Source organism: Sminthopsis crassicaudata, chromosome 2, assembly GCF_048593235.1.
Source record: "Sminthopsis crassicaudata isolate SCR6 chromosome 2, ASM4859323v1, whole genome shotgun sequence".
In the NCBI taxonomy this organism is placed as follows: Eukaryota; Metazoa; Chordata; class Mammalia; order Dasyuromorphia; family Dasyuridae; genus Sminthopsis; species Sminthopsis crassicaudata.
Window position 1 is genome coordinate 534,528,796 of NC_133618.1, and position 144,179 is coordinate 534,672,974.

Below are 144,179 nucleotides of genomic sequence, written 5' to 3' on the forward strand. Positions count from 1 at the left end.
AGAAGAGCAGGCAAGAAGGGTTGGTGGGTGGGGGGCTCTGAGGAGACTCACTCAAGTATCTCCAGCTCCAACACATCCAATCAGGGCAGTTTGTTTTGTCTCTCTGGGTCTCAGTTTCCTTGTTTCTAAGGACTGTTGTGAGAATCAAATAAATTCATTAAAACATTTTAAAATATGAAATATTACACAAACACAGCCTATTAATATGGCTTATTATTCTCAGTCTTTTCTTAGTTTCTTATAATAATCCTCAGAACACTCAGCCCCTATAGAGAGGGACACAGGAAAACGGAAGGAATTGTGTTTGAGCTGAGTGTGACTGTGCCTTTTGCTATCACTTTCCAAATTTTAGTTTTCTCTTAGCAGGAGTCCTCTCCACCAGCTTTCTCTGTCCTTTGATTCTTATTCCCTCCCCTCAGGATCTCAGTGCCCCGAATCCCTCTTCTCGCCAAATCTGTCCTCAGCAAATTTGTTATCAGTCATTTACACCTAGTCCTTAGTAAGAGCACATTTCTGCCACTACATGCCTCCCAGAGGGAGTTCCACTTTAACCTCTGATTTGTCACTGAGGAGAGATTCTTGTTAAGACCTGGAAAACAAGTAGGAAGATATTTTAGGAAGGTCACTGAAATGATATTGTGGGATCAATTCAGATGGATGTGGCTCTCGTCCACAATGAGCTGATCCAGGCCAGTTCCAATGATCTTGTGATGAAGAGAGCCATCTGCACCCAGAGAGAGGATTGTGGATCACAACATAATATTTTCACCTTTTTTGTTGTGGTATGCTTGCATTTTGTTTTCTTTCTCATTTTTTCCCTCTTGGATCTGATTTTTTTGTGCAGCAAGATATTTGTGAAAATATGTATAGAGTAATTGTACATATTTAATATATATTAGATCACTTTCCGACTTGGGGAGGAGGGGAAGGGAGGGAAAAAAATTTAGAACATAGGGTTTTGTAGGTGTGAATGTCAAAATTTATCCATGTATATGTTTTGAAAATAAAAAGCTATAATTTAAAAAAAAATGAAATGATATCATGTAGACAACTATCTACTCTGTTGATCTGCAAAGACACTTGGATTGGCCATTTTTTAAGTCCAGGTTATGATTTTTCTTAAAGCCTGTGTACAATGTGAGAAGTTGAATGGACAGAGTCCCAACGCCAAACACGAGGCTGGGAAATGTAACGAAAGGTTGCTGTATTTGGATTCAAACAACTTGGGTTCTAGTATTTATTCTGTTCTGCTCTGGGTGAGCTTTGGCAAATCACACAAACTCTCTGGGGAAGCCACCTGCTCATCCTCCATGATGGCAGATAATAGACCTCTTGGCTAAGCACAAAGCAGTATGCAAATGTAAGAGGTTAATTATTATTGAAACCCAAACCTGGGCTAGAAACTAAACCTGGTTCAGTTCCAAGAAAGGAAGCCCATCTTACTTAGAAATGGACACTTTCATCTGAGAGGCTGCATTTGGAGGTTTGTCCTTGGGCCCCTTTCCTCACCACAGGAACTCAGAACAAGGCAGGGCTGCACTCCAGGTGACTGACTGCAGCAACACCTTTTGCCCTCAGGCGTCTGTGGTGGGGGGCCCAGGCCGTGTTTTTTGTTTTTTTTTTTGGTTTTGCCTTGAAGACCAACATCTGAAGTTAAAAGAGCTTCCTCCTGCACCCTCTAAGCTCTGTGTTAATGAGCGAGGAAATAAAACTCTATAGCTGGGGTTTTGATCTTTTTTGTGTGAGTGTTGGACTCTCCTTCCTCAAAATAATGTTGTTTTGTCATAAAAATCATAATTGAAACAAATTCTGAATTTTGGTTAGATGAGGAAAGAAGGAACAAAATATTTATTAAGCACTTATTCTGTGAAAGGTACTGTGTTAAGTGCTTTACAAATATTACCTTATTTGCTTTTCACATCAATGCTAGGAGGTAGATATTGTTATTGTCCTCATTTTAAAATTGAGGAAACCGAGGCAAACAGAGGTTAAGTGACCCAGCTAGTAAGAATCTGAGGCTAAATTTGTCTTCCTGACTAGACCCACACACCTTTTGTCCAGGTGAATGAAATTTCTAGGTTATCAAAAATAAAGATGCAGTTTTTTTCCCCTTCTAAGTTTACAGAATCCCTGGAATCTACTCAGATCCTTAGAGGTTCTGGGACCCTGAGTGAAAGACTCAAGAGCATCATTAGCCTCTCTCCACCTTCCTTTGTCCTGAACAAACATGACCTAGGCCTTGGGCCAACTGGAGGCTTTTGTAGCCAAACTGGCTTTCTGCACCATAACAGAGGGATGGTGTGACATCCTTGTTCATTCACCATTTCAAGTGTGTCAGTTCGTCTTCACAATAAATCTGATACTTCTAAAACTCTTCTGTACCCTCCTTGCTGCCCTCCACAGAGCTTAAATCCCTGTGAAGTAACTGGCAGATTGCAGGAGGATAGCAGGATTGAACGGGGGCTGATGTTACTCTGGCTTGCAGGTGTTGGAGCATTATTTGGTGTTCTAGGGGATCAATGGCATTCCTGCAGCTGGGACAGATGTAGATGATGATAAAGCTTTTCTAGAGCTGATAATCTGGCCTTCATCTCTCACTTCTCACATAGAATGACTAAGAAGTATATATCAAGACTCTCCCATTCCTACCTAACTCTTTAAAAAATTTTTTTTAAAAATTCTAAAATTATAATATAAGAAGACTGTGCATGAAACTGCAGATCTATTATGCATGACTTGCTATTCCTTTTAAATATGTAATATGGTTGTCATGTAAATTTATTTCCCTCTTCCCTCCTTTTTTTTTTCCTCTCCTACTTCCTTCCTAGAGATGCTTACCATTAGACACCCAAGAATGCTAGGTGGGGTCTGTTGGGATTTTTTTAGCTTTCTTTTTTTCTTTTCCAAATTTATTTAGTATTTTATTTTTCCCTACTTATATACAAGTTTTAAGATTTATCTTTAAAACTTTTGAGTTCCATTTATTTAGTATTTTGTTTTTCTTTAATTACATGTAAAAACTTTTCAAAGATTCATCTTAAAAACTTTGAGTTCAAATCCTCTCCCTTTCCTCATCCTGTTCATTGAAAAGATAAGCAGTTCACTATAGGTTATACATGTATAGGTCAAACAAAACATATTTCTAACCAACAACAACAAAAAAAAATCTCAAGAAAAATAAAGTTTAAAAAAAAAAAAAAGGTACGCATCAATCTGTTTTCAAACACCAACAAGTTTTTAGGGATGGATAACATTTTTCTTTATAAGTCCTTCAGAATTATCCCAAAACTCAGGATTCCGGGATAAGAATTCACTATTTCACAAAAATTGCTTGGAAAACTGGATAATAATATGTCAGAAACTTGGCAGAAACCTATATCTCACACCTCATACCAAAATAAGGCCCAAATGGGTACATGATTGGGACATAAAGGCTGATGCCATAAGCAAATTAGTTTACTTATCAGATCTGTGGAGAAGGGAGGAATTTATGACCAAAGAAGAACTATTATGAAATGCAAAATAGACAACTTTGATTACATCAAATTAAAAAGGTTTTGCATAAACAAAAGCAACACAAACAAGATTAAAAGGGAGGTACAAAGGTGGGGGGAAAATTTTACAATCAGTGTTTCTGATAAAGGCCTCACTTCTAAAATGTATAAAGAACTGTGTCAAATTTATAATACAAGCTATTCCCCAATAGATAAATGGTCAAAGGATATGAACAGATAATTTTCAGACCTTGAAATTAAAGCCATCTAAAATGCTCTAAATCACTATTGATTAAAGAAGTACAAATTAAAACAATTCTGAGGTACCACCTTATGCCTCTCAGAAAAAGATAATGATAAATGTTGAAGGGAATGTGGAAAAAGGGGCACACTAATACACTGTTGGTGGAGTTGTGAACTGATCCAACCATTCTAGAGAGCAATTTGGTGCTTTACCCAAAGGACTATAAAACTGTGCATATCCTTTCATCCAGCAGTGTTACTCCTAAGGAAATCATAAAGGAGGGAAAAGGACCCATATATGCAAAATTGTTTATAGCAGCTCTTTCTGTAGTGGCAAACAATTGGCAAATGAGTAGATGCCCATTAATTGGGAAATGGCTGAATAAGTTATGGTATATAAAAATAATGGAGAATTATTGTTCTATAAAAAATGATGAACAAGATGATTTTAGAAAGACCTGGAAAGATTTACATGAACTGATACTGCACAAAACAAATAAAGCCAGGAATACATTGTACATAATAACAGCAAAATTGTGCAATGATCAATTAGGAAAGATTTGGTTCTCCTCAGTGGTTCAGATATCCGAAGGCAATGACAATAAACTTTAGTTAGAAAATACCATCTACATCCATAGAGGGAACTATAGACAATGAATATCAATCAACACATGCTATATTCACTTTTTTGTTTCCTTTTTTCTTGTTTTCTTTTCCTTTTATGGCTTTTCCCTTTGGTTCTGATTTTTCTTTCCCAACATGATTCATACAGAAATGTGTTTTCAATATTAATGTACATGTATGACCAGAAAAAAACAATAATATAAAGACAAAACAAACAAAAAATCTTTAGATCTAAGAGCTAGTCTCCAAATTGAAGAGTCAATCAAATAAATGAAAGTATTAAAATTGTAGAGAATCAGAAAAACATAAAATTGTCCCTAATAAACTGTGGGTGAATAAATGCTTAAAAAAACAAAAGAAAAAAAGAAAAAAAAAGTCCTTCAGAATTGTCTTGAATTATTATATTGATCAGAATGGCTAAGTTATTCACAGCTAAGTTATTCACATTATCTTATAATATTGCTTTTACTTTGTACACAGCACATTTCACTTTGCATCAGCTCATGGAAGTCTTTCCTGGTTTTCTTGAGAGCATCTGCTCATCATTTCTTATAGCACAATAGTACTCCATCACAATCATATACCACAATTTGTTCAGCCATTCATCAATTCATGAATCATCCTTCCAATTGCAAACTCCCTACCACCAGAAAAAAAGCTGCTCTAATTATCTCCCTCTGTATAGGTCCTTTTCCCTTTTATTTTTTGTATCTTTTTGGATACAGACCAGATAGTGGCACTGCTACATCAAAGGATAGGCAAATTTTATAGCCCTTTGAGCATAGTTCCAAATTATTCTAAAATGATTGAATCAGTTTACAACTTCACCAATAATTTATTGATATATCATTTTTCCAATATACCCTTCAACATTTGTCATTCTCTTTTTCTGTCCTATTAGCCAATCTTATAGTTTTGAGGTAACACCTCAAAATTGTTTCAATTTGCATTCCTCCTATCAATAACAATTTAGAACTATAAATAACTTTGATTACTTTATCTGAAAACTTTATAACTTTTGATCATTGACCATTTGGGAAATGGCTCCTATTTTTATAAATTTGACTCAGTTCTCTTTATTTTTGAGGAATAGGCCTTTTTCAGAGATTGATTTTTTTTTTTTCACAATTATAATTGCTAAATGTATTTCCCTTCATCCTATTTCCCTCATCCTATTTTTTTCTATTTTTCTCTCCTTTCACCCTGTCCCTCTTCAAAAAAAAATTTTGGTTTTGGTCACCTCTTTCTTTAATCTGCTCTCCCTTCTATCACCTCTTCACTCTTGTTTTATATTCTTTCATTCCTACTTTCTTGCAGGATAAAATAGAGTTCTATATCCAGTTGGGCGTGTATGTTATTCCCTTTTTGAGCCAATTCTGATGAGATCAAGTTTCACTCACTCTCTCTACCTCCCATCTCCACCATCTTCCCTTGTAAAAGCTTTTTCTTGACTCTTTTATGTAGAGATAATTTTATTTCATTTTACCTCTCCCTTTTCTTTTTTCCCAATGCATTCCTTTCTCACCTCTTAATTTTATTTTAAAAATATAATTCTTTCATATTCAACACCTGTGCCTTCTGTCTATGTATTCTACTAACTCTCCTAATAATGAGAAAGTTTTTATGAGTTACAAGTATCTTGCCATATAGAAATATAAATGGTTAAAACTTATTAAGTCCCTGATTATTTCCCTTTCCTGTTTACCTTTTTATGCTTCTCTTGAATCTTGTGTTTGAAAATCAAATTTTCTATTCAGTTCTGGTCTTTTCAAAAAGAATGCTTAAAAGCCCTTTATTTCATTGAATATTCATTTTTTCCCTGAATATTTGAAGATTTAGTTTTGCTGGGTAGATGATTCTTGGTTGTAATCCTAGTTCTTTTTGCCCTTTAGCGTATTATATTCTAAGCCCTCCAATTCTTTAATGTAGAATATCTTGTAGTTCCATGATACATGATTTGTTTCTTTCTAGCTGCTTGAAATATTCTCTTTTTGACATGGGAACACTGAAATTGGGCTATATTAATCCTGAGATTTTTCATTTTGGAATCTCTTTTAGAATATATTTAGAATGCAAATGTATTTTTTGCATTTATATTTGATCTTCTGCTTCTAGGATATTAGCTATTTTTATATATAATTTCTTGAAAGATGACATCTAGGTTTTTGGGGGATGGTTTTTTTTTTTTTTATTGTTGTTTGTTTTTTGATCACGGCTTTCATAGTCCAATAAATTTTAAATTATTTCTCCCGGATGTACAATTCAGTTCACTGTTTTTCCAATGACATATTTCAGTCTATTATTTCATATTTTTTTGTTTTGTTTTATTGTTTTTTGATTTCTCAAAAAGTTATTTGTTTCCATTTGCCCAATTCTAATTTTTAAGAAATTATTTTCTTTAGTGAGCTTTTGTACCCCCTTTCTATTTGGTCAATTTTACTTTTTAAGGAGTTTTTTTCTTTAGTGAATTTTTGTGTCTCCTTTTCCATTTGGCTTTCTTCTCCTCATTGCCTTTTTGTCTCTCTTCTACCATTTTGCCTATTCTCTTTTTTAAGGTGCTATTCTCTTTGGTTTTTTTTTTTTTCCTTCTTTACCAAGCTGTTGCCTCTTTTTTGTTTTTTTCTTTTTCTTCTTTTTATTTGAAAAAAAAACAGAGTAAGAAAAAAAAAAGGAAAACAGAAAAGAAATATGCAAAATATGCTGTCATGTCAACAGAATATCAGGGAGGATTAAAAAATATATAAAAACAAATTACCACATCAAGAAAGCATAATTATTATTAATAAAAATTATATTCATGAATGACCATTGTTTCTTTACTTCCTTGTAAATTGTTCTTTGATTTCCTATTGCTCACCTCATTTACTTTATTTTTTTTCTCCCCTCACCACCCTCAAGCAAGCTACATTTAAGAAAAGATATATTTATATATACATATATAGAGACATACATCCATTCATACCCACACCCACTGCACATAGACACACATATCTTTCTATACTTGCTGCCTCTTTAATTAAATTCTACTCCATAACTTGCCTTGCTATTACTTAACCTCTCTCTACCCAAGGATCCCTCCTTTGTCTTCTTCCCTTACTCTTTGCTTCTCAGTCCATTCTTCTCCACTTATTTATTTATACATTTTGGAGGAAGTTATACCCATCATGTTATATAGGTAATGTTACCTATTAAACCCATTCCTGATGTGAGTAGGTTTTCAGAACTATAAGCCCTCCTCTCTCTTCTAATGACTCTATGTCTCTTCTTCCTCTGAACCTCATTTATATAACAAGATTATTATTTTTATCTTAACTTTGCCAATCTTTCTTTTGAGCTACCCTATTGTTGATGTGAATCTTAGATACATACATATATATATATATACACATACATAAAAACATAAATAATTTGTCCATGTTTAAACAGTTTGTCCATGTTTAAGTTTCTTAAAATTGATTTTTCATATTGACTCTTATATGTTAAATTTTTTGTTAGGTTCAGGTTTGATTGATAGAAAGTGAAAATCTACAAGTTTGTTGAATGTCCATTTTTTTTCTCATTCAGGATTATAGGTAATTTTGCTGGATATGATATTTTGGGGCACATGACTAGTTCTTTTGATTGTCAATAGATGTGATTCCAGAACTTATGGCCTTTTATTATAGCTACTGATAAGTCTTGTATAATTTTACTTATAGCTTCCCATATTTGAATTGGTTTTTTTTCTCATTTCTTGAAAAATTTTTCTCATTGATCTAGAGATTTCAAAATTTGGCAATCATATTCCTGTGTGTTTTCCACACAGGATCTCTTTGAAGTAGATTTTTTTCTATTTTTACTTTCCCCTCATGTTCTATCATCCCAGGACAATATTCTTGGATTATTTTCTGCATTATTGTGTCAAAGTTTTCTTTTGGGTCAGAATTTTCTAGCAATCCAATTATTCTTTTATTTTCTCTTCTTGATCTGTTTTCCAGATCTACTGTTTTTTAATGTTTCACATTCTATTCTATTTTCTCATTTTTTATATCTATTTTGCTCTTTCTTGGTCTCTCATAGCTTCACTGTCTTCCTCTTGCCCAATTCTAATTTTCAAAATATTTTTCATCTTTGAGACTCTGTACTTCTTTTTCTAGATGGTTAATTTTTTTCATAAGCTTCTTGGGGTTTTTTGGATGGTTTTAATTTTTTCTTTAGTTTTTCCTCAATGTCTCTCATATGATTTTTGAATTCTCTTTTGAGTTCTATAAATTCTCTTTGGGCAGGGAGCCATTTCACATTACTCTTTGGAATAGAAGCTTTTTTTTTTTTTTTTTTTTTTTTTTAAATAAAGTATCTTCCTCTAAAGATGAATCCTGGTCTTCCCTGTTCCCACAATATGTTTCTTCTTTACCGATTCATTTTTAAAAAAAAATACCAAATGGTATTAGTGTAAGCACCTCAAAAGGGGATGGTAACTCAAGCTTCCCTTCAGCCCTCCATTCTGACCAGGAACTCCAAATCAAGAGCTCCACTCTCCTGCAAGTGCCCACAGTCAGCAGCATTCCTGATCAATGCCTCTGCACTCACCTGGTGCTGGTTCCTTCTGGCCGAGGGCTGTGTCTCAGCTGCACAGCTGGATGCTTCGTGCCCTACCCCTTAATGTTCTCCAGACTCAAATCCCAATCCACAAACAGTCTAGGAGGTGAAAGTTTCTGTGGTTCTTGCTGAGGCTCCAGCCACACCCATCTAGCCTGAGGGGTCCCTATTTGACTCTTCTGCTTAGCTAGCCCAGAGCTGTTCGCACTTCAGACAAGTTAGTCCCCAGCCCTGAGTCTTTCTTCATTTCTTCTGGGATTGTATCAATTGGAGCCCTATTCTGCTCCAACTCTTCTTGATTTTTCACCAGTCTGTGTTTGCCTTGAGGGGCAAATTCATTCTCTTTGTGGGGGAAATCAGGAGAGCTTAAAGTTTACAAACCTATTCAGCCATCTTCCCAGACTCCTCCCCCCTTGCCTCTGTTTTCATGATTTTATTACATCACTCACATTTCTTTTCAGTATTTCTTCTACCTCTCTTACTTGATTTTCAAAATCATTTTTGAGCTCTTTCATGATTGGAGACCAGTTTATATTTTTCTTAAAGGCTTTGGATGTTGTACCTTTGATTTTGTTACCTTCTGAGTGTGTGTTCTGATCTTTCTTGTCACCCTAGTAACATTCTATGTTCAGAATTTTTTTCTGTTGTTTACTCATTTTCTCCTCCTATTACTTGATTTTTAACTGTTTATTAAAGTAGGGCTCTGTTTCCAGGGAAGAAGGTGCATTGTTCTAAGATCCAGGGGTTTGTACAGCTGTTTTCAGAAATACTATTAGGGACTGTAAGGTTCCAGTTCTTCCAAGGTGATAGGATAGAAGAAGAGATGCATTTACTACTCTCTTGGTCTGTGCTTTGGTCTATGAGCAACCACAAGCACTCTTTTTCTCCCCTGGAATTCTGATGAAGATTCCTGCTCCACTGAGGCTACAAGCTCTGGTGTGCTAGTGCTGTTCCTCCTCATTCTGGGACAGCCACCCAGCATTGCAACCTAGATCTGAGTATGGGCAAAGCGACAAAGTCTGGGGGCAGTAATCTCCATCTGATCAGTTTTGAAATCAGTTTTTCAGCTCCTTACAGTCTGTGGGCTGAGAGCGCTGAAAGCATCTATTGCCCTGCTGATTCAGGGGCTCCTAAGGTCTGCTCCTGGTTTGCTAGGACCAGGGCCAGGTTGGTGGGGCCTGTGTTGGACTGTGTTCCATTTCATCTGGGACAACAGACCTAGGACCTTCTTTAATAGAAAATTATTTCACCCCATTCTTTTGTGGGTTCTGCCACTTCAGGAATCGTTCTATGGCATTATTTCAAAGTGTTTGGAGAGGTTTGGGGAAGTGGGATCTTGTTTTGCCGAATAAAGCTGGGGGTCATTTTAAGAGAGAGGAAAGGGACTTGAGATGGTAAGAGACCAGGAAGAAGGCACAGATTCAGCATTTTCACTCTTCCTCTCCACATATCCAAATTCTACTCATTCTTTGAGAGGAAATATGATAGAAATAATAGGTAGAGAATAGGGCTTGAAGTTAGGAAAACCTATGTCCCAGTCCAACCCCTGATATAGACCATCTATGTGAAAATGGGCAAATCCTTGAAGTTTCTCAGTGACTCAATGATTAAGATTATAAATTGCAGGGCAGATGGTAATTTGAGTTGGGAGAGGAGAAGTTCTCAAGGATAAATCTTTATACTTATCCTTTTCCTTATCCAATTTACTTGCAAGATGAGACAGCACACTCCTGATATGATTGGTCTTCTTTAAGAACAAAGGCTGAATAACAACAATAATAACCTTATACCAATAAAATCACAGGACTAGTGCTAGAAGTGAAACCCAGATAAGTCTCCACCTCCTCCAGGAAGCCTTCCCTGACTAAGAATATTGGGTCCGGTTTATATAACATTTCACAGTCAACAAAATACTTTATCCATTTTAGAATCTCATGTGACTTTCATAATTGCCCTATAAGGGAGGTTAGGGTTATATTAAGAACAATAATGATAATACCCTGACTCATTTTATTCCTCACAACAATCCTGTGAAGTAAACGTTATTAGCTATTAGTGTCCCCATTTTACAAAAGAGGAAACCGAGGCACAAAGACATGGTCAAAGTCACACAGCTGCTTAAGAGTATGAGCCAGGATTTGACCTCAAGTTTTCCTGACTCAGTCCTACATTCTACTGTGCCTCCTAGTTACTTTAATGAGTTTTAGAGGAACTTTGAAAAACTCAAAGGTTTTGGACTCCAAATAAGTGCTCGTTACAACATTCTGACTGTCCCAGGCCTGCTGCATCTCTTCCTTTTTTTCTGAACTCATGCAGAAGTTACTATCTGAGCTATATAAATGGGATTCCCCCAAACACTTAACCACACTGGCTATTTTTCATACTTTCTCTCTTACCTCTCTAACTAAACCATAAGCTTGTCTATTCCCACATGATGACTAGCATAGGGCTAAGCAAGAAGCAGGTGCTAAGTAAATATTTGCTAAATTAGTAATAATAGCTGACATTTGTATAGCGCTTTATAATTTGCAAACTATTTAACATATATTATCTTATTTGATCCTTACAATAACCCTGTGAGAGAGGATCTATTATTATTCCCACTTTACAGATGAGGAAAATGAGACTCAGAGGGATTAAGTGGCTGGAGGGACTTATACCGCATTACTAAAGTATTAAAGCCAAGTCTTCCTGGCTCCAAGCTTAGCATTCTAGACTTTTGCCACACTATAATAGAAGAGAATAATAATAGAATAGAGTAACATGCAGGAAGGCTCCAAAGGTCAGGAAAGAGAAGAATAGAATTAATACAGATTTGTTTATGGCCTCCTGGTAGGCAGGATCTAGGCTCCCATCCCTCCTTAAAGCTTAAATGGAGTAATTTTCAGACTGAATATAAGCAAGACTGACTTCAAACAGTGGGAAATAAACATAAGCAGCTGCAGATATAAACAGGCTCAAAAAGGTTTAGGAAATTCCTGGAAGACAGAGCCATCGAAGTTCTGATGGGAGCTGAGGATGTTTGGAAGATGCCCCTAATCCATTCTGGTTGATGTTGAGGAAGCCAGCCATTTTCTCCTCCATACAGTGCCTTTGGATCATCCTCAGAGACAGAGCCCTGGAGTCAAAGGGCCATTGGGCTGATGATACCTACCGGCCTCCCACTCCGACTCCCAGTCTCCCAGTTCCCCCGATGTCCTAGATGCTCAGGACCCTCTGACCCAGCCCACTCTGCCTGGTTGGTTTCCTAGATTCACGCTCCACCAGCCAGGTGTTGCGAGCTGCTGACATTTCTTGGACCCTGCCCAAAGCATCTCTGCACATGAGACAGTTAGCTTCCAGAATAGAACTCTGTATGTGAGAGAGAGAGAAGGTCCATCCTGAGACAAACAATAGGACTCTGGCAGGAAGAGGCTCTCTGCAGAGATTTTACAAGCCATGGAGGGGAGCTCAGACAAATGTATTTATAGAAGAAGGCTTTCATGTCACCAAAGAGAGGAGGCCAAACTAAATACAGCAAAACTGTAAGAAAGCAGGAAATGAAAGTCCACACACTCTGAAATCATTTTGTTACACCCTGGGGGGAGGAGGAGGAAGGGGAAGGCAGGAGAGGACTCCCCAGGGTCAGCAAGCCTGTCAGTGGTCTGGAAAGCCTGGGACTAAGTCCCTCCAGATTCCTTATTCTGCAAAAGGAGTCCCATAGCTCACAGGGAGGGCGGATCTTTGCTTCCGGTGTTGCTGCTGAAATGCCCTTTCAGATATTCATTTTGAGAATCATATGCCATTTACTGACTGGCCCTTTACTGAAGGTCAAGCCTGCAGCGGGTTGGGACTTTGGTCCTCCTGAGACAGGCTGTCTCGGCCTTCCTGACCCTTCCCAGAGTTGCCTTGAGACGCTACTAACCTGCTGGGCACAAGTATGGTCATCTCTGAGTGCTGGCTTTTTAAAGCTTAACACCCACAGTTAGACATTGCTGAGAAAGGAACACTGAAGAATATCTCACCTTCCACTGTAATGACAACACAGTCAATATTCAGCTGACTGGCTTACTTTGTTGACATGTCCCATTGTTTCTAAGGTGTCCTTTTGGCTTAATTACCTTCTTTGTTGACTTCCAGCCCTTTTTTTCTTCTTCCATTTTGAACTTTCCCATCATCTTAGGGAGACCCTTTTAAAAGTTTTTCTTTAGAATGAGGAAATCAAAGTTAAGCCATTGTTTTTATCCCTAATTACGTGATAGATTGAATGACTATCATAGGGTCAGTTTCCTGAAATGACTGATATCCTGCCTTTGGGTCTAGTAAAATTCGCTACTTTGATACTATCAAAATGGTCATGGAGGAATTAAATGGTAGCTTCATGTACTAGTTTCATCACTTCTCAGAAATTTTTTCACAAACGGAATCAATGGGCAGGTTCTTTGTTATCACCATTATCAACATCATTACCACATCTCCGTCACCAGATCGCCATGGAGATCACAAAGCCTTTATCAGGTATCTACTCTTGTGTAAGCATTGTGCTAGGTGCTTGGAACCCAGTAGGAGATGAACACAGTTTCTGTTCTCAAGCAGATTATAATCTAGACAGAGAAGTAGAGAAAAATCTTTAAAAAAAAATCATATAATACCACAAGGTACTAATTACCAAATAAGGGAAGGACAGAAAAAATGATGCTTTGGGATTAAGCCCTCAGTATTGAAACTGGTCTCTACAAGCTTTGAGTCCCTGAGGAGAAGGTAGAAGACCAGAGCCATAGGTTACATTTGGTGAGAGAATATCACTTAGGTTCTGGGGGATTGATTTTCAATGACTCTCAAGGGCCTAACTTCTTTAGGGAAAGCACACATCTTTGAGGTTTGCCTTGGTTTCACTTAGTCCCAAAATTATAATCTCTGTGGGAATCCCACATCTTTTGAGGTGTTTTTATATGTTTTTGTTTGATTTTTTTTGACAAATCTAGACTTCTTGTAAAAAGTAGTATAGCTGTGATTTGAACCTAAGACCTTTAAATTTATGTTCATGGTCTCTTTTGCATTCTTTCCTTTCCTTCTTTCCTTTTTTTTTTTTTTTTTTTTTTTTGAGGCAATAGGAGTTGTGACTTTTAAATTCTCCTTTTCACATCTTTCCCTTGGCCCTTTTTTTCCCCTGGAATCTCTCTCAACTCTTAGATTCTATGATTTTATTATAGGAGAGGGATGAAAGATTTTGTGCAAATTTATTACTATTGCCATTATATCCTCAGGATTCCCCAGATTATATGTCAGTTTTCCATTATTCATCTTTTTACTACATAAAGTATCCTATTGGCTACTCTCAGGAGTGAATGAATAATAACATAAAGTCAGCCTTATACATAGGCAACTTAGAAGATCACGTATGTAGCATGATTCACAGGTCACAGGTCACCATTAAGCCCCATCCACTACCAAAAGAACAACAATCCAAGTAAAGATCTCCTCCCATAAAACTGTTGGTCCCCAATTGATGCTTGCACTGTTTGTGGTTCCTTTTTTTTGCTCAAACATTGTTCTCTCCTAGTAGATCCCTTTTATTTCCCATAGGTAGGAGAGAGGGATGGTAAATTCAGTACTATAGTGTCCGTAGATAGGTTAACCCCAGGCAGGAAAAATAGGAAACTTGGAATGAGTGGGCAGGCTCCAAAGGGCAGTGTGGGGAAGAACATGCATAGATAGGAAGCTCGGAAGACAAATTCCCCCTCACTCCAATTTTGCTGCGGGCCAACCCCATAATCATCACAACACTGCTGGTTAATGTGTTTCTCAAATCAGCCACAGCAGGGACAGCCCAGAGCATCCTGGAAAAGCTGAATCCTGCCCACCAAGTGGTCATGTTCCCCCAGCATTGAATTTCTCCACAGTAACAGCTGAAAACTTTGGAGCCCCAGAGCACAATAGTCTGCCTGGAATTCAGTAAACAAGACAGCTACTCCTGCTTCCTGCTCCAAGTTTGAATCAGGGATCTCTGGTTAACAGAGATCTTTCCTCATCTAGCTAGCATGTGTCTCATTTTATTCAGTATCCAGGCAAGCCATAGTTATAACTTACTAAGGAAAAAGCCTTAAAGATGATCTAAACCAGCCTATCATTTTATAGATTAAGAAACTGAGGTTTAGAGATACTTGCTCAAGGTCACAAAATTAGAGATCAAATAAATACATTTTCCAACTAGAAGGATCTTTGAAATCATCTATATCAGGGGTTCTTCATTTTTGGGGTACATCATAGACTCCTTTGGCAGCCTGGGGAATCTTATAGATCTCTGCTCAATAGAATGTTTTTAAATGAACTTTTTAAAAAGTACATAGGATTACAAAGGAAACAAAAGATTAGTGAAAATAAGGATATCATTTTTGTCAGCCAGCTAATATTTATTAAGTGCTTACTAAGTGTCAGGCACCGTGCTTACTGTATTGTATTTTTTTTTTCCCATCTAAGCTCATGGACACCCTGAACTCTATTCACAGACTCAGGGTCCATAGACCCCAGATTAAGATTTATCTTGTGTGGCCAAAATTATAATTGGGAATTCTGTATTTGGAGCAAATTTAGTAGGGAGCATGGGTCTGGATGGGTGAGAAGGGAAGCATCTAAAGTATGACCCCTCCTGTGAGTGATTGAAATAGAATAAAGACAGAAGTTGTGGTACTCTACAGGCTAGGCCAGTGAAGTCAAACGCAAATAGAACCAGGGCCATAAACAGTACATAAAGGTTGTGTATTGGCTTTAAAAGCCACATATTAGCATTATTTACATTCCATTGTACTTTTTTTTATTTTATTAAATATTTTCCAATTATACTTTAATCGTTCAATGTTGTGGGTCTTTTGTTCGACCTCTTTGGGTTAGGTTAATTTAGGGGGTTTAGGGGATTTTCCTAAATGGTAGGAAAACTGTCCCTGAGACTTGATTGGTCCAGCCAGCTAAAGCCAAAACAAGTCACCCAGGGCCCTAGAGGTCCAAGAAGAGCCCCCTTGGACTTAAAAGAAGTCCCACTGACATATGAGTCACTACTTCCAATGTATTTTGTTGACCAGACACATGTCTATGTAGAGGGAGAGAGAGGGAAGGAAAGAGCAGGAGTCACTTCTCCTTTAACCAATGCTGTAACATTATGAGTATCCTTTCTAAACAGGTAATCTGATTAAGGTCAAAGAAGTAAGTAATAGAGACAGGTCCTTGGTGATCTCTTCTCTGAGCCACAGAGAAAAGAATACCTGAAGGTGCCATGGAAATGGAGAATAGAAGACCAGGACTGGGAAATGATGAGGTTGACTCTACTGGAGGATGTGCAGGAAGGTTACGGATTGCAGACGAGGCTATATTTATTCTGGAATGGCAGTGAGAAACCAGTCTTGGCTCTTGGCCCTGGGTCCAATCAGATCACTGAGCAGAGATTTCAGGAGCCTGGTTTCCTCTTGGTCCCCCTTGCTGTTAAGACCCTAGCCTCATATCCTAAATCAGAAAAATCCAAACCTTGCTGTGTTAAGTCAAATCAATTCAAAAACTTAAACTCTCAAAGAACATTTACACCTCAGAAATCATCAAAGATTAAAAATGGGCTCCATTTATTATTTTTATCAATTATCTAGAGCAGAAATTTTCAAATTGGCAGTCTGTAATCCTGAGTGCAGGGGAATCCAATTAAAATGTAATTACAAACATTTAACAAAATATATAAAATCCAATAGAACAAATAATGTTAAATATGTGGTTTTCTAAATCAATATGTGGCCCAAAGGGATCCTTAGGTGTGGTTTAGTGGCCCCTATTTGAGTTTGGCTAAGACTTAAGAAAGTGATGGAGAATATGGAAATAATTAAGATTAAGTTTAAGTGTATTGTTGTGTACACCCTTCTCACTCTCTAAGCTGGTTGTTAAATATTAACCAGCACACCCTACTTCCACCTAGCATGGTACAATGGAAAAAACCGCAGGCTCTAGAGTTAGTAAAGTGGATCTGAGTTTCTTCTTGGTGTTTCTCATCTGTATGAACTTAGGTGAGTCACTTAATGATGCCTGGTTTCCAGTGTTCTCATCTTTATGATGAGGCACTTAGATTAGATGGCTTCCAAGATCTCTACAACTCTTAAGTCTTTGATCTTACCCTAGTTCCAATAAGTAAACATTGCTGAGTTCTTTCCTTGGCCTTCTGCCCAATAATTCCAGTTCCTATGAAATTGGGATTTTTCTTATAAACTCCACCCTGCTTCCAGTCTTGCTGGGAATTAAAATGCACTTCTTAAAATTCCCAGGGCCAGTTTAAATCTCCCTGAAATTGATTGCCTTTGTCAATGAATCTTGATCTTGCTTCAAGGCTCAACTCAGGTAACACTGAACCCTGGACACCTTCCCCAACATAATTCTTGTTCAGTCACTTTTGAGTTGTGTCCAAATGTTCCTACCCCAATTGGGGGGTATTTTTGGCAAAGACGCTGGAATGGTTTGCCCTTTCCTTCTCCAGCTCAGTTTTATAGATGAGGAAATTAAGACAAACAGAATTAAGTGACTTGCCCACGATCACACAGGTCTCCCTGTCCTGATGTGGCACTCAATCCCCTGAAGCCAGATTTAAATTCAGGCCTATTTTCCATCACACCTCATTGCTCCTCCCTGATTTCATCCAATTGTTTGTGTTGTCTCATTCTTTAATTTTCCATATATTTACTCATGTGCACATGATCACACCCCCTTCCCCATAGAATGCAGGCTTCTTGAAGGCAGAAACCTTGAGATTTTCAATGTTTGTAGTCACGGGACCAATGGATTCCCCATTGTAGACACAAGATGTTGTTGACTTGACTTGATTGCCTACTTCCCTGACCTGACCTTTGTTTCATACAACTCTTCCTTGGTTATTCTTTGCTCTGTCTCCCAGCTACCTTCCCATTTCCTGATAGCCTGCCCCACCCTGGTGAGTCTGTCTGGTCTTCCATCCTGCCGCCAACCAAACCCAAGTTCCTACAGAGAATCCCCAGTCACCATGTTTATTGCTTTCTCTTTGCATCTATTGTTTTGACTCCAAAAATGATTTAAGAAGGGGTTCTGAACCGCCTGTCACTGAGGTGCCAGGAAACATGAGATACCTTTCATAACCTTCTCAAACTTCAGCTTTCTCCGCTGTAGCATGGACATAATGATTTTTCACCGAGTCTCTCTGGCGTACCTCGGTGTTTCTGTCTCTGTTTCTCATGCACACATTCACACAAGGAGGAGGAAATGGAGCACAGGAAAACACTGGCATTCTTTGTCAATGGTCTTAGAGATCCTCAGGTCCAACTAAGCCTGAATCTCACCAATTTAATGATTGTCATTTTTTCCTTGGTGCTTAAGGTCATGGCCTACTCATTGGCAGGGACCTTGGTACTATATTTAAGGGATATCAGAAAGGACTGCAATTCAAAATTTACTCCTTCGACTGCACATTGCTACCTGAAATTCCTCTGACAGGGTATTCTCTGACAAAGCCTCTCATAAGGTTTTCGGAGGACCAGCCTAATTTATGAATTGTCCATAGTATCTAGTGCTAGAGCTTCATGCGGGCACTACTTCCATGACATCTCTGACTGATACTTTCCCATCTCCTCTGACACTGCTATCACCCTAGTGCATACCCTTATCCCCTCAGACCTCGACTACTGCAATACTTGGCTTTGGATCTCCCTGCCACAAGTCTTGCCCCACTCCTCCATTCAGCTAATAAAATGATCTCCCTAAAGCATAGATTAAACCATGTCATCCCCCTATTAAATCAACTCCAAGTCTCTCTATTAGTTCTAGGATTAAAAATAAAGTCCCATGCTTGGCATTCAAAGCCCTTTATAACCTATTCCCTGATACACACCTTTCTAGCCGTCCACTTCACATACCCCACAATATACTTAAGAACCAATGAACTCTAAGTACCAGGTTTTCTTGCTATTCCTCTGTGTTCCCTCTAGGCATTTTCACTGTCTCTCCCTCATGCCTATAATTCTCTCCTTTCTCATCTGTCTCCTGCCTCGTGTGGCTTCCTTCAGGTCCCAGCTAAAATCCCACCTTCTACAGGAAGCCTTTCCATTCCTCCTTAATTCTAGTAGCCTCCCTTTGCTGATCACCTCCAATATATCCTGTCTATATCTTGCTTATATACATAGCTGTTTGCATGTTCTCGCCATCAATTAGAATAAAGAGGTTTCTGTCCTCAAGAAACCTACATTCTACTATGGGGAGAGGAAAGGAGATCATACATACATGAATAAATATGTTAAATGGAAAATTGAGGAATAAGACAATACTTAGCATCTGAGAGCAGGGACTTTTTCCTGTCTTACTATGATAGAGCTTAACACAATGCCTACTACATAGTAATCATTTAATAAATTTATATTGACTGGCAGAAAGTGGGTGCTTTAACATAATGAGCACTTTAGTAGCTATTGAATGATTTAGAAATAAGGTTTAAAATATAAATATCCTTGAGTGTCATGCTAAGATAGTCTAGAAAAATAACAAAAATACTAACTGAGCAATTAGAAGGTTTGGAGACTAATCTTTGCTCTGTTCCTAACTAGACTGGAACTTTTAAAAAGTTACTTCTGTCTTTTAGGGGCCTCTTTTCACTGTTTTATAAAATCATGTATTTGAACATGGCATTTGCCTACTGGATTAATGAATAATGATATGATCTCAGATGTCCTTTTTTTACTCCAATGTTCTTTTCTCTGGCTTGAATTCACATTAAAATATAAATAATTGCCACTGTACCCTTTTCTAAGAGAAGCTTTTAATTATAAGGCAAGGCAGAAACACACTAGATTTCCCAAGATGGGAGGAGAGAAAGAAGGAGATTTTCTCTGGAGACGGGGACAGAAAAAAACAATTTTGACTTCACAATTTTGGCTCCACCTGGCCTTGAACAATCACTATGATGTACAACTGGGTAAAGCAATAGAGTAATTTAGAAAGAAATGCAATTGGCTTTAGCTTCACCCAATCAATTCCTCCAGGACCCGGTACAACTACATTTTGGCCACAGATAGGAACTTGGCTTTGTAAACTCTCAGTTCTCCCTAGAGGAGAGGTGGTTCCTGGAGTAGCTGAGCAGACCACCCAAGCAGCCATGGTCTTCTGCAGCCTTCTCTGGATCTCTGGCCTCTGGATTTCATTATGCTCTGTACTCACTTTATCAAGGCTTTTAATAACCACAGAAGAGGATGTTTTACATCTGTAAAACAGGCCATTACTGTGTTATGCCCACAAGTTTACTTAGCTGGGGCACGTGCTTCCCAATTGTTTATTCTTCCCCAATCCCCTAAATGCATGTTACTAAATGGACAGAGACAGGCTGGTGAGAGCCCAGGGTCAGAATGTGCACATCTTAGTCCTTGCCTTAGTAAAGGATGAGGAAAGTAGGGGCCAGGTTGCAGTCCATACAATGTCTTTTTATCACCTCTTTTGGGAGGAAATGAGAACAGTGCTGGTGAAGGGCTCTTCAGTTCAATTTTTTCATGACTTCACCTCGATTTCCAAGAAAGAAGAACAGAAAGAGAGAGAGTCTGAGAAACCCAGTGGAAAGACTACTGGTCTAGTTCGGAAGACATGGTTCTGGTCCCAGATCTCTGAAATTCATTGTGTGAACTATGATGAGGATTTTCCCTTATCCAGGACACAATTTTTCTTTCTCTGAAAATTTGAGAGATTGGATTAAATGGTTGCTAAGTTTTCTTTGAGTGATCTTTTTTTTGGATTTTTGACAGTAGAATGGAAGCAAAATGTTTTAGGTTGCTTAGCCCACTCATAATAATAATAATTAGTTGTTATTATTTATAATATATAATTTAATATATATATTCATGTATATGTGTTCAGAAGTAGTACTCAGAAGCTCATTTGCAAATGGGCAGAGAAACAATTAGTTCAAAATTTAAAAAACAAAAACCAACACATTTGTCATGATGGGATGATAGAACTTGCCAACAAAAGGTTAAAAAGAAACATAATTAATAAATTTACTCATTTATATAGATATAAATATATATATATATTTATATTTATAATTTACATATAATATAGTTGTCATTATCAGTTGTGTCTGACTCTTTGTAATCCCATTAACCATAGTATGTCGATGTTATCCATGTCTTGACAAAGATACTGGAATGGTTTGCTATTTCCTTGTCTACTGGATTAAACCAAACAGGGTTAAGTAACTTTACAATTAAGTTAAGCTTAAATGACAGGATCACACAGCTAGTAATTATCTGAGGTAGAATTTGAACTCAGGTCCTCCTGACTTCACATCTAACACTCTATTCACTGCATGAAACTGCTTCTGTAAAATGAACGTTATAATTATATTGTGCCAACTTGCCTTAAAGAGATGTTATGAGGACCGTTTATTTTGAAAGCAATATATATCCAATCAATACTAGATAAATATAGATGGAGTGTCCCATAAGTCTTAGTGCAATTTTAAGCCATAGTAGATTAAAACTACACTAAGACTTTTGGGACACCCTATATTATCACCATATTTCTCATGGAACCCTTCGAAATAGGTTTTAAGAGTGCTCAGAAAAACATTGTGGTTGAAATAAAATGGGAATTGTTCCAGGATACCAAAAAGCTCCTTCATTTCTCTGTCAATTTTGTAACCTTGTCATCAAATCTGCAGCTAAAAGGGACCTTAGGGATCATCTCATCAACAGCTAGGTGGAGAAGAAGACAAGAGATCTTGATTTAGACTCAGGAAGACCTGATTTAAATTCATGGTTCAGACCCTATATTAGATGTGGGATTCTGGGCAAATTACCTCACTTTTCATAGAAGGTTTCCTCATGTCAAAGGAGGACAATAATATAGAAAAAACCTCCCTGCCAGGATCATTGTAAGGATCACCTGAGATATGTAAAGTGTTATATCAATACTAATTAGCTGTTGTTGTTATTGCTATTTTTATGGGGACTTTCAAAGATTAAATGATATTTACAAATTACTTAGTTCAGTAAGTAGCAGAACCAGGATTTGGTTCTAAATTCAACGTTCTTTTTACCATATCACACTGCCTTCCTCCTCCTGTTGAATGGCAAGGGGCTGGATGAGACCTCTTCAAGATCAATAACACCATTCTATGATCTTCAGGGTGCCTACCTTGGTCCAGAGCATCCTTAAATCTCTGTTTGCAAAGGCAGGAGAAAATCTCAGAGAGCAGCCCCCGTCTTCCTTTTAGGCACTGATATTATTGTGCTACTGATTGCTTTCAGAGAATTGCTGAGCACTGACTCCAGGAAAAGTGATTGGGCTCCTCTCTCTGGGGATCTCAGCATCAGTTACTTTGGAAAAGCCTACTTGGAAGTGTGGGGGAAGGGGAATGTTCTAGTTGAACTCTAACAGACCCTACCAGCTTGGTGACTCAATGAATCACAAGGCTAGCAACAGGATATCATTACTTATCTCAGAAGGAAGTCTGTTGACTAAATCACTGGGTTCTAACCTCAGCTCCAGCACTGACTCACTCTGACTTAAGGGAAAGTCCCTTTTTACCTTCTGTACCTCTGGTCTCTCTTTCTATAAACTAGGGATGGTAAGAGCCCCTTAAAGAATGGGAAGGTTTGAAGGTGGCTTTGGAAGTCATCTAATTTGTCTTTCTGCCTCCAAACCAAACTGCATCCATCTTTACTGGACAGATCAGACAACTGTTCTCAGAAGAGAATAGTTTTGATCTGGGGGGTTGTTGTTGATTTTTTTTGGTCATAGTCATTAAGAAAATGAATATGGAATTTCATACTTAAAAGCCAGATTCAGAAAGCAATTTCACATGCTTGCACCTTTAGATAAAGCAGGAGGCCTTATTTAAACAAAAGTCATTGTCAATGAATAGTTAGGAAAGGGGTCAATGAGTAAATTTATTAACTGTATTTCTTTTTTAACCTTTTGTTGACAAGTTCTATCATCCCATCAAGATACGGTGGTTTTTGTTTTTAAACCTTGAACTAATTGTTTCTCTGCCCATTTGCAAATGAGTTTCTGAGTGCTACCTATGAACATGCTATTCATTGGGTTAATTGAAGAAAATTTTGATTAACTGGCATGCCTTAATAATATTTCCATGGACTTAATTTCCTACTTTAGGGAGGGTAACCTACTTTCCCATGAATCTTTGTTTTGATTCTTTCTGAGGTTCAAGGTTGGATGGTTTTTGTTTGTTTTTAGTGAATGCCAGTCTAGAACCATGATGAAATCTTTATTTGCAGATTAAAAATCCTACCTCAGGGAAACCAAGTAGAATAGGAATCTTGACTCTACAAGGCTATGTTTGGCAACCAAGAAGGTAGAAGTCAAAACTGAATTCAGAACAAGTGTTAGAAAGAAAAGACAATATGATACAATGGAAGGAGAACTGAGATGGGAGACAGGAGATCTGAGCATAAATGCTGGTTCTAACAAGAAATAGTTATTACCCATGGGACAAAGCACTTATTCCTAGACTTACCTATTCTCAGCCATAGAGTAGCATTGTAACTTTACCTTAATAAGCTTCTATAACAAGGCAGTGAAGGCAGTGAAAATTCTATTAGGAGACACCCTGTTTTCCAGAGCTAAAGCCCAACAATAAGCATCCCTGAGCTTGGGCAAGAACCAATAAGCCCAGACACGAAGCTCTGCTGTGAATGGACTTTTTGCCACTAGGCAATCTGGACCCACGGTTTGTTGTGCCTCAGTACTATTGCTACACTATCGTTTAAGTTCCCTCCACTAGAAGAAGGGCCCCAGCACATGTCTAATCTGCTTCTTTCCTTGCAAGCTGTTTCTAGCACTTTGAAATTCAGCTTCTGCTTTATTCCTGACTCTCCTGTCTCTAGCATTCTCTGTTCAGCTCTGGCCATCCACAGGTCAGAGGCCCATTCGGTCCACTTGACAAAGCCAAATGAGATGGTAAAATAAAAGGGCTTTGTAAAGACATAGTGCTAGACCAAGATTGAAAATAGACTTTTAAAATCCCGTTTAATCCATTTTCATTGATTAGTCATATATCAGCTCCAAATCACTCACTGTCTTTCCTTTCACAAGAAATTTAATATCTGAATAATATTCTTCCTCTCCAATCCAACCCCCAAATTCATCATCATATCAGAGTGTAATATATTAAATGACAGATGTGAAATTACATGAAATGGCATGATATCCTAGAGATCCTAGCTTCTGAAACTATGGGTTTCAACCCCATATGGGGTTGCATAATTGAATGTAGGGTCACAAATTTATGATTATCAATAAATGCTTCATTTGTATACCTATTTTATATACCTAAAGTCACACAAAAATTTCTCAAACAAAAAGAGACCATGAATAGAAAAAGTTTTAAAAATTCCAGGGTAGATGACATGACATGACCTAAGAAAAATAAGACAAAATGGAACGATAGAATGATTGTTGTTTTTCAGTTTTGTCTGCCTCTTCATGACCCCATTTGGGGTTTCTTGGAAAAGATACTGGAATGTTTTGCCATTTTCTTCTCCAGATCACTTTAAGATGAGGAAATTGAAGTCACAGGATTAAATGACTTGCCCATATGAGTCTTCCTGACTCCAAGCCAAGTGTTCCATCCACTGAGCAACCTAGTTGTTGATAGAATGATATACTATATCAATAAACGTTTTTAGTAGCTCTTAAACACTTTATTAGTTCACCAACCTTCTCAACTCCCCTAACCTAAATACTCACTCCTTCTGGGCCACCCACAAGGATAATCGTAATTTCAATCTCACCATCACGGATAGTGGATAGAACTTTGAAGTTGGAGTCTGGATGACCTAGTTCTAATCTTTCCTCTGGCACTAGTGACTCTGGGCAGGTCATTTAATTTCTCTAGACTTTAATTTCCTCAACTACAAAGTGATATATCAGCAAAAATCTATCAAGATAGAGATTGAGTTCCATGACTTCTATGGTCCCTTTTGTAAAATCATCCCTATAAAATGGGGATAAGGCACAGCTAGGTGGTGCAGTGGATAGAGCACCAGCCCTGAAGTCAGAAGGACCTAAGTTCAAATCTGGTCTCAGACACTAGCTGTGTGACCCTGGGCAAGTCACTTAACCCCAATTGCTTCAACAACAAAAAAGGGGGGGCATAATAACACTTATAGGGTTCTCATGAGCATCAAATGAGATGATATTTGTGAAACATTTAGCTTTACAGTGTCTGGCACACAGTAGGTGCTTAATATTTCTTTCCTTTCAGATCTAAATCTATGATCCCCTGACATCCATGATTCCAAACTTTTAAATTTAAAAATCTGATTATATCATTCTTTCTTTCTATTCCTGTTTCTGACTCAATCCTCTTAAACCTCTTTTTCATCCTCACTATGGCCTCTCCAGCTTCCCTGTTCCCCCAGCTCATCATATCTGTTTTGTTCTTATTTTCTATCTTCCATAATCTTACCCCTTAGTTGAACATTTCAACCTCTAGCTTTGAATTCCTAGCTCTCATATCCTATTTGCCACTCATGCTTGCCTTTCCTCAACATTGGATTTCTCCTACAATAAGGCTTCTCTGCATCTACTCCTGTATTGGTATTGATATTGGAGGACTGATTAGTAGTGGAGGACAATTATTCTTCCTTAATCACACTTATCACAGCAGCTGATCCAAACTTTCTCTTTTTCTTTATATTTTTTACTTCTTCCCCAGGACCTTATCTACTCTACAGAGAAGGCTATCTCCTTCTAGTTGTTGAGATATGTGGTTTTGTTTGTTTGTTTGTTTGTTTTTTTCCTGTTTCTTCAAAAAAATTGGCCATGGGATCATGAAGACCTGGATGGATTCAGATTATGATCAGATAAATAGTAGCTTTTTGAATCAGAACAGGTCATTTAGCTGTCTTGTGCTGGCTTCATGATGTAATAATTAGCACTCCAGACTCTGAATCCAGTGGTTTGAGTTCAAATCCTTTTGTGACTTGGTAAGTAGTTAATTGCTTTGGGAGCCAAGTGGAACAGTGGTGCCAGTCCTGGAATCAAAAGCACTCATCTTCCAGAGCTCAAATCTGACTTCAGACACTTACTAGCTATGTTACTCTGGAGAAGTCACTTCATCCAGTTTACCTCAGTTTCCTCATCTGTAAAATGAACTAGAGAAAAAAAAAGACAAACAACTCTAATGTCTTTGTCAAGATAGCCCCAAATAGGTTCAGGAAGAATCTGACAAGGCTGAAATGACTGATCAAGTCATTCAAATTCTCAGTGCCTAAGCAACTTTCTAAATCTATATATTTAAGATAAGCTGATGATCTCTTTAAATGGGGGAAGTTTTTACACTGGAAATACCCAAATGGATTAAATCACAAATTTCAAATAAGCAGCAATAGTACCAACAACAAAATCTCTGGCAGAGAGCCTTATACATAACAGCTTTTTAATAAATGTTTCTTTCTTTTAAATTATTTTGTCTCTTTCTCCTGAAAGCTGAGGACCAGAAAATCCCAATTCCCTGTCATACTGCTAGATTTTCCTTAGTAATCTCACAAACTCTCTAGCAATCAGAAATCAATAAACATTTATTAAGAATCTATGTGCCAGGCACTTACTAAGCACTAGGGATACAGAAAGACATAAAAGACTGTTCTGCCCTCAAGAAACTCACAATCTAATTAGCCTACCTGTCAATCAAAACCTGGCTCAGGTGCTACCTCCTTCAAAGTCCAAGACTTCTCAGTAAAAGTTGTTAAGTAAAGACAGAAGGGTGTAGTTTCATTAGCCCTCAGCAAAGGTAAGGGACTAAGGATGTATGTATAATAAAGTCAAATTTTTGAACACATTGGCTACTGTTGCTAAACTGATTATTTTCCTTTTTTTCTTTCTTATAGAAGATAGGCCTTGGGGAAAAAGAAAGTATAAAATGACCATTATATGTAACAAAAAACCCAAAGATATCCATAAAAGCTTATATTAAAAACAAATGTCATCTTTTTGCAACTTGATTGTAAACTCCATGAGGACAGGCATAAGATATTTTTTCCACAGTGCCTAGTGGTACTTAACAAAATACTTGATGATTAACTAATTGATTTGGACTTCCTATTTACATTAGGAGAAAACTGGACAGCTTCCAATCCTTGGAGCAAAAGTCTTAAGGAGGGAAGGAATAGAAAGCCTTAAGGGAAATAACAAAAGCTTGAATGGAATGTAACCATTAGGCTTTTGTCATATAGAAAGCAGGAGATTTAGTCAGGAGATCTGGATTCAGCTCCCACACTGCTCACTGAATGATGCTAGGAATATCATTTTAATTGTTTATGCCTCAGATTTCTTATCTGTAAAATGGGAGTAATAATATTTCTTTTCTCTACCTCACAGGGTCATTGTGAGGAAAATGCTTTTTAAACTTTCATAATGCTATATAAATGCCTCCTATAAGTGGCCTGGTATATATATATATATATTCTAAGTCCCAGTAAATGACCAGCCATGAACTGAAATGTTAAAGTTAGGGTCCAGCTGACCTTGAAGTCAAGAAGATTCAGATTCTGTCTTGGACATTTACTTGCTATATGACTGGACAAATCACCTAATCCTCTCAGCCTCTATTTCTTTATCCGTGAAATGGGAATCATATTAGCACTTGTTCATGGGGATAGTTGTGAAGATCAAATAATATGACACAGGAAGTGCTTTATAAATCTTAAAGCACTATATAAATGCTAGCTATCATTATCGTTGCCCAAGTTTATTGGATCCAAAAAGCTACCACCAGTGTCACCCCTCAGAAAAATTCCTAAGGCAGCAGCACTCTGTTTCTGGCATTCTGACCTTTCCTGGCATCCCTTCTACTCTGTCCCTTAGGTTCCCAGTGTTCCCTCACTTCCCAGAATCCTTTATTGAGATACCCCAATCAAGCAATTTGCCCTCGTTTGTAGCCTGACTATAGTTCACAGTTTTCCATTTTCTCATTCTCTCCAACAGTATCACTTCTTCACTTAAAACAACAACCAATATCTTAAATGTGATGGTTACACAGAGCTCAGTTTTTAGAACTTGGTGCGACTGGAACAACTTCTTTTTAGGTCTCTAGAAAAAGGCAGAGAAGCTGAATCCAGGACTTGTACCATCTGAGGAAGTCCAGCTTCAATCAATGGGGCAACTTCCTTGTCACCTAAGGCCCTACTGCATCTTCTAGATGAGTTTTCCCTAAAAAGAAAGAGAGAACTTGCTCCAAGACCTGATGGGCTATGGGGACTCTGGCATGCTTCCTTGCAGCCTAGAGCACGAAAAGGCCAGTCCAGCAGAGTTAGTGCCCTTCAGATTTTGCAGATGTCCCACTACTCTAAAAGGCAACACTCACTTCTGATGCAATATGCCCTCCTGATCAGAAATGTTTGTAGAGATGAAAAGAGCTGAGGCTACTTAAACCAGCACTGTATCCAAATAAGAATCCTTTTGTCAAGTGTTAGATTCACATTTCATTTCATTCTAATCCCAGACATAAACCACTAGATTGGGATGATTAAAGCCTGGTCCACAACCCTAGGCAATCACAATGCTCTGGCTACTTGGAAATAGACATACAAATGTATGAAGTCTGAGGCATTGTTCAATATACATTAATTTGTTCAAATCTGGAAGTGAACAAAATATGTCCAATGAGCACTGAAGTTTGCTCCGTTCTTTCAGGGAGGAAAAGCTCCCTGCCTTTGGCATGTAGGTCAGGCAAGGCTTTAAGAATGGTGCCCTTAGTCTATTTTCGTCAAAAAATCAATGCCTGTTTCTTCAATTTGCCATAAAGTCCAGCCTGGGGACCAGGACTGTAACTATCATTGGCTGACTTAAGCCAGACCTGGCTGCTGAATGACTGTGTCTCCTAGAGCAACATCTATAGTTGGACTATGCTCCTGAATGCTTTGCTTCAACCCCATCCCTACCCCCCACTCCTCCTTTTAACTCAATTTACCTCAGGCATAGTTCTGACTGGTAATAACTCAGATGGGGGACACTTAATTTCTTAGGTTCATCTATCAGCAATGAATCCAGCAAATATTTTTAACATTTGCTATTTATGTAACTGTGAAGAATACATAGTCCCCTCCCTATCTTCAAGAAACTTATTCTGTGAATTAGAGAAAGAGAACATAAGCAGATATAAAAAATAGCTAGGAATATTAGGTAGTAAATGATAAGAACAAGTGAGAGATACGCCCCCCTCCAAGCCAAAATGATCTGATTTTTGTCAATGGCATTCCATCTCCCACTGTACCCCAAGGATAAAATGTACTCTCTCCTCAAATCCTTCTCTTCAATCCCAGCTTCCTTCATTAGCCCATGCACCATCTTCTCTGGGAAACCTTTCCAAATCCCAATGATGTTATTGCGCTCTTCCTCCTCCTTAATTCATCTCTATATGTATTTACATATCATAGCCCCCAGGAAAATACAAACCGCTCAAATGTGACAATTTTGCTTGTCTTTGTATTTCCGGGAGCTCCTAGGTACCTTGGAACATAGGTATTTAATAAATGTTTTTAAAATTTGATTGATTTGGATTACTTATCTATTCCAGGGGTTCTAAACCTGGTGTTCACAATCCCACAAAGGATCCATGAATAGAATTAAATGGGGACAAAAAAACCCTATATTTTTATTTTCATCAACCTTTGGTTTCCTTTGTAATACTATGATTTCATTTTATTCATTTAAAAACATTCTGAAGGCAACTAGGTAGCACAATGAATAGAGCATCAGTCCTGAAATCAGGAGGACCAAGTTCAAATCTAGTCTCAGACACTTAACATTTCCTAGCTGTGGGACCTAGGCAAGTCACTTAACTCCAATTGCCTCAGGAAAAAAAAATTCTGAAAAGGGCTCCACAACAAATATGCAACAAATATCCTTTTGTGGATCAAATAATGCTACCACTTTGAGGTTTTTTTTCCTATGTATTGCTTCATTTTTCCATCATTTTTCATTATTTTATTAAGATACTAAAAAAAAAAAAAAAACTAGATTTCATCTTTTATAGCAACTATCATTCTTCCTTCTCTGCCAAGGTTATGTTCCTAGTAAAGAAAGTGGGTATAAATTCTAAAAGTTTATGAGTAAAATCAGATTAGAAGAATAAGTCACTAGTTAGGTACTTAGAGGAAGCAAGGTGGGACAGTGGATAGAACAAAGGAGGGGAAATCAGGAAGACCTCTGTTCAAATTTCGTCTCAAACCTTGGGCAAGACACCCTACTCTGGACAAGACACTTAATCTCTACCTCAGTTTCCTTCAACTATCAAGAGAGGATAGTATTAGCATCTACCTAATGGGTTATGGCAAGGATAAAATGAGATAACATAAATGGTAATTCTTATTATTGGTGTTGTTCCATGTATGGGGAATGAGCCTTGGATATAAAGCAAGGAGACAGGCTTTCCGTCTGAACCTGCTACTTCCTTAGTATATGACATTGTGTAAGTCACAGCTACTCTCAACCTCCTCGGTATCCTCATCTGTAAAATGGAAACAATAATATTTGTGCTACCTATCTCGTTCTGTTATGAAGAGATAGTAGATATAGAGTGCTTTGCAACCATAAAGTACTCCATAAATATGAGTTATTGTTATTATTATAGGTGCATCCAACATAAACGGGTTTTGTTTTGTTTTGTTTTTGTGTGTGTGTGTTTAATAGGTCTTTGTTTTGGAAGGTCTCATTCATCTATAATTATGGCCCTGTCGCCTTTAGATAAACTGGAGAGGCACTTAAAATCATCCCCCACAAAACTTCCATACCTTTGTTGTAAACAGTAAATGGTTTTGTTTTCAAAACTCTAAGTTTATTTCTGAAGTAAAATGCTATGTGTCAGGCAATATTTCTTTATGTGTTTTTGAGAGCAGTTTCAGTAGGTATGGGGAAATTCGTTTAGCTTTGGTGAGCAATGAAGTTACCTGCTGGGCCGTAATGTACCAACAGCAATAAATGCTTATTGATGATGACAGTGCTGAAACTTGATAGCGCTCTCTCTGTATTGGATGGCCCAATCTAGATAGATTGTCCTCCAAAGAGAGCTTGGTAGCTTTTGGCTTTGGCTTCAATTAGGTTTTCAACTTTGAACACAAACTAGGATTTGCTTCTGTGAGTGGAGAATAAGTAAAATCTATCCCCTCTGGAACCTTGAAAATTGCTGAGATCATCTCCATATGAATAGATGATTGACTAAACAGGCAATTTGGAGTGGTTCAGTGGTTCCTGTCTGTGGGCAATGTTGGTCCAAGGGGTGCATGCTAAAAAATCTGGAATGGTGTCTTGAATAGTAAATAATTGTGGAATATTATGAATAATATATTAAATTATACTGGTGGCTTCTGACACATTTTAAAATTTTATTTGAAAGGGTTCATGGAACACAAACCATTAAGAAACACTGGTGAATGGAGTACTAGAGCTAGAGATGGAAAGAGCAAGGTTAAAATAAGTCTATTGTACCTTGTAAGCTGTGTTATTGCAAGACCCAACGTCTCTGGACCTCAGACACCTCTCTAAAGCTAAAAATTATAGATGGAGCTTCTGTAACGTGGAAATCATAGCTCAGCGACATATACAAATAAATTCAATAAAACAGTGTTGGATTTTGCTCTGTTATATGTAGAAAGACAACACTGTCTCATCAATCAACCAAAAATCAAACATTGAACATCCAGCTCATGTCAGGCATCCTTCCCCTCACTTTATGGAAAGAGAAATTGAAGCTCAGAGAGGTAATGTTATTTGTTCAAAGTCACACAGCAAGTTAGTGCAAAGCCACGGTCAATGACCTGGCTTAGCCCTCTTTCCATTGTACCCTATAATCGCTTAGAAGTGGGTGAATTTTTCCTTTCCTTCCCACTCTTTTGACACATCTCCTTCCCCCCATTTCCTAACCCAAAGTTAAATGTGGAGGTATCAGAACTTTTCCCCCACAATTTTCACTTGAAGGAGGAGAACAGAATTGACGTAGGTCTCATACATTGGCCAGCGACGGGGCCTTCTGGGACTGTGCCCACTTAGCTCCTGGGGAGGTCACCGGCCGGCCCAAGCTCAGACGCAGCCATGCTTCCGGGTCAGTGCAATGCAGAGTGAATCAGAGAGACCGGTGATCTGCCTGGTTTGACTGTGTGCTGGAGATGACTAATGCTGCATAGTAGATACAATAAAACAGATCATGGAAAATTTAATGAAGCGTGGTCAGCAATAACTGAATTATTTATGCCGTCTCCGCCTCTTCAGATCTCTCAATTGCCAGCCCCTGCCGATGTAACGGTAGGAATCTGCAAGCTACGAGGAACAGGGAAAGTGAGACAATGTGGCAGCGAGGCAGGCTCCGATTCTGGCTCTGGCTCAGCCCCAACGGGATGGAGACTCTTAGGCAACTCATTTCACCTCTCTGACTCAGTTTCCTTCCTCATCATATAAAGGGAGCGGACTTGCTGCAACCTTCTAAGGTCCGCTCCAGCTCTGGCCATCTGCGATTCTTTTTGGGGCGTTGTTGTTAAATTGTTCACTCTCCGTGACCTCATCTGGGGTTTTCTTGGCAAAGATACTGAAGTGGTTTGCCATTTCCTTCTCCGGCCCATTTTACAGATGAGAAAACTGAGGCAAACAGAGTGAACTGATTTTCCTAGAATCCCAGAGCTAGTATCTGTGGCCATATTTGAACTCATGAAGATGAGTCTTCCCGACTCCATGTCTGGCGTCTATCTATTGTATCACTGATCTGAAAAAAAAAAGCCGACCCCTCTATCCTTGTGGCTCATGTGTGCCAGTGGTTGGACATGGAGCTTCCCTCCAGGGCGGGGCTGCCAGGTTGGGGGGGGGGTGAGGGGAGAGACAGGGACTCTCTCAGCCCCCACAGCAAGGCCACCTGGGTGGAGAAGACAGCTCCCCGCAGCCCACACAACCAAAGCAGCAGAGCTGGCAGTCCCTGTTGCCATCAACATAAAATTGTATAAGCAATTAATTAACAGCCTGATACAGTGCTGGGTTCACTTTGTTTGCATTTGCCAGAGTTGCATCAGATTTTCCAGCCGAGAGGGCGGGGCAGCAGGTTTTTGAGATATTTTTTGCTAATGGGCTGAAATATTACACCCATAATTATAGCCTAGCTGAATTTTTTTTTTTGCTCATTTTGTTTAGCATAGCAAACATTGTATCTGATTACAGCCATTCATTTCCTCTTTATGAAATGAGGGTTTAATCACATTCTACAGAAAGGATCAATGGCACTGGAGAGATGATCTGGGTTTAAAAAAAAATCCTGAAGGCTATGATGGAGATAAGAATTTGCTTCATGTTGCAAGAAGCAAAATGGGAAAGTTGGGTGATCCAACCGGAGACATGACAACAGAGATTTGTTGGGTAAAGGCTGCTTATCCCATCCTGTGCTCTAGCCAGGGGTGTAACTAGCACAGGATGCATGAGGATTTGCGCTTCCTACAATGGCCATGGCACTCTTCGTGATCCCAAGTCTAACACTCACTGCTCCATTCCTAGGGCCCCACCATCCTGGAGCCCCTCTCCTAATTCCACTTCCCTCTCTTAGCACCCAAGGGATGAGGATCAGGATGGAATTGCTTCTGTATTTGAATGATTCCCTATAATGCCAGTGCTACCCCTAGCAATTCTTCTTGTACTGGTGAAACATGGCTAGCTACAATTCTATCCTCTCCATTGGCTCCCTAACCCTCATTCTTCTTTTTTTTTTTTTTTTTTTTTTCTGAGGCTGGGGTTAAGTGACTTGCCCAGGGTCACACAGCTAGGAAGTGTTAAGTGTCTGAGACCAGATTTGAACTCAGGTCCTCCTGACTTCAAGGCTGGTGCTCTGTCCACTGCGCCACCTAGCTGCCCCCCCTAACCCTCATTCTTAACTCTTCCTAAGTCTATCTCTTCTTTGACACATCTATTATTATGCCCATTGGTCCATTACCCTATCAATAGCGTTACTTATGCCATCCCCTCTACTTCTCTATCCAAATCCTGCCTATTTTCAAGGTCTGGATGAAATCCTATTACCATCATGAACACTACCCCAATTTCTCCAACCCTCAGTCATGCAGAAGCAGATAGAGTAAAAGCAGTACCAAGAGGGAGTAGGGTCAGTCTGACCCCAGTTATGGTTCCTGACATTTCTCAGAGGTGTGATCCTGGGAGAGGTACAACTCCTCTGAGCCTCAGTTTTAATCTTCTGAAAAACAGGGATAATAATTGAGGACTGAATGAGAAAATGTACACTAAGTGTTTTTCAAACCTTAAAGCACAGTAAATATCAGTGATTATTATTATTATTGTTCCCCCCCCTTTATCAAGAAGAAAACTTACATTATTAAAATACCTACAGTGTGTGAGGCATTACATAAGCACTTTACATATTTAAAGCACTTTACTTTATTTCATTTCATGTTCACAACAACCCAGGGAAATAAATGCTATTATGATGTCTGTTTTATAATTTAGGAGACTAAGGGAAATAGCAGTTAAGTGACTTGTTCAGGATTACACAGTTGGAAAGCATCTAAGTCCAGGTTTTAACTCTAGATATTTCTAGGATTCTTTCCACTGTGCTACCTACCTCCACAGCAACATTTCAAGTATATTCTGTTTATAAACAGACATCCAGGAGATACAAAGTTGAGTTGTCAGAGTCTCTGACTTCATGGAATGTACATATAGTGGGATAAGACACAAATATGTTATTATTTTTTTGTCGTTCAGTTGTTTCAGTCACATCCAACTTTTTATGACTGCTTTGGAGTTTTCTTGCCAGCTCACTTTCCAGATGAGAAAACTGAGTCAAATAGGATAAAGTTAACTTCTTGCTCAGGGTCACACAAGCTAGTAATCACTAAAATCACAAATGCACATAAAGATGAATAGATAGATAGCTAGATGGGTAGATAAAAATATAAATGAATGGATAGATAAATAGGTAGAAGAATGGATGGATAGATAGATATAAATATGAAAATATATACCCATGAAAATATATTTTATATATGTCTCTCTATGTGCACATTATTGAGGTATAAGTGAAAATATTATATGAAGTCTAAAGTCTTAGTAATTAGAGGATTAGAAAAATCTTTGTAACAAAGTTGGATTTGGAAAAAGGAGAAATCATTATTAATACCAACATCGTCTCAATCAAGGATCACAACCAGTTTTTTGCTTTTGTTTTTTTTGTTTTTGTTTTTGCTTTTTGTTTTTTAACCAAGGGCTAAGGACATAGTGAATATTTAATGTATATCGGTAATTGATACATTTTCAAATTTGTAAAACACTAGATGCATATTATCTCACTGGAACCTCCATCAACATCTCAAACAATTCTAGGAGGTAGATATGACAGATATTATCATTCCTATTTTACATATAAGGAAATAAAGGCTTAGAGAGATTAAATGACTGTTTCAAAGACATAGAACTAATGAACATCAAAGGTGGAATTTGAACCTAGCTGTTTCTAATTTCAAGTCTAGCACTTCATCTGCTATGTCATGATGGTTCAGCATACCTAATGACAGTTCAAAGCTTAAAGTGTTAACAATCAGGACTACTTGAGAGGTTTCAAAAAAAAGTAATATGGATAGGTGTGAGGTGGCTAGCTGGAACTGTGGAAAGAATGTTAGACCTAACATCAAGAAGGTTTTATTTCAAATCTGGCTTCAAACACTTACTGGCTGTGTGACCCTGGACAAGCCCCTCTTTGACTCAGTTTCCCATCTTTAAAATGAGATTAATAAGAATATCTCTTTCCAAGGTTGTTGTGAGGATCAAATGAGATAATATTTTTTAAATGATTTTAAAATGGCATATTTATCCAGTGCTTTGCAAATCTTAAGGTTCTATATATTAATACTAGCTACTACTGCTACTATTGTTATTATTGATGGAATAATAGAAAAGAAGGGGAGAAGAGAAAAGCAGAGAGCTGTTTTGAAAGTTTAAAATCATAAAATGAAAGAAGTAGAGAGAACTCCCTAATGTCACCCAGGCTTTATGTTCTCATTTTACAAATAGGGAAACTGAGAGAAGATGTAAGAGGTAAAATGAGTTTTCCAGTTTTGAGGAAAAGAGTCAGGTCTAGGCATACAGTCCAATTTTCTTTTTATTTCCCTTTACTTTCCTTTATTTTTATTGCCTTTTAAGAATTAGAAGGACCAGAAAGAGCACAGTATAGCATTTTCCTTATCATTTTCCTCCTGAAACCTTTCCTAACTTCCTGATTACTACAAAGGGTAACACCTTTCTCCAAGCCACCCAGTCTCACAACTTAGGTGTTATTTCAATCCCTTACTCTCTCTTCCCATCCCTCTTAATCCAATCTATTGTCAAGGTCTTTCATTTCCACCTTTGAAGCATCTCTCCTATATACCCTCTTCTTTTCTCTGATATTGCCACCATTTTGCTACAGGCTCTCATCCACTCATCCTTGGACTATTGCAATAGATTTCTGATTGGTCTTCCAGGAACAAATTTCTGTCTACTCTAGTCCATCTTCCACTCAAAGTAGAAGTTGCCAAAGTGATCTTCCTAACAAGCAAAGCTAATCTTGTTACTCCTTTAGGATCTGTTTGACTTTCAAAAAGGCCTCCACACTATCTGTTTCCTACCTTTTCAGTCTTTGTACACTACTCATCCCTTGCTACCCCCAGATCCAGCCTCACTGACTTCTTTACTATTCCTCGTATATGTCATTGACTATCTCTGGAAATTTTCCCTGGCTATCCTCCATGCCTAGAATGTGCTTCCCTTTTGATTCCATTTATTGACTTCCTTCAACATTTAGCTAAAGTCCCATCATTTACAAGAAATCTTTCCTAGTTCCTTTTAAAATTTATTGTCTTCCCTCTGAGATTATTTCTAATCTCTCCCAGATAGATGTTGTTTATACAAAATTGTTTTCATTTTGTCTCCCCCTAGGAGGAGCTCCTCAAGATCAGGCCTGGGTTTTTTGTTTGATTTTGATTTTTGTTTGATTTTGATTTTTGTTTTTGCCATTCTTTGTATCCCCAAAGGTTTAGCATAGCACATTGCATGTGGTAGGTGCTTAATAAATGCTTGTTGACTGACATTTTAATTGATGTTGGAGTTGAAAACTGATACTTGACTCCAAAATCATTCCAAAGAGTACCTGGCTTCAAATTTTACCTGTTACTTAACTTGTATGACCTTGAATTACTTACCTAATTTTCTAGGCCTTAGTTTTCCTAATTGTAAAATGACCTTGAAGGTCCTATCTATCTCTCAATCTATAATCTTACAATTCCATTATAGAAACTGGAAAGGGAAGTTTTTATGGGACAAGAGTCCATACTTTGATTCTTTCACCTTTATTTCAGCAACAAAAATAGCAGGTAAAAATAAAAGTGAGGATTGCTGTGACTTTTCCCCCTGATCTAGTCACCCTTCAGCTAAACTTGTTCATGTACAGAAATTTGTTTCCCAGGCTTTGAACGAACTAATGGTTACAATATCTTTTTATTTGTATGAACTTATATATATATAATCTTCATATGTGTTTATATGCATGGAAGTGTCTGTGCTCATTTGATTGAGTTTAATATTTACAAACCCAGCGTGTGTGTGCTTGTGTGTAAGTGTGTCTGTGTGGGTGTGTGTTTAAAAATAAAGAGAGAAGAAAGGAGAGCCCAGTAATTAAATGGAACCTAAAGGAATGGCAAAGTGCAGAGACTAGCTCCTCTCACACTCTACCTCAGAAATCCAGTTGGAGAGAACACGAGAAAAATGGCAGACCTGGGCCAATTGTCTGCTATGGGCATGTTGGCTGGGCACATGGGAAAATAGTAATTAAGTGGAATATGTGGGAGTACTATGATGTGTTTTACAGCTTTGGGATTTCTTCTTAACTTATTCTAGAAGCTGAAACCTAAGTAGATGGTAATGAAAAAACAAAACAAGCCTTAGTCCAGTCACAGGACAATCATTGTATCACCCCAGGCTCCCTACCTTAAGCACAGGGATTAGCCTAAGGTTAGAACAAACCAGAAGTCTTCACAAAGTCCTGGGGGTGGCCTGGGAGCCATTAGTGTCTAGATCAGGAAGGAAAATAGCTGAATTTTTCCAAGCCAATAGCATTAGCCAGATTGGGTCATTCTCATCATATAAGGTTCCTTCACTTAAACAAAAGGACTCCCTGCTGGCTCTACTCAATAGTTTGCTCCCCAGCACTGTTTAAAAATAAGACTCTATTTGCACAAATTTGTTTTGCACATAGCTGGTTCAGGAGCACAGCAACTACATAAATCAAGGTCTCCCTTTCTATGGTACATAACATTTACTCCTTTTCTAAAATGTAAAAGAAATTTTTTTCCCCCTCTTCTTTTTTGTTTATATGGGAAAATCATGCCAACTTTTAGCCAAGAGAGATGCAGAGATACTCAGAAGAACTTCTGATCTTTCCTAAGCAGAGATTGTGTATAGTGTTTTCTTTTTTAGGTTTCTTGTTTTTGTTTTTTTGTCAAATGGCAAATTCTATGAAGATCAATTTTGGCATTTCTTTGTGAGAAACATTACTAATTGGTCACACTAACACAACTCTGTCCTCAGCCTATCCATCTAGAGAAAACTGTCAATATTCCAGTGATTGCCTAGGATACAGAGAAACATCCCCAAGGACTCATAGTCAAACTAGGAATTAGAAATAAAAGTACTGGGCATCAGTGAAAGAACTGAGTACTGAGAGTATCTCTGGAAGCACAGGATGGGCCTCTGTATAGGAGAATTTCTGTGAACATATTTGATGGATCTGGATAGGAAGAAAGTCTGAGTATCAGTGATAGATCTAGGCACTATATTTAATGTCACAAAAGAATGATGGATAGATAGATGAAGAAAGAGAGAGGGCTGAGCCCTGAGAATGGAAATATCCTACTAAGGAAGCACACTCAATAACATTTGTTCTTGAGGAAGGAAAATCACAAATGAAATACAGAAAGACAGGACTCTCTAATTTTGCAATGAGAAAATCAAGACCTAACATTCAAATGACTTTCCCAAGAAGTACGGCCCGTGTCAAAGGCCCTGGGTTCAAATGCCACCTCAAATAGTTCTTCCCACTTAAGAAATAAGAGAGTATAGTGGATAAAAATTGGAGTTGGGAGTCCAGAAAACTCCCACCTCAGACACTAACATGCTGTGTTACTCTAGCCTAGTCACTTAATCTCACTTCGCTTTCTCTGTAAATGAAGCTAGACTCAGTGACTTTTAAAGTTCTTTCTTGCCATAAATCTATACTACCCTGTGTGACTTTCAGTAAGTCTTTTAACCATTCTTGCTTCATTTTCTCCATTTGTAAAATGAAGGAATTGGACAAAAGAGCCTAAAATCCCTTCCAGATCTCCACCTGAGATCCTATCAGTGATCTAGAAAAAGGAGTTGATCTCTAAGATCTTCATTCTATGATCCAAAGATCATATACCCTAGACCTAGGCTATGCTGTATTTGGGCTCTCCTAGCAGAGACAGTAAGAAGAGTGACTTTTTTTTTTTTTTCTGAGTATTCCCCCAACAAGAACCCACTGCATAAAGCACCAACCAAAATGGCGAGGGGCCCTCTCACAGAGCAACCTGGACCTTGGTGTCTTTCCATAATCTTTTTCTTTTTTCCCCAAACGAGGACACAAAATTGCTATAGATCTGCCGTGGTTGGACCCCTGGCTGAAATGGGCTCTGTTTGCCTAGTTTGTAATGCCTGGTGTCTATAACTTGTGCTTCCATCATTCTGTTATATTGATGACAGGCAGGCAGGAGCCACAAAGAAGAAACAAATTACCTAATAAATCAAGGATCTGGGATATAAAGTGGACAGTGTTATTAGGCTGGGGGAGAGAGTGATGTTAACCGATAGGTATGGATTCACGCTGAAATGGTACAGGCAGGGAATCATCTGTCTATTTCTCCATGAATAATCACACAGAACTGATATGCATCTGAACAGAACATGAAACATTATTATTAACTAAATAGCAAGAGAAGGGAGCAGTGAGAAAAACACAGAGCCTGCAATCATCAATAATTTGGGGCCTTGGCCAAAAGAAGAAGAGGCTGGAATTCCTGCTTCTCAGCTCTACAGATGGAAGTGGTTGCCTGGTTCTGGTTCTAAATGGTGGAGCTAATAACACCTGTGAGGCAGCGAGGTGGTGCAGTGGTTAGAGCATCAGGCATGGTGTCAGGAAGACTTTTCTTCCGAAGTTTAAATCCAGGTTCAGACACTTATGGGCTGTGTGACCCGGGCAATTTACTTCACTTCACCCTGTCTGCCTCATTTTCCTCATCTGTAGCATGATCTAGAGAAGGAAATGGCCAACCACTTCAGTATCTTTGCCAAGAAAACCCCACTGGGGTCACAGACAGTCAAAGATGAATGGCCTTCTCCCCCAAGGGATGACACAAGGGCTACTTAACTGTGGCACTTCACCTTCCCACAGCCAAATTTATCCTGCCCTGACCCCTTACAGTGCTTGAAATCCCATCATTGATGATTTATTTCTTTGTTTTAGGGCCATATCCTTCCCCAACTGCTCTTTGAAAATGAAAATCTTTTGGGGAAAGATTAACATAGTCTCTTATAGTGATTCGGGCTTTTAGAGCTAAATTCAGTTCCATTCAATTCACCATGTTATAGTAGAAAGAGCATCAGATTTGTAATCAAAGGACCTGAGTTCAAATCTTGCCTCTGACATTTACTCCATGTATAATCTTGGGCAAGTCACTTCACTACTACTACCCTACTCAACCTTAGTTTTCTCATCTGTAAAATGGGATGATCCCATTTAATGACATTTAATGATCCCATTCAATGACCTCTAAGGTCCAATAAAGCTAGAAATCTATGATATAACTTGATCTTATGAATAATCACATGTTAAATACTTCTGGGTAGAAAACAATTCTGTAGGCTCTGGGAAACACATAAAGTTTAAATGTATGGTGTTTTCCGATTGCTGTCTTAAAAATAACAACAAATATTTTTTATATATGTAACATTAACATAATGACATAATAAGCATGTATAATATATATTGTCACAATATATGTCGTTGTTGTTACTGCTATTGTTCAGTTCAATTCTTCACAACCCAGGACACAATGCTGTGGTCCATAGGTCCATGCCTCATCATGAATAGTATTGATGTGCTATGTGATGAGGTGTGTATCCATGGACCATAGTACCCCACAACTGTTAATGGGGTTTTCTTGGCAAGGGTATTTTGGAGTGGTTTTCTATTTCCTTTTTCAGTGCACTAAGGTAAACAGAGGTTTAGTTCATAAGGTCACATCGCTAATAAATGTCTGAGGTTACATTTGAACTCAAATCTTCCTGATGTGCAAAATTAAAGAAGACACCCCAAATGTTCATATGAACTCTATGTCCAATCAGCATTCCATTCTTGTATTGGTCTGATTAGCCCAGTTGGACACTCTATAACTCAACTCTAACAAGTGATACCATTTTGGTCCTCTTTGAAAATGAAGTACAACTACCAATCAACCAACCAATTATAATATAAAATAATCCATAGATAACAAGATGCATAGATAGATAATATGAATTGGCATTGGGAAGATTTGGGTTCAAATTAAACCTCTGATTCATTCTCACTTTGTAATCCATCAGCAAGAAATTTCAAACTCAACATATTCACTTTCTCCTCAAACCCTCCACTTTTCTCAACTTTCCTATGAATAGAATAAAATACCCCAAACCACTGTCTCAGGAGCCCAGACTTACAACCACAAGTCATCTTGGAATACTCATTACATTCACCCAAAAATAGATGAACTATTGTCAAATCTTGATGTTTTTGTTCTTCATGACATCTCTCTGATACATCCTCTTCTCTCCAATCCCACAGCCCACACCCATATGTAGGTACACCTAACTCATCAATCTTCAAATGTTCTGACTCTGTCTATCTTAGTCTGGCAAATACTTCACCCAGACATCTCAAAGGGAGGACAGTATGTTGCTTCCCCAACACATTCAAACCTCCTGTCTCCCCCCACAAATCGCTATCTTGGCCACAAACAGTTGCCCTGGTTTGGGCTCTAGTTCCAGGCAGATTTCCCCAGGGCCCAAGTCTCCTCTGTGTCCCAACCTCCCCCAGAACCCAAGACAGAAGAACAAAAGGCAAGACTCGGAAGGAAGTGTTTTCAGAGCCTCCTCAAGAGCCCGCCTCAGCAAAAAGTATACGATTTTATCAGTTTGTTCTTTCAAGTAACCTACCTCTGACCTTTCTGTGTTTCCTTTTCTGGGACAGCAAGATAGGGCCTCTTTTGTGTTTTTATTTCTTTCTATAGCTCCATGGGCCTCCTTCAAGAAGTTAATGAGGATGTATTAGGTTTCATTATTTGAGCGGAGATTTGCCTGGTGTATAATTTGGTACTTCACCCATAACAAAATTGCCTTCTGTTAGGCATGAATGGCTTTGCAGCCCCCTGTACTGTTATGAGATCATTCTGCTATTCCCTGGTGTTTATTTTACAGCTAATGACTTGATATTGTGTAGGAGCCTGATTAGGTAATGTAACCAAGTCAATCAACAAACATATTCTCAGTAACTATTCTGTAGTCAGCCCTGTATTCAAGAAATCAGTGGGGTAAGGAGTGGGAAATACAATGTGAAGAAGAATAGATTCTGTCCCTGTCTCTGAGATTACAATTTAGTTGAAGAAACAGGGTAGGCACCTATAAAAATAGATAACAGTACAAACCTAATGTTTCTCCTGGGTCTGTATCCCAAAGAGATCATAAAAATGGGAAAAGGGACTCACATGTACAAAAATGTTTGTAATAGCTCTTTTTGTAGTGGCAAGAAACTGGAAACTGAGTGGATGCCCATGAGTTGGGGCATGGCTGACTAAGTTATATATGAATAAGTATATGAATGCAATGGAATGTTATTGTTTTATAAGAAATAATCAGGCTGATTTCAGAAAAGCCTAGAAGGATTTATTTGAATTGATGCTGAATGAAGTGAGCAGAACCAAGAGAACATTATACACAGTAACAACAAAGTTACTTGTGATAATCAACTGTGATGAACTTGGCCCTTTTCAAAAATGAAGTGATTCAAGGAAATTCCAATAGATTTGTGATAGAAAGTACCATCCACATCCAGAGAGAGAACTATGGAAAGTGAATGTGGATCAAAGCATAATATTTTCATCTTTTTGTTATTGCTATTGTTTGTTTGCTTGGGGTTTTTTCTCACTTTTTTTTCCCTTTTGATCTGATTTTTCTTGCATAACATGATGAATAAGGAGATATGTTTAGAAGAATTGTACATGTTTAACAAATATCAGCTTGCTTGTATTTGGAAAAACAAAATACCTTTAAAATATAATATTTTTTAAAAAGAGAATTCCACTTGGTAAGTGCTGAAGGTCAGAAAGATCACTTGGACTGAGCTGGTCAAGGATTAAGGTAAACATGGAAGAATGGGTCAGATTTTGATAAGAGGAAAAAAGGGAGAGTTCCAGGTAAAAGAAATGGACTGGGCACAGGCTCACAGATAGGACCACAGTTATATTTTCCACATCTTGACTTTCTTCTCTATTGTGGTTTCAGTATATTAAGTGATAATTTGGGGTAAGTTTTGCAGAAGCAGCAGAAGACATGCAAAAGCCTGTAGACAATACAGAAAAAGTTTAGAGACTTAGAAATGTATAATAGACAGATTGATTGATAGATAGATAAGTGATATTATATAATATAAATCCATTTTTTGCCCAAAAAGGTACTATAAGAGAAAAAAAAATTCAAACTTCTTTGGTATAAAGGACAGCCAAAAATTTTAATTTGGATTTTCCAGATCATGGGAACACCTTGCTCCTAACTCCCCCATTCCCCAGTATGGAAGGGGTACGTATAATTACTTTAGGCAAACTTCTTGGAGGAGGTTTAAAATGATCAACTCTTACCATCATTACCTACTTTTTGTTCTTTGCCCTCTGGTCCCAGAAGACATATTTCTGTTTCTGACTAGAAGCATCCATGTCAGAGAAGATAAAAAGACTATCCTCAGACCTAGGAAGACTTGGTTTCAAGACTTCGTCCTGTTTCATCTAGTCTTCATAACTGGGCAAATCTCCAGTGTTCCAGGTCCCTAAGACTTATATTGCATAGGAGGTGTTGCCTTGTCTTGCTGGAGGAAGTTTTCTTACCTAGCAGTTATCTAGATCAATGAAATGACAGGTCTATCCATATTCTCACTAAGGTTAATTCCTCTACCTTTGGCCTAGATCAAATTTCCTCCCATTTTCCCCAAGGCCTCAGGCATCTTTAATTTCTCCCTGTCCTTGGCTCATTTCCAACTGCCTATAAACTTGCTCCGCTGGCTGCTTCCTTTTGATTCATTCATCTCTTTCTTCACCATTGCTAATTTTTTTTTTTTTTTATTTGTCTATATCTGGGGCAGCTAGGTGGAACCGTGGATAGAGCACCAGCCCTGAAATCAGGAGGACTTGAGTTCAAATTTGACCTCAGATACTTAACACTTCTTAGCTGGTGACCCTGGGAAATCTCTTATCCTCAATTGCCTCAGCAAAAAAAAAAAAAAAAAAGAAAAAAAAATTGTCTGTATCTGATACTCCCACTTTTTCACTACCCACTGTCTTCTTCAATTGAATTGTAAGCACCTTGAGGGCAGGGGCTGTCTTTCTAGTGTTTAGTACAATGCCTAACATGCTAATGTTTAGTAACAATGCCTAATAAATGCTTATTGAATTGAAATAAATCTTCTCAGACCTTTTGTCTTCCATACTTCATTCCCAACTCTTCTAAAACTGCTCTCTCAATGAATGACAAATCAAATCTGAAGGCCTTTATTTTAGTCTTTGTCCTTTCAACTTCTCTGATTTTTGTCACTGTTGATCAGATGCTTCTATTTGAAACTCTTGCCTCCTTGGCTTCAGCCATTTATACCACATGCTTCTGACTTTTCCCCAACCTCTTTAACCACAATTTAGTTTCTTTTGTTGATTCCTCATTCTTTTCCCTTTCTCTTTGGGGAGCAAAATAGGGCTTCTTTTGTGTTTTTATTTATTTTACCTCATCACAATATGTCTCATTATTTTCCCCCTAAATCCACTCTTCTTTCTTAACCATTTCTCTTAATGGCAGTATGGTCCCAATTTCTCATTTTTATGTTTTTGGAGGCATCTAGGCCATTCTATTCCAAATAATCAACCAATTAATAAAGATTTATTATGCATCTACTATGTGACAGACAGAATGCTAAACGCTAGAGATGCAAAAAGAGGAAAAATACTCCCTGCCTTCACAGAGTTTACAATTTAATGAGATGGACAACATGCAAACAATTATATTTCCTCAATATCTTTTGAATTCATCCTATTTCCACTACTACCATAGATTATTTAAAAACTTCCTAAATGAAATTTCTTTTTTTAACATTTCAATTATCATTTATTTATTTCTAACATTCTTCTCTTTTTAAATTCTGAATTCTAAATTCTCTCTCTCCCTGCAACTCCTTCCTTCACCCACTGAGAAAGTAATATGACATCAACTATACATGTGAAATCATCCAAACTATATTTTCATATTAACCAGATTATAAAAATAAAGAAAGTGAAAAAATTATGCTTCAATTTGCACTCAGAGTTCATTAGTTCTCTCTCTGGAGATGGATAGCATTTTTTTTTCAATCATGAGTTCTTTGGAATTGTTTTGGATCATTATTACCCATAGTAGCCAAGTCTTCTAAATGAATTTTCTACATTCATTAAACCTCTCCTCCTCCTGTCCCTATCCATTCCCCATATTACTTCCAAAATAATCTTTCTTGAAAAGAGATCTGGCCACTTTTTTGTTCAAGAATCTTTAATGGCTGCTTGTTATCTAATCAGGTGAGTTCAAACTCTTCTTCTTGGCATCTAAGGGCTTCTCTAATATAATAGCCATCTGGTAGATACTAGTCTACTTTTCCAACTTTATCTCATGCTTATTTCAATATACTCTAATTCTAGCAAACTGGATTCCTCTCTACTTCATCTCCTATATAGTGATCCCTTGTACATCTCAGGCACTGGGGACATGATGTCCCTCCCCCATCCCTGAATGGGGATCCATCAATCTGGAAGATCCACACAAAATTTTTTTGCCCTCTCTTCATGCCAGAGAAAAAGTCTGAATTTTTCTTTGTCTTTTATGGGATATTTACAGTACATCATTATAAAATTTGGGTTAAGTATCTGTTGACTTACAATGTATCATCTGAAGCTTCTACAAAACTCTCAAAAAAAATTCCCATTTAATTTTTTATATTTCAATGTGGAAGGGATAACTCTACACAATTGAACTCTCTCATCTATGAACTCTATGCCTGGAATGTCCCTTCCCCTCTACATCCATTGAATTCTTAGCTCTCTTTCAAAGATCAACTCAAGTCCTATCTCCTTTATGAAACTATCTCTGATCCTCTCAGAGATTTATTTTCTCCTTTAGACCTGATGAAACATTTGGTTTGGTAACAGATATATAGCACGTAATATTACTCATTAGAGTTTTCTAATAAGCAACATGACATAGTGGATAGAGAGCTGACCTAGAAGCCCACAAGGTCTGTGTGACCATGGATGAGTCATTGAACCTCTCATTGTTCAGAGAAGATGCCAACTTATAATGGAGAGGACACTTTCTCACCTGAGAGTTTGCCAATAAATCTAGATCCCATCCCTTATAGTTATCTGTGCTTAGGAGTCCATCCCCTAGTAGATTAGAAGATCCTTCAAGATAAAAACTAACTAGTCCTCCAAGGTAAGCATTGTAGGTACTCAATATTTGCTTCCAGGCCGGTGGATGGGAGTTACTTGTGTTTACTATTAATCTCTTCTTGAATGATATTGATCTAAAAGCAATTGAAGTGCAAAGGTCCTTAATCCTTATGGTGGAAAAGTTGACATTTTGAGGAGCTTCACTCTCTCTCTACTCTGTGTGATGGTAGGCACATTTGGCACCTAAAATGGTTACCATGCCCTCTGGAAGAAGTTGTACTTGGATGGCCATCAAGTTGGGTTCGTCAATGGGAGTTTTCCCCAAAAGGCTGAAAAATCAGCTTTGGGGAAGGATGCCCGGTGCCCTACTGTGCCCTGGAAATGAAGAGGACTACTTGGAGCAGCCAGACCTCTTTAACCTTCTCTTCTGAGATAGTCAAAGGAAATAGTCTACTAGGAAAGGAGAGAGAGAACTGGGCTCAGTCATTGTGGGTTCAAATCCTGGCTTTGATAATGATGAGCTGTTGTGACAAATCATGTTGTCCAGATCACAAGACTGTTGTGAAAAAAAAAAATGCTTTATAAACAGCATGATGCCCCTGGAATCTGAGTTATTCTTCTAATCCAGGCGTTATAACTGTGAATACACCTTGTCTGGACTCCATCTTTATAATGAGGATCATAATAACCTCCCTTGCCTTACCCAGGAGTTGTGAGATAAAGTACTTGAAAATGTTTAGGAAAAGTTCTAAATGCCATACACTTAAGATGATAATTATTGTATCAAAAACCAGGCAACATTGCACATTAACAATGTTGCAAGTTACTAGGGTACAGAACCAATTCATAGCAAAGCTTAGACAAAATTGTTTCTATTATTGACCCCTCAAGGCAGGTAGGTAGTGTAGTGGATAGAGCTGTGAGCCTGGAGTGAGCAAGACCTGGAGTCAGACACATATTAGCTGGTGACTTTGGACAAATCCTCTTTAAAATTAAATGAAGGAGGAAACAGCAGACCATTCCAGTGTCTTTGTCAAGAGAACCCCAAATGGGGTCATGAAAAGTTGGCTACAACTGAAAACAACTAAACAACAATAAAAATTGACCCCTCACCCAGTGCCCTTATGCAGGACCAAAGAAACCCAGAGTCCCTTACTCTGTATTCTGATTTAGTTCCGTCCTTCCCTTTCGAAAATTTCCAAGAGCAAGGCCTTTTTTTGTTCATCAAAATTGGTCTATTCTTTGTCCAATGCCTTCAGCATCCTATTATCTGCTGCTAATGACAATTAACAAATGATAATGAGATAGTGGATTTGAAGAGGTCACTGTGTCACACTTGCCTTGGCAACATAAGTATATTTCAATAAATGTCTTAGGAAACAAAGGCTTATTCCAAAAAGTTATGATAGAATTCCAGGCTCAGCATAATGGCAGGACCAATGTTTAGAGCAGATACTTTTGGGCAGTGTGATTTCTCCAATGCCTCTAAAAGTAGGCAAACAAATGTCAGCTCTGTCAATGTGTGAGGAAGGCAAGTAAAGAATTTTGCTGTTAGGAAGTTCTTAGTCTGATATAATTAAAGCTTAACATAAGAAGAAAAATTAGAGGAGTGTTCCCCACTTATCTATTCCAAGATAAATCTAGAGATAGGGACAAAGATTGTCTTATATTTATTCCAAAGCAACATAACCAAGAGGTAAATTTTACTTCCACCCGCAGGGGGTATTGTGAGGATTAAATGAAATGATGCATGTAAAACTCTTCAAAAACCTTAAGGAGACATATAAATCTAAGCTATTATTATCATATGTAAGCTAGTATTATTATTACAAAACCAACCCCATGGTCAGATGCTTTGCTATCACTAAGGAGAGATGCTACGCCCAAAGAGCTTTTGAATCTCAAAATGGATTCTCTTCCCATGGGCCTTTAAGCATTATCAGAGCATGGTAATGGAAACTTCTAAAAATCCCTAAGAAAATGTTAATCAGTTTTTTTTTTTTTTTCCCTCTGTCCAAAAAAGAGGAATCAGCTTGGAGAACCTGAGTGATCCTTTATATTGTGGCCAAAAATATTGGTTAACGATTTCCTGATCTTCATTCTCTCTTCATTATCATCTCTCTTTCATATTACTACCACCTTAAATATCCTTTTCATTCTGTCTCTTCTCTTGCTCAAAACTTTCCCAGGCTCCTTTTTGCACAAAAAGCCCTGACTCTTCATGTTGGCATTTGAAGCCTTCCAGAATCTGGCCCAGTCTACCTTTCCAGCCTTATCTGCCAATACTTCCCAGACCAAATACTCTTGCCAGAATTGTTTCCTCCCTGTTGTCATATACGTGTCTTGTTCTTTCCTATCTCCTCACATTCACTCATGAAAATGTTCATCTTACCTGAAATCTATTCTCTTCTTCTTTCTGCCTTTCTCTTCCTTCTTTCCCCGTTCTTCTTCTTTCTTTCCTACCTCTTCAAGTTCTAACATTTCATATTTGCACACATTTTTTAGACATAGTCAATGTGAGAATTTGTTATGTATAACTTAGAAAGGAAGGAAACAAAAATTTATTAAGTGCCTACTCTGACAGATACTGTTATGTGTTTTATAAATATATTCTTATTTGATCCTTACCACAATCCTTTGAGGCAGGCACTATTATTATTCACATTTCACAAAAGAGGATACTGAGGCAGACATGACTTTCCTAAGTAAATATTAGTGTCTACTTCTATTCAACTTGCCACCTAGATCCTTTGAAGATTTTTTGGAAGACTAATTTCTACACCAATCAACCTTTGAAAATAGATAGGGAAAATTATATTCGTCTCCAATAGCGAAGGAAAATGAGGTAAAGTGACTTATCCAAGGCCATATAGCTAATTAGTAGCAAAATCAGGACTAAAATCTGGCCCTTTTTTAGTTCTAAATACCGTGATCTTTGTGGTCCTGTTTGGGGTTTTCTTGGCAAAGATACTAGATTAGTTTGCCATTTCCTTCTCCATCCATTTTACAGATTTTTATACTTTTTATAAGATTGTATGTATTTGTAACAAAGGCTTATTTTTTTTGTTTGTTTGTTTTTAAATTCCAGTGGGGAATAGTGAAGAAGATGAGGAGGAATAGGAATAGGATAGTAAAAAGTAAAGAAATAAAAGAAGAATATATATCTATCTTTAAAAAAAAAAAGTTAAAAAAAGAATAGAAGGCCAAAAAGAAACATTGACATGCAAGACATCTTTGAAAGCTATGGATTAAACATAAAGTACTTTAAAAAGAAAATCAAGCTAAACCTATTAGAGATCTGAAGTTTCTTGTATAATCCTTTTTTCTATTTTATTAAGTGTGTATGGAAAGGATCATTTTATTGATGTTGACTAAGTTCAGAATAAAAATAAAATTTTTAAATGTTCTATTGGTTTTGAAATTCCCACTATAAACCCTTCTTCCACCATGAAGCCTTCTTTCCAATCCACACTAATCTGCCTTTTTTGTTTTGTTTTGTTTTGTTTTAACCCACTTCCTGGTTTCTCTTTTGCTACAACCAAAGGCAAGCAGTATCTTAAAATCTAACTAGGAGACTTCTGAGCCTTGACTTCATTTGACTCCTCTTACTAGCCCAACATCTTTACATGGAATGATATGTAATTGATAAATTATTCAAAAACAAACCTGATGGCTTTATGCAATGTGAGATGGCTTCAAGGCAACCCTGGGAGACTCAGTCTACTTCTAGCACAGCCTTATACTTTGTCGGGCCTGCCTTATGCTAGTCCTATTGATATAATAAGGCTTCGGAGAATTTGCTTGATTTTTAATATTATTCACCAGGTGAGCTAACTGAGATAAAAATATAATGAATGTGTTGTCTGTGGTGGGTAGAATAATAATGGGAGAAAAAAAAAAATAATCCAGCTAATAGATAATTTCCTATCTTAGTTTCTTCCTATTGACAATAGTTTGAAGCTTCAAGCCAATTTTCTTCCATTTTTCAAAAGGGATGGAGTATAGAGTAGATGAAGTCCAAGGGATGGCATTGTAAAGTCTATTGCTTAAGTCAAAGAAAAGCTGAAGTCTTTTAAGCACACTATGCATTGCATGTAAATAGTGAAAATATGGATGGTTAAAAGACAGCTGTTAAATTAAGCAACTAGGGCCCTGTCATCATAAGATCATTAGTAGCTGGAAGACACAGTTGTTAAGAGTGCCAGACTTGGAGTTAGGAAAACTCATTTTCCTGAGTTCAAATCTGGCCTCATTTGCTGTATAACCCTGCATATGTCTCTTCACTCTGTTTACCTTCGTTTCCTTATCTGTAAAATGAACTGGAGAAGGAATTGGCAAACCACTCTAGTGTCTTTGCCAAGAAAAGCCCAAATGGGTCACAAAGATCATGGTATTTAGAACTGAAAAAGAAGAGCCAGATTTTAGCACTGATTTTGCTACTAATTAGATATATGGCCTTGGACAAGTCATTTTGTCTAATTTTCCTTACATTTTCCTTCACTGTTGGAGATGAATAAAATTTTCCCTATTTATTCCCAAGGGTTGATTGATGTAAAAATTGATATTTCAAAGTTGATGGCCACCCAGGTATCATTTTTTCTAGAGGACATGTTCCCAGAGAGTTGTGAGGGTGAAATGAAATCTCAGGTAAAAAAAGCAAAGCTTTTGTACAAAATGCAAGAATAATTAGTAGAATGTAAACTTCTTGAGGTTTAGGATTGTTTTTGTATTTGTGCTTTCAGCATTCAGAATAGTTTCATGCACATAATTGATTCTTATTAAATGTTTGTTTAATTACTATTATGTTGGACCCAGGACAAGATCCTTCTACTGAAAAAGATGTGGAAAAGGTTGTATCTACTTAGGATACAACATGAGACATATATTTTTGAACATTAACAAGACAGGATTTCTGAAGAAAGAAATGGCAAGCCACTACAGTGATCTTTGCCAAGAAAATTCCAAATGGGGTCAAGAAGAATCGGGGAATGACAAAACAACGAAACAACAATAAGGAAGGAATTTACTTTGCTTGTAGGAGTTTTTCTTTTTTTCTTCCTCTCTCCCCCTTTTTCTTCTTCCCTTCCTTGCTTCCTTTCTTTTTTCTTTCTTTTCTTCTTCTTTCCCCATTGCTATAGACTTTTTTGTCTTTTTCTTTTGCTTTCTTCTTTCTTTCTTCCTTCCTTTCCATCTTATTTAATTATGGGAAAGACAGTAAATACCTGTTAACTAAAAAAGTAATTTTTTAAATGTTTGTTGACTTTTAATTTAACTATTCATTAGGGGCCAGTTCAATGTCTCAACTCAGTCATTCAGTCAAATGAGGCCATCTCCATTCTATATCCTTCAATTTGGGTGGGCAAGATAGTTTATCTTGTTATGTGAGGCTGCCAAGGACCTAGGGCTACAGGGTTACAGTTTACCACTACCTTTGCAGGCCATTGACTTTGTCTTCAGTTTCATCACCTGTACTTACCCAAGGCAAGATAGTGATAATTCTAATTACCCTGAAGGATGAACTTTCATCTGAAAATATTCAGATGTTAATTAGTCAAAATTTCCAGTCCCCTCCAAAGAAGACAAGGTTCCACATCTCCTTCCACCCACACACTTTTCTGTAGGAGAAGAAACTGGGCAGTCAAATGATTTGCTAAAGCTCCTGGATGTCACCCAAACATTTATCTAGGAAATGAACCCAAGAACTCAATACCAGCTTCTCTGTGTCTGCTAATACATGCCCTGAGACCAAGGTTGTGCTGGTAAATATTTAACAACTTGCTGAGGGTAGGGGTAGGGAAGGGAAGATGAAATGTATGCTAACTACAATCCAATCCATACCATTAACATCTTTCTTAAATCTAGACAATTAACAAAACAATAAATCAAGCTCTGATGTGCAGCAATTGTAATCGCCCTTACCGAAAATCACAAGCCAGGTTTAGCACACCACCACTTCATCCCTGCAGTATCATGGACCTGGGATTTATAGTAGATGGGACATCAGAGCATAAGTAGGTGACAACAGATAATATGAGGGTAGATGGGGTTTTAGGCATGGCTCTGCCCTTACCTGGCAGTGTGACAAGTACAAGTCATTTCACTACTCCAGAACTGATCTTCTCTATCTCTACAATATATATGCTCCAACTTGACTGTATTTCCTAAAATACAGTGCCCATAGTTTAATAAAATCTGAATAGTATGCATGTATTGTGTCTTTGAAGAGATTGAAGTAGGACAGAACAATGTCATTTTAAAAAAGCATTTGAATTTATACCATTGAATTGTGTAGACTTTTTTGTTCTGTTAAAACTTCCAGACCTCTTTTGCATAAAAATTGTCCCCAATTTCATATTTGTGAAGCTAATTGTTTTTCACATTACATATAGAGTAAAACATTTGACCATTTTAAATTTCATCTCATTCTATTCAGCCTATCATTCTTGTACAATGAAAATTTTTTTTTGGATTCAGATTCCATTATCTGACATATGTGATATCCTCTTCAGCTTCCTGGCATCTAAAATTTGACAGGTATGACATCTATGTCTTCATCCAAGTCATTGAAAATCATGTTGAAGAGCACAGGGCCAAGGACAGGTCCCTGAGACACTCCACAAAAGATCTCCTTACACATTGATACTAGTGACTGATTAATGAGCACTCTTTGGTCTGGCTTTTCAACCAGTTCAAATTCCATTTAACTATATTTCAACCAAACCAAAAATCTACTCTCCTCTTTCATATTATCTTAATATCTTTTGCATATTTAATCATTTATACATTTTCTCTCCATTAGAAGGCAATCCTCTTAAGGATAAGAATTGTTGGTTTTATTTTGTTGTCATCATTCTTGTTTTTACCTTCTTATAATTTAGCACAGCACCTGGCACATTGCAGATACTTAACAAAACTCAGTGTCCAAGAAAAATAAAGAGCCCAAGACTAGATTCAGGAAGACTAGAATTCAAATCCAAACTCTCATGCTTACTAGATGTGTAATCCTAAGAAAGTCACATAACCATGTTTACCTCAGTTTCCTCATTTGTAAAATGAGCTGGGAAAAAAAATTGGAAAACCATTCTAGTATCTTTGACAAGAAAACTCCAAATGAGATCACAAAGAATCAGACACAACTCAACAACAACCACAACAACAGGCACTTAATACATGCTTCCTGACTATCTCTCCAACCTATCTACAAGAATAGAGAGAATCTATCAAATGCTTTGCCAAAACTGTATATTATAGAGATTTATGATTTTATACATAATCTTTATGTCTTCCTGTCTATGGAAGGGCTTACCTTATTTGGTGTTCAAAAAAAAAATTTTAATGCTTTTTATGAAATATAAGTATCCCTCTTTTGCAGCAATCCCCTTATCTTCATCTTATTACTTTGTCAAAGTAAAAAATTAGGTTGATTTAGAATGTATTATTCTTGCTAAAATTATGCTAGTTTTGGTTGACCAATGATTCCCTTTCTAAAAATTCATAAGTCATACCATAATAAAGAGTTCTAGATTTTTGTCTGAAATAGGTGTCAAGCTAATTTGGTCTAGGGTTTGTGGACTCCATCCTCTTGTCTTTCTGGGAGTGTGAGGTATGTATCCTTTTCAAGCCTGTGATACTTCTCTTATTTTCCAACATCTTTTAAAGATCACTAGCAGAAGTTTAGCAATCATGTCTTCCAGCTGTTTGTGGTTTCCCCTCCCCTACACTATTCTAATGGAATCCATGGTCCAAAGTCCCCAAAGGCTCTGGGGTCACTGGAACTAAGTTGAATTCCAAAAGTTGATCTAACAGATTGGTTGAATGTTAAGTAAGTGTCTAACAACATGAAAATTTATTCTTTTGTTCTTCATTCAATTTTGGATCCACTTCAGGCCAATAAATAATGATTAATGTCTAATATATGCTTGCATTTTGTGAAGCAATGAGAATGCAATTGATAGTCAGTCCCTGTCCTCCAGGAACTTACAATCTAATAGAGGGAAACAATGCAGAAAAGGAAGCAGAAAAGGGCTGGTGAGAAGGAGAAATACCAGAGGGCATCTAATGCCCAGTGGAGTGGGCATTGGGAGAACTTTGGCCTTCAGTTAGAGGGGAAAAGAGGCTGAGGGAGGTGGTGTCAGTCTAAACTTGGGTTACCAGCATGATGATGAAATTAGAGGTGATGAGCCTAATCTAGAGGGTTGAAAGGATGAAAGGATTATTGGGGAATCCATCCTAGTGGATTCTGGTAATCCGTGTAGATTAAAACTGGCCCAATCACCTTGCATTGCAGATGAGGATAGCCAGGGAAAACAAGTTGGCCCAAAATGATTAAAGATGGAGCCCTCAGTTTCTCATTTGATCTATTCAAGTCTCTTCACTTCTAGTTCAGGGATCACTTTACTAGAACTTGGTATTCAAAGTCTCTCGTTTAGAGTAATTCAAAGACTTCCCCTGCCCCCATATATTGAACTATAATCATTAGCAAACTCTCTCAAAAATTATTACGTATGGAAGAGGAACCTGAAATACTTGTCTTGGGATTGAAGGAGGAGAGAACTCTACAATTATTAGTCAAATATTAAAAATTCACTCTTACCCAACTGATGATATAAAATCTCAGAGCTGAGATTTTTTTCTTCTTGAAAGAGTCTTCTCTTGATAGTCCTGTGTAATGATAGGGAAAAATAAACTTTTTATATGATTCTCTAGAGTCTAGGCATTGATGGACACACATTGGGCTCTCCTTCCTAAAACTCTGGCTCAATATGATTTTATCCCTTTCCCTTGTGCAATGTGAATGTTTTTCAGGGATGATAACATCTCATATTTAGTTTTTCAGTTCAAAACAAAATGAAATCACCATTTAAAGAACCTTGAATGAATTAGATCCTTTTACTGCTAGTAAGTTTATCTGATTGGGGCATGATCCCATGGACCAGAGACCTAGAGCTGGAAGACACACTAGAGATAATCTAATTTAATCCCCTCATTTTACAAGACAGTGACCCAAGGAGATTGATTGATTTGCTCTCAAGATCTGAACCTAAGATCTTTAACTCTGGAATCAGTACTCTTTTCACTGTTCCATGATGGCTTCATGTCCCAACTTTGGTGAGGTTAGATGCACAGAGGGTAGGGTGGGGGGTTGGGGGGGGGAGGAGATGATTAGGCAGAATAGGTTATAGACTCTTCTAGGTATCCCCTTTTTTGTAAGAGTTGGACAGGCATATTAGGTTACCACCCATCCATGTGTCTTGATTGCCTGAACTTGAGCTGGTGCACCTGTCTCCAAAGTGTTCCATCTGCCTCCATACATATCTGCTATAGGACACAAGATTTCATGCCCAGAGATTCATCTCTATTGGTCAAAAGGTTATATATGTGGCCTAGTTGTAGACAGCATTAGGCTGCTTTCTACTGTTTATTTCAACTGATTTCTAGGCGATGATCTTTATTAATAGAGAAATTGTGAGTGAAAAAAAAAAGACATGGACTTTGTAAGAACCATTCTTTACTGAGTTCTGAGTGTCTTCCTCAGATGATAGCAAGCTGTCTTCTCTTTCATCCACATAATGAAATCCTTGAGAGTTCATATATAGTTCTGGCTCTTGCAAGAGCCAGAAATCCTAGTTGAGTTTTGGCTGTCACTTATTAGCTCTCTAAGTATAAGCAAATCACTTTTATTTTTCTGGGCTTCCACATACTCATGTGGGTAACTTCCCAAGAGCAAAGCCCATTAAGACTCATGTCATTGGTAGAGAATGATTAGCCAACATTCAATACCTAAGTGAGGAGCAAGGGCGGCAAGAGCTTGGAGAAAAAAAGAGCCTGGTCTTCTGACTTCCAGCTTTGAGATAGAAAACACACAATTATATGTTCTCTTCAGATCCTTCCCCCAAGGGAGAGAAATGTTTGGGGAAGAAACCAACATAAAACCCAAAGACAAAAGATCTTGCCAACACCATTCCTCAGTCCCCATCAATGAGAAGTCTTATGCTTTGAGCTTCAGAGTACATCTGTACAATTAGATAATTAGAGCAGACACTTTGAGTCCACTTTGAGGACACTTTTATCTCAGTCTATGATCTCAGACTTAGATTAGATAGTCCTTAAAGTCCCTTCAAGCTTTAATAAATTGTGATTCCATGACTCCATCTTGAAGACTTTCAGTCTACTAGTGTTTTGTTTGGTCCTGAAAGTGTAGTACCTCTGAGAACTTAGCTGATCAACTTAAACCTCAGGTATTTTTATCAGATGTCTTTGATGGTGAGTCTGGGAACCTGGATCCTAGTCCTGGCTCTAATATTAACTAGTTTTATGGCTTAAGGAAGTCATGTCACCTATCTGATATGACTCAATTTCCTCATCTGTAAAAGGAGGAAGTTGGACTAGATTCAAAAATTTTTGCCTTTTTTTGAAATAGACCCCTTTAATAAGCTGATAAAACTTATGGACATCTTAGATAAAAATGTTCTTAAATGCATTAAAAAAGAAATAAATTACAAAGGAAACGTATTGAAATGTAGTTAACAAATTTTTTTTAAAATACAAGATTCCCAGGTCAAAAACCCTTGGACAACAAACTCTTCACAGCTGTTTTATAGCAACCATTAGCTGTACTTTTCTTCCATGTTCTTGTAGTCATATCTAAAACCCCTTTTAGCCTATATTCTCTCAAGGGTTAACATCTCAGAAATACACTCTTAGAAATTTTCACTCAAGGGAACTTCCAATTCTAATAGTCCAGGTTGTCCAAAGGCAACTCCAGGATGGTAAGCAATTTGTTGCTGCATTCAAATTTCTGTAGATAGCCAATCTGGAGTAATCAGTACCTGATTTATGATTTTATTGTAGTATAGTTGTGATGACATCATAATAACTTCCTGTTATATAGAAGAACCTATGTTTTGCTGTTCTGGGAGGTTTGATATTGTTTGTCTTACTAGTGGTAGTGTCAGTGTGTGGGGAAAAATCTGAAAGAGGGTAAGAACCAGTCCATGGGTATTGATTGAGAACCTATCATGTGCCTGACTCTATGCTGGGCATTCAAGTAAATGTACAAGCATGAGACCTAGGCCCTGCTTTCTTTCTTTCTCTTTCTTTCTTTCTTTCTTTCTTTCTTTCTTTCTTTCTTTCTTTCTTTCTTTCTTTCTTTCTTTCTTTCTTTCTTTCTTTCTTTCTTTCTTTCTTTCTTTCTTTCTTTCTTTCTTTCTTTCTTTCTTTCTTCTTTTTTTAATTTTATAATTATAACATTTTTTTTGACAGTACATATGCATAGGTAATTTTTTACAACATTATCCCTGGTACTCCTTTCTGTTCCCAATTGTTCCCCTCCTTCCCTCCACCCCCTCCCCTAGATGGCAGCCATTCCCATACATATTAAATATGTTATAGTATATCCTAGGTACAATATATGTGTGCAGAACCGAATTTTGTTGTTGTTGTTGCAAAGGAAGAATTGGATTCGGAAAGTAAAAATAACCTGGGGAGAAAAACAAAAAATGCTAACAGTTTATACTCATTTCCCAGTGTATCTTATCTGGGTATAGCTGATTCTGTCCATCATTGATCAATTGGAATTGGATTAGCTCTTCTCTATATTGAAGATATCCACTTCCATCAGAATACATCCTCATACAGTATCATTGTTGAAGTGTATAGTGATCTTCTGGTTCTATTCATTTCACTCAACATCAGTTGATGTAAGTCTCTCCAAGCCTCTCTGTATTCATCCTGTTGGTCATTTCTTACAGAACAATAATATTCCATAACATTCATATACCATAATTTACCCAACCATTCTCCAATTGATGGGCATACATTCATTTTTCAATTTCTGGCCACTACAAAAAAGGGCTGCCACAAACATTTTGGCACATACAGGTCCCTTTTCCTTCTTTAGTATTTCCTTGGGAGGCCCTGATTTCAAGAAGCTTATAATTGTTAGACACACATGAAAATAATTCCAATAGAATCAGAAGAGATATTTATATCTTACAGGCCATTCATGTCTTAATTTATTGCTTGATTTTCCAATGCAAATGTGTTCCCACAACACTGTGCCTGTCTTAAAATGTAAGCTCTCTGGGGAATGTCTAATTGTGATGGAATACTATTGTGTATAAGAAATAACAACTAGGGCACTTTCAGAAAAACCTGGAAAAACCTATGTGTACTGATGCAATGTGAAGTGAGCAGAATCAGGAGACTATTGCACATAGTAATAATAATATTACATGATGATCATTTAATTGTGAAAGATTTATTGGTCCTCTTGGAGAACAAAGGATGAAATATGATACATCTGTTCTCAGCATTACAATGATCCAAAACAATTCCAAAGGACTTATGATGAAAAATTCTATCCACCTCCAGAGAAAGAACTGTTAGAGTTCTGAGGACAGATAATCAGAGATAATCTGAGGACAAGATTATATCCATCTAAGTCAGTAGATATCCTGTCTAGTATGCTAGATATGATTAAAAAAAAAAAAAAAGTGGTCTAGTGCAGGGACTCTCAAACTTTTTGATCTAAGTATTCCTATACACTCTTAAAAATTAAGAACTCCAAAGAACTTTTCTTGACATGTATTATAGTTATAGATATTTATCATTAAATTAAAACTAATAAAATTATAAACATGTATCAATTTATTTTAAACAAAAAATCCATTTTGTGTTGATGTAACATTTTATGAAAAAATAACAATATTTTCTGAAACAAAAAAATAGTGAGGAGTTACATTGCTTTATATATTTTTGCAAATCTCTTAATAGAATACAGCTAGATTCTTTTAGCTACTTCTGCAATTCAATCCGTTGTAATATTGTTTTGGTTGAAGTGCATAAAGAAAATCCAACTTCACACAGATATGTAGCTGGAATAAGGAGGAGCATTTGTAATAGACAGATACCATTTTAATATTACTATTATAAAAATAATTTTTACTTCACAGGTACCCCAAAAGGATGTCAGGGATGCCCATTGGTCCTTGGACCAACTTTAAGAACAACTACTCCAGTACAATGAACAGTGGATTGGTCATCCAGAAACCTGGATCCAAGTTCTAACTACACCCCTTCACTAGCTATCTGACTGTTTCAACTGGGGATTTACAAATAACAAAGGATCTCTTAAAGTTCACTAATGTGATTGAGATGCTTTTTTGGAGGGGATAGGTTCCTGAACTCCTTTACTTCTTTGTCAGTTCTTGAAGTTCACTATGGCATTTTTTCTTCCATTTAGAAATATGAAGCATGATTCTAAAAATATCATTTATCTTTTCTGTCTAGACCTCTGGAAACAAATTGTAGAGGTATTGGAACAGAGCAGACAACAGAAAATATACAAAATGGTGAGATAAAAATGCCCACAGCCTCAGCAACCTGCTGATTCTCAGAATCTTCCTTATGAGGCTTTTCCCTTCTTGAGATCATAGCTCCTTCAGAATTTGGGGCTTCTAACAATTTCACTTTAACTCTTGGTCACCTATAAAATAGACATAGTTAATAATGGCCTCTATCTATCTCACAGAAGTGGTACTCACAAGCATCCCAAAAGTATGCCATGATGATTTTTATTTTATAATGGATTTCTGCTAATAGTGATGAGTGCTTAAAAGTCCCTGGCTACATAAGCTTCTTCCTCTAGTTCTCTCCATTCAGAGTTTAGCACAGTACTTAGCACAGAGTAGATGCTTAATAAATGCTTATTGACTATCTAATTTACTGAGCCCATGTCCTTCCCCTCCATATTACTTATTAAGAAAATCATTTATTCAGCATGACATGAATAGAGTGCTATACCTAGAAGTCAGAAGACACTGATTTGAATCCTCTCAAGAACTTATTAGTTAAATGGCCACGGGTTAGTCATTTCACTTCTGAATCTCAGTTCCCTCATCAGTAAAATGGGTATAATAATGCCTCTAAGGCTCTACCCCACAGGGCTTCAGAGAGCTATTTCTCCATATTTCACAATCTCTTGTAATGCATGATTCTACAGAATGAAATCAACTCAGAAACTCACACCTCCTCTGCATTCCCTACCCCTGGAGCTCCTTCCTTCCTCTCATTGGAGATTATAGAAGGTGGGCATTGGAGAGCTCCTTTCAGCTCCTCCACTCTTTAAATGAGGTACCCAGGGAATCCACCTTATTTCCAACCCAGTGGCTTTCCTGTAATTCAGGATCTCCAGAAACTCATATGATTTCAACTCAGAAACTCACAACTCATATCATTTCCCAGTGCAGCTGTAGAACTTAGTCCATCATGCTCTCTTTTCAGTTTCTTTTTATATCTTCTCTTTCCCCATTAGACTGTAAGCATCTTGAGGGCAGATACCGTCTTGTCCATTTTCTTGTATCCATAGTATTTAGCATCCTTCTGGCAAATAGTAAGCACTTAATAAATATTTATTGACTCTCTGAGATGGCATATGTAAAGTGTGGTGTCAGCTATAGTTAGCCAATAAATAATCTTATGAAATATTCAACGAATATTCTCTTATGAAACATTTGCTGAATATTTCATAAGATCAAAGGATTATAGATTTATAGCTTAGAAGCCACCCTATTCAACTCCCTCATTTTAGAGATGAGGAAAGGGAGGCTGAGAAAGCTTTAGTGATTTGTTTAAGAACATACAACATGGAAGGCTGAGATTTGAATGTAGGTCCTCTGAATCAGAATCTAGCACACTGCATCATGTACCAAGATCATTGATAGATTAGGGAGTAGGGGTAGAGAGATAGGAAGGAAATTACAAAGATAACTAAATCATGACTTCTCCCTTTAAATAGTTATAGTCAGGAAAAGTAGGTAACTTTCAATAGTTTATAATCTAGAAAGCAAGTTTATCATCCAAAAAAAGAGATAACTTCCAAGTTTATTCTTAGTTTTTAAATTAATCACATGGAGACTTCACAAATAACTAATATTGTTTGTATATGGGTGAGTGTTATGTATATACAGGTATATGTATATATGTGTGTGTGCATACACATAGACCCACATATAATATATAACATATTATAACAATATGTTTTTTTTTATTTTTATATAGAGATATAAAGATACAAAGATTTATGAGACTTCCAACCACTGATTAGAAGATAAGGTTATGTTTTTAAGGAGACTCAATTTCCATCTGGGTTTTGAAGAACTGCTATATTTTCTATGATTGGAAATAGGAAGGGAAAGGCAGTGTAACCTCATAGAAGAAGCACAAAATTTGAAATCAGAAGATCTGGATTTGAATCCTGACACTGTTACTTACTCTACAAGGCTCACTTTAGTCATCTGGAAAAGGACAGAATCAGACCTGATTATCTCTAAAGTCTCTCCCTCCCAGAGGTAAATCCTAAAGTGCAGGGATAAATGAATGGGGCAGGAGAAAGAGTATTGTTAAACAGCATCCTGTCACAAGGACAGGAACTGACAGGCAGCCCAGTAACTAAGAAAACTGAGGAACCTCCAATTCTTGCAAGAATTCTGCATAACTTGTCAATGCATAAGACACAGCTGCCCTGAGGCTTCCTACTCTCATTCTTTTCTATTTCTTCCTTCTAGTTCTTGTTTTAAATGAATATGCATATTTGGTGGCAGAGAACAGGAATCACCTATTTTCCCTCTAAGCCTGGAGGGTATGGAAGGTAGAGGTGTCCCACTGGTATCTTTTGTTCCCAAGGGGCTTTTAAATGAAAGTGTTGCAAGATGAGCAAAGCATTCCATCTTAAATTGGAGAAGAGAGAAGTCTAGTTTGGGAAGGGGAGGAGGGGAGGGAGAGAGGAAGAGAAGGAAAAAATAGTTTCTTCATCCAAGTTTTGATTGTATCTTGTAAATGTTCAGCATAATTAGAGAGTGAGATGACCTTGAGCAAACTATTTAACCTATCTGAGCCTCAGTTTACTAATCTGTAAAACAAAGGGGTTAGGCTAAATGACATGTAGAGTCTCCTCTAGCTCTACATCTATGAAACCTACAATCCCGAGGTTTAAAAAAAAAATAGATAATTTGGAGAACTGGGGACAGAAGGCGGGTAGCCAAAGCAAAGTATGGTCTTTGGTACTTTCCCCAGGCGCATGGAAAGTCTGAGCTAGGCAGTGGCTGAGAGGATGTCATGAATCACTGAGCACATGTGTTCTACATGGGGACCATTCCCATTTCTGAATAAATGATGTGATAATCTGAGAGAAATGTGCAGGATAGATTTTCACAAACCAAACCCTAAATGCTCTGTGAGATCCAAGAACTCTTTTACATGAGGCTAGAGAGACCTTCAGCACTCATCTCCTTCAAGTTTAAATCCCTGCATTTAATAGCAGCTGAACTTAGGTGGAACAAATACTATCTGCCCAAACACTATGGAAAAAAACTAAAGAAAAAATTCCTGCTCTCAAAGAGCTTATAGTTTTGTTTTGTTTTCTTAACTTTTATAGAATTTAATTCTTATTTTTCTTTTTTTAAATAATAGCTTTTTATTTTCAAAATATATGCAAAAATAGTTTTTAACATTCACCCTTGCAAAATGTGTTCCAAATTTTTCTCCCTCCTTCTTCCCTTTCCCTCATCTAGACAGTAAGTAATACAATATATGTTAAACACGTGTAATTCTTTTCTATACATATTTCCACCATTATCACAAGAAAAATTAGATCAAAAAGGAAAAAAAAAATGAGAAAGAAAGCAAAATGCAAGCAAACAACAACAAAAAGGTGAAAATACTATGTTGTGATCCATAGTCAGTCCCCACAGTCCTCTCTCTGGATGCAGATGGCTCTCTCCATTACAAGTCTATTGGAATTGGCCTGAATCACCTCATTGTTGAAAAGATCCAAGTCCACCAGAATGATCATCCCATAATCTTGTTACTGTGTACAATGATCTCCTGGTTCTATTCACTCAGCATCAGTTCATGTAAGTCTCTTCAGGCCTCTGTATTCATCCTGCTGGTCATTTCTTACAGAACAATAAAATTCCATAACATTCATATCATAACTTATTCAGCCATTCTTCAGCTGATAGACACTCAGTTTCCTGTTCCTTAGAGCTTATAGTTTTACAGAAGAAGCAATTAAAAACAACAACAACAACAACAACAACACTTCGAAATAAAAATGAGAACTAGATCTGCTGATGATAGATTATTATATGCTGGGGTAGTTAGCAAGGCCCAGAAGGATAGGGAAGATTTAGGTAAATTCTGGCACCTTCTCTGCACCTCTAGCTAGCACAATGAATAGTGTTGGTTCTGGAGTCAGGAAGATTTGGTTTCCCCGCATTCAAATCTGGCCTTACTTCCTAGCTGTGGGATTCTGGGCAAGTCACTCAACCCTCTTTGCCTCAGTTTCCTTATCCATCAAATGAAATGGAGACAGAAAGGGTAAATCCAGTATCTTTGCCAAGAAAACCCCAAATGGGGTAAAGAGTAGGACACAACTAAAATCAAGTAATCAGTTGTTTTCTGAGGCTTTGTATGGCTTCTCTGGACAACTTTTAAAGCCTTTCAAGAAAACTAGTTTTTCCTTTTAGTTGAGGACTCCTGCAGGGTAACTAAGATATTGGACAGTCCCTTAACTAAGTGCCAAGTGAATGACATACCAAGTAATAGCTATGGAGCTGTGCAGAAAAGAATGAGACTCTTGTAAACTGGGAAAACGTGAAGCTACAATGTCTTACCACTATAATAATAATAGCTAGCTTTTATATGGTACTTTAGTTTGCAAAACTCTTTACATACATTATCTTACACTTTCCCAATACAATATAGATAGGCACTATAAGTTTGTGATCTCCATTTTACAGATAAAAAAGCTGTCTCAGGAACCAAGAACAAAATAAGGAGTCAGTAATTTGCTGTTGAATTGACAAACCATGAAGATGGCTTCCTTTACAATGTTTCTCAAATTAGCCTTTCTCTCCAACACTATTGCAAGCATATTCTCCAGACCCTCAATGTGTCCTATTTAGGTTATTAAGCCTTTCTGACCCCAAAATCTCATTTTATACTTTATTCTGCACATAACTGCTGTACCAATCTTCCTAAAACACCATTTGTGCTCTGACATACCTTTATTGTAGAACTTTATTTGTTTTCAAGTGTCTTCTATAATCTGCTCAACCCCTTTTGTTATGTTCTTGTATCGTACAGTTCAACTCTTCATGAACCCATTTGGAGTTTTCTTGGCAAAGATATTTGAACAGTTTGCCATTTTCTTCTCCAGCTCATTTTACAGATGAGGACATGGAGGCAAACAGGGTGAAGTGACTTGCCCAGGATCACACAGGAAGTGTCTGAAGCCAGATTTGAACTCATAAAAGGGAATCTTCCTGACTCTAGGTCAACATTATTCACTGCACCACCTAGTTGTGCCCAACCCTACTACCTATTCAGTCTTATTTTTCTATTCTTTTCTTGTATCTACCCTCTGATTCAGTCAGTCAGGGACATCTCTTACCTTCCTCCTAATACTCACACATACTCAATGTACTCATATCCGGTGCCTCTCCATCCACACCCCTCCGTTCATGTAGTTCCCCCAATCTAGAATACCAATTTCCCCTCCAATTAGCTGAGTCTTACTTATTTTTCAAGACCACGTAGAAGTCATGATTCCTCCATTAATACTTCTCTGGCCTTTACAGGACAAAGGGACTTCAATCTTGTCTAAAATTCCATAACATATACCATATTGATTTCTTATTTTAGCATTTAACTATTTTCAAGTTGTATATTTGTTAGTTTTGTCTCCTCAACTAAATTTAGAGCTTCTGGAAAATAGGAACCTTGTTTTCTCCTTTTGTATCTGCCATACTGCTTAACATAATACTAAGCACATAATAGCTCTGTGGATGCTTGTAGATTATCAGCAGCAATGGGGGCTGGGCAGTGCAAGGATGAGAGGAAGAAGAGAAGGAGGAAAAAAAGGAGAAAGAAGAAGATGAGGAAAAGAAGAGGAAGAAGGAGAAAGCGATAAAGGAGGAAGAAAAAGTATTTATATAGCTTAAAGTTTGCAAAGTAGTTTACAAATATTATCTTATTTGATCTTCATAATCATCTGGAAAATCATTGCCCAGGCTCACCAGCTAGTGTCAGAAGCAATTTAAAAGAGTTCTCCTCTATTTTTACCAGATCATATTCATCTTATCTTCACTAAAGCCTTTTTCCAGTCTTTCATCATGGCAGGGAGGTGACCTGGGTTCTATTGAGTCATGCCGTGGGCTGCAAGTTCTACCAGACCTACCAAACCAGAAAGGCTTTCAGTATGATTCTATTGATGTACTTTATTCTCTATCTTCCAAGAGCTGGCCTAGCTAAGTAAAGAAAGGCTCACACCCAGAAGATAGGCCATCAAGTGGTGAATGCTTTTGGTCACAGCAAGTCATGAAGGTCATTTATGAATATGGGTGTCAGAAGGGAAGGAGGCTGCTCTCTCAGTAATCAGAAAAAAACTTACTCATTAATGAAACCACAGTTCTTATAAAGCAGTCAATAAGTGCCCTTAAAGATAACTTTCCCTTTGAGTTCAAACTCTGTAAAATATTGTGTTTATCATTCTCTTTAATTTCTTCCCTCATTTTTTCCCCAAGTCTGGGCTAGAGAGGAAAACCACTTTAATAAATAGGTATTCTGTTATGACTTGCAAATTGCCACATTCTAAAGAATAGCTTTAAAGAGGTTGAGAAAATGTATCATTTAAATACCCTTTGTGAAAGAGTGGAAAGTGCTTAGATATCAGGATATATAACTCCTCTGGTCCTTCATGACTCAGTGTGTAGGAGGGAAAGTCTGTGTATGTGTGTATGTGTGTGGGGGGAGGTTGAAGGGTAAAAGAGTGGGAAGGAACAGCTAATTATTAGATGATTTGGGGGCTCCAGGGCATCTGGGCCTTCTGCCACTCTGAATCTCAGTCCTCAGTATATAAAGTACCAGATGGGTGAATGGCATTTTATGGTATCTCATGATCTCTGCCTTTTAAGTGGCTTTTATGCTTTGAAAGTATACAATTATTTATGATTTATTTCATCAGAAATCAATAAGGAACTTTTTAATGTCCCCAAACTTAACATGAGAAAACAATTCAAGGGAATTTGATTGTCTATATTCTTAAGTGAATATTGGACAGGGGATAAATTTGAAGGAAAAACTCTCATCACTATACATATTTGTATGTGTAACTCTAATGTTTAAAGTTTTCATATGATATAAAAGGCTCAAGTACACTGAGATATTTTCCAGTTTTCTGGCTCACTGACCCCACCCAGAAAGACTGAGAGAAATACTTACAACAATCCAGCATCATAACACCAAGTCCTATTGCAAGCATGGGATTCACAAATCTCAAAGAATGACACAGTTTAGAAAGAGAACAAATCAGAGAAATAGTGCTTACAAGAGAGCTTAAGGAAGATAAAGACAACCACATATGAACAATCTTAACTAGAGGCCTGTTGAGTCTCAGTGACTTAAAGCTAAGTTCTGGGAAAACTGAGTCAAAGCTACTTCCAGTCTCAAGACACTGAGTTCTATCTAGCTCTTCAAAGTGTGGCACCCATTGAAACTCTTCAAAGCTCCCAGAAAGTGATTCCTATTATCTTCTTCCAGGGTTCCCTCACTCCCCTTACCACATAGCTCTCAGCATGTGGTGCCATTCTCTCCTAAAGCTTTTGGGTAGTCATCCCCATCATCATTCCTCCTACATATCAATATCCAAGTAGCATAGTCCCTCAGATGAAGCTTCTCCTTAGAGTCCTGTTCTTTAATTATTTTTATGTGTGTGTACTGGGGGTGGGAAGGGGAGATATTCTAAAATATTCCTGTTTTGGCTAAAAACAGCTGACTTTCCTACAACCACTTCTAATGCAATCATCAACAAAAGAAAAGGTGCAATTCTTTCCCTGGCCTCGTGGAAAACACATGCAGCAATCAAGAAACACAGATCCTATCATCCAACCTAATATCTGACCCTAATATCAGGTTGCTTCTGGCTAAATTCATCCTTTTAGGTCCTTTTCTTGCTTGGTACTCAAAATGTATGGCTCTTGCTTGATTTGGTATCTCTTATAGGCTTAAAGGCTCAGCAAAACCCCCAATTCCATATCCCCACTCAAGTTGTTCCTTAGGCTCCTTATAAAATTCTGAAGTCAGTTTTTCAGGAATATTTGGATGACCCAGGACAGTTTCCCAATGAGATCCAAGATACTGATACCAAACAGAACAAATCACTCCCCATATTCTTGATTAGGTAAAAATGTACAAACGTACTATGTACTTATTGTTTAATTATTCAAATATGCAAGTAACAGGGAGGATATAAATGGAATATACTTAAAAGATGAATTTTATAATAGTATATTATTCTATTTCTATATTCTATAGAATAGTATACTATTCTATAATAGTAATTCATATTGAAAGGAGAAAAAAATAAGTACAATAGAAAACAGAGTTGTTTTATCACCCATTTCTAGACAAAATTTTTTTTCTGTCTCAAAATTTATCTAGCTCCCCAATTTGGTGTTTACTTAACTCTTCTAGAAATATTAAGCAAGTTGAGCAGAGTTTGAAAACTAGATGAAGTATAATAAAAAGTGGAACTTTATTTGTTCCTAGGTGTTTGTATTTCTTTAAACCTTGACCTAAAGTATGTAACAAAAACTGTAGCTTATATTTATATAGCCCTTTGCAGTTTATAAGTGCTTTCCCTATAAGTCCTATATAATCAGTAGTGCAAATATTAGTATACATGTCTTGCAACTTGGTGTACATTTAACCTTTCTCAGAGAGGTTAAATTACTAAATAGCAAAGTCAATGTGAAAACCTGTGCTTTCTAGTGAAGAGTTCTTCCCATTACAACATTCTCTATCATACTTAAAAATAAAAATTGGAGATTTATTGATGTTCCTGTTATTGTTTTCATAGAATTATGTGCTGCAAGAAAAACATGGCATTGTGATATAGTAGAAAAATACTAAACTCAGAGTCAGGAGACTTGGAGTCTTATTTCAGTTCTGTTAATAATGTATTTCACAAGTTATTAGGGCTTTAGTTTCCTCATCAGTAAAATAAGTAGAATTGGACTCAATGATCTCTTAGGTACCTTCTAGCTTTTAAAACATTATGATTTTCTGATTATTACTGCTATTCCCTGCTCTACCATCATTTCTCCATGTTTTGGAATATATAGTCTATGTAGTCATATCCCCAAACTGCCATCTCATATCCTATACTGACTCAGTATTTTCTTCATCTTTCAGTATCATAATATTCTCAGCATTAAGGGACCTCAGAAACCATATAGTCCTATCTGTCCCTGAATAAGAATTCCCTCTAAAACACTGCTGATGAATCACTATCCAGGGTCTATTTGAGGCCTTTCATGAAAAGGCAAAAGCCTTATAAGGCATTTAATTCTACTTTGAGAGAGCTCTAGTTGTTGGGCAGTTATTCTTTATGTGCAGTAGATACTTACTTCTCTTCAGCTTCCACCAGCTGCTTCCAGGTTTCTCTCTGGGGGCAAGAAAATTAAGTCTCATTCCTCTTCCTTATGACACTGCCAAATATTCTGGTATAGATCTGGTACAAATTCTGGAACAAATATTCTCTGCTCCATCCCCAATAGAGTCTTTTCTACAAACCAAAGATCCCCAGTTCATCCAACCAATGCTCAAATTGCCATCCTTTTCCCTATATCTTGGTTGTTTTCTATTGGATACATTAGTCTGTTCCTGTTTCTAAAACATGTCATGTAGTATGATATTCCAGATGTGGTCTAAGAAAGACTGTCACCTCCCTACCCTGAGCCCTGAAAAATCTGAAGAGGAAAGAGAAGCAGTGTCAGGATGTTCTTAAAAGACCCCAATCTTCACATGAGCTGATGTGTAACTATTTTTCCTTCATCTTGTATCTAAGCAGTTAATTCTCTGAATCCCAATGCAATACTTTATATTTTCTCCAATTAAAGCCCATCTTATTAAATGTGGTCCATTTTTCTAGCTTTTTGAGGTATTATTGCATACCAATTATCATCCTAAGCATTAAACTATCTTTCCCAGCTTAGAATCATTTGTTTATTTGATAAACTATCATCTATTTCTTTGTTGAATTCCTTAATAAAAATGTTAAATAGCACAGGGATAAGGACATATATCCAAGTATTATACTAAAACAAGGGTTCTTTATTTGAGGTTTTCAAGTCTCTTAAGGGGTGATGAATTTCAGGGACTCCTTGAACTTAAGTGGGAAAAAGATACATATTTATTTTCACTAACCTCTAACTGCAATTTATCATTTGCATCCATTATGAATTTTTAAAATAATCATTCTGAGGAGTCTATAGATAGGCTTTACCAGGTTCCAAAAGGGAGAAATGATACCCTCAGAAAGGTTAAGAATTCCTATCCTAGAATTTTATGATTTAAATCTATATCTAAGTCCAAACAAAGTTCTGTAGAGTATTCATGCTCTCTCTTCCTCTCTAAGCCCACCTTTCTTGGGCCCCTGTGGCACTACTGCTATGGACTTTGTTTTGACATAAATTATGTCTCCCTCTGCAAGGTGTAAAAATTGCCCTTTGCTTGGACGGTTGATTGTTAATATCCTTAATCGAGTGTGAAATTCCTTTGATAGCTAAATCCTTGATAAGGTGTCGGTACTTGTGGCCCCATTGACACCACATTGATGTTAATTAATGCATAGTCTAGTTCAGCCACACTTAGATTCAGCCTTTAAAAAGAGATCAGAGACCAGGAGAGGGAAGAGGATCCAGGTTAAAAGGTTCAGTATTGCCCTTAAAGTGATTTCGGCTAGCACTTTTTCTGTCTAGAGAATCTCTTCTTCTGGGGAACCAAGTACAAGCGGAATTTCTGAACCAAGGCTCATGGGCCAAGGGAAGGAGCTCTGGATGTGTCCAGGGGGATGGTTATGAATGGATGTGTAGGCAGAGTAATAAGGAGTTCTTAGGCTGTGCAATAAAGATGTTCTCACATCAAGCATGAAGCTGAGCTAAGGTATAGTCAGACAAAAATATAAAAAAGCAAGTTGACTTGGACTTCTCTTGGACTATGCAGGTCCATGGAGAAACAGTTTGATGTTTTATCAGCTGCAGTTTTCCCTTGGAAGAGGAGGCTCTCTAGGCTAGAGCTATGTGCCTATATGCCTGGCAAGAGGGGTTCATCTGAGAGCCTGGGATGATAGTCTCCTGCAAGTCCAAAGACTTTCCCTTTGTTGGGGGAGAGAGGAGGGAACAACCCCAAACAGTAATATACATATAGAGAACTGAATAAGACTTTGGCAAGGAAGGGAGAGATGAATTGACTGTTCTTGGGTTCAGATACAAGTCATTATATTTTCTGTCATGTTAAATAATACTGTCCTATATTTGGTATAGGAGCTGAAGGGTACTTTTATTTTTGTTGCAAACATCCAGAGTTATACCAAATTCTGATGTTTTCAAGGAAAGTCCTGAGAGAAGAAATGAACCAACATAGAGGGTTTTATTTAAGAAATTTCCAGTATTGAACCTAGTTCATGTAAATTCAGAGCTTTTATCTGTTACGAGGATTAATTTACATTGTGGTATTTGTGACAGATGATGTATTTTCCAAGGACCATTTCTATTTTAGTATAGACAAAACCTCAAGTCAAGTTGATGAGATCCTAATGATAGAATTTCAGGTATAACCAGCAAGTGGGAATGGAATTTGGGAATAGAGAGAATCTCCCTATAAAATATTATCTATAATTTTCCCTTTTCTTTTGATACCTTGTCGTCTTAGAGATTTCTTATAAAAGGATCTCTGAAAGGAACCATATATGCCAAAATATTTATAGTAGCACTTTTTTTGTGGTAGCAAAAAGAAGATGCCTGATTTATTGGCGAACAGGTAAACAAAATGTCATATGAAATGTAAGAAAATATTAATAGGCTATGATATATTTTGACACATGAAAGCAAAACTAATATGGTGAATTAAAAAAGAAAGCAACTGATGCAAAATGAAATTAACAGAACCAGAAAAATTTATATATATATATATATTATATATATACATATATATATATATAATATATATATATACACTTTACAGCAATATAAATGAAAACAATAGTGAATTCTGTGAAATCATTTTTAAAAGGTTGCTCCCCCCAAAAAAAAAGATATATGAAAAGATAGCTCCTATTATTTCTTAGGGATGGGTGTAGGGGGCCATGGATATGTAAAGTTAAATATATTTAATACATTTTTAAAATATTGCTTAGTTTGCTGAAATGTTTTTTCTCTCTTTTAAAAAAAATCTTTATTTTTAGGAATAGCTCTCTGGGAAAGATACAATGAGGAATGTAGGTAATATAAAAATAAATGATGCTGGGACAGCTAGATGGTACAATGGATAGAGAACAGCCCTCAAGTCAGGAAGACCTGAGTTCAAATTTGGCCTCAGACACTTAATACTTCCTAGCCCTGTGACCCTAAGAAAGTCATTTAACCCCAACTGCCTCAGGAAAAATAAATAAATAAATAGTGCCAATAAACTATTTTATTTTAAAAAGAATTAAAACGGACCCTTTAAGCTCCTTCAAAATTGTGTGCTCCCATTATTGATTTCTTCTTTTGGGTTCAGCTCTATTAGAGAGTCCTTCCTAATTTCAATTTCAAATTTATCATATAATACCTTGGCATTGCATCTAAATATAAAGATTCCACTGTCATCAATGATGAGAACATTTTGCTGTAAAATACTGCTGGATCTATTTGATTTTTTTTTTTCAGATAATTGTTATCTTTCAAATTCCATCTATAAATGCTCTTGGAATGATTTTATTTAATTGAATCTAATTGCAAGATTTCTGAAAGTCTGTTATCTCTTCTACTCCATTTTGATGTTTTGTAAGATGATACTTCTTATGATCTTCTACTAACCCCCTCTAACATTTTGTAAATTATGCTGTAGTCTAAATCAGTTTTGCCATTGGCTGTAGTGTTAACCTGCTTAGGAAGGAGATAATTTGTTTGCTTGGCCATGGTGACTTCTAAATTATTTGGACCTTTTCATCATGGTAACTGTTTTATAATAATTAAATTTTCTTAATGATCATAAGCAGTCACTGAAATTATTTTTATTTATTTCCCATTTTTCAGTGTCAATTTTGTTTTACTACGTTAAATTTGTGCTGTCGAGTTTACATGCAATGTCTTTTTATCTTTATCCATTCTTCCAACTTGGTGTTGAATTTGAACTTTTTTCTAAAAATTAGTCAATGGTCTGAATACACAAAAATAATAGATTTAGAAATGACTTCCACCTTAGTAAACCATTGTTTCCTATCTGATATTTTATAGTCAATTTTACTTTTTATTTTTTGTGATACTTATTCAGTGCTTATTATATCTACTACTTTCTTACTCTCTTATTGAACAAGACATTCATGACTTATAGCCATGAGGCTTCTGAATAGTTTGCTAGTTTGAGGCTTCTTCATCTTTTTATCTGCATAATATTTCCCAAAATATATTTTCACTATTCTGTGTCCATTTTTATGCTGAAATCAGTATCAAGGTATATATGACTCATTTTTAAGGATCTTCTAAAATCCTTCACTTCTTCATTCTTTGCAACAAATTCTAATTCATAAGTAATATATATATATATATATATATATATATATATATATATATATTATGGCCAATATAATTATTTTAAAAAGACAATTAAGACTACCAGTCTCTCTGCTGATTTTCTTATCTATAGAAATAGAGATAAGAATGGTCCACACATATTAAAGGAATTCTTGATGAAAACATGAGACAGACACCAGCCTTTCATAGAAGACTTTTTACAGTAGACTACATATTTAGAATAATATAACTAACTAAAAGGTAGAGAAAATGCAATAGTGTTTATTGTTTAATGATATATTTTGGCTATTTGGAAAATAATGCTCAATTATTATATCAATAATTAATAATTATTCAAAAAGATTTGGAATAACAAAAATATTTTAAAGCATTTAATTAAATAGAAGAGAGTGTAAATTTAAAATCTGTCCAGCAAATTATCCTCATAAGAGATATGTATAAACATATCTTAAGATCATACCAGAATCCTTCATATGTATAAACAGAGATGATTCTGTTCAGCAACCCCCTTACCAGAAATATCAGGTGAGTCAGAAAACTTGGAGCTAAGCTTGCCAATAATATTCACCATCATAGAGGATGTCTTGTGAAGAGCCCAAGTAGAAAAGATATTTTCTACAGGTATTGAGCTCCTCCCAACACTTCTCATTCTTGATTTTATCAAATTCAGAATGCTACATAAATTGTAGCTCCAAATACTTAAAAAAGGAAAAAAAAAAAAAAAAAAAAAAGATTGTACAGGGTAAACCACAGAAAAAATCAAATGTAAAAAGCAGGCACATGGATCAAATTGTGAGATATAATTAACATTCATGGGATATCATATAGAGTTATATATACATATCATATATAATATGTAGTGATATTATGTGAAATGATCATTATCCCATTGAATTAGTCCATTAGAATAGTTATCTTGGATGGAAACAACAGATAGATAGACAAAGAAATGAACCCAGAAATGAACATCAGAAAAAGTAGGCTAGATAACATTTGGGAAATCATTTGATGTTTTTGTGGATCCCAAGCTATTCTTTGATCAAAAACAAGTACAAAAGCCCACATTATTTTTTGAAACATCAATAGAGTTTTCCAGTAATTCTACATGGCTAAACATTATTGAACATCACAATCTTCAAGGAATCTAAATTGTTGTTTATCTAAAGAACAAAAGAAAAAAGGAATAGTGCATATAAATAAATTGTACCATATTAACAACAATGGCTTAGATATATACAAAAAGTATTATCTAGGAAATATATGAAGAGAAAGGAAGACTATTAATGTATCAAGGGAAGGGTAATTGGTGGATAAGCTGAGTATTATGCCCACAGAATATTAAAAGATAAAGAGAATTGTATCCTCTGTTTTTGGTGGCTTTATGTAAGGGGATATGGACAAGAATTACACAAAATAAGATGTGAATGGGTTGAGAACTGCACTTGGGGATGGAGGAAGGGGAGTATCAATGAACATTGTAGAGATCATGGATCCTATGGAAAACTTCTCCAGCTATTCCCTGAAATTGAGTAGTCACAGAGGCTTAATGTTGAAAAGGTGTGTCTGGAAAGATAAATCTTTGTGTTTTCTTAGGATGGCACAGTTAGATAGTGAAGTGGATAGAGTGCTGGGCCTGGAGTCAGGAAGAGTCATCTGAGTCAGTTTAAATCTGACCTCAGATACTTTATCAACTGTGTGACTCTAGGCAAGTCACTTGACCCTGTTTGTCTCAGTTTCCTCATCTATCAAATGAGCTAAAGAAGAAAATGGCAAATCATTCCAATATCTCTGCCTAGAAAACCCCAAATGGGGTCATGAAGAATAAGACATGTTTGAAGCAATTGAACAACAATAAATTTCTTAGGATGACAATGACAAGGGGGAACTTAATTGGCATAAGTAAGCTTCCCTGGGAGAAAATAAAATTAATCGTTCTAGAAAAGAAAAATAAACCAAATGAACTTTAAGATAATGTTTCAACTGGTTTTTATCACTGCACAGGGAAGAATACAGCATAATACAGTGACTAGCAGGTGTCTATGACCCATATTGGCTATGTGACCCTGGTTCTAGGAAATAATTTACCTAACTTCTCTTGGTCTGTTTCCTCATGAGACAAAATTAAGGGGTTGAACTAGAAAACTTCTGAATGACTTCTATGACCCTACAGAGTTATCCTGGTGACCTTTTAAAAGTTATCATTTGCGTTTGAATTCCAGTTCAGTCACTGCTTTGAGCAGAAGCTCTTAACTTTTCTGTCTTTTTTTTTTTTTTTTGACAGAAAATGCTTGAAGTGTTTGTTTACTTGTCTTTCCCATCATTACTTTTTTTTTAAATTTAAAGCTTTTTATTTTCAAAACATATGCATAGACAGTTTTCAACATTCACCCTTTCAAAACCTTGTGTTCCAAATTTTTTTCTCTCTCCTTCCTGCCCCCTCCCCTAGAAGCAAGTAACCCAATATAAGTTAAACATGTGCAATTCTTCTGTACATATTTCCACAATTATCATGCTGCACAAGAAAAATCAGATCAAAAAGGAAAAAAAAAGAAAGAAAACAAAATGCAAACAACAACAACTAAAAGTGAAAATACTATGTTGTGATCCACAATCAAAGTCCTCTCTTTGGCTCCTTTCATCACAAGACACTGGAACTGGCCTGTATCACTTCTCTGTTGAAAAGAGCCACATCCATCAGAATTGATCATTGTATAATCTTGCTATTGTGGTGCAATGTTCTCCTGGTTCCACTCATTTCACTTAGCATCTGTTCATGTGAGTCTCTCCAGCCCTCTCTAACAATCATCTTATAGAACAATGATATTTCATGACATTCATGTACTATAACTTATTCAACCATTCTCCAATTGATGGGCATCCAGTTTCCCGTTTGTTGCCACTACAAAAAGAACTGTTACAAACATTTTTGCACATATATTCACTTTTCTGACCCTTGATTTTTTTGTGTGTAATGGGGGGGGGGGGGGGTTGAAGCAAATTACCTTTAAGCCCTTTCTGGGTCTAGATTTATTGTCTTGCCCTTCTTTACTTATCCCAGATTCTAGTGATTGTAGATCCTCAACAAGAAGCTGCATCCCTCTACTTCCCTCTGCATTTACACTGGCTGTCCTCTATATCTGGAGCTCTGCTTTCTCATTTCCATCTTTGGCTTTTCTGGCTTCCTTCAAGTCTCAACTCAAATCCATCTTTCTCTAAATAAATAAACAAATAAATAAATAAAAAGCCTTTCTTGATCCCCTGTATCCCTCTGAAATTATCTTCTGCTTATCTATCTATCTATCTATCTATCTATCTCTATATCTATGTAGATATAGATACAGATATATAGAGAGAGTGTGTTTATAACATTAGCCTGCATATTGTCTCCCTCACATTGGATTAGGAGTTCTTGAAAACAGGGGCCTGTCTTTTGCCTTTCTTTGGATCCCTAGTATTTAGCATACTGAAGGCACATAGTAGGCACTTGATAGGTACTTGTTACCTATATCTCACACACACATGAAATCAAAAGTTTAGACACCCCTTTCCCCCAATTCTTGTTTTTTTCTTTTTTTTTCCCCCTTGAGGCTGGGATTAAGTGACTTGCCCTGGGTCACACAGCTAGGAAGTGTTAAGTGTCTGAGACTAAATTTGAACTCGGGTCTTCCTGAATTCAAGGCTGGTGCTCTATCCACTGCCCCACCTAGCTGCCCCTCCCCCAATTCTTAATATAAGTGGGGGTTCTGTCATTCTCCTTTCTTTTTTGCCAGTCCCAGACTTTGAAGAACTGATCTCAGTCTCGGCCATTGGAATGGTTAGACCGAGAGAAGCCAGGGGTGAACCTCAAAAGAGCCCCACTCTGGCTCCTCCAGGCAAATCATTTTCCCCAGGCTCCCCCACAGCCTATTTCCAGAATAGCTGCAATTCCCAACCTGAACAACCTATGATTTAAATCTCGCTCAGCGTAAAAGCGATTGTGCCGGAGTCTTATGAGGGAAGCTTTGTGTGTTTGTATAAATCTCCTACTCAAAATATCTCCCACAGTTGACTGACGGCCCGTGTAATGTAGCAGAAGGCTAAAAATTAAAATCTTACAACCTGCTGGGAATGAAAGAATCCAGTAACACTGTGTGCCTCGCTCCCCCCTCGCTAGGGCCCAGGCACAGATGTCGAGGCTGTTCATTTTGGAGATGGAACAAAATATTTGTATTTAGATTTATTAAGTCATTATTCCGCCATTTGTTCAATCCGCTTTATTAAAACCAGATCCGATCTCTGTTTTGAAAGTCTTACCTGATTTACATAAGCTGGTACCAGCCCTAATTATGGCTTCACTGGGTGTCTTTTCATTTGGAGGGGTGTTGTTTTTTTTTCGTTGTTGTCGCCCGCCTTTATAGCCCATATGTTTGCCTTGAGATAGCAAGAATCTTTTTACTATAAATAGATGATTCAGAACAACTCTTTCTGCCAGTTATCTGTCCACACATCAACATTAACATAATTGCAACAGTGAATGTCTAATCTCTGTAATCACACGTTAGAGTCTAAAAACTGGATTGGGTTTCATAAATTGTATAATTTGAGGCTTTCCTGGGCTAACCACTCGTCGGGGCCCAGCGCTTATGGAAAGTTCAGAACTGGCGGCGGCGACTGCTGCTGCTGTTACTGTTACTGCTGCTGCTGCTGCTGCTGCTGCTGTTGTTACTGTTACTGCTGCTGCTGCTGTTACTGTTACTGCTGCTGCTGCTGCTGCTGCTGCTGCTGCTGCTGTTGTTACTGTTACTGCTGCTGCTGCTGTTACTGTTACTGCTGCTGCTGCTGCTGCTGCTGCTGCTGTTGTTACTGTTACTGCTGCTACTGCTGTTACTGTTACTGCTGCTGCTGCTGTTACTGTGGCTGCTGCTGCCGCCGCCGCCGCCGCCGCCTCTGCCCAGCTACGGCAGCTACAGTAGCTCTCAGCAGGGCTGGCTGCAGACCTAGGCTTCAGGGCGAGCAAAGATGAATCATCGCAGGCAGTTCGAGTCCCAGGTGGAAACTGATCATAGGCCAACTGATGCCTGTCACCCGGACTGCCCCCTTCATCCAGTACACACTTTGTTTTGTTTGCAGATGTCTCAGAAGGGTAGCTGTAATTGGGCTGGTGTCAGCGAGAGAGAGCCCCAGAGGAAGAGCTGGGGGGAGGGGGTGTTGGTGAGAAGGAGAGACTGGCTTTCCTGACAACTCCGCCCTCCCTCCCCCAGGACTCTTTCCTGACAGCTTTCTCAGGGGCAGGGGGTGGGCGAGGCTTCAGGAGTGCTGTGAGGATTGCTTCGGAGGCTCCCCCAGGGAGCTGTCTGGAGAAAGGGCCAATTTTGTTTTGCATTTACAAGCTTCCTCTGGGCAATGTTATTCCTGCTCGAGGTTTCCCGCGTTGCGGGGAGGCTGATGACACCCTGATATATCTGCTGGTCCCTGCAGACCCTGTGTGCAGGCTCTGACTGAGTTGCATAATTGCCTTTCCTTGGAAAATTTCAAATGTCTATTAACTCCTTTAAATTGAGCTGCTAATAAGATGATGGTATTGTTGACCGCCTCTCCCAGCGGTGATCCTCCTTTTCTTCCTGCCTCCCTCCTTCGTTATTTCTTTAGATGCTTCTCATCTCCAAAGTCACAATGGGGATGGGAGGGAGGGGGGAAGGGAGCTGCTTTTCACATGCTTGTCATTTGACATTTATCCCCAGGTGACACTCTCTCTCTCTCTCTTAAGGTGTAAGGAAAATACTTGTTTGCAGTGCAGCTTGTTACAACCCAAGTATTCTTAAGACCCGCGTTGTAGTCCTATCTCTGCGGCTGGATGTCCTTGAGCAAGGGCCCTCCAATTCCCTTGTCTGTCTTACTTCCATCCGATGTAAAATGGACTTAAATTCAGAGAGATTAAGTGAGGAGCTGGAGGCTGTCAAGGTAGGATTTGAATCTCTGATTTCAAAGCCTACCCAGGATTATCATAAGTGATGGCAGTTACCACTGCCCTTCTCCCATTCTCTCCAAAATGGGATTTTCAACTCAGCTGGAGCCAAGGATTAGGAACCTTGGGACTGTGAGCTGAAAGAGACTTTGGAGTTCCATCTTCCCATTTTATGGTGAGAAAGCTGAGGTTTATGACCAGGGCCCAAGGAGATTCCTACAGAAAATCTATGCTCTGAATCTGCAGCTGAAATTAAACTAGAATCCATGTTTCAGCCACCCAAAGGTACCATAGGATTTAAAGGAAGAAATAACTTTAGAATTCATAAAATCATAGAACCAGAGCCAGAAAGTCCTCAGAAGCTAATTAATCCAGGAATTTTACACATTAGGAAACTAAGATCTGGTGGCTTTCCTAAAATGACTCAGATTAGCAGTTGAGTAATTTGAAGATCAGGTCACTGCTTACAGAGTCAATGTGCTCTTCATTTTATTATAATAATGATGATAATAGCTAGCATTTATATAGCATTTTAAAGTTTGCAAAGCACTTGACATATACAAGCAACAGCAACATTTTGTCCTCATAAATCTGAGAGGTAGGTGCTTTCCTCCCCATTAGGCAGATGAGAAAGCTGAGGTTGAGAAAAGTTAAATAATTTTTTCAGGGTCATATAACTCCTAAATATATGAACAATATATTGAGCATTAGCCTGAGTCCAGTGTTCTATCCACTTTGCCTTCTATCTCACTAGCTGCCATTTTATGAAAAGAGGAAATGGAGTCTTCTTGGTTAGCAGACTTATGCTAATACTTCAGGACTAGGAGGAGAAAGAACAGATTTCATTTCCCCATTCTAGACTGACCCAGTTACACCCTTTCCTTCTGAGGGTCCAAAGCTATCTCCCCAAGCAGCTCATTCTTTTGTCTCTACCCAATGATTTCCAGCAATAACAACCCAACCTCCAAACCACAGCCAAAATTCTCCTGTAGAGACTTGTTAGACCTAAGCACAATTCTAAGAGCTCCCATTGTGGTGTGACCTACCATAGTTCCTGACCCAGATCTGAGTAAACTTTTCATTCTAACCACAAGCCAGGCACCTTGGTTAGGGGCAGGGTTTCCCACTACTATGAGAAATCTCCTGGGGAACGGCTGAGAATACTTCAGGCACCAACATAGGAAGTCAAATGCCCTGAAAGAGGGACTCCTCATTTGCTCCAAGATGATGAGTCACATCCCATTCTATACAAAGACTAGCCTGCCTTCAGATCCCAGCTCATCCCCCTTCTTCCACTAAGGTTATCTACACACTCTGGTAGGAGACAAGAGGTAATGTGCTGTAATAAAAATTGTGCTATCTCAGGAGCCAAAGAACCTGGGTTCAAATCTTGCCTCTGAATCTGTGTCTCAGTTTCCTCCTTTGTAGAATGAAGAGGTTGGACCAGCTGGCTTCTGATGACCTTTCAGTGTATAATCCCATAATCAGACTTCTGTGTCCCAGTTGTCCTATGTAATACTAGACTGATGATAGTAACTTGGAGAAAGATATGACCAGATTATGCCTGAAGATGAGTTAAAAGCTATGATTCTATTAGCACATTCTGATACCCACAATCCCTACTCATCTATCCCTTCTATAAACTTAGTCCTTTTCACAGTCTCTAATCCTAGGTCTTGGTTCTCTATTTCATGTGCCCAGGTCTTGTTTACCCAACTGTCTTGTGTCTATGGGAGGCATTAACTCTGCCTTCCCCTTTTCTCTTAGTTCTTATACTACTTAGCACAGGATTGGACATTGAATCAGTCAGTCAATAAGTATTTAAGCACCTGCTCTGTTCAGGTTATTGTGTTAGGAATTAGGGATAATGGAGACAAAAAAAATGAAGCAGTCTCTGCCACTATAACAGTGGATATCAGCAAATAGTAGATAGATCAATAGATAGATGGACAAATAGATGGATAGATAGATAGATATCTAAGTTAAAGTTAGAAGGCACTTCAGGGACTACTAAACTTTATTTTACAGATGAGAAAGCTAATACTCTACAAGGAATTAACTTGCTCAGTGGCACATATAGTTTAGAGGCAGAGAGAAGGGAGAACCCAAGTCTCTTGACTCACCAAGAGACTCTATTAAATCATAGATTGAAAGAGGTGTCCAACCCCTTCCTGAGTCTAGAACCACATTTATAAACCTCCCTGGTAAATGATTATCCAACGTCTGCTTGTTAATTTACATTGACAGGGAACTTATGACTTTTGAAAGCAGCCTCTTCCTTTTTGGATAACTTCATTTTCTGGTTTTTCTTTATGTTGAATTGTAGTCTATTTCCCTTTAATTTTCACTAGGAAAGCCTACTAGTTCTGTCCTCTGGGGCCAAGAAGAATAAGTTTCATCCCTCTTCAAGGACAACCCTTCAATCCAGTCTATTTCCACTATAACCCTCAATTGATTTATTTCACTCAAAGTTGCCTATTTTAGAATTTCTGGGCTGAATCATTATATTGAGGCTTTAGTCTATGGTCTACTTAGCAGATAATTCCCTCTCATACTCAGAAGAAGGGTGGCTTGTGCTAGGGATATGACTCCTAGAACTTCATGGCAAATGTACTACCCACGTTTGGAAAAAGAGCTAAATTAATGAAACTTCATCACCATAGAGACCATTCTGTGGTCCAGATTCAATTAGATAAATGTGACTAAGTTCAGCCTTATAGAAACAAAACAAGATGCCCTCTCTGTGATATTGTCCAAGTGAATTTAAGCTGACATTTGGGGCCCCAATATATCTCTTCCAAGGTTGTCTGAAATTCTATCAATTTTCTTCTTTTGGACTAAGAATGCTAAGTGAACACTATTTTTTAAACTGCAAATCCCCCCAGGAAGAGGAAGTATTACATGCCTAAAACCTAAATCAGCTCAGGAATTATCTATCTGTTTTGAAAAATTGAGGGAAAGGAGATAGGGAAACTCATAAAAAAAAAAAAAATTCAATGCATTCACAAGTATTGGGACAACATTTCAATCACATTTCCAGGATCAGGAGCTGAAACCTTGAAAGTTTAGAACTGTTATCATAGAATGTTGCAATTGGATGGCTCCTTAGAGCTCAGCTAATTCAATGTCTTCATTTTACAAATGAAGAAACTGAGGTTTAAAGAGATGAAATTAATTGCCACTGCCATAGCTAAGGAGTGGCAGAGTTAGAATTTAAATCTGAATTCTCTGACTTCAAATGCTGGACTTATTCTACTACCTCCCCAGTTAGCATCATAGAACACCAGAACAGAAAGGAACCTTAGAGATCACCTTGTTTAAAATTCACTTCTTAAGGCTATGGAATATTATTGCTCTGTAAGAAATGACCAGCAGGATGAATACAGAGAGGCTTGGAGAGACTTGCATGAACTGATGCTGAGTGAAATGAATAGAACCAGAAGATCACTGTACACTTCAACAATACTGTATGAGGATGCATTCTGATGGAAGTGGATATCTTCAACATAAAGAAGATCCAATTCACTTCCAGCTAATCAATGATGGACAGAAACAACTACACCCAGAGAAGGAACACTGGGAATTGAATGTAAAATATTAGCACTACTGTCTATCTACCCAGGTTACTTATACCTTCGGAATCCAATACTTAACGTGCAACAAGAAAATTGGATTTACACACATATATTATATCTAGGTTATACTGTAACACATGTAAAACGTATGAGATTGCCTATCATCTAGGGGAGGGAGTAGAGGAAGGGAGGGGAAAATCTGGAAAAATGAATACAAGGGATAATGTTATAAAAAAAATTATTCATGCATATATACTGTCAAAAAAATTTATAATTATAAAATTAATAAAAAAATCACTTCTTAAAGAAATTCAAGTTCAACAGCAACAACAAGATTAAGTGATGATCCACTGTGATGGACTTGGCTCTTTTCAACAATGAGATGATTTGTGACAATTCCAATAGACTTGTGATGGAAAGTGCCATCCATATCCATAGAGACAATTGTGGATAATGACTGTGGATCAAAGCATAGTATTTTTATCTGTTGTTGTTGCTTACTTGTGTTTTTTTTTTTTCTTTCTCTTTTTTGCCCTTTTTTGATCTGATTTTTCTTGTGAAGCATGATAAATATGGAAAATATGTTTAGAAGAATTTTTGTCTATGTTGGATTACTTGTTGTCTAGGGGAGGGGTATATAGTGAGGTAGAAAATTTTGGGACACATGGTTTTGCAAGGGTGAATGTTGAAAAATATCCACATGTATTTTGAAAAATAAAAAGCAATTATTATTTTTAAAAAACATGATTTCAAGAGGGGATGGGATTCATGCAAGTCCACATAGACTGTATATGGAAAAGTTGGATACTCTAACTACGAATGCAATTTTCTTTCTAATACATTATTCCTTCTTTCCATGAAGAATCATAGAAAACCACTGCTGAAAGTAACCTTAGACATCATTCAATCAGACTTTTACATTTAAAAAAAAAGAGAGAGATCAAATAATAAAACATATCTCTCTTCTCAGCAAAGAGACAGGACTATTGGATGCTCTATATATTGTTAGACCTAGTCTCTAAATCAAGAATTTTTTGGTTTAACTGTTTTCCTGTACTCTAAAGGAAGGTTTCAAGTGGAGGGAGTTATTTCCCAAAATGGCTGATGCAAAAACAAAAGACATCAATAAAACTTATTCAAATTTTAATGCCTCCTATGGATTTCCCTTCCCACTCAGGTTGGTTGGGAGGGAGGGCAACTATCCCAGGTTTAAGACTTTCTATAGCTCATGACCCCCCCAAAGATGAGTTTACCTTCAGTAGTTAGCCAGTGATTATAATAAATTCAGAGCAAAGGTATTTGCTATAACTGTATAAGCATAAACAGTGATAACAAAAGATTTCCCCCAAAAAATCTATGACACTTTCCCACAAATACACATGATGGCAATGGAAAGAGCAGCTAAGTAGAGAGTACACTTAGTGATGCAGCATATGAGTAAGGAACACAAGTAGCTAGGGTAATTCATAGCCTTGCTACTGTAGGACCCCAATGGCTTTTCTGGTCATAGTGTCGTGTCTTCATGCTGCTCCACTGTGTGAAGCATCTCTGCTGGTCAGGTCACTGGACTTGCTGGCCTGATCATCTGTCCAGTTTAACTCCTGATTTTAGGGGTAACTCACCCTTAATTAACTCACAAAGATAGTTCTAATGACTTAAAGCCCACTCTTGAATTTTAAAAGCCTTGGGGGGAGGGGGAAGTTGATCTTCTAGATCCAAAAGATAAAGCTGTCCTATAATCTCATCAAATTGACAGTGCAACTTTTTAAAAAATTTCCTAACGGGTTAATAAAATATAAGGACTACTTTATACCTACATTACACAGATCAGAAGAAACTAAACCCAAGAAGTGACATGCCTAATATTACTCAACTACTTATGGCAGGAACAAAGCCAGGAAGCAGGTCTACTGACTTCCAATCACATGTTCTTTTCTCTACTCTATATGGCTAATGTCATAAACAAATTACTATGTACAGACTACTTGTGATTCATTATAAAGAGGCAGGTAGCTGTCAAAGAGTGCTGGGTCTGAAATTACTTTGGGTTCAAGTGTAGCCTCAAAAATTAAATGGCTTACCATGGGCAAATCATTTAAACTGTTTGCTTCAGTTTCCTCATCTGTAAAATGGGAATAATAATGATAATAGCACTTTTCTCCCATGGTTGCTGTGAGGATCAAATGAAATAATCATTGTAAAACATTTAGCACATTGGCTGGCACACAGAAAATGTTATGTCAATGTTAAGTATTATTATTTATGAATAATATAATAATGATAACAATTGTTTATGATAATATTAGCTATTATTATTATTGTTCATGATAATAATAATAGTTGGAATTTACATAGCACTTACTATGTAACAGGCACCAGTGTTAAGCATTTAATAATTGTTACCTCATTTGTTCCTTCCAACAATCCTGGGAGGTGGATGCTCTATTTCCATTTTACAGATAAGGAAACTGAGGCATATAGATTATGACTTGCCCAGGGGGCAGATAGCTAGTAAGTGTTTGTGGCCAGTCTTAAATCTAGGTCTTCTAGACTCTAGGACCAGAACTCTATCTAGTGAACCATCTAGCGGCAAAATTATTTGTTGTAGGGGCAGCTAGGTGGCGCAGTAGATAGAGCACTAGTCCTCAAGTCAGGAGGACCTGAGTTCAAATCTAACCTCAGACACTTAAGGCTAGGAACTATGTGATCTGGAAAAGTTATTTAACTTCAATTGCCTCCAGGGGAAAAAAGTTATATATTGTACCAATGCATGTATAGTAGTACTTGAATCTATTAATCCTATAAGTGGGAGCACTTATGTACTATAGCAAATATGGGAAGACCTAAGTTATATCCTAATTATATTTATTACCCCAAAGAGATTATATAAATGAACACATCATATTGGTTACAGACAGACTGCTCTCAAGCTAGTAAGAAAAAAAAAAAGTTATTATGTGCCTACTTTGTTTTCCTTAATTCTAAGTTATACAAAAGCCACAACTAATAACCATTGAAGATCAACAAATGAGAATATTGCTTCAGTATATAGAGTTCTAATCTGAGGTTAATGATATTAGCACATGGGGATAATAATACCACCTACTTCCGGACTAGTTGTGAGGTTCAAATGAGATAATCTTTGCAAAATACTTTGCCACCTTAAAGCACCACGTAACTGCTAGTTAGCTCTTATTATCTTCACTTTACTCTGTATGTGTCTTTCTCATCCATAGTTGGTTTCATGTTGTTTACCCCATCAGGAGTGATCCTCTTAAGAGGTCTTTGCCTTTATTTGTACCCATAGAGCCTGACACACAGTAGGCCCTTAATACATGCTGATTTGACTTTCATTTACTAAGAGACATGAGTTAAAGTAAAGAGCAGCCAGAAATCAAAATACAAAAGCCAAGACCCTGACAGAGGTCCTAATTGGGATCTCGAAAGAGGTAAATTCTTGGGGAGGCTTACAAAGAAGTGTTAACAGACGGGCTTGATTTCTCAAGCATCCTCAGTCCCCTAGGGTCTTATAATGATGGCATGTGACTGGGTCTGCTGGGACAGACTCCTGGACTTCTGAAATCCGAACCCTCAGTCTAAGGGGATGCATACATCCTTGTTGATACCAGGAACAATAAGATCATGTCCACACATGTGTATGTCTTTCACAGCCTGTGTTGCTGCTGAATTTAATGGATGACAAAGCTCTACCTTAATGCCTGAGGTCACAGCGGGGAGCCAGAGTGGGCCAGTTAGTAGTCACAGGTTCTGCTCTGATGCCCTCGAAGATATTAGGTGCTGACTGCCAGAGAGAGAGGGGGCAAGTGGGGGAAGGGGAAGAAGGATGGCTCCAAGCCACCCATTCCCGCTGCTAAAAAGGCCATTCAGAAGGCACACCTAACTGATGGTGGCTCCAGAAGCATAATTGTGGCCATTTGCAGGACAACTTGTAACTGTATGGAACAGAGAGTCCAGCACATTGTTGCTGGAGTAGGGCTGGCCTTAATTAAACACAGGCAGAGTACGCCACTGTTTATATAGGGTATAATTTTGGAGGTATCACAAGATCTTTTCCTAAAAAAAGTCCTCCCATCCCAAATCCCCCCAATTAAAACTTCATTTGCCATTGAAATTCAATTCAACTAGAATTAAGAACCTCTTATTAATAATAGCTAGTATTTATATAGCACTTTATGGTTAGCAAAGCTTTGACTTGTTAGCTGATCTAATCCTTGCAATAACCCTGTGTGACAGGTATTATTTTATCTCTGTTTTATCAGGGAGGAAACTGAGGCAAAGATTAAATGATTTGCCCAGTTCACACAAGTATCATACAGGTGTTTGAGGCAGAATTTGAAGTCAGTTCTTCCTGAGTTCAAGTCCATCATGCGCTGAATTGTATCCTACATCCTGCATCCACCATCCTAGCCGTTTGTGCTAACTATAGGAAATGAATGAAAAACCATCCCAGCCTTCAGAGAAATGACATTCTGGGGTAAGCTAGAGGTTTGTTGCTCAGTGGTTCAGTCCTGACTGACTTTTTGTGATCTGGTAGACCATAGCAGATTAGTACTGGACATAGGGTTTTCTTGGCAAAGATACTAGAATGGTTTGCCATTTCTTTCTCTCGAGGCAAATGTAAATAGATTTAAAAAATATATAAATAGATGAGTAAATAAACATAGCATAATTCCAGGAGGGAGAAAACATTAATAATTGGAGAGATCATGGAGGATGGGACACTTGGAGTGAACTATGAAGCTGGGTCTCAAAGAGATAAGGTGAATTCTAGGCCTGAGGGGACAACCTGTGCAAAGGTATGGAGACCGGAGGTGTCTTGTAAAGTTCCAAGAACAGGCTAATTTGACTGAAATATTGAATGCCTGAAGGATGTCTCTAGAAAGGTCTGTAGGAGCCAGACTATGAAAAGCTTTAAATGCCACAATAAGGGGCTACATGCCTAAAATGATTCTTTGATCTCTTTTGAGATGCAAATTCCCTGGGGTGGTGGGGTGGAAAGGTGGAGAGGCTGGAATTTTTTCAGCTGTTATCAGTTACTGACTAGGAGGGATCTGAGACCAGAATTTGGTTAGGGATGGGAGAAAAAAATGCCAGAGGGGTCCTGAAATCTGGGGGAAAAGGAGGCTCCTGAAAAGGAATCATGAGGAAGAAAAATGGGTGCAAAAACCAGTTAGATTACAGAATAATTTCTCTAGGAATGTGCCTCAAGCCAACAAGCCCTAGCCTCACCCTCCAGGCTAGCAGAAATCAATAATAACCAATCTTTTCCATAGCAATCATAATTGACTTTTTGTCACATTTTAACATTGGCAAGGGCTTTCTATACATTATCTGAAGTTAAGGAAACCCCTTTGAGGTAAATTTTACAGGAATTATTAGCCTCATTTTACAGATGAGGATATTGAGACTCAGAGAAGCTGTAACTTGCCCAAGATTATACAGGTGATTAGATAAATAAAGCATTTTTTGAGAACTTAATTATGCTCCAGTTGTAATTTATCATGTAAGGCAATTGGGGGCATAATCACAAAGAGCTGAGTTCAAATCTAGACTTAGACCCTCTAATAAGTGTGTAACTCTGGGCAGGTCACTTAATTTCTGCTTCAATTTCTTCAGCTGCAAAATGGGGATAAAATCAGCACCTATTTCACAAAGTTGTTATGAATATTTATAAAAAGTACACAGTTTAACTCACATCAAATTGCTTGCTGTTTTGGGGATGGGGAGGAGAAAGAGAGGGAGAAAAATTTGGAACATAAGGTTTGGGAAAGATGAATATTGAAAACTGTCCTAGCATGTATGTGGAAAAATAAAATATCACTTAAAAAAGAAAAAAACAAGGGGGAAAACATACAGTGTCTAGCTTATGATACGCACTTTATGTATCCTTACCTCTCATTATATTCTAGTACATAAGAGAAAAAAAGAGATAGGAATATGGTAGACATGGAATGAAAATGTCCTGGAAATTCCCTGGAGGCCTGAATACAGACAAAATAAGGCCAAAGTTGGCCTATCAGAGCTAGGTTGGTTTCAGGGGGATACAAGGTTGTGATAGGAAGGAGAGGGAGATAATGGCCCAAGTGGCTATTGTAACCAAGATCTTCTTGACCTCAAATGCAACACTCTGCCATTTAATCCTCGAGGCTACCTTTCCAAGTAGTTTGTCTGGCTTCTTCTCATGTGAGACAAGGTGGTATTCTGGAAAGATTGCTGAACTTTGAGCTAGTGAAACTAGATTGAAATCCTGGCTTTGCTGCTTCTTATTTCTGTAGCCTTAAGCATATTACATAAGTTCCTCAAATGTCTTCATCCACAAAATGAGGGGTATCCTACTAATGCCCCTTCCAACTTTATATTGTCTTGAAAAGAGATTCTCTTTACCTTCTAGAGTTGGAGGTTTTGGAGATAGAAACATGAGACAAAAAGATGAGTATTTCTTCCATCTTTCCTTATCCTGAAGCCTAGAACTCACTCTCTCCAGCACCCAGGAAAATGATAAGAAACATACAAAAAAAAAAATACCCTTTCTTTCTCTGAAATGAAATGCTCCTGATACCCTGATACCTTTTGAGCAATCAGTTAGCTGTAGTAAGACTTAGCAGATCGAGCAGTAGACTTGATGTCAGATTCGATGGGTTTGAGTCCCAGCTCTATTTCTTTCTCTGTGACCTTAGCTTCTCTGGTCTTGGTTGTATCATTTATTTAAATTTTTAAAAAAATAATAAATGGAGGACACTCTAAAAAAGGGATTCCTTCTATCCTTTAATCCCATGATCCTTGCATCAGCTACACATAGACCACATATTAATAATAACTAACATTTACATAGCACTTACTGTGTGCCAGGTATTATACTGACTTCACAATTATTCTCATTTGATCCTCACAAAAACCCTGAGAGGTGGGAACTATTATTTCCCCCATTTTACAGATGAGAAAGCTGCATCCCAGAGAGATAAGATCCAAGATCATGCAGCAGATAGAAGAACAGGGATTTAAACCATGGATCCTTGATTTTAGAACCTCATCTACTATTTTATTATCTATTTCTGCTTCCTGATATTTTTCATCTTTCTTATTACACATCCCTTATATATAGTTGTTTTCTTGTTGGGCTTTTCTTGATAAAAATACTAAAGTAGTTTGCCATTTCCTTCTCTAATTCATTTTGCAGATGAAGAAACTGAGGCAAACAGGTTAAGGGATTTGCTCAGAGTCATACAACTAGTAAGCGTCTGAGGCTGGATCTGAACTCAGGTCTCCTGACTCCAGAGCCAGTATTCTAGTCACAGATAGAGATAGATAGATAGATAGATAGATAGATAGATAGATAGATAGATAGATAGATGGATAGATGGATGAGAGATAGACATATAGATAGCTAGATATTGAATTGTATGATACTAAGAAAGATGTCCTCTCACTATTCCAGCCAACTAATTCCATCTAGTGGATTGGGAACAGGAAGGGACAGTCTCAGGTCTTATTGCCTCCATGGGGTTCTTACTTGAAAAAAAAAATCACAAAACAGAAAGGTTAGGGCGCAGAAACCTATTTCCACCTACTTCCCATTTTTCTGCATGATGTCCCCATGTAGCTCTGTTACTATTCCATTACTCTGAAAGTCAAAATTTTTTTCAGTCTCCTCAATAAAAAAAAAAAGGGGGGGCACTTCTCTCCCAAAGCTCCCATCTGGCCCCAGGGTATGTGACTAAGGGCATGCTCTCTTATTAGTTCTAACTTGCTTTGTGCATTCAAATCCATGTTTATTTAAAAGACACACACACACCAGGGTTAATCACCACTGAAACTCCTTTCCTTTTCCTGGCTTACCTGCCAAAAAAGTTTTCTGATCCCATTTCTAGAGAGGTCACAGAGGCTAAGCTGGGAAGGCCCATTTTCTTGGGAAGCAGGTTTTGCAGTAGGAGCCAGACCATTTGAAGGAATGGGAGTTGGGACTCTGGCCTGACCCCAAGAAAACCACCACAGCCCAGAAGAGGTGGCCAGAGGAATCCGCCAACCTTGGCAAACCCAACAGGAGGGACCAGGAGGAGTGAAATGAACTTCAGACTGAGTCATGGGAAATGTTGGCTTCTCGAACCTGGGAGGCTCACAGCCATGTCCTGAAATGGGCTGAGGCAGCCAAACCCACAAATGTAGAACTGGCAGACCCTCCCAAGGATGCAGGGATGGAAGAAATTGCTCTGGGGGAGGTAAGATACAAGCTCTTCAGGATAAGGCCACACATGTGGCAAAAAATCCACAAATGAAGGGCTGCAGGTCAGTCAGTCAGTCACTCAGCTAGTATTGATTAAGTTCCTACTGTATACCAAGCAATAGGCTAAGAAACAGAAAGGGACAAAATCTTTGTTCTCAAGGAGTTTCTAGTGAGAAGAGACAACATGCAAGCTATGTACAAACAACTTGCACGCAGAATAAATGGAAGGTATTCTCACAGGGAAGACACATGATTAAAGAGGAGTGGGAAAAGTTTCCTGAAGAAGATGGGACTTTAGCTGAGACTTGAAGGAAACCGGGATGTCAGGAAGTCAAGATGAGGAGAGAGAGCCTTCCAAGCATATAGTTTCTGAATTTAGAGATGGAGCAGAGATCAGCAGAGTCCAGTGTTACTGCATGGTGGATACGTAGGAGATTAAGGTGTGGAAGAAGACAATAAAGGTAGTAAAAAGTTATGAAGGCCTTTAAAAGACAATAGAGGATTTCATATTTGATATGTAAATATCACTGATCAAACATGAAATATATTTGATCAATAAATATATTGAAGTTGTTGGGAACCATGGGAATAAAAGCTAAATCAGACTGTGCTTTTCATTGAGCTCTTTCTAGAGATCTAGAGCCAATTGTTAAATTTTCAGCATGAGAATTTACACCTTTGAAATTGGCAATTGGAAAATGCTACAAATCTGGGCTTGATTTATTGTTTTGTTGAATGTCTAGACTTAAGAAAGTGATGGAAAAAATGCTAATACTGCAGATTAAATTTAAAAGTGAGTCCAAAGCATATTCTGGAAGGCTCACTTGTTAAATATTTACCAGCATATCACTGGCTCTTATTTCCCTTACATTTTCTTTCCTTTCCCAAATTTCTCATTGTATTTTTTTTCTGGACCTCCTCCTTGTACTGATCTTACTCTCACTTGTAGTCAAGGTGTGTGTGTGTGTGTGTGTATGTGTGTGTATGTGTGTGTGTGTTCCTAGGAGTTAGATAGGGCAGTGGAGCCAGGAAGACTTGATTTTGAAACTGGCTTCAGACATTTGCTAGCTGTGGGACTATGGACACATCTTGGACCTCAGTTTCCTCAACTGTTAAATGGAGATAATGATAGCAATTACTTTCCAGGATTGTTATGAGGATCAAATAAAATAATACTTGTAAAATGCTTAGCGCAGTGTCTGGCACATGCTAGGCTCTATAGTGTTAGTTATTATTATTTTTTTTCCCCTTTATTGGATTGTAAACTCCATGAGGGCAAGCAATTTTTCATTTTGTCATTACACAACTGAACTGTGACTCTGGAGGAGAATCAAGACTGATGACTTTTCAACTCATTCGAAAGTCAAAACATCACCCTTATGATGTCTTTGGTCCTATTAGAGAAAGGAAGGACAAATAGCCAACAAAATAAACCAAACAAACTGCCATCTAGCCTAACACATATTAGGTTCTTAATAAAAACAAATTGAAATAATATTTAGGGAATGCATCCCACTAAGGATTGGGATGTCTTCTCACTCCCATTAAAAGAATGTGTATTTTCTTAACAAGCCCTTATCCTTATTTCTGAATATTTGGGGGATGATATGGATGTACAAAATATCATACAGATGCAGAATACAAGTGTATTTCAACATTCAGGAGTCAGGAATTTTGAGTCCTAATCTTTCTATGATACACTTTGCTGTATGATATTTTATAAATTCTGAGGTTCAGTTTCTTGGTCAAATAGGGATAAATGAAACATTAAGTCATAATTTTGGAATCAAAAAGGACTTCAGAAATCAGGTTAACCAATCCTTTTATTTTATGAATGAGGAAACTGAGCCCCAGGCAGGATAAATAAGGTCACATGGTAAGTTTATGGCCCAGCTGGAGATAGGACCTAAGTCAGATACTGGCCTGACTCCCAGGTCATTGGTGTTCCACAACACTAATAGTACCCACCCTACATAATTCAAATGGTTGTTGTAAAGATAAAATGAGGTGATGGATACAAAGATGTTTTTAACATTATAAAGCCCTATTTGTGCCAATCTGCAATAATAGAGGAAGTTTCTTTCTTTATGAGTTCCTATGACAATGTAATTGCTATATAAACATCTATCTCTAATCAATACAAGATATACTTATCTTTTCCAATCAGTTTGTATTATGGAAAGAGCTCTAAATTTGGAGTCATGAGACTTGAGTTCAAATTCTAGCTTCTCTGTGGCTGTGGTCTCATCTGTACAATAAAAGGGTTGGACTTCACAAACCAAATCCTAAATTACAAACTTTGAATCATGGAGAGCATTGTACAATCCAGTCCAATTTAATATCCCTAACCCTAAGCCTGTACTATGAGCGAAGCAAATGCTGGGAATACAAAAACCAAACCAAAACAAAACAAAATAAAGCCCAATTCCTGCTCTCAAGGAGCTTATTTCTATATTTCTGGGATAAAATTAAGACATAAGAGATAAAGTATGTAAATAAATTTAAGGCAGTTTAAGGAGGTGGGAGAGAATCCTAGCAATTGAAAATGGTTCTAAGAAGCAGGAGTAGATTCCAGGCATGATGAATGCCTAGGACAAAGTCAGGAGGTGGAGTACTGAATTAGGGAATGGCAAGCAGGCTAGTTTGGCTAGAATCTAAAGTTAGTGGAGTAGAGTTCTAGAATAATAAGCCTGGAGGGATAGGCTGGGGCTGGGATTTTAAATTTTGTGAAGGACTTTAATTATCAAGCTGAAGAAGTCATATTTTATCCCAGAGGCAATGTTTTGTATATGTAGTGGATTAGAGAGCTGGTCTCAGATCCCACAAAACCTAGATTCAAAATTTTAATCCAAAGAGTGTGAGCCAAATTGCGTAAGTTATTTGACCTCTCTGTGTCCTGGGCAATTATGTTGTCTCTTAAGTTGCAAAGATGATGCTGATTTGTAAAGGGACTTTTTTCATCTGGTAGTTTCCTGTAGCAAGAAAATCTTAGGTCCAGGTCTAGTCCCAAGTACTCAATAAGTCCTTAAAGAAGGAATTAATGGTGTCAACTATCATCCACCAGGAACAATTCCTGCCTCTAGATGTTCATGCTTGGGGCTAGCTGACCTTTGCCATTGCCAAAGGTTTCTTTGGGTAATAATGATAATGTAGGAATGCTGCTTTATCTGGCCTGGTGTCATCTTAAGAGAACATATCTTTATGTTTTTTAAAAAATCTTTTATTGAGATATTTTGTTTTAACAATAGTTACACATAATTTTTATTCTGAGAGGTCACCTGTAACAAAAAAAAAACTAAGAAAAACTAATAATATAGTAAACAACATTTCGTATCAGCAGTACACCCACCACCTGTTTGTTTTTTTTTTTTAATTAATAGAAATGCATTTCCCCCCTTCCTATTCCCTACTCATTGCAAAGGAGAAAAGGAGAAATACATTTATTATGTATAAAATAAATATGCATAATCAAGAAAAACAAATTTTCCCAATGGCTATATATATTTACATACACACACCACAGAGGGAAATGCACATATGCATACATATACTGTACCCTATATCCATCAAACTGTTATGAAAAGCATATTTCATCATCAATATTCTGCAATCATGAATGGTCATTGTATTGATCATAATTCTTACGGCTTTCAAAGTTGTTTATTTTTACATTGTGTACACCATGCTTCTGGTTCTGTCCATTTTATTATTTAATCAATTGCTCAATGTTCTCAAAATTGTTCATTTCTATAATATAATTTTGCAGTATAAATTGTCCTCCTGGTTCTGCTCGCTTCACTTTGTATCAATTCATGCAAGTCTTTCCCTGACTCTCTGAAATTATCTATCTCCTAATTTCTTACAATCCATTATTTTCTGCCACATTTATGCATATATCCGTAAGTATATTTCCCAGATGACTGAAGTTTACCCTCTTAAATAATGAAACTTTAAAAAAAAATATTTTGAAAGAAATCTTTTTAAAAGGCATTACCAAAAAAAAAATTAAATTAAAAAACAAGAAATAAATAAAAATAAAAAATATTATCTACATCCTACCTTCTTAGATAATGTCTAGCATTTCCTTGAAGATTCAGTTCCATCCTGATAGATATCAGGGATAGTAGTGGGTTATAATCAAGGGACACCTATGAGACTTTTAAGGTATGAGAACAAAGCCATTAACTCTTCCATTAAATGTCCTAGATTATCATTCTTTTCTAGTTTTTATATTTTTTTAATCCTTCCTCTTTGAGAATTATCACTCCTCTCTGCTTTTAGCATAACTTCTTCCTGCACATTATCTTACCTTCTGATCTTTTCTATCTAATTAACTCTGGATAGAGCAATGAATTTAGATTCATACAATGATGAGACCTAAAAAAGGTTTTGGTGATCATTCCGTCCAATCTCCTAGAGAAATTAAATGATTTATCCAAAGCTACACAAGAAACCAAGATTTGAACACAGGACTTCTATCTCCCAATTCAGTACTCTATCATGTTGCCTTTTAGGATTTGGATTAAAATAAATCAATAAACAGAGTGGTATGGAAAGAGGACCTGGGTTTGATGGTTGCCTCTGATACCTATAAATTAAATAATTTTGGACAGACACACTCTCTCTCTGAATTTTAGATTATTCATTTGTAAATGGAAATAATACAAATTGCACCACCTAATTAATAGAATTGTTACAAGGATTAAATGAAATATACATAAGAAGAGATAAATGTAAAGGGCTGAAGACAGAATTTATTATCAATGGTATTATTAACAGCTAATATTTATATAGTGCTTTAAGGTTTAGAAGTATTTGACATAACATTATCTCCTTAAATACTTTTAATAAACCAGTGATATACTTGCTTTTACAGATAAGGAAACTGAGGCCGAGAGAGATTGAGTTATCCCTAGCTAATAAATGTCAAAGATGGGATTCATACCCAACTTCTCTTGATTCCAAATTCAATTCGTCTTCCCATACTACATTACCATTCTTTATTTGTTTTCAAATGTGTCCAACTCTTCATGACCCCTTTTGGGGATTTACTTGGCAAAGATTCTGGAGTGGTTTGCCACTTCCTTCTCTAGCTCATTTGACAGATGAGGAAACTGAGGCAAGCAGGGACTTTCCTGGTATTACACATCTAATAAGTATCTGAGGCTGTATTTGACCTCAGGAAGATGAATTCCTCACTCTAGGCTGAATACCCTCTCCAATGCATCACCTCATATAGCTAATAAATGTTAAAGGTGGGATTCATATTCAGCTTCCCTGATTCCAAGTTCTATGCCCTTTCCCATATTACAATTAAATAATAATTATGGCATATGGCTACTTCCATCTACTCTACATCAGAATGTAAGCTTCTTGAGGATAGAAACTATTTTTCTGTTTTGTTTTATCAATGTTTATACAGTGCTAAGTATACAGAAATTGCTTAATAAATGCTTTTTGATTGATTGATCTCACAGGACAACTGTGGGATGGATCTTGAGTTCTTAGTTCACCCATTTTACAAATAAGACTTAGATGAAGTGATATATTAGGTGTCAGAAGTTGGACATGAACCCAGATCATGGCCCACTGTTTTTTCTTCAGTGTTTTTGCTCCTTATGCCTGCCTTCTAGCTTTTATGAGTTCCTTCAAGACAACCCAAATCTCCTCTTCTGGAAGTTGCTTTTCCTAGTCAATCCCTGCCTCATGCCCTCTCTCTGGAACCACTTCCTATTTATCTTGTGTAGATCTTATGTGTACATAGTTATTTACATGTTGTCTCTTGCTCCTTGAGAGCAAGAACCATGTTTTTGCCTTTCTGTGCATCACTAATACTAAAGAGAATACCAAGCACACTGCAAACACTTAATAAATGCTTGTTAATTGATTGATTTCCACTACATCATGCTAGAGTCTAAAGTCTTTATTTTTTTTTCATTAATCTGCTCAAAAAAAAAAAAGGCCTTTCTCCCTAAATTTTGAGTTCTTAGCAATAAGAAGGTACAAAAATATGAGACACTCAGGGAATACAAATTGTTGCTCAGGAAGATAGGGTAAACATGTATGAATCCCTAAGAAGCCAGTCATATCATACTGATGACTAGCCAAATGTCAAAAGATATTGATGGCAGATATCTTAGAATACAAAGGAGAACTCAAAATTTAGTGCCAGGAGACTTAATTTGAATTGTTCTATGAAGTGAGAAATCAAAAGACTTATAGAGGTGTTTCTGGCTTTTTTCCCTCTTAGAATTCTACATGTAAAATGTAAATTCCATAAAAAGAAGGGATTAAGTTTTCAAAACATAATAAGATCATGGGACTATCTTAATAAAGGAATAAATTTACTTATTAATATGACCAAACATGTGTATTATATATTCTTTAAAATATATGCAAATATTCTATAACAAAGATTGAAATTACATTCCTCAGAATGAGAAAAGAAAGTACTTTCAATTGTCATATTCTTATACACATAGAAGAGGATATACAGAACCATGGAGATCTGACAATACAGAAAACATTAAAGAAGTCAAAGTTTTGTTGATTCCACCATAACTATCCTGTATTGTCTCACTTGTAAGAAAGAAATAGTTCCTCTATATTGCTTCTCTAAGTTTGAAGCCCTTTTTAATTGTTTATGCTATTTGAAAAAAAAATGTGATTCATTTTTATTTTAGTTCTGAATTTTCTATCTCCCACCTTCCCCTCTCCCATCCACTGAGAAAGCAGGAAAAACAAAATCTTTACAAAATGCAGTCAAGCAAAACAAATTCCCACATTAGCCATGTCATTCACACAATATACTTCGTGTATACACATATATATACAAATGTATATGTAAGTATGTATGTACATACGCACTTACATGTATGCATGTGTATATACACATATGCAAATGCCCATATAAAATGTATGCATAAACATAAATATGTGGAGGGGTGTATGTATGTGTGTGTTTCAATCTGTAATCTGAGTCTATTACCTCACTTTCTAGAGGAGCCTCTTATTTTTCTTAATGGCTGCCTGAAATTACCAGTGGATCCATAAAACCATCAATATGGATTTTCCTTCCAGTGATACAGATTACAACCCATCCAAGCCCTCCAATTCCATTCAATGCTAGTCCTTGTCCTCCCATAAATAAGGAGTACTAGAAGGAGGGTCTTCCAATTGAGTCCATTGATTATCTCCTTCTCTTTATTACATAATCAGGTATACATTTCTTGGTTGACATCCTTTCTACCTTTTCTACATAACTCCTGGAAATAATCCCCAAAACAGAAAGTTCTATTTGAGTATGACATGGTATCTATTCCTGAAATGGTCTTGTTCACTATTCTAGATTCTTCTCCAACAACAGCCCCTCTCTGACTCTCCTATTATCAAACATAGATACTTGCATATACTAGTTTCCCAAACATTATAAACTGGGTGCTTCAACTTCTCAAAATTTTGACTTTCTGCTGACAGGAACTATTTTTAAAAAAAACCTAAAACATTCTGGTATGACAAAATACTTTCAAAACCCACAGTTATTCTTCCCACATGAAACTTGACTTTAAAGCTACCTTTTGAATGTCTCAAAAATTATAGTTAGCCAGAAGGTTAAATACAGCATTTATAGTCTTCCTGATAATCGCACAACTTAGTCATGAAGTTCCACTGGGAACTAAAGTAGGAGTTGATATCCCAAGTTTCAGCCCATCCCAAGCCTGAAGAATAACAAATGAGAGCTGATAGCTGTTATCAAGAGAGCAGATAATAGAATGGGGACTCTGCCCTATTGGAATCTTGGTCTGATTTATGTTGGCTGTAGACAGACACAGAAATGGAGCCCTGAATGAATTGGATAACCTCATACATGTAATTAGATTTTCAGCCTTGTGGAACCAGCCCTTCCTTCACATGTCTTGTCTGGGATTGGTGGGATGTGACAACCAGAATGTCCCAAAGTCTGAAAGAACTAGGAGTTGCTGAGTTCCAAGGGGAGCCTTTTGAAGCCAGTACCACCAATAGTGGGACTCAAAACAGGCTGACATCCCATCTGAAAACATGTCTGGACCTTTTACTTTAGTGCAGCCCTGGAAGAAGTGAGCTGCCACAGCCCATTAACAGCTTGGGGCTTCAGTCTATGGCCACAGCCAATAAATGAGGCTCTTAAGATACAGCTTGGGGCCAAGAGGGAGATGTCAAGGAATGTGTGTTTGTCACAAATCTAAGAACTGATGTCTGCCAGATCTGACTTCTCCCAAAAGAAAAAGAAAGGCTTTCCAATTAAAGACTAAGGAGGGCAAGGGAGAGAGAATTCATGAGAATTATGGTGTTTTGCATGTACAGGCAGGCTGTTCTGTGCTTAGCAAAACTCTTTTGCAGGCCTTATCTTTTTTAGCCCTCCATACAGCTCTAGGTTAGGTATAGCTTTGATAATGACCCTTAATAAACACCAAAATATTTATAGCAACATTTACTTTGTGGCAGCAAAAAACTGGAAATAAAGTAGATTCCTATCAATTGGGGATGGTGAAAACAAAAAAAAATTATGGTACATTTATGTACTGGAATATCACCGTGAGGTTAAAAAATAAAACAAATAAGAAAATAGAAAAACCTGGAAAGACACACAAACTGATGCAAAATGAAATAAGCAGAGTCAAGAAAACAATATATATAATTAATACAATGGAAATGGAAAGAACAGTAACCAGGAAATATCTAAAAAGCAGTCATGAACTTGGGGAAACTACTAATGACCTATTATTTAATAATAATCTTTATCCTCATCTAAAGATAACACTACCAGTTCCTCATAAGTAAAGCATTTGAGTTGAACACTCTCAACTCTGCCATCAATACTTGTATAACCTTCAGTAAACCATTTTTCTGCTCTGGGATTCAATTTCTTACTCTGTAAATTGGTTTGAATTTTTTAAGAAATTAACTATATTGCCCAAATGGAGGCCAGTTTGATTTAACAAACTTTCCCATAAGAATATAGAATCACAGATCTATGGGTAGAAGAAATTGTTATCTCTCTTGTTTCTGGACTGAAAAGTCCAATGAAGTTATTAAGATAGGCAGCAGAATCAGCAATTCCTCAAAAAGGAAAAGTAATTCCAAGGGTCATTCCCCTTTGTATCACTATAATGTGTATGCTGGATCTAGGAGGATATTGCTATTAGTCAAAAGCTCCTATTGTCTTTCTATTTCAGCTTTTCAATGAACAAATAAACACTTCTCCTTATTCATCAAAAGGTTTGAGGCTCTGTGATAGCCTCAACCTTGGTTGACCCTCTGCCCAGATGTTTTTTCTGGTATGTGGCTGCTTCCCATGATATAGCTTCTTGGAGCCACAGACAAGAGTTGAATGTCAGGGAGACACCAAAGGTGGGTGATCAATCCTGAAAGGGACTCAGCAGTCCTACACCTGGACATGCTAGTCCTCCTTGGACATCCCATACACCATAGACATAATCCCATACGTAGAAAGCTTAGACATTTTAAATAGGGTTGTTTCAATTCTGCTCTGAAACATTAGAAGGCAAAAGTCTTCATTTCCAGATCGCAATATTGTTGATTCCATAATAAGCCAGACCTATAGTTTAATTTTTTTAATCCTTTAAAAAATTTTTGAATTTTGAATTTTTATTTTCTTAATCTTTTTCTAATCCTTTTACCATTGCAAATCATTACCTATATTACAATTTATAGTCATGGGGTTTCCTGGGGCTTGGCAAAGTAAAGTGAGTTGACTGGGTCAGAGGTAGAATTGGAACCAACTTTATTTTTGCCTTCTGGGCCAGCTCTCTACCTAGTACCCCATGCTGCCTCTCTATTCTGTGATAACAAAGTATCATTACTTTTGAACAGCCTTTGCTCCAAACACATTTGCCTGAGATATGATCAGTTCTATATCTTTGCCTTCTATACTTGTTTTACCAATCTCTTCCTTTTCCCTCTAAAAACAGTAATCAATCTGAAAACAGTTTATAAACCAAGATATTTCTTTATGGTCACACTCCCTTCCCCCTATATAGATTGTTTTCTCCTATTAGAACTTAAGCTCCTTGAGGGCTGTCTTGCTTGCTTGTATCTGCAATGTCCAGAATACAGTAAAGCACTTACTAGATGCATTTTCATTTATTAATTCATTTGTTCACTCTTCTCTTGTGCAGTTGAAGTTCATCAACTCTGCTCTGAAACATTGGGAGGGAAAATCTTTTTTTCCTGAATGTCTGAGATTGCTTCACACTGAATTGCATCTCACATAATAGTGGCTAGCTGTGCTTACTGAGAGAGCCTCTACTTTGGCTTCCCTAAAGGGAGTAGATATTCCAGACTGAACTTCTGACTTTGTGAAGGCAAAGACTGTGGTTTTAGTTTTCTTGATGGTGACTGGTGGTTACTCTGGTGACCTCTATGACCTATCAAAGTTTTAGCTTGGGCATAGTCTTTCATGCCTTCTTGTTCACTTGGACTCTGTTTTCCTTTGCTAACTGGTTCTTCATCAATCTTGACTGGGGTGTGGAGACCTGCATAGGAGGACTGTTCCTCAAGGGTTGGCAATGACTCATCATTGTCACATTCTGTTGGGGGCCTGGAAAGAAAACTTGGCTAGGAGATGGTTGCAGCAAGAGAGATTATCATCTGTGCCCAAATTGGGGAAGCCCATTCTCATTTTCCATGGAGATTTTGTCTTTCCCTCTGTCTTCAGCTGATTCCTAAAGAAGTCTTGCAGGGTCAGTTTGGTTAGGGATCCCAGGCAAGCCTGATAAATGTCAACACATAGTCAGGATTACATCTTAGCCTGGAGCGCACTTTCTAGTACCTCTGTTGCTGGTTGTTCCTAGCAAAGAAATCATAAATCTTTCACCCATGCTCCAGGTATCTGGACAACTTGTCCCCTAATCAATCTTCACCCCACCCTACTTCTGAGGCTGAATGTTGAACAGAAAGATGACCACAGCTTTAGAAGTAATGTGAATCACTTACACTTACACTCAAATCACTCAATCAGTCAATTTATAAGCATTTATTAAGTGCCTACTATATGCCAGGTACTTAGGAATCCAAAAACCAAAACCAGTCCTATCTTCCAGGAAAAACTCATGCAAAATATACCATACTTTTCTCTTCTCTGTTTCCTTCCCTTTAACCTCCTTTCTCCCATTCTACCCTACCTCTTTTTTCTTCTTCCTTAAATTCTTCAAAAGATCACAACTTTAGAGTATAAAGAGAGCTTAGAGGTCAGGGGGAATGCTTTATTTAACTGCTACAAGGAGCAAAATAATGAGACAACTGAGGCAGTAAGTGAATTAATTGTCTAATGTCACACAAAATGGTAATACCAGGGTTTGAACCTAGGGCCTCTCCTTCCAAATGCAGACATCTGCCACTACATTATGCTATACTGGCTTTTTCTCCCATTCTTCTCCACCAGTGGAAGAAGTAAAGACTTAGGAGCACTTCTAAACTCAAGAGATTTCTAATGAATATTTTCAATCATCTTTTGCTGACCCAGGGACAGCTTTGTTCTGGGTCACTCCCAGACTAGTCATTTTCACCTCTGCTTTCTTTTAATATTCTATTCATCCCAGCTCATTCTCCAGTTTTTTCAGGTGCCCAGATTCATCTGCTCTTCTCGTCCCCTGCTTTCCCTTCCCTGTGAGAGCTTTAATCTTTGCTGGATTGAGTCTATGAATGTGTGACATCCCTGACTCTCTCATGAAATGCAAATTAATTAGATTCTAATTACTCTCTCTGTGCTGTTTCTGTTTCACTCTCTTGTTAGGTTGGCCTAACATCTTTGTTGTCAGCTGGGTACTCAGCCCATTAAGAGAGATTCGAGTTCAGCTGGAGACAGGCAGCTACAAAGAAAACTGTTCTTACCTTCCAACTGGGATTTTGTCATGAGCTGCTGTATCAGCAGGTTCAGGCAATAGTCACAGTCAAACCTAGGCACATCCCACCCCAATTCAACTCAACTCAACTGGATTCGATTCAGCAAGTAATTATTAGCTACCCATTACTGCAAGGCTCTATGTTGAATGCTGGATATATAAAGACAAAAAAAACAAAACAAAACAAAAAACAGTTCTTGCCTAAGAGATATGACACATACATGGATAATTAAGTACAAAGAAATGTAGGGGGTGCAGATATAACACTAGCATCTTGGTGGTGGGGCATCTAGGAAAGCCTCATGGAAGTGGTTACATTTGAGCTGAGTTTTGAAGGAAAGACAGCAAGAAATTCCAAGAGGAAGAGGTGAAAAGGGAAACTGTTTGAAGCATGGGGTATAGAACTGGGAGGTGGAATGTCCATACTAATGCCCTAGTCAATGTTAGACCTGAGGAGGATTCAAAACAGGATGTGTTTTCTGTAATCAAAGAACTTAGAGTCTAGTTAGAGATAAAACACACACACATAGATAAATAAAACTGCAACTATTCAAGACACTTTTTTTTTCCTTCAGAGCACTGAAGGGTGCTATTATTATTCCCACTTTACAGATGAGGAAACTGAGGCTGAGAATAGTTAAGTGATTTGCCCAGATTATACAGTTAATAAGTAGTAGGAAGGGATAAGGGGAAGAAGAATAGAGGGGAAAGGAGAAGTTCCTCTGATGGTTTATGGAATTAATAAAACTTGCTATATCACAGGGTAGTTGTGAAGAAAGTACAATATTACCATCAAAGTAATACACAAATATGAGTTATTCTTGCTAATGGACACAAAATGAGTACTTAAACCTTTTAACAAGTTCTTTATTTTTAAGCCTTTTTTCAACTGAAACCTGTCCAAGATGCTTTTGGAGTAGATTTGGAATTTGCAGCTGTTGAGGTACATTTGGATTTCTTTTGAAATCAGGGAAATCTTCCAGATGTTCCTTCTGAACCTTAAAAATTGTATGTTCTCTATACTTGTCACCGACTTCAGGATCAAGAAGTTAGTCTTAAACTCAAAGCCCTGTCTACTGGATCAAATAGAATACAAGAACTCCACCAAAATTAGAAAAGAGGTGATTCAGACTGGAGTGATGAGTCCATTCAATTCACAGGCTTACAGACTCAGAATTTTCAAGTTTGGTGTGACCTTAGAGTTCATCAAATAGATTAGATCTCTCACTCCCTGAACCCCCTGGAATTTCTTCCTCTCTTCCGCACTTATCACACCCTGCTGTGGACTACAGTTACTTGTGTATGTGTCTTATCTCTTCTACTTAATTATAAGGTCCTTGAGGGTAGGTACTGTGTAGATTCATCTTTGTACCTTCACATCTCCCACAGTGCCTAGCAAATGGCAAACACTTAATAAATGTCTGTTGGCTTGCTGCCCTGTAGAAGAGATAATGAAATATGTTTCTCTATTCTTGGTGAAGGGTAGAGGACTATAGATGAAAAATATATGCTCTGTCAGATAGTCACCCATACAGATATAGTTTCGGGAGGAGGAATGATTTTTCCAATAAGGCATTATTAGTGGGGGAGAGTATGATGGGAGGTGTCATTAATGACTTGGCATGGAAACAAAATGTGGCAATGAAATAAGGTCTATTATAGACATGTATATTTACATATATGTATATTTGTCTAGTTCAATTTTCTAAACCTAGTCCAACACCCTAAATTGACCAACAAGGAAAATGAGATCAAGAACAGAGAATGTATTTGCCCCAAATCATAAAGCTAGTAAGTAATAAACTCGGGGCCAAAACCCCAAATCAGTGCTTTCTTCGCTAGACTATCAATTCAATTCAATTTAATCCAAACACCATGAGTTTACAGTTTCATGCAGAGTCAAAATTCATTCTGGAATATTGAATTAGTGAACAACTGTGACTTACTGCCAACGGGAGTGATGAGGTCATTAAGAGAAGGTGATGCCAGGAAAGGGAGAGATCATGAGTAAGCTAGAGCACCTGCAGGCTTCCTACGGGAGGTAAGAGTAAAGCTGGACTTCAAAGGACAAGCAGTATTTAGATGAGGAGGGAGAAAAAAAGAGTCATTTCAGGTAAGGGGATGGGAAGACAGGGAGATCAAAAGCATGATGTGCTCCAGAAACAGTGAAGAGACTGTCTGGCTGAAGTGTAGGATGAATGTTGAGTCATCCAATGTAGAAGTCATATGAATTCCTCTATAATGATCTGCCTTTTCTCCGTTCTCAGAAATGCCCCAGTTTTCCTTATTATGGTATGCTACAGCTGGAAGAAGACATAGTAAGAGGTAACCATGGGGAAGTGAAGACTTAGAATCAGACCATCTAGCTTTGAATCCTGGCTCTGTATGTTTGCTCAAATAAATCACTTAACCTTTCTGAGTCTCAATTTTTTCATCTGCAAAACAGAAGTCTCAGTTTCCTCATATGTAAAATGGAAGGAATAGATCCTTTTGCTCTCTTTCAGAGCAAAACCTGGTGATCCTCAAGAGTGAAAGAAAGCTGAAAAACAAAGAAATGACAGCATTTTCTTTCTTCTCCAGAGAAGGGGAGGGATTTGCCAAGAGTCACTCAGTGTCAGTGGCAATGTCAGATCATAGGACTGAACCTAGCTAGGTCTTCTGACTCTAAGACATTCAATGCTCTTTCCAGTACCACATTAGAACAGTGTTTCTCAGCTGGGTACTGGGACATAATTCTCTTCCAAAACATCACTAAGGTATTGAGGAAAGCTTAACATTGCCCACAGCTGTGACTCCTACACTATCTGCATAAGTACTGCTGCCTACTAGTTCTGCTTTCTTTCCCTCTCCCCAGAACCCTATACCTTCCTAAACATCTTGATAATGGGCCAACTAAGCCTATTAGCCCCTGGCCACTAAATCCACCTTGTTTGGGCAAGAGCTCTTCCTTCTCTCTTTTTCTCCATCCCAATAGTCTCAGTGGGTGGTACCACTGGAGTTAGCCATGGATAAGGGAAGCAGAAAGATACTGAGAATCAGAGTCAGATTAGGGGTAGCTACCAAGTAAGCATACATAAGCACCAACATCAGGACACACTGGAAGTCAGAACCAGCGCACAGAATAGGGGTTCATGAGTTCAATGTCAGGCCAGTGAGAAGACGTAGAAGTCAGGCAGCTTATTAGGAAGTGAGAAGTCCCTAGAATCATAGAGTTTAGAGCTGGAAGAGACCTTAAAGAATATGTAATGAAACTTTTCTTTATTGATAAGTGAACTGAAGCCCAGAGAGATCCAGATATTGTTATTATCTGTAATAAATAACAGAATTGCCATTCAAACCCAAGTCATTCCACTGAGTCCAATGTTCTTTCCACTATACCATCCTGGCAACAAATGAAATGACTGGACAATCAGAGATAACCTCTTACAGCTTGATAGCCTAAGCAGGTAGATTGTGGCTTTGACTCTAAATGATTCCACACCCTTTCCAATCTATCCCTATATGAGAAGCTGGGCTCTTTCAGGAGAGACAATTGGAAATAACTGACTGGCATGAGGATTGTAGAAATGGAGAGCAGCTGTGGTTTAAAAAAGAGATAATTTCTGATAACAGAGCACCATATTCTTTTCAGACACTCTCCTTTCTAATGGCACCCACCATGACATTCAACCCAATCCCTTAAGTATTTATTGAATGTGTATGCATCTGGTCAGTAGTGGTTCTATAGAAATAAAGCTGACTGAGTGTGATAGGTATAGAAAACTGATTCTTGGATCTGTCTCCAAAGGAGATAACAATTTCTACCTTTGTGGAAAGTTAGGAGAGCTATACCTGTACTGCTGTGGGAACAAAAATTAGAATATAGAAACATTGATTGACTGGGGCTTGGAGCCCTCTCCTTCAATCTCTTAAGTTTAAGTAAGGTATTGAGTTAGAATTATCAAGGGATATGCTGCTCAAAAATTAGATTGCTCCATTTTCAGTATGAACATTTATATCTCAGAAATTGACAAACTCCAAAGCAAGGCTTGATTTATTGTTTCATTGGTTGTCTAGAGTTAAGAAAAAGATGGAGAAAATATTAATATTCCAGATTAAATTTAGAAATGTATCCTGCATACATTTCTTCTTTTCCCTCCCTCAGATGAGCTGGTTATTAAACATTTTTCAATATATCCCTAATGAAATCTATCTATCTCATATTAAATTTGTGTAGTCTTGAAGTTGAAGGAGTTTAAAATAAAAACTATTTCTTCTTGATTACTCTGAAGGAGAGGACGACTTAACTTACTGTTTGTCAACTCAGTCTAAAACATGCCTCCCCAGACACCATTTCTCTCATATATGTTATCTCCCATATTTATTCCTTTTGTAGCACATATAAATTTTCAAGGTCCTTATTCCAATTTACAGTCATATTGCCAAGACAAGTGGTCAGCTGCATGTCTCTTTTGGGATCATGGGATACTTTTGAGGAGTTAAGGATATCTAATAATATTGGCTCAAGACCCAATTCTGGTGTGTCCCCCCAGTATCAATCTCCAATGCTAATTAATATCTCCTTGATATAACTGATACCACTGATTAGTAACCTTCAGTTTAATTAGTTGATATCTTCTTGGTACCACTAAGAAGCAAGTAGCATCAATTAGCTTTTACAAAAGGATATTTACTAAGAAAATTGTGCAAGAACAGAAATATAAACACACCCCTGAACTGGGGGGCATCTCTATCAAGATGATGGAGAAATTGGATCAGGAGAATGAGGTTATTATGACTACTAGTTTGCCTAGAAGATTGATGGTAGAGGGTAGGGCTAAATTAGCTAGGCTAGCAAGTGGCCAAGTGATAAACAAATCAAGGAAGAGATGCCCTGCTCAGAAATTGACAACATTTTTCCTATTTTTCCTCAAATTAATTGGGTGAAAGAGGTCATTTGACCAGTTAATGCCTTTTGTATGTACACTTAGTTCAGGTTCAGCAGCTTTTCTGCACCATGAAATAATTAAAGAGTAAATAGTCATAGAATTCCTACACATGTGCTGAAGTGGAAAGCCAAGTTTCTCCACCCTACATCATCATATACTACTCCCAGAAGCAGGTTTAGCAATCACCTACAGGAACTCATATCCCCAGGATTTAGCCCTTATTGGCTAGTTAGCTTATATTTATTACCTGAGTGATTTTGGTTGAATCACTTAACCTCTCTAGTTCTCAATTTCCTTATCTTCAAAATGAAGGGATTGGACTAGAAGATATCTAAGGGGCCTTTTGGCTCTATACCTAAATCTTAATCTTCCTCTATTAAATATTAAGTTTCTTGAGGATTGAAACTATTTCACTATTTAAAAAGTGCTTACCATATAGTCAATGGTTTATAAATGTTTTGATTTTTTTAAATTTCATCCACTTGAGCACAAAACCCTTCTGAGTTACATATTAAAGATATTATAATTGACATTTCATAAATGAGGGAACTGAGTCTCAGAGACATTAAATGACTTGTCTATGTTTACACAGGTAGTGAGGGGTTAATACCCTATCTACTATTCCATGATGCCTCTACTTTGTATCCAGAACTAGTCCAGTTACTATGGAGTAAAACAAAGGAATCATAAAATGATACCCTTATACTAAAGGACATTCCAGGTAAGGAAGTCATTATGAACAAGGACAAAAAATCAGAAATTATCATGAACTGTTCAAGCAGGCAGTCAATAAACATTTATCAAGTGCCTGTTATATGCCAGGCCCTATGTTAAGTGCTAGGAAGACAAAGAATGGAAAAGAGTACTTGTAAGGATGCAGTTCCCGCAAAACAAGAGAAGGGAATTGTAAGGGCCTTTTAAATGGGTGACGCTACAGCGCAACAGGAGATTGAGTGCCCCAGGAAGTAATCTCTGTGGATATTAGGACTGCCCTGTGGGTGGGATCCTGTCCATATTGAGATAGCTTCATAATGGGTGACAGCTGTCTCGCTGGTTGGCTGTGTGTGTGACCTCACAGGCCTTTTATAAGCCCACTGCAGACAGCAGTCGCTCTCTTTAACCTGGCTCCCTAACCTGGGGTAGCCAAGCCAAGCCAAGACAAGCTGATGGATAGCTGAGAGGTTTGGTAGAGAACACATGGGTCTTCTGACCAGGTATTCACTAGAGAACCAACAAGTCAGGGCATCAGTTAGGGCATTATGTGAGTAGGTATAATAAAGGCTTTTAAGATTACACGTGGCTGTTCTTGAGTGTGCTAGTGGTTATTAAGCTATAGATTCAAGAGATCGTGGCCAGAGACCTTTGAAGGCCTCAGAGGAGGCGAGCCGGGTAGAGGTGACACTGCAAAGGTCAGTGGTCAAAGGTACTCTGTTGGGCCTAGGGCAGATTAGTAATTGTAACTGCCAGGAAGGCATATTACAAGTACTTGCCCTCAAGGCGCTCACAATCTAATGTGCAAGGAAAGATATGAGGGGGCCAAAGATTGGTTGACTATAAAAGTTCCCCTAGAAGGAGAAAAAGTTGGAAAATTTTGTAGTAGATGTTGCCATCATTTAGTTCAATAATAGAGCCCCATTGAACAAAAGGAGAGACAAAGGGAAGAGGATGAGGGCTTTAGAGAAATGAAAGGGTAACAGGAAGAAAGAGAGAAAGAGGAAAAGAAAAAAAGGAGGGATAGAGGGAGTAAGAATTTACTTAGTGCTCAAGAAATAAGGTAGATTTGGGAGAAAGGACTCAGGAAATAATAGGTGCCTAGTAAGAACAATATCTTAACCCCTCCAGGGAAAAAGATTTTTTTTTTTTTTCTTAAACAGTATTGAGATATTCATGATTGGGTTACTCAGAACCAGACTGTTGATATCACTTCCTCATCACCTAAGATCGAAGTAACCATAAGAAACTGGAGGGACTCTCAGTGCTTAGATAGGTGAACCATAATGGGAGGCTTGATAAATTGAGTAAGCTCAATGTCTCCTTAATAACTATCCTTTGAATATGTTCCTGCTATGGCTAAATAAATCTCCTCATGTTAACTATTAAATGACCCAAAAGTATCTTGTTTTGTTCCAATATCAAACCTAAATTACCACGAGATTGGTTAGACTTAGATCAGAAAAGAAAGAATATTAAGGATAGTTTGGTAAAATAAATGAATGAATGGATGGATAGATGGATGAATAAATAAATAAGTAAATAAATGAATGAATGAATAAACAAACAGATAAATAAAAATAAATAAATAAATGGGTGGATAAATGAATGAATGAATGAATGAATGAATAAATAAAAGATTTTAAAAATAGCAATAAGCACATTCCAGATCTCAGAGACCTATATCAGGAAGTGTGACCATAATTTCCCTCAAACTCTCTTTACTGTACTTATTTGAAATAAGGACCCTATACTTCAGGGACTGTGGAACTAATTGGGATAGAACATTTTAGATGATCTTGTATGTTCAACTACATCATATCTGATTGATTAAGTTGAGTTTGTGACCTCTGTCTATTGCAAATCATAGGAGAGGGGAGTAGGAATTACTTGAATCCTTACTCATCATCCAAAACCCACAGTCTATCTCTTGGGCTCCAATGGAGATTCATTTTTTTTTCCTGTCCTAAGTAAATATAGGGCTTCACTTTCCAGATTTTCTATCTGGTATGGTTCTTATCCTTTGTCCTCAAAGAGGCCCAAAATGACATCACTATGTTGGAGTCAAAGAAGAGTTTGCCCAACTGTGGCTGATCAAACCAATATGAGCTTAGAAGATTTTACCACAGATCAGGCACAAATAATTCACATGAGCTTTTGGAATGGAGATTTCTCTGAATTTGTGCATTTCATGTTTCTTTTGAGCTACTGCAACTGTGCTTTCCTCATAGATTCAGCACCTTCTCTGAGTGTGGGCATGGCATGCTGGGTAGTCCTTTGCCTGTGTCTCTAATAACATGCAATTGATTCCAAAGTTCTTCAGAAAAAGTTCTTCAAAATTCTTCAATTCTTCAGGTTCTCTATCTAGTTCTCTAGCCTATCTATAGACAAGCTTAATATTAGTTTCTTTTGGACCTTGATTTGCTTATCTATAAAAGAAATATAGCTACAATTTAGTGTTTAAAAAAAAAAAAACCAAACAAACAATAAAACATTGTTTTAAAGCCAGAGTCATATAATCTTTAAGTTGAAAAACAACTAGGTTCATCTTTCTGACCCAACCTGTACATGGATATGAATTGTTTCTAATAATGACAATAGATAGCATTTATATAGCACCTACTATGTGCCAGGCACTGTGCTAAGTACTTTACAAATGTTACTTTATCACAACCCTGGGATGTACACACTATTAGCTCCAGTTGAGGAAACAAGTTAAATGGAACTTATGTAACACAATGACACATAGCTAGTTAATATCTAAGACAAGATTTGAATTCAGGACTTCTTGATTTCAGGCTCAGTGCTTTATCCACTGAGCTACCTACTCCACCTTAGTTGAGGAGTAGGACAAGAGGGAAAAAAAAAACTGGGGTGTGTATTTCTTTTGTACCTGTGCTAAATGCCATACAGGTTTTTAAATGGGGAAACCTTTACCTTTTTGACAAGTAGAAGGCTGGAGATTTTGAATACCAAGTATGAGGTAAGGTTTGCCACCAAATAATGTGGTGCAGATAGCAATTCCTCATTCAAAATATGAGGCACAACGTGCAAGCCAAATGTGAAGAATTCACAATGGCTTTCTCCTTGCCAAAAAGCATCTTTATTTACAAGAGGTTACATACAAAATGAAGTAGAATAGATTTTAGGAATGGTAAATATGAAATAGATGTGGGAGAGCATATTGTTAGCAAGGAAAGGGTTTCTTAACAATTAACAAGGGAAAAAACAAGTTCCCCAATAGAACTCACAATTAACCAGGAGAAAGAGGATACACAATGAAATGGGATTATGCCATTGAGGAGTTTAGCACCCTAAAAGAATTAGTTAGCTATAACAAGGAGAAAGACAACATGAGGCTGAGGTAACTGGTGAGAAGAAAGACAGCATGGTGGCTGGCTAATTCCAAAAGAAGTTCAGCAAAGATGTCATAGGCCATGGACAGATGTATGGGGGAAACTTAACATCTGGAGTTTGAAGATGGCAGGAAATACAGATTAGTAATTTTAACCATAAATATGAATGGGGTAACTCTCCCATAAAGTGGAGGCAGATAGAAGACTGGATTTAAAGCCAGAATCCTACAATATGTTGTTTATAGAAAATATACTTGAAGTAGGGAGATACAAACAGAGTAAAGGTAAAAAGCTGGAGCAGAATTTACTATGCTTCAGGAGAAGTCAAAAAAGCAAGGGTATCCATCCTGATCTCGAGATCAAGCAAAAGCAAAAATTGATCTAATTAAAAGAGATAAGGAAGGAAACTATATCTTGCTAGAGAGTACCATAGATAATGAAGTAATATCAATACTAAACATAAGCACCAAGTGGTGTAGCATCTAAATTCTTAAAGGAAAAGTTAAGAGAGCTGCAATAAGAAATAGCAAAACTATAATAGTAGGAGATCTCAACCTTGCACTCTCAGAACTAGATAAATCAAACCATAAAATAAATAAGAAAGATGTTAAAGAGGTAAATAGAACATTAGAAAAGTTAGGTATGATAGATCTTTGGAGAAAACTAAATGGAGATAGAAATGAGTGCAATTTCTTTTCAGCAGTTCATGGAAACTATACAAAAATTGACCATATATTAGGACATAAAGACCTCAAATTCAAATGCAGAAAGGCAGAAATAGTAAATGCCTCCTTTTCAGATCACAGTGCAATGAAAATTACATTCAATAAAAGCCAGGGGAAAATATTAATAATTTCACCCAAGAGAATGACAATAATGAGATGTCATACCAAAATATATGGGATGCAGCCAAAGAGGTAATAAGGAGAAATTTTATATCTCTAGAGGCCTACCTGAATAAAACAGAGAAAGAGAAAAATCAATGAATTAGGCTTACAACTAAAAAAGCTAGAAAAAGAGTAAATTTAAAATCCCCAGTCAAACATGAAACTTGAAATTCTAAATATAAAAGGAGAGATTAATAAAATTGAAGTAAAAAAAATTAAATTAATAAATAAAACTAAGAGTTGGTTCTATTAAAAAACAAACAAAATAGATAAACTCTTGGTAAATTTGATTAGAAAAAGGAAAGAGGAAAATCAAATTGTTAGTCTTAAAAATGAAAAGGGAGAACTTGTCACTAGTGAAGATAAAATTAGAGCAATAATTAGAGGTTACTTTGCCCAACTTTATGCCAATAAATTCGATAAGTTAAATGAAATGGATGAATACCTTCAAAAATATAGCTTGCCCAGATTCACAGAAAAAGAAGTAAATTGGTTAAACAGTCCCATTTTAGAAAAAGAAATAGAACAAGCTACTAATCAACTCCCTAAGAAAAAATCCCCAGGACCAGATGGATTTACATGTGAATTCTACCAAACATTTAAAGAACAATTAACTTCAATGCTATATAAACTATTTGAAAAAATAGGGATTGAAGGAGTCCTACCAAATTCCTTTTATGACACAGACATGGTACTGATATCTAAACCAGGTAAGACAAAAACAGAGTAAGAAAATTATAGATCTCTCTAATGAACATCAATGCAAAAGTCTTAAATAAAATACTAGCAAAAAGATTGCAGAAAATCATCTCCAGGATAATACACCAAGTAAGATTTCTACCAAGAATGCAAGACTGGTTCAATATTAAGAAAACTATTAACGTAATTGACTATATCAATAACCAAATTAACAAAAATCACATGATATCTCAATAGATGCAGAAAAAGCATTTGATAAAATCCAACATCCATTTCTATTAAAAACACTGGTGAATATAGGAATAAATGGACCTTTCCTCAAAATAGTCAATAGCAACTATCTAAAGCCATCAGTAAGTATCATATGTAATGGTGATAAGCTGGAACCATTCCCAATAAAATCAGGAGTGAAACAAGGTTGTCCCTATCACCACTACTATTCAATATTGTATTAAAAATACTACCCTTGGCAATAAGAGATGAAAAGGAGATTAAAGGAATTAGAGTAGGTAATGAAGACATGGAAATTATCACTCTTTGCAGATGATATGATGATATACTTAGAGAACCCCAGAGATTCTACTAAAAAGCTATTAGAAATAATCCACAACTTTAGCAAAGTAGTAGGATACAAAATAAAATCCACATAAATCCTCAGTATTTTTATACATCACCAACAAAATCCAAGAGATACAAAGAGAAATTCCATTTAAAATAACTGTCGATAGTATAAAATATTTGGAAATCTATCTGCCAAAGGAAACTCAGCAACTATATAAGCAAAACTACAAAACACTTTCCACACAAATAAAGTTAGATCTAAACAACTGGGAAAATATTAAGTGCTCTTGAATAGGCTGAGTGAATATAATAAAGATGGCAATACTACCCAAACTAATCTATTTATTTATGCTATACCAATCAAACTCCCAAGAAACTATTTTAATGACCTAGAAAAAAATAACAACAAAATTCATCTGGAAGAACAAAAAGTCAAAAATTTCAAGGGAACTAATGAAAAAAAAAATCAAACGAAGGTGGCCTAGCTGTATCTAAAACTATATTATAAAGCAGCGGTCAACAAAACCATTTGGTATTGGCTAAGAAATAGACTCGTTGATCAGTGGAATAGGTTAGGTTCACAGGACAAAATAGTCAATAACTATAGCAATCTAGTGTTTGACAAACCTAACTTTTGGGATAAGAATTCACTATTTGACAAAAACTGCTGGGAAAATTTAAAATTAATATTTTAAACTAGGCATGGACCCACACTTAACACCATACACCAAGATAAGATCAAATGAGATTATGATTAAATTAGAAGAACATAGGATAGTTTACCTTTCAAACTTGTGGAGGAGGAAGGAATTTATAACCAAATAAGAACTAGAGATCATTATTGATCACAAAATAGAAAAATTTGATCATATCAAGTTAAAAAGCCTTTGTACAAAACTAATGCAGACAAGATTAGAAGGGAAGCAATAAACTGGGAAAACATTTTTACAGTTAAAGGTTCTGATAAAGACCTTATTTCCAAAACATAGAAAGAATTTATAAGAAATCAAGCCATTCTCCAATAGACAAATAGTCAAAGGATATGAAAAGACAATTTTCAGATGATGAAATTGAAACTATTTCTACTCTAATGAATGTTCCAAATCATTATTGATCAGAGAATGCAAATTAAGACAACTCTGAAATACTACTACACATCTGTTAGATTGGCTAAAATGACAGGAAAAGAAAATACTGATTGGAGGGGATGCGGGAAAATTGGGACACTGATGCATTGTTGGTGGAGTTGTGAACGGATCCAACCATTCTGGAGAATAATTTGGAACTATGCTCAAAGAGTTATTAAACTGTGCATACCCTTTGATCCAGCAGTGTTACTACTGGGCTTTTATCCCAAAGAAATATTAAAGAAGGGAAAGGAACTTGTATGTGGAAAAATGTTTGTACACTCCTCTTTGTAGTGGCTAGAAACTGGAAAATGAATGGATGCCTATTAATAGGAGAATGGCTGAGTAAATTATGGAATATTATTGTTCTTTCAGAAATGACCAGCAGGATGAATACAGAGAGACTTGGAGAGATTACATGAACTGATGCTGAGTGAAATGAGCAGAACCAGGAAATCCTTATACACTTCAACAACAATACTATATGAGGATCAATTCTGATGGAAGTGGCTAACTTCAGCAACTTCAGCATAGTTCCATAGCCATCTAGGGGAGGGGTTTGAGGGAAGGAAGGGAAAAGTTGAAGTAGAAGTGATTGCAAAGGTCAAAGTTGAAAAATTACCCATGCATATGTTCTGTCAATAAAAAGCTATAAAATAAAAACAAAACACAAAACAAAACAAAACAAAAAACATCTGGAGTTTGACATCATACTTTGGCTTTTCTGATACAGTAAGATGGGGTTTCCCTAGACCTCCACAGGGGTGAGACTGTGAGGCTGATATGATCCCTGCCAGGGCCCTTCCCTGCTTGCCTCAGGGAGTATATAATCTTATCAGTACTTCAGGCTTTCTCTGCCAACCCCAACAGGTTACCCAGGACCTTATCACCTAACAAGTGATCTGCTAGCCTCTACTTAAAAGTCATCTAGTGATGGGAAAGCCACTGTGTCCTGAAGCAGCTCAGTTTATTTTTGCACACTAATTGAAAAGTTTTCCTTACATTCATCAGTAATATGTTTCCAAACAACTTTAATTCAACTAGCATTTACTAAGTGCCTATTACATACAAGATACTGTGCTAGGACAAAAGTAAAAGCAGTGCTGCCTCCAGGGAGTTTACATTCTGGAAGAGCTGAATATTAGAATCACTAACGACTAGAAGGGTTAGACAAAGCTTCCTGTAGTAGATGGCGTAAAAGTTGAATCTAGAAGGAAGATAAGGATTTTATTTTTTTATTTAGTTTGTTTTTATTAATTTTATAATTATAATGTTTTTGACAGTACATACCTTGTACTCACTTCTGTTCTGAATTTTCCCCTCCTCCCACCCCCTCCCCTAGGCAGTTCCATACATGTTAAATGTATTATAGTATCTAGATACAATATATATGTGCAGAACCAAATTTCTTGTTGCACAGGAAGTATTGGTTCAGAAGGTAAAAATAACCTGGAAAGAAAGACAAAAGTGAAATTTATACTCATTTCCCAGTGTTCCTTCTCTGGGTGTAGCTGATTTTGTCCATCATTGATCAACTGGAACTGAATTAGATCTTCTCTTTGTTGAAGATAGAAGATAAGGATTTTAAAAGTCAAAGGTGAAAGAGAAGGATGACAGAAGAAGATAGTGAGGATGACAAAGGATTAAAGGTCTTGATTTCTAGAAGAGATAATGGAGCTATGGCATCAAAGACACAACTAGAAAGGTTGGCCTTGGCAAGGAAATGCTCTACATGACCTAATCAGAAACTGAAGGAAAAGAAAGAATGAGAGATAAGTTAGAGGAATTTTGAGATATAGCTTTAGGGGAGAAGAAAGAACTCATAACAAATAGAATCTATTAATAAAATAGGAATTGGATTCTTTTATTGAAAAAGAGGGAGAAGGAAAGGAATGGAATAGAAGGCTTGAGGAGAAGGAGAGAAAGTTTGGAATTGTTATAATAGAGAATGTGATCATCCATTATGGCAGATTAAGAGATTTGCTTTGCTGTGCAGAAGGGAAAGTTCACTTGAGATTTAGAAAATTCAAATTCATAGTAGATTTGTGGCTTTCTCCAGCAACATTCAAGCAGGAATGAAGACAATATATGGCAGCCCAGGGTCATGATTTGGCAAGGCACTAGCAGTCAATGGACAAGAGACAAAAATTCAGTGACAGAGGACTGGTTAAAGATAAGGTTAAGAATACTAAGTCAGGAAAATGAGGCCAGAGCAAGAACAGATGATCAGAGAGAGGTGGAGTTAGTTCCTGGGAGTAAGAGTAAGGGGGAAAAATGGGTAAGGGAAAGTTAAGTGACAAAGCAGATGGAATTTGGATACAAGAAGACCTAAATTTTATTCTTGTCTCAGACCCTTATTAATTTTGTGGACCTAGGCAAGTCACTTAATTTCTTTGCCTCAATTGTCTCATCCACATAATGAGGATAATGATAGCACCTATCTTCCAGAGTTGATTTAAGGAAACAATGAGAAATCATATGTAAAGTACTTTATAAACTCCAAAGTGTTATATAAATGCTAGCTATTAATGATAATAATGATAGGAATGAGATAAGAAGGGCCAAATCAATGTTACTATTTTAGTATAATTCCAGATTGTTTTAAAGAATGACTGGATTAATTCACAGCTTCCTTAGCAATATATTTGTGTATTTGTTTTCCCATATCCTCTTCAACATTGACTATTTCCATTTTTTGTCATCTTGCCAATTGGCAAGAAATCTCAGAATTATGTTAATTTAATTATAGTCATTAATAATTTCAAGTTATTTTGTAAATTTGCTTATTCATATTTTGACCATTTATCAATTGGGAAATGACTCTTGGTTTTAACATAGTTGTGTTGATTTTCAATACATCTTAGATGTATTAGATGCCATTGGAGATATCTGATACACATCAATTATTTTTATCCTATTTATTTCTCTTCTAATTCTATTTCACTATTGTGCAAAAACTGCTAGAATGTTATGTAATTGAAATTACCTATTTTGCCTTTTGTAATCACCTCTCTTCTTTAGTTGGTAAAAAGTGTTCTCCATACCCATAGTTGTGAATAGCCCTTCTTTTGTCTCTCATCTGTTTTTTGTTTTTTTTAATTTGATGTTAAATATTTATGTCACATAGCCATTGTTGTATACTGTGTAAGATGTTGCTACAAGCCTCATTTTTCTGCAAAAATATTTTGCAGTTTTCACAGTAGTTTTTGGAAGTTTGAGAATACTTTCTCTGGTAATATTTTTGTGTTCATTTTAAAAACAAACAGGCTAACTTTCAGTTCTTCTCTTCTCTTTCAACAATAACAAAAAGTTACTCCTTTATATTTTAAAAAATATTCCTCTAAATTTTTTTTTTTGTTTCTCTGAATTAATCTTGCTTTTAATTTGATAAAAGTATCATCTTGGTAATTTGATGGGTATAAGAATAAATCTATAAATTAATCTGTCATTTCTCTGTTGTGAATGAATTCAGCACCTTGAAATTTCTCTTTCTTGTTTGAAAAAAGCATTTTTATGCCTTAGGAAAAATTTGAAAATTGTATTCTCTAGATGTTAGCATCCTTGAGAAACCTTTAGCTTTTACTATAATCCATGTGAACTGACCCACACACTACCCACACACCACAGATAATAGAATGTTTTGGCATTAAAAATACATACAATTATTAAATGTAAAAAGTGTCCCACAATGCATCCTCTTTTCCTGGCCTGTCCTAGAAAGGGGACTACTTTTCTGTTCTGGCTCTCAGGTTCACCTCTCTAGTCATTTAGGATTTAGCATCATAGTTCTTTGCAGATAGATCTACCATATGGAGGACAGCTAGGTAGCCTAGCAGACAGAGCACTGGTCCTGGAGTCAGGAGAACTAAACTCATCTTCCTGAATTCAAATTTGATCTCCGACACTTAGATGGATAACCCTAGGCAAGTCACTTTACCCTGTTTGCTTCAGCTTCCTAATCTATGAAATGAGCTAAAGAAGGAAATGGCAAACGTAGTATTTTTGCTAAAAAACAAAACAAACAAACAAACAAACAAAAAACCCAAATGGGGTCTCAAGGAGTTGGACTGAAAAAAACGACTGTACAGTAACAAAACTATATAAATGAGAAAACTCTTTGAAGGCAGGGCTTCTTTCTGGAGTATTCAACTGTTATTACTTTTTAATGTTTTTTCTCTTGTTCCTTCATCCATCTAACTGTGCCTACCCACAGAGTCTTACACTAACAAATAGTAGTAAACATTCAATTTATTCTTTGACCTGCACTCATTTGAATTTAGATTGTGTTTTATTTACAACAAATTCAACCCAGGAGATAATCCTATACAAGTGCTTTCCTGTCAGTCATGCTCCATAACAAAAGAATTTGATTGCTTGCTATTTGCTATGTAGATGAAAACTGGATGAACTACTCCTTACTTAACCCTTCCAGAGGTTATTTTATTTTGATCCAGACTTGGAAGGGACTTTACATGTAATTCAACTTCCCTAGCTATAGAGAAGGGACCTAAGTCCAACTTGACTAACGTCACTAAATAAATACCAGAGCTGAGATTTAAACATACTTCTCTGACTTCAAATCCAGTTCCTCTACCCACTATTTGTTGTTCAATTATTTTCAGTCTTCTCTGACTCTTTGTTACCCCCTTTGAGGTTTTCTTGGCAGTTATTATACTGGCTTGCCTTTTCCTTCTCTAGCTCATTTTATAGATGAGGAAACTGAGGCAAATAAAGTTAAATGACCTGCCCCAGGGTCACACAGCTAGTATGTGTCTGAGATTTGAACTCAGGAAAATGAGTCTTGCTGACTCTAGATATGACACTCTATCCACTGTGACACCTAACTGCTCCTCCCCATTATATCACACTGCTGTTTAGAGAAAATTGAACCCCAAACTGATATAGTAGGGGATGTGTACTTTAGCTGAGACTAGAGTTTGTTCAAGGTCGGTCCAAATATAGTATCCCTCATCAGTATAATGAGCAATTTTTGAACCTGGACAAACAAATAAAAAAAGCATTTTAAAAAAAGGTGTAGAAAATGATGGATAGGCTGCTGCTAAAGAGGCAGCTGAAGTGTGAGGGAACAAGTCAGGCCAGGCCAAGAACTAGTTAACTTGGGATACAGTCAAAAGGAAGAAGATGCCATCTGTAAGCCCCCATTTTTAATTAATTTTTCTGTTAAGTTCAATTGATTTTCTGTCTCTGAAGTCCAGAAAAAAAGAAAGGAAAAGGAAAATAGTATGCTTCTGTCTATAATCAGATGACATCAGTTCTTTCTCTGTAGGAAGATAGCACTTTTCGTTACTCTTGTCTTGGCTCTGCTGAAGAATTGTATTGTATCAATGAAAATAAGTTCTTCACAGGTGTTCATTGTACAATATTGTACTGATTCTGCTCACTTCACTTTGCATCAGTTCTTGTGTTCCCAGTTTTTTGCTGAAAGCATCCTGCTTGTTATTTCTTATAGCACAATAGTATTTCATCACAATTACATACTACAACTTGTTCATCCATTCCTCAGTTGATGGGCATTCCCTTAATTTCCTAATCTTAGCTACCAAAAAGAACTGCTATAAATATTTTTGCACATATAGGTTCTTTCTTCCTCATGTCCTTTAAAAAAATCTTTTGGGGATACAGACTTAGTAATGTTATTGCAGGATCAAAGGATATGCACAGATATAATTAGCCCTTTGGGCATAGGTCCAAATTGCTTTTCAGAATTAATAATTCTGCATTAGTTCACAACTCTACCAACATTGCATTTTCCCACAATGCAGCAAACGTTTATCTTTTTTTTTTTTTTGGGGGGGGGGGTCATTTAGCCAAACTGATGGGTATGAAGAAACACCCTCTACTTTCTTAGCACTTATATATCTATTTAGGAGTCATACTGCCTTCAGGGAAGGAGGTCTGACAAAATAGTGAAATCTTTGATTCCTCAATACATGCCCTTCCTTTAGTAGTTTAATTCTGCCCCTTAGAAACTTTAACTGTGATCCAATTATAACCTCTGCATGGTATTGTAATGAATCATAGAGCTGCCAGGGACCTGAAAGATTCCTCATGTTTTTTCAGATAAGGAAACCAAGGCCCAGGGAAGTAAAGAAATGTCCTTAAAAAACAGTTTGTTCTCTTAAGAACTGTCTCAACAATCTTGTTTACTCATTTTATTTGCTCAGCAAACTTTCTTAGTTGATAAAGAAGAACTTCAGCCCAGCCCAGGTGGAGTCATAATAAACTTTGATTCAGACCCAGCTAATTCAATCCATCAGCCAATAGGTCTTTAGTGAACACTTGCGGTGTACCCAGATTTGTGCCAGGAAAAGGAGGAGAAGGAGACACAATCCTTGCCCTCAGGGAGTTTAAAGGGAATTAAGAAGGTTTGTTTGCCTGCCCAAGTTAGAATGTCTGTACTCCCCCCACATGTTTGATGAGCTATTTTTAGAGTGAAACTAACTACTTAACACATTCATTCCCCAGAATCTGTCTTGGGGTCCTCACATTTCCCTCTTTGGGGGTACCAAGTGATTTATGAGTTTGCCCCCAAACCCAAGACTTTTAATTAAAGGATAAAATGAATCCAATGCCATCCAGCTCTGGTCCCAAAGCATTAGAGGAGGCTCAGCTAATCCTCCAGTTAAGCATAAGGTTCTTGGCAAAAAGCAGACTAGCAAACATCGCTCTGGTTGGCCATTTGGGAAGGATCCAGAGCTCTGAAAACTAGGGCAGAGACTGATTTGGAAACATGGTGATGGGGGTGGGAGTGGTGGTAGTGGCTCGAGCCCATTCAGAAAGCAGAGCATCAAGCTTTACCAGATAAACCCAGCTGTCCCCGCACAATGCTTTCTGGAATGCCAGCTCTGTGAGGTGTGTTGCTCCAGGAGTGGGGTGATTAACTGCTGTTGGCACTTATCAATTATAATTAGAGCTGAAAGGATACACCCCATCAGGATGAACAGGGGTGGCAATGCCCTGCCCAATCGGTTGATCACAGATTTTGGTCAGGATGACACACCTACTGTTATTAAAACTGGGGCCCTGTGCTGAGGTTGTGTGCAGACAGGGTGGATGGTGACTGCTGGAGGAGTTTTGCTTTATAAGTTCACACTCAGTGATACAAAAAGAAAGAGGATTTTGATGTGTGGGAAACTCTCTACTTCTGTTGTCTTTTTCGAGTTTCCTATGGTTATTATTCTGATTTTACAAATGGGAAAACTGAGTATTTAAGAAATTAAGGGATTCGAACCCAATTCTTCTTGGCTTCATAGTTAGGAGAAACTCTTATCATTTAAGTGACATTGACTAAGAATCTACAGAGGTCTCACTCAGCCCTGACAGACTTTTATCATGGAATAGCAAAAAGAGTGAAGCACTTTTGAATCAGAAAAACCTGGCTTTGAATCTGATTGGTTTTCTACCTTCAAGTCTCTCCCCCTCTCTAGTCACCTGTCAAAATTATCTTCCTAAAACCCGGGTCTAACCATACACTCTCCCTCCCCATACAATAACTTCCAAAGGTTCCCTAAGGCTTCTGAGATCAAATATAAAATTCTCTGTTTGGTGTTCAAAGCCCTTTGCAACCTTGCTTTCCTACCTTTCTAGTCTTCTGACACTTTAGTCTCCTCCACATACTCTGTGATTCCTGTGACACTGGTCTCCTTACAAGTTCTCACCACAAGGCACTGCATCTTCTGACTCCACATATTTCTGACTTTCCTTCATGGCTGGAATTGCATTTCCTTACCTCTATATCTCATGGCTTCACTCTTAAGTTCCACCATCTGTAAAAAGTCTTTCCATCTTATATGAACTGTTGCAAAGTGAAATGAGCAGAACCAAGAGAACATTGCACACAATAACAGTGACATTGTGTGAAGATGGGCTGTGAAAGATTTAGCTCTTCTCAATAATACAATGATTAAGACAGATATAAAGGACTCATGGTAGAAAATGTTATCCACTTCCAGAAAAAGTACTGATGGATTCTGAATGCAGATGGAAACATACTATTTTCATTTTATTTTTTTTTTGTCCCACGGGTTTCCTTTTTCTCTCTTTTTTTCTATGTATTTTTCCTTTTTGATCTGTTTCTTCTTTCACAATATGACTAACATGGAAATAGGTTTTACATGATTGCACACATCTAGAATATTTTGAATTTCTTACTGTTTTAAAAAGAAGGGAGGGGAGGGACAGAAGGAGAAAAATTTGGAATTCAAAATTTTGTTAAAAACTTTCTCATACATATAATTGAAAAAGTAATTCTATTTTAAGAAGGGAGAAGAAATCTATGTTTCCCTTAATACTAGTGCCTTCTTTTGCTATTTATTTCTTATTTTTCCTGTCTATTTCTTGTTTGTAAGTAATTCTTTGCATATTGTCTCTATTAGAGTGTCCTGAGAAGCCAGGACTATTTTTGCCATTTGCTCTATCCCTATTGCTTAGCACAGTAACTGACACATAATAAAAGCTTAATAAGTGCTTGTTGGTTTGATTTGAATCCTACCTAGGACACACCATCTGAATGACCTCTCTGAGCCTCTGTTTTCTCATCTGTAAAATGATGAGGTAGCTGGTCCTTTCCAACAGGGCTGTTGTGCTGATCAAATGAAATATCACATGTGAACCACTTAATGTAAGTGTTCACTATTATCTTGACTTTCATTTGGAATTATTCATAGAAGATTTTGTAGATGGCATAGTGGATAAAACATCAAGCTTGGAATCGGGAAGACTCAACTTCATAAATTCAAACCTGACTTCAGACATCTACTAACTGTGTGATCCTAGGCAAGTTACTTAACCCTGTTTGCCTCTGTTTCTTCGTCTGTAAAATGAGCTGGAGAAGGAAATGTCAAACTAGTTCATTATCTTTGCCAAGAAAAACCTCAGTTGGAATCACAAAGAGTCAGTTATAACTGACAAATGATTGAACTGAACCTATACCTTGAAAAAAGACATGACTTTAATGTAATGAGGGGCCAAAAAATAAGGGGAGTATTAACATGGACTGGAAGGAGCATAGCAACTCACAAAAAACATTTTAGTATTGCATAGAAGGACTGTGATCTGTAGAAGTGAAGGGAATACCCACACTGATGAAGTCACAGATCCTTGAAGTGTAAGCATTTTCCCAAAGGTGCTAACTCTTAATAGCAAGCAACCCTACATAGCCGTTAGGAATGCCATCATGCTACAGTGAAAAGACTGCTAGATGTGCAGTCAGAGAACCAAGATTCAGATCCTGCCTCTGTAATTTGTTACCTGTATGACTTTGGGCAAATCACCTAACATTTCATTTTTTTTTAAATATACAACATCTTTCTCTCTAGCTTTTCTCACAACAGCTTTGCAAATTTGGTAGAACATGCATTATTATCCCCACTTAATATGTGAGGAAACTGAAATCGTGGAAGTTAAGCCACTTGCCCCCAAATCACACTACAAGTAACTCAAGGGCTGAAATCTGAATCTAGCACTTCTGAATATTAAGGCTTCTTGCCTCATGCTGCCTCTTCAGAACTGACTTCATCCACTATGCTTAGCTGAGAACCTCACTTCATACTTCATTCTTTAAAAAAGATAATTAATCAAGAGACTCCTGTTCTCCTTTCCCTCTCACATGACTCAAAATCTTCCCCCACTTTCATTATTCCCTTCTTCCTTCCTATATCACATAAAGAAATGCCTTCTTTAAAGGAAAACCCATTTACACACACTCCTGATCCTGTATCTCAGACCTCTTCTCTGACAGAAAATAATTCACTGTCATTCTGTGTGTGTGAGAGTCTTTGTATCTCTTTGTCTCCATCTCTCTGTCTCTCACTGTCTCTGTCTCTCTCTTTCTTTCTTTCCAGTCACTCTCTAGTTATTAGCTCCTACTCTGCTACCTTCAAAAATACCATGCTTCCACATCCTTTAAAAAAACAAAAACAAAAACTCACTTGATTTTATATTTCTCCTATATTTCTTGTATAAACTTCTTGAGAAAGCCATTACACTACGTGCTTCTACTTTCTCTCTCTCATTCTCTTCTCAACCTTCTGTAAACTGGCTTCCAACCTCATCATTCAACTGAAACTGCATCCCTGAGCTGCCAACTCTAGAGGCCTTTCTCAATTCCCATCTTTCTTCACTTTGCAGCACCATTTTTTCCCCTCATCCTCCATTCCTTTAGTCACATGACACTCTTTTTTTCTTTTTAAAAATATTTTTATTTAAAATTATGAGTTTCAAATTTTATCCTCCTTCCCTGCAGCCCCCTCTCCTTGAGCAAGCAAGCAGATACGGGATATACATATGTGATTATGTAAAACATTTTAATATTAATCATTTTATATAAGATGACTAATAAAAGAAAAAAGTGAAAAATAGCACACTTCTTTCTGTATACAAATAATATCAGTTTTTTTCTCTAGAGGTAGATAGTATATTTCATCATTAGTTCTTTGGCATTGTCATATGTCATTATGTTGTTGAGAATAGCTAAATCATTCACAATTCCTCAACGTACAATAGTGTTACTATGTAAAATGTTCTCCTAGCTCTACTCACTTTACTATGCATCAGTTCATGTAAGTCTTTCCAGTTTTTTGCTGAAAGCATCCTGCTTGTCATTTATTATAGCACAATAATATTCTATTACAACCATATGCTACAGCTTGTTTTACCATTCCCCAGTTGATAGATATCTTTTTGATTTATAATTCTTATTATAAGATATATTTTTGTACAAATTGGTTCTTTTCTTCTTTTTGGGGATGTGTGGGGGTGGGGGAGAGATAGACTTAGCAGTGGTACTGCTAAATTAAAGGGTGTGCATAGTTTTATAGCCATTTGGGCATAATTCTAATGTATCATTTAAAGCTGTTGATCACTTTATCTGTATATTTTTATTTGCTAGGTGATAGCTCTCTCCTGGTTTTTCTCACACCTATTTGACGATTCTTTCTTAATTTCCTTTGCAAGATCTTCATTCATGTCTCATCCATTAACTGTAAATGTTCCTGAGTCCTTTTCTCCTTTCCTTCTATATCATCTCCCATTTCCCCTTCCTCCCAGTATCCTCCACTTATATTAGTCTGATTGAATAGGTTGGCTGGTTCCCCATGGACTAAAATCACATAAAACCTATTCCTAGTATTCTTGGAATAATAGTCCTCTATTTGGTGGTATTCAAGGACCTCTAAATTCTGACCTTACCTTATCTACCCAATCTTCTCTTCCAAAATTCCCATGATTCTCTTTCCTCAAGCTACATTGATCTCACTTCCTCTCCCTTTACCATATTTATTTCCATATTTTTACCTTTACTCTTCTTATTCCCCCATAAATATTTCTCTACCTTCTATTGAAGATCTACCACTCCTAATGTGGCTATCATTAATCATTGACATTTAGTAGCTATGCCTTACATTACAACCTGGCTATTTCATATTGGGAAAAGCATTGGATTGAGAATCAGGAATCTCTGCCACTTACTATCCATGGATTTATGGATAAGTCACTTAACATTTCAGAGCTTCATCTATTATTGAGTATCAGGAAAGCCTGAGTTCCTATCTTGCCTCAGACATTTATTAGACTTATCCTGGATAAATCTCATAGCTTCCATTTCTTCATTTGTAAAATAGGATTAATAATAGCACCTACCTCACAAGATTAATGTGAGGATTAAACGAAATGAAATAAGTAAAACACTTTGCAAACCTTAAAATGCTATGTAAATGTTATCTATTATTACTGTTATTATTATTCTTGAGGTCCAGAACAAGGTTAGAACCTAATTTAATTCATTGCATCTAACACCCATTGTTTCTGATTCTCCCTGCTAGGAAGAATTACAAAATTTGAGAGTTGGGAAGGTCTTCATCAACCATCTAGTCCAACACTTACCTCAAAGGAATTCCTACAATAACATATCTGACCCGGGGTCATCCACCCTCTGCTTGAAGATATCCAATAAGAAATCCATCATTTCCTGTGGCAGCCCATTTACACTCTAATGGTTAGGAAGTTTTTCCTTCTATAAAATCTAAATCTGCTTGTTTTTAACCTCCATCAATGTCTTCTAGTTCTTCCCTCTGAGGCCAAAAAGAACAAGACTAAATCCCCTTCTTGGCTTGATGTAATAATAATTTAACCTACAAAAGAATCTTAGTATTGTAAATGACAACAGAAATGGCTAATTGAGAGTTGATAACTAAGAGAGTGCCTAAAATGGCTTTGAATTTAAGTTCATGGCCCAGATGTACTCTAAATCCTTGGGTACTGACAAAACTGGCAAATATGATTGTTGAGCCAGAATTAGTGATATTTGAAAGCTAATAGAAAACATGAGAGGTACCAATCAGTCAATCAAGAAATGTTTACTAAGTACCAATTATGTGCTGGGGGCTGTGCTAAGTGATAGAGATACAAAGGGAAAAAAAAAAAAAAAAAAGCCCTGTTATGGTCAAGAGCTCACAGTCTAATGAGGAAAAATCCCATACCAATCATTAAGCACAAACAATAAATATATAAGATAAATTAGAGATAACCTCAGAAGGAAGGCACTAGCTTTAAGGGGAATGGGAAAAGGCTTCTTACAAAAGGTGGCTTTTAAGCTGAGACTTGTAGGATGCCAAGGAAGTCATTAAGTGGAAGATGAGGAGGGAGAGAGTTCCAAGGATGAGGAACAGCCAGTGAAACAGAAAACTGGAAAGGCAGGAAGGGACCAGGTTACAAAGAGCTTTAAATCAAAAGGGAGGATTTTGTATTTGATTCTGGAGGCAATAATGAGTGAATGGAAGTTGTTGAAAGGGGAAAAGTGACATGATAGGACTTTAGGACTTAAAGAAAACCACTTTGGTAGTTAAGCAGAGGATAGACTAGAAAGGGGAGAGATTTTGAGTCTTTTTAGTCAGTAGACTTGAAATAGCCCAGGAGGGAGGTGATAAGCACTTGTTCAAGGGTGGTGCAATGTCAGAAGAGAGAATGGAGCATGTGTTAAAGATGTTACAACAGTAGAGATGACAACACTTGACGACTGATTGGATAAGAGTGTGAGTGGGGTTGCTATTCCTGATAGGTATAGGGGAATTAGGAGGAGATGAAGGGTTGGGGGTAAAGATATGAGTTCAGTTTCAGGCATGCTGAGTTTAGGCAATTGAAGATTTACATCACAACAAAAGGTTGTGAAAGAGATTAGGTCTAAAAAATAGATGTGAAAATCATCTATATCGACCTGATAATTGAATCCATGGGAACTGATGATATCATCAAGGAAAGTAGCAGAGAAGAGGATATAGGAAAGATCTTTGAGGGACATCCTCAATAAACAGAAGTGACTGAGATGAAGATCCAGCAAAGGAAACTGAGAAAGAATCATCAGTGGGAGAACAAGGAAAAAGTAATGTCACAAAAACCAAAAGAGAAGACATTGTCAAGGAGAAGAAAGTGATCAGCAGTGTCAAGGAAAGTTGGGAAGGACAAAGATAGAGAAAATACCATTTAATTTAGCAAATAAAAGATCATTCTAACTTTGTAGATAGCTGTCTCTGTACCATATGCCTAGAGAAAGGCAAATGTCCCACTTCAACAAGGGAAAAGAACAGAGTGTGTTAAACTATTGACCAGCAAATTTAATTTAATTTACTTCTTAGAATTTGGTGCTTAGAACTACACATAGTATTTCAAAAAAGTGGTCTGAGCAGAATAGATAGGTATTTTTGTTACATTTAATAATTTTGTGTTTCTCTGTATCTGTGTATATGTATGTGTTTTCTCTCCAATTAGAATATAAGCTCCTTGAGTTCAGGGACTTATCATCCACAGCTGTATATCTGCACAGAGCCTTACATAGTGTTTGGAACAGTGGATCATAAATTTAGAATTAGAAAAAACCTTACAGAAATTGCCTCATTTTCTACTTGAGGAACTGATGGCCACAGTAGTTAAGTGATCCTCCCTCCCCCCAAATAAGTGGTAGATTTGGGAATCAAACTCAGGTTCTCAATCCAACCCTATTTTCCTTGAACTACATAAAGTCATTCATTAAATATATTTTGAATTGCACTCTATTGAGTGACTAGGGTTTCTTCATTATTCTTTCTTTCTTTTCTGATTCTAGTGTTTTCTCAGAAATAGACGTGGGGTCCCTATACTAAAAAAAAAAAAAAACAAAAAAACAACAACAAAAAAAACACAACTAAACTTTCTTGAGATGGTTATAAGTCTGTGGCTCCTATAGTGGGATGGGGGAGAGAAGGAGAAGTTAACAAGATTTAAAAAGCCATAATGAGACCACAGCAACAAACCCTACAATTACTCTCCCGGCTTTCATCCCCACAGCTTCCCACACTGGGCCTCATAATGAATGTGCCAGGCCCTCTTCAGCCACACAGTGAATGTGCCAGGCTCTCTTCAGCAGCCCTGGCCAATTTCTTGAGATGAGACAGACCCCAAACCAAATCATTACTACATGGCACAGAAGCAAGGCCCCAGCCTTTGACAAACAAGAGCCATCCAAATGAGCCAAGTTTGGTTTGGTATCACTTTGTTTTCAACTGAAATAGCTTCAGTGAGTCTCCTTTTTATCATTCTGGAATGTCTTTCCCACCACCTCTGCACTTATCTGGGTCAGCCCAGTTCAGCTCTTCCCTCCTCTGGGAAGCCTCAACTGACCACTCCAACCCATAATGCTTTCTCTCATTCTCTGCACTCAATTTATTATACTTGCCTCCATATGCTTCATTAGGTTCTTGGCACATACTGATAATACACTGCTATTTTTTTTTTTCTGTCAATATATCATGTTTCCCCTAACTACTTTTTTTTTCCTTTTTCTTTCTGGAGACAATTGGGGTTAAGTGACTTGCCCAGGATAATAAAGCTAAAAAGTTTCTGAGACTGATTCTAGGGCCAGTGCTCTATCCACTCTATCTCCCCACTGTCCCCTCAAATATTTAAAAAAACAAACAAACCTAATGTCTAGCTCTGAGGGCATAGGAGGTATTCTATAAATATTTGTCATATAACATGTTTGAAAACAGCATTCCAAGCCTTTGGCCTAGAGATTCTATTGCTGGGTATGCAATGAAAGAGATAAAGGATTAAAAGAAAGGTTCCACACATTACAAAAAATTAATAACAGCAAGCATTTCAGGAACACAGGACTGGAACCAAACTGGACAGTCACCAAACATGGGAATTGCTGAACAAATTATGGATGTAAGAGAATACAATTGTGTAGAAAGTCATGAATAGGAGGAATTTAAAAAAACATGGTAAGACTCATATGAACTGATGCAAAGGTAAGTAAGCAAAACTAATGTTAACATTGGTTATTATTAACCAATGACCATGTAAATGAAAAGAACCTTGAAATAAAACCAAATGTATAACTATAATGATCAATATCATTCCCAGAGAGGAGATACCTTTTCTTTCTTTTGTTGAAGAAACCAAGAATGACACATGCTATCAGAAAGTCACCAAGTTGGTTTGTATTCTTAACTGATTTTCTTTGTTACAATAATAACTCAGTTGATGATGGAGTAGGGAAGGGAGTATATCTGGAAGTAGTTGTAACACAAAAACTATAAGTATCAATAATTAAAGCAATATAAAACAAACAAACAAAATACTTACTGGATTCTAGTTCCAACTCTGCCAATCACTTTCTTAAAGCAAACTATCTTAATTCTCTGGACCTGTGAAATGGGGGAGAACATTACCCACTTCTATTGTTCTGAGACTTTAATAAGACTATTATATTTAAAAAGTGTCAATTACTGATCCTTTACTTTACAGATGAGAAAATTGAGACCTAGAGAGGTTGTGATTTACTCGTGGTAACAAAGGTTGTGTGTAGCAGAGCCAAGGATCTTCATTATCCTGTCTCCATAAATGCTGAAAGACAGCAACTTCTAGAGAATATAAATAGCATAATATGGTCACATAGGCTTGGGAATCAATGAGCAAAGGGTAGATTATAATGTCCTAAAAGGCAGAGCAGTTGTCTAAATAACATGATTAGTACAGGAAACATGTAAGTGCTCTGTGTTGGGGAAGTTTTCACTCTGATCATCAGGGTGCCTCTAGGAATGTCATTTTGCCTGATAATTATGAGGATGCTGTTGGTAATGGTAATAATGATGCTGCTAATGGTGATAGTGATGCTGCTGGTGTTTATGACAATGATGCTGGTATCATAGTGATAATCATTGTAATAACAATAAGGATGATGATGAATGGGATAAGAACCTTTCTACAACTTAAAAATATTCACTAGCAAGGATCAAAAGAGTCAAATTAAACATGTGTCGAAGTCAAAGAAGTTCTCCAAAAAAGAAGGATGACAGTCCTTCCTCAGTGAAAAAATTATGTCAAGGTTAATTCAGTATTTGAGAGGAGTCCCATAAAGGGAAGAAAAAAATATAATTCAGAAAGATTTAGTTGATCTTAGGAGTAACCTTTGCACAAAATAATTGTCTCCAGGTCTGTGAAGAAATATACTGTGTGAATGTGAGGAAGGAATGAGAGACAATTTTGTCGACATAAGGAAAGTCTGGAATCCCTATACTGTTGGAGGCTTTTGGATTGATATTAGAGTTTACCAAAATCTTAGAGATAATCTAATTCAAGTCATTGTGTTTAGTGAGACCTAGAGATGTGAAGTAAATTGTCCAAGATTACAGGACTAGGTAATGGAAAAGCTAGAACTGGGTTCAACCAAATTCAAATTCCAATATCTTTCTATTCTATTATCCTCTATACCCTGTATTAACCCATCTAAGAGAGTTAAGGAGAAGTAAGATGGGGAACATAAATCATTGGAGAAATTCAGAAAATAACAAAGGAGGACAGATGTTAGATAGTAAGCCAAAAAGATTAGTCTCATTCTTGACCTTCAAAGTGGCCTTAGGAATGTCATTTAATTTTCAAAATTCATTTTTTCTATCTATGATATAAATGGGTATCAAATTAGTATTGCCCATCTAGAGATGACCTGAAAAGAAAGATAATGGAATAAAAGCTCATGCAAAAAGCCTTTTTTTTGTATTTCCATTTCTTGGTACAATGTCTGGAATATAGTAAATGCTTAATAAATGTTTGTTGACTGACTTTCTGACATTGAACTCTTCCCTTGAAAGACAGCAGTGATAAAAAATGATGAAATAAGCAGTTATGGCCCTGGAAGAGCCAGTGTGGAAACTGATAAACAACAAAGAGGAGTCATTTGTCATTTCAGTAACTAGGGCAATTCTCTAGACATGAAATTGGGACATTTTCCCAGAACTGTCACATCAGAGTGACAGTTCAGAAGCCAATCTTTCTAGGTACTCAATGTATCCCAGTATGATCTGGTAATGAAAGAGTATTAAATATGAAATTAGAGGACCTCAGAGATTTCTATCTTGACCTTGCCACTTCCTTCCTATAACATTGGCTCAATTGCCTAATCTCTCTTAGACTCAGTTTCCCTTTCCATAAAAATGGGGAGGTTGGAATAAATTAAATATTCCTTTCTTAATCAAAAGTGATTGTTTCTAGATCTTATCTTATAATTAGAGATCTCTCATAATAATTTTATCAGAAGAGGACTTTTAATTTTCCAAAGCAGATTCTTATCTATTATCTCATTCTAATTCCTGCATACAATGCTGCCTTCTAAACTGTTATTAAAATTCAATCAATTCTGTTCTTCCTGCCAGGAATCAATTCCTTTCCTTCCTCCCTTTGCCCAGTGTTTCAGCTTCCTCCATGAAACTTTTCCTGACTTCCATCAATCTATAGTACTTTCCCTTCTCCAATCTCCTCAAGTACTTCCAGGCTGAACAACTTCACACCTGATTGCTAGTGGTCTTCCATGTTCCCTTAATAGCTTCACATGTAGAAAGGGAAAAAGACAGACCAAATAGAACAAAATATTCATTGACTTCTCTTATGTAATTAAGGGCAATAATAACAGCAACATGTTCCCCCTGCTAAAGAAAGTCAAGAAGAATCTGAAAGAGAAAGAATGTGCTTATTCTATATGAAGGTCAATCTTTAGGAAGTGAATAAACCAATTCAATTTAAAAAACAAAACAAAACAAAACAAAACAAAAAACGATTTTAAGTGGTTTTTTTAAGGGCCAGAGATGGTATTAAAGTAATAAGGACAAAAGTGAAATATCCCTGCCCTCAAGAAGCTTACATAGATAAACACAAAGTAATAACAAGTGATTTCCAAAGGGAAAATGCTCTATTAACTTGTGAGGATGAAAAAAGATCTCATGCAGGAAATAATACCTGGGAGTTGTATTGAAGGAAGCTACCAAGTTGAGTTGAGAAGGAAAATGTAAAAAACAAAAAGGTATGGAACATCCAATAATTTATAATCTCTTGCTTTTATTTCTTTTGTTTCTGGTTTCATTTTGAATGCTACTTATTCCTGTCTTCTTATCCTATTGTGTATATGATTTACCTGGACTTGCCAATGGAAAATCTATCATTTTTAAAAGAAGTAACAACTTCATGCATTTTGCTTCCCTGACAAGATGGATAAATGACCTAATATGACCTACCCTACCTGTATTTATCTCTTCCTGAGGTAGCACAACCAATAAAGTACTAGGCCTACAGTCAGGAAGACCTCGATGCAAATCCAGACTGAGATACTTCTTACTTGGTTTACTTAGGCAGGTTATATTTGACCACTGTTTTTATCAGTTTTGTCAACTATAAAAAAGGAATAATAATAATAATAATAATAATAATAATAATAATAGCATCCATCTTGCAGGATTGTTATGAGGATCAAATAAAATATTTCACACTCAGCATAGTGCCTGGAACATAGTAGGTACTCTATAAATGCTTTCCCTTCCCTTTTCCTACCTACTTCCTAGGGTGGTTGTGAGGATCAAATTAAATAATATTTGTAAAGTACTTAGGAAAGTGCTAGTATATAGTAACTGTTTAATAAATGCTTGTTTCCTTCTTTCCTCTATAGCAATTTATATAAATGGCACCCAATAAAATACTCCTAGATTGAGGGTTCTTAACTTAGGATCTGTGAACTTAGTTGGGGGGGAAATTACATCATTATTTTCATTAATTTCCTATTGAAATTTAGCATTTCAATTATAAATATTTTTAAAATCAATTATAATTCTAGGGAGGAATTCCTGGGCATCACTATTTTGCCAAAGGAGTCCAGGACAGTTTAAGAACCTTTGTTCTAGAGTGAGTCATATAGTTCTTTTTGCTTATCAGTCAAGCCAAGGATGTATATGTGTGTGTTGTGTGTATGTATGTGTGTATGTTATATATTTTTAAATCTTTTTTTATCGATGAAGGAATTGGGCCTCAGAGGAGGGAAGTAACTTGCCTAAAATCAGCATGATTAGATCTTGAGTCTCCTGACACCCGATCTAGGAATTCTTTTGCTTTATCATGCTTTCTCTATGCTGTTCATAATATTCAAAAATTATGCAAGCAGTGTCTTTGGATTGGAATGTAGGTTTTCTGACTCAATCCCTCACTCTACTATATTCCATCATAATCTTTTTTTTTTTTTCCTCTGAGTTTGGGGTTAAGTGACTTGCCCAGGGTCCCACAGCTAGGAAGTATTAAGTGTCTGATATCAAATTTGAACTCGGGTCCTCCTGAATTCAGGGCTGGTGCTCTATCCACTGTGCCACCTAGCAGCCCCCCATCATAATCTTTGTGCCCCACTTTCAATTATTGTCATATTCTCCAATAGGATTGCTGCTCATATTATGAGTTAGATGAAACACTAATAAATAACTAAGGTCTTATAAGAAGAAAAACAATAACAACAACTCAAGAACTTAATGATTTCATTGCTAGATACATACTATCACATATCACCATCAAGGTCAAAGTTATAATGCAAGGTTGTGTACCCCTGAAATAACCTGGCAGATTTTTTTTTTAAGCAGTAAAGAATTGGAAACAAAGTTGATGCTCATCAATCACCTATGATCCCATGATTGAAGAAAAAGTAAGCAAATTGTGGAACATAAATGGAATTGAATATTACTGTGCCATAAAATTATGAAGAATTCAGAGAAGTATCAGAAAAAATATAAATTAATGCAAAATCACAAATAGAACCAGAAAAACAATAGATGTAATGATTGTAGCAATGTATATGGAAAGAACAACAAAGAAGAAACTGAACCATGTGTAATTACAAATATCAAACTCAGACCTGGAGAAAGAATAGAAATGTCCTTCTCTTCCCTTCTTTTTGGACATGAAAGAACAAATATGGAGTATTGTATATTCTAGGGCAAGTAGGTAGTAAAGTGGACAGTGGCCTAGAGTCAAGGAAGACTAATCTTTGTGAGTTCAAATCTGGCCTCAATACTGATTAGTTATGTGACGCTGGGCAAGTCACTTAATCCTGTTTGCCTCAGTTTCTTCCTCCATTCATTCTCTGAAATGAGTTGGATGGAGAAAGAAATGGCAAACCACTTTGGTATCTTTACCAGGAAAACTGCAAATGGGGACACAAAGAGTTGGACTGAACTGAAAAATGACTGAATAGCAACAACTGCATATCCTGCTGATCTCAATTGATGTTGGTTAGTTTTGCTGAACTATACATCTTCCACTCACCCTTATTTGTTTATTTATTTATTTGTTTTATTAAAAGAGAAAAACTTGATGGGGAAAGGAGGGGAAAAGGATACATTTGGAAACAAAAGAAATGAGATAAAATTTAAATACACAATAATACACAATAAATTGCAGGGGTTGAAACTAAAGCAGAGTAAAATCAAATACTGGTGGGGAGAATAGTGTCACCTTTGAGTACGAAAGACAGCCCAAAGTCTAGCTTACAAAGTAGGGAAAACATTGGATTAGGAGTCAGGAATTACTATCTCCTGTAGTCATGTGATCTTGGACAAATCATTTAACATCTCTATGTCTCAGTTTGCTTATCTCTAATATAAAGTGGGGCTGGGCTACTGACTTTGGTCACCCGCTGGAGTTGCTTCATACATAATTAAGACCTGGTGAGTACAGTGGCACTTGTTAGCTCTTATGCAAATAAATAAGCCACTAAAACAATAACCAGCAGATAACACCATGGCCTTTGTCTCTAGCAAGGCTGAGTTAACTTGTTACTCCCCTGTGGGAGTAACTCATCGTTTCAACGTCTTTCCAGAAAGGCAGAGAACTAGGAAAACTTGGATTTCAATACCACTCAGTTTCCTTATCTATAAAATGGGAATAATAATATTCATCATTCTTAATTTCATTCCATTTTATGAGGTGCCCAAGCTATTCTCATTTTGGTCTTGGTTACATTCCCCTTTCTCAGGGCTTTTCCATCTTCCTGCCAGAAATTTTTTCATCACCTTAGAGATTCTTCTATTCCATCCAGCTTCCAAGTATATGTTCTCTTCCTCCAATTAGAAAATATAGGGACCATCCCTTTCCTTTGATTTATATCCTCAGCTTTTAGCACAGTGTCTAATATATAATAATTTAATAAATGCTTTATCTTTTACAGGGTCATTGTTATCAAATGGAGGGCAGGTAGGTGATTCCATAGCTAGAACACCAGGCCTGAAGTCAAGAAGACTTAAGTTAAAATCCAATCTCAGACACATATAAGCTATGTGGCCTGGGCAAGTCACTTAATTCTATTTGCCTCAATCTCCTCATCTGTAAAATGAGCTAGAAAAGGAAATGGCAAACCACTCTAATAATGTCTTTGCCAAGAAAACCTCAAATGTAATCATGAAGAATGGAAAACAAGTGAGCAACAATAAAAGATCAAATGGAATCATGGTTATAAAGAAAATATTTTATAAGCCTTAAAGTCTACAATAATTATTAAAATAGCATTTTAAGATTTGCAATAATAATAATTATTATTATTACATTGTTTTTGAGGTCCCTCTCAACTTGAATATTCTGTGATTCTTTGTGCAGCAGTCATCCCTAGACACTATGTTCATATCATTCCCTATGAAATAGAGCACTGGAATTGGCTTGCTACCTAGGCAATTTCCTTTCTCCTTGAGATATGGCAATAGGCAATTGTCACATCAGGCTATCATATAAAATAATAGTAATTTTCAGAGCTCATATTTATGTAGTGCTTTAACATTTACAAACCATTGATTTCATAAATGACTCTGTAAGGTAGATAGTGCCTGTTATTATCCCCATCTTATAAATGAGGAAATTGGCACTCAGGTTAAATGACTAGCCTAAGGTCATACAGCAATTCTTTGTCAGAGGTAAGATAGAGACTTTTTGCTTCCAGAAAAAACATATTTCACTCCATTAAATTCCACCCAATGATCAACAACCTGACAGGAGAGGTTAATGTCCTTAAAGTTACCCTTCCCCCCTCCATTAATGGCTGAAAAACTTCCCTCTATTCCTTTCACACCCACAGAGAATGTTTCTCAAACCCTAGAGCATTTACAATACCTTAAAACTGCAAAAGCCAGCAGCACTTTTCTGTCTCAGATTCAGCTCCCTTTCCAGCATCCCTAAAAGCCCAGAGACTGGACATACCCACTTAACATTCTAACCCCATTCTCTGCATGGAGGACTGATCAACTAGATACCTGAAAGCACATTTTCAATGACAGTAAGCAATCGACTTTCAAGGCTTCTGATTCTTGTCAGTGAGTCTCTGTGGGCCAGAAAAAAAAAAAAAAAAACTTGGGTTTTGAGGGAGAAGGAAAAGGGGGTCCATACTGCAGAAGAAACTAAAGATTTCAGCAAAATAACGAGTCTGATTTTAGTTAGCTTTTTTCCCTGGATCTTGTGTGATGTTTTGGAAACACCCGTTGATTAAGAATCCAGAAGTCTACATGCTTTCTCTCTCTCTTTCTTTTTGTTTATTCTACCAACAACTAGCTAAGTGGTCTGCTTGACCAATTTCCAATGCTCTCAGTTTAAGATGAATACAATGATCTCTCAGGTTATTTAATATTTAATAATCTGCAACTCCACAATTTAATATTTTAAGGTGTTAGTTTCACGTGTATAAATTCTTTAAGAACATAAATGTATTAATGTTATTAATTATTAAATTATCAAGTGTTATTCCATATTTATTATAAATATATAGTATAAATCATATGCATTTTGTTTAAATATATCATATCATGCATATAAGTTATATATTATTATAAAATATTATTAAATTATTGGTTTTTTAATGCCTACTATGTGCCAGGCACTGTCCTAAGCATTTTACAATATAATCTTATTTGATCCTCACAACAATCATGAGAGGTAGATACTATTATGAATCCATATTATAGAGTTGAGAAAATTAAGGCAGACAGGTTAAATTATTTGCCCAAAGTCATATAACTAGGATGTTGATTCAAATTGAATCCACACCCAGGCCTATCCACTGTGCCACCCAGCTGCCTCCTGTAGACAAATCATATTATTTTGAGAGAATTTTAATCACAAAGATGTTTTCCCTTATATTAAACCCTGTCTCAGTGACAAGACAGAGTCAGACTTAGAAAGAGACAGTCACTTAAATAGTTGTATTTGGGGAGGGAGGGTGGAAAGGGCCTTCTTCATCATTTCTACCTTCCTGTCTGATAACAGAGCCTGAAATTACATTCTTAGAGATTCATTTGCTTGGGTTTTTTTTTTCAAGAATCACCTTAATAGAATGCAAAAACCTTTGGGAAGGGCCAGAGTTTGGACAATTAATTGACAAGCACCTGAAAGTCAGGCCTCTGGTATGGAGTACAGACTAGAAGTTGAGGAGAAAAGAGAGGGATGTTGAAAGGAAAGATGGGACAAATTCTTTTTCTTCATGAAAAAATGGGAAAAGAACATCCCTTTCAGCTCCAAATCCTATCATCATAGATGACAAAACTGAAACCCAAATATGGAGGTCTTCTGGATTTAATTACAAAGTAATCTAGAAGTCTCAATGGAACCTAGGATTTATGGGAATGAATGTATGAGGGAATAAACGAATGGATGGATGCTTAGATGCTTGCACACATAGCTAACTATATGTTAATGTCTATGCAAAACAGTGGGGATACAAAAGCAAAATCAGTGAGGGAAGCTTATATCCTATCCTCTAGAAGCTTATATTCTAATAAGAGGAAATACAACTTTGTGGAGAATTGGTGACCCAAAAAGAGTGTTTTTATTTGGGAAGTTCCTGGGTGAGTGAATGGCATCCCTCCTTCACAAAGCTTACATTCTAATGGAGACAAAATGCCTTGGGAAGATATGGAAAAGACATTTTTTAGGAAGTTACTGGGTTGGCTAATGGCTACCTGTCCTCAAGAAGCTTATATTGGAATATAGAAAACAAAAATATAATTAGAGTGATGGCCTAAGAAGTACGTTTTGATTTGGAAAGTTACTCAGATAGTAAATGGCTCCATAAAGGAGTCTAACATGACCTTTCCTATAGCAGCATCAGTTTAGCTGATGATTTGCTTGTTGTTGTTTTAGTGAATCATCTATGTAAAATGTTTAAAAGCTCCAGTGGTACTCATGAGGTCATGCTCTTTTATGAAACAACTCTAACAATGATAATAAAATGTACATGTTCATTCAATGAAAAAAACCTTTTTGTCTATGTGGGCGTTGAAAGCATTGAAGGGGTACAAAAAGGGAAAAAGAATTTCATAAAGGAAGATAAAAGCATGGAAGAGATAGCAGATGAGGCAGCTAGATGATATTACTGGATAGAGTGCTAGTTTTAAAAATTTGGGTGCAGCTAGATGGCACAATAGATAAAGCATAAGCTCTGACATCAGCAGGACCTGAATTCAACTGTGATCTCAGACAATTAACACTTGCTAGCTACGTGATCCTAGGCAAGTCACTTAACTCCAATTGCCTCACCAAAAAGAAAAGAAAAAGAAAAGAAGAGAAAAAAAGTTAGAAAGATCCGAATTCAAATTCTAACTTTGACATTCACTAGCTATATGATTTGGGCAAGTCAGTCTCAGTTTCTCCATCTGCAAAATGGGGCTAATAATAGTAACTATCTCATGTTGTTACTGTGAGAATCAAATGAGAAAATATTTTTAAAGTGCCTGCCACATGTTAGCAATTATTAATAGCATATATATATATATATATATATATAATATATATATATATATATATATATATATACATATATATATGTATATGTATATAAAATACCTGAAGGTTTGCAAAGCATTTTGAACATGCTATAGCCTTTTTTTTTTTTTTTTTGGATCCTCACAACAACCCTGTCAGATAGGTACTTATTATTATTCTCATTTTGTAGATGACTTATACTGGATCACAAAGCTAGTCAAATAGCATTTGCATCTTCTTGACTCTACATCCAGCACTGCAAGATATTCCTAAAATTTTTACCAGTATTAATACTTGTAGGATTGTGGAGAATTAAATGAAATTACATAAAGAAAACACTAATGGTGGCTATCATATGCATGAAAGACATGGGATGACTACTCAAGTAAAGTCCTGAAAGCTGGGGGGAAATTAGAGTGAAAGGGGCGCAGTAGCCAATGGCTTTTACTTTGTTTTGGGGAGGATGAAGAAAGCCAGTAGTGAGTGCTGGCAGATATGATCAAGAGGAGGACAAATATTGCCAAAAACAATCAGCATGGATTGAATAAAAGGAAAATGGACCATCCTAAATCCAAGGTTGCATTGTGCAGGAAATGAGTTTTGGGAAGTAGATTAAGATTTTCTATCTTTTAACTACAAGACTGAATCACAAGGAGACTGAATCCCTGCTTAACTCTTGGGAATGAGTTTCAGATAATTTAATGTTCTGGATGAAAATTATACTAGATAATGTCTAGGGTCTCTTCCAAACCTGAAATTCTATAATTCTGTGAATTTCAGGAACCATGGCACCTGGATCAGGAGATATTTGGGGGAGGAAAAGGAAGTTTCTAGTGTGCCTAAAATCAAAACCAAGACATTTACTTAGTTCCCTTTCTTTCATATACTATCCCTCTGTCCTCCTCTGTAATATATGTAAGTAATTATTCAAGGTTGTACCATAGTTTGACCCAGCCCTGGAACAAAGTCAAGAGAAAAATGTTGTAAAAATCCAGGGAAGGAATCTCTTATCACAGGACTTTGGACTTGACAAGATCATCTGATCCAATTTCCTCATTTTACAGGAAAGGAAACTGAGTCCTAGAAAAAGAAGGAATTTGTGTGAGATCATGCAAGGAAACAATGACTGAACTGAGACTGAGTCCCTGGAACAGATGTCTAACTCTTTTCAAGACTACCATACTCTCTCCCAGCCCAGCATACCCTATGGAAAGTACCTCTAGTTTGGAGTTAATGGATCTGTGAAATTACATTATCTGATTTCCCACTCACACTCCTGGATGAGAAATCATTTTAACACATCTATAGGTTCCCAGATACCCAGGAAAGAGAGACTATTTAGCCCTTGTCTAGGAAAAAATTTACCCTCTTCCACCTTTTCAAACCGACTGTTCTTCAGGTTGTGGGTTCCATTGGAATTTCTCATTTTATTGTGTTAGCAAAGAATTGGAAAATGAGTAAATGCCCATCAATTGGGGAATGTCTGAATATAAGCTGGGGTATATGAAAATAATGGCATATTATTGTTCTATAAAAAAGGTTGAACAAGCTGATTTTAAAAAGGTCTGGACCCCAGGACAATACACAATGACCAACTAAAATCTATACCAAAAAATCAGGACTGGTTCAATATTAGGAAAACTATTAGTATAATCAACTATATCAATAACCAAACTAACAAAAATCATATGATTATCTCAACAGATGAAGAAAAAGCATTTAATAAAATCCAACACCCATTCCTATTTAAAACATTAGAGAATAGAGGAATAAATGGACTTTTCCTTAAAATGATAAGTAGCATCTATTTAAAACCATCAGCAAGCATCATATGTAATGGGGACAAACTAGAACCATTCCCAATAAGATTAGGAGTGAAACAAGGCTACCCACTATCACCAATACTATTCAATATTGTATTAGAAATGTTGGCTTTGGCAATAAGAGAAGAAAAAGGGGTGAAAAGAATTAGAGTAAGTCATGAGGGAAACAAATTATCACTCTTTGCAGATGATATAATGGTATACTTAGAGAACCCTAGAGAATCAACTAACAGACTACTAGAAACAATTCACAACTTTAGGAAAGTTGCAAGATACAAAATAAATCCACGTAAATCATCATTTTATATATTATCAACAAAGTCCAGCAGCAAGGGAATTCCATTCAAAATAACTGTTGATAGTATAAAATATTTGGGAATCTATCTGCCAAGGGAAAGTCAAGAACTATATGAACACAACTACAAAACACTTTCCACACAAATAAAGTCAGATCTAATCATTTAAAAAAATATCAAGTGCTCATGGGTAGGCAAAGCAAATATAATAAAAAATGATAATACTATCTAAATTAATCTACTTATTTAGTGCCATACCAATCAAATTCCCAAGAAATTATTTTACAGATCTAGAAAAAATAGTAACAAAGTTCATCTGAAAGAACAAAAGATCAAGAATTTCAAGGGAATTAATGAAAAAAAAATGCTAATAAAGGTGGCCTAGCTGTGCCAGACCTAAAACTATATTATAAAGCAGCAGTCATCAAAACTATTTGGTATTGACTAAGAAATAAGAGTCAATCAGTGGATAAGGATCACAGGTAAGGATCACAGGACAAAATAGATAATAACTATAGTAATTTAGCATTTGACAAACCCAAAGACCTCAACTTTTGGGATAAGAGCTCATTATTTGACAAAAACTGCTGGAAAAATTGGAAACTATTATGGAAGGAATTAGGGCTTGACTCACACTTAACACAACATACCAAGATCTAAATGAATTCATGATTTAGACATAAAGAGTGATATTATAAGCAAATTAGAAGAACATAGAATAGTTTACTTCTCAGATCTGTGGAGAAGGAAGGAATTTGTGTCTAAAGAAAAATTGAAACTCAAAATTGAACACCAGATAAATAATTTTGATTATATTAAGTTAAAAAGCTTTTGTACAAACAAAACTACTGCAGACAAGATCAGAAGGGAAGCAATAAATTGGGAAATCATTTTAACATTTAAGGGTTCTAATAAAGACCTCATTTCTAAAATATATAGAAAATTGACTCAAATTTATAGGAATTCAAGCCATTCTCCAATTGATAAATGGTTAAAGGATGTAAACAGACAATTTTCAGATGAAGAAATTAAAACTATGTCTATATAAGAAAGTTCTCTAAATTATATGAGGTCATCTAAATCACTATTGATCAGAGAAATGCAAATCAAGACAACTCTGAGATATCACTACACACCTTTCAAATTGACTAAGATGATAGGAAAAGACAAGGACGGATATTGGAGGGGATGTGGGAAAAACTGGGACAACGGATACATTGTTAGTGAAACTGAATGGATCCAACCATTCTGGAGAGCAATTTGGAACTATGCTCAAAAAGTAATCAAACTGTGCATACTCTTTAACCCAGCAGTGTTTTTACTGGGCTTATATTCCAAAGAGATCTTAAGGGAAGGAAAGGGACCTGTATGTGCCAAAATGTTTGTGGCAGCCCTCTTTGTAGTGGCTAGAAACTGGAGACTGAGTGGATGCTCATCAGTTGGAGACCGGCTGAATAAATTGTCGGTATATGAATGTTATGGAATATTATTGTTCCGTAAGAAATGACCAGCAGGCTGATTTCAGACAGGCTTGGAGAGACTTACATCAACTGATGCTAAATAAAATAATCAGAACCAGGAGATCATTATACACAGCAATAAGATTATGCAATGATCAATTCTGATGAATGTGATTCTTCCCAACAATGAGATGATTCAGGCCAGTTCCAATGATCTTGTGATGA